Here is a 144,179-nt window from a genome sequence, read left to right as displayed (position 1 = left end):
TTTTAAGAAAATGCCACAATATCAATTTCAAAACTTCCAGTAGATTATTTATTAGGCACATATTAGCACTGTTTATCTTGCCTTGAGCTCTTAGGCTTGGTTAAATACTTGATCCTGATTGGGCAAGAAGGTGTTGATTATTTTCCTGTCTGAATGGAGAAACATTATAATACAGGGCTATAAATTCGTTCCAGCTAAAGTGTCCTTATCACTGTTCCAAATGACTACACAAGCTGTTAAATGTTCCTTTTCAATTGATTATTCTATTTACAACTGAACATTATGGCAAAGCAACAAGTTAAAAACAAGCACTACACCAATTTTGTTTAATTGAACGTGACTTGGAATAATTTCTGTTCAAAAAGGCCATGCTATGAGAAGCTTAATTCACTTTGACCTGTGCTGTTTCATGCAAATGAACCAATTCGGGGACTTAAATCCTCTTCACATCACCCTATTAAGGATATTTTCTAATTACTGCACAGCCTATCATAAGTCAGTCTGTAAATATTATGATTATAGTGGTGCATATTTTGTTGTATTTTTAATATTTTACTGTAATTATTAATATTGTGAATTTGAGTGTGCTGACTATACTATAATTTACCTTCATTTTTGTATTTTGGTGATTGGCATATCTTTATTTGTTTCATATTATGAAATATAGTTAGTTTTTTTTTTTTTTGATTGGATGTGTGTCTACAGTCTGTACGAATAGGGTTATTTGAGAATTATACATTCAAAGTTTCATGAATTCTTAGCGTCTCGTTAAATTATGGCGGAAACAAAGATTTATTGACTTGTTACAGTACTGTCATTGGTCAGCCTACACGATTAATAACGTGTGCTGGGCAACGTTTAACAGCTCTTTATTTTGACAAATTTCAGCGCTAAATTCCTCTGACTAGCAGATGCCAGCAACTGCCACTAGGGTTAACTAGCGCTTTGAGTAATGAACCCATTTTTGATGGAATGGGCCAGAAAGCTTCTTTGCTTCAGAAAGCTTTGTGTCTCAATGACTGCTGAAAACCAATCAACATTTTTAATAAAACAAAGAATGAGGAAACCAAGGAAAATTCACAAACCAAGGCACAGCAAGAAGTCCTCACAAATCACCAAAAAGACAGCAGCAGCCGTAGAGAAAATAAGCACTCCCTAGGCCTGGGAGCGAGGCCCTGTTATAAAGCCCAATGACTAAGAAATGGGTAGCAGTTGGGCTAATTGAAATTAGCCTCAGCTGCCACCCTGCCTGTGAGCAGACCCTGCTCTACCCCCAGGTGGACAGCGCACCATATCCCTTCCTGGGACCACGCTGTTTAAATATTTCTGCATTTTTATTCAGGGTGTCTTATCACTATGATGTTTTGGAGTTGAAATAGTATGCACGGATTTATGCTTCACAAAGCATCAATGATTCTGTTATTTAATAAGGTATTACATGATACATCAGTTTAACAATGATGGAGGCAGGATGGATCATTTCACTGTTTGCCAATTAAGTCAGAACGTCTCCTCTAACTTTCTTTTAGTAGAAACACAAAACCATGCTTGATACAAAATAGATCTATAGTTTTTTCATTATCAGAAATTAATCATTAATATGGGAATTTAATTTGTTGTATTTTTAATATACAACATAGATTTTTTTTATTCATAAAAATAAATATATTGTAAATGTAGTAAAACTAACAGACATAATATAAAACAATGGCACTTAGCAGATCTCAAAACTATTATATTTGAAGGTCGGCCCATGTAATTCTAAGCTCTAGATATTGATATCTAGATATTGTGCTTATTTTCTGGGGCGGAAATGTACAGAAATGATAAAGCATATGAGTACAGAGATGGGAGAGAGTGGAGAGGGTTGTACAGTGCTCCAGGACAGTCACTGTGTTGATCTGCGACAGCAGAGAGCATGAGGAGGGATATGTTGTGTTTCATGCGGCAATGCAAGAGTGGCTTTATTATGATTTCCGCGCGCACCCTGGAAAAATGTGCTGAGAAACGCAATATATTATGTCATAAACAAGAAACGGAAAGAAAGTAATAACGGAATCACAAATGTAATAAGGCAGGTCCGTGCGACTTCGGCCATAATTGTACGTATATATCAAGTTAACGGCAAGCTCTCGCCACGCCCGACCGCTCAGCCGCAGCGTAGAGGATGTATGGACAAATCTCTCCTGGGCCTTCACACCAGGATGAGGGGAAGGTTAATTGTACACTGAACAGAACTGAAAGGGATGGATGTGCTGTACTCCATCACTCCCCACGCTGGTCTCTGGACGGCATCTTGATTTTAGGTTAAGAAGAGTGGATTGTGGGAAATAGCGTGAGCCTGAGCAAATCCACCTCTTGCCTCCCTCATCCCCCTTCTCGGTGGGCTATCAGAGAGAAAAGGGGTTTGAAAGACCTGGACCTGGAGGAGGGCCAAAGGGCATACAGAGAAAAATACAGAGCTAAGAAGGATGGGGTTTTATCAGACTTTTTATTAAAAAAATAGTTATTGAAAGTTTTGTTGGGAATTTGCTTTTTTTCTGTTTTTGCTGTACAACAACATAAATTATAGCAAATAATTGGCATATATGTAATAAACAATGATATGATATGGAAAGGACTAAAACTTGATAGCTCTTGACATCTTCAGATTGAACCCTATAATTTGAACCTCTTGCAACTTCAGATGTTCCCTTAAAAATTGCTCAGTCATTAGTTCACTGGCCCTGCCCAATAAGGAAACAACTCCTGTGCTAATTTGTTTCAAGAAACTGGACAGTCATACCTCCCTGTACCATTCTCATGCCAACCTGCGGAAGCTAAGCAGAGATGGTCCTGCTTAGTAAATGGGAATGGGAAGTTCCTGTTAGAAGAGATGTTGATTGGCTTGTCAGCCACTCTTCTCCCTGAAAATAATTTTCCCTTCTGAATAACGGGCAAAAAAGGTATAATTTCACAGAACCCTCTGAAGACCTGGCTTCCATAATTCATAGCATTGTATGCATTTCCCTTTCCTCAACGTTTCTTTTGCTTTCCCTTCAGTCATTCTGATCGATTGCCTATTCTGCCAAAAATGGCATGCTGGTTACCTCACCTGTTAGTAAGAGGAAGTAGGTGGAGTCTCCTATAGCAGCACTGTAGAACTTGCATGTATTACAGAATAACTCTCTCCCAGGAATTTCTCATTCATTTTCCACTGATACAGAACTGCATATTCTTTATCACTAATCAGGCTGCTACGACGTTATGAACTGCCATTGTCAGTGATAACAGTGAATGGCTGACATTGGAGTGTTTAAAATGAGGTTTTGATGGAGCTAGTGGGTAGTCGTCTTCACTAAGAATAGAACTCTCTTTCTGTAGGGCCCCTGGGGGAAGGAGAATCACATTCTACAGGCGGGCAGGATAAATAGCAGCATTAGGAATGACATTAAAATGTATGACTATATCAGAAGGAACATTGCTCTGTCATAGACTCTAAAGCATCCCCTCAGTATAAGCTGTCTATCAAAAGGTAGATTTTCTCGTCACTGAAAAAAATGACCTATTTTTAGGCAATTCTGCTTGAGGCAAGTTGGTCGGCCTGGTTCTTTTGAAACGTCTAATAAGAACTCCTAAACTATTTTGGTCTGCACTGCGGTGTCTTCTACAAACATGGGGTGAGGCAAAGGGTTTACAAAACCCCAGATTTTCTCTCAGTCTGTGGGCTTTAGAGTTGAGTTCCCCATCACTCCGAAGTTAGTGATGAGCCTGCAGAGCATGTCACCAAAATGGTTGAAAGCAGAAAGGCATACCTCTGCGTGGGTTTTTATGCTTCCCCAAAAGCAAAATTTATCATTAATCAAACTACCTCGGGTAATCCACCCACCAATTTCCGTCATGACAGCTAACGGGCACGTCAGGATAACTGGCCGTGTCTGCGAATCGCATTCGAATAGGGGTGGTGTGCAGGAAGCTTAAATACCAAATGTAATGGCATTTTCAAAACTGTCATCACCTGTTAACGTTCCTCTCGCAAGACAGGGGGGCAAATGAAGGCCCTTGTGCCCAGGGCTGACGGAGATGACTTGTCATATCGGTGCTGCGGATTGCTACTTGTAATTTATATCCCCTGTTGATTATCCTGCTGGGTCCAGGCCCTCTGTAGAGGCTGGCTGGGGCCGCTGTCTCACTCCACCTGACTGCAGTGGTGGGGAGTGGCCAGGCCTTTTTCAAAGAATGCTCAATTAGGAATCAATGTCTAAAAGGGAAAGACTTCAACCTGGCTTCAAGCAAGATTTGATTTTAATTTGGCTTACAAAAAATGTATTTGATACTTTTTCCTTCACAGGAATTGTGTTCATTTTCATGGCGGCTGAAGTTGCTGAACTGTGTTTTTGAAGAAATAATTAAAACTTAATCCCAGGTCAAAGTGTTCAAATGTTTATTGAACTCTCACTAAAGACACTACCGGGTAACAATACCAGCAGAGATCTAAATTCACCTGCCTCAGCAGCTTCATAAAACAGTCGGGAGGAACAGATTTAGATGTCAGATCACGTATACAGAAATCAAGGGCAGTCTGATACTCAAAGAAGGTATGAGGCCTTAACCCTTGTGTTTTCATCATATTATGCATACACCCCATGTCCACAGGATCAAAAATGAGCCACCTTCACTGGACATCTGGTTATAAAGCCTCTTTATTGAATTTTAAACTGTTAATATAAATTTTCCATGTAGAATCAATCTGTTTCTCATCAATAAATCAGTGAATAACTGTTTTCCTACTTCACTGTCCAGAAGAACTGTATTTCTGTATACTACTCATTTCTACTACAAAACACATCAAAATAGATGTTTTGCTATTATAGATGTATGGCACTTAACTTTGATTATGATGTTAAGCTGCTATCAGGAGTTACATCATCAATGAAGACGAGGCAGTACCTGTAGCAGTCATATACAGTATGCCCAAACCATACCACCCCCACAGATGAGGTGTTTTTGATCTTGGGCATTTCTGTCTGGCCTTCACGCTTTTCTCTTGCCATCAATCTGGTCATAAGACCTTTTCCAGAGCTTTTCAGGCTCTTTTAGGTATTTCTTTACAAACTGTAACCTGGTTATCCTGTTATTGCTGTTAAATGGTGGATTGCATCTTTTATTGTAGCCACTATAGTTCTGCCACTAAGTATTCTGCAGACATTAGTCAATGACACATTCACACCTGCCTCCTGAAGGGTGTTTCTGATCTATCAGACAGGTGTTTAGGGCCTTTTCTTCAGTGTGGTGAGACGTCTTCAGTCATCAACTGTAGAGGTCTTCCTTGGCCCACCATGCCCTTTGTTGCACCAATTGCACTGGTGCCAAAAAATCTTTGTCACAAACATGGAGCGCACTGTAGATACTGCCCATGGATTCCGCATGCAGTGTTGCCACAACATAACAGTGCCTGGTTTGGCAAAGTCCTTTCATTTGCCTTGCACTGTATAAAGGCTTTTTTAAAATATGACACATTTTTAAATGAAAAAAAATGAAAACATTTTTTAAGTGTTTGATCTGTTAACACAACATTCAGAACCTTTAACTATCCTTACAAAAGTCAATCAGACAACTTCGATTTTGGGTTCAGTTTTATTGATACTTTTTTCAAAGAAATACTTAAAATAAACATTTTATAATGCAACAATATTGCATTCATTGAACCATTAAAACAAAATGAAGTTATGCAATCCAAACCAAATAACTAAACATGAACTGAGGAAACAATGATCTTGCATGTCTTATATAAGCCTGACCTTGCTCTGTAGCAATGTGATTGATTGTATGTCTCATTCATAGAATACATTAGGTTAGCTTGGTGGTTGTGTTGGTTGCTGCTTCCACATCCAAGTACAAAATAATTCCTTGATGGGGTTGATAAAAGTAGAATATGGCTGTGGATATGATGGTGTAATCCATTCTGTTCTGTTCTGCAACGATGCTTTCCATGCAAACCATGCTTGCTCCACTAGAACATTGTGAATGATGCCAGATGATGATATATGAGATGTTTTCCCCAGCATGACCCATGTTATGATCAGACTCACCCAGGAATGTGATAAATGGCCAGAGGTTGTGGCCAGCATCACACTAGCCTCCCGCTCCATTAGCCTTTAGACGGAAAGCAAAACACAATACGGTGATTTGTGGTCTTGAGCCTAAATTTTGGCCGATGTAGTATTTTGTGTGAAGAGTTTTGCAAATTGAAAAAAAAAGACTGAAAACAAACAATGGCAAATTACCATAGGCTCTGAATACTACAAATAAGTAGTTACACCCAATCATGTGCCTGAGCTTGGTAAAAATGCTAGAGTGGTTCAGGTGGTCCAAAGAGGTAGGTCTTCAGTCTGCACCAGATGACGACCAATGTCTTTGTTGTTTTTGGGGTCAGAACATACAGCAGATGGGACCAGAAATTGCAAGCTTGAAGAGGAGACATAACTCCTGAGGTTGTGGGGAAAATGTGGGGTCTGGCTGGTACATCCTGATGAACCTCCGAAGGCATGAAGGGGTAGTCCCCTTGGTAGCCCGCTAGGCTGGTATCAAGGCTCTAAGTTTAACATGAGTCATTACAGGCAGCCAGCGGAGGGCTGTGAGGAGGCGATGACATGGAAATGTTATGAGAGTGAGTCACAGAGGCAAGAAGGCCAGCAAGGAGAAAGTTTGAGTTCTCAATGTGGGTGAGGACCAAAAGCTGGTGTGAGTAGGTGATGAGGAATGAATCAAATTAACACTAAAAACTACTGTACAAAAAGAGAAAACTTGAGAAAAAAAGAGAAGCCTGTTCCACGGGTTAACGTTTATGAAGTGGCCACAAAGTATAATTTTCAGTGTCAAATCAACTTTTACATTGGAGTCACTGTGCATATTCAGAGAATGGGGCATTCAGAAAACGGACTGTTTGTGAGTTTAATTATTTGCACTGAGGTTTGCACATTAGAACTGTTTGATGAAAAATGAGTCAAATCAATTGCAAAAACTATAATGGACGTTTGAACAGCAATATAAAAGCCAGCTTATCATTTTCTATTTCACTGTTCTTTCTCCTGATTCATGAACAGAACATACTGTAAGTACGTTTTTAATTAACTTGTTAGATGTATGCGCTTAAATCCCATATCTAGTTTTAGTGAAATTAGTATTCATGAGATAAAGTTTATGCCTTTATCTGGGTATTAGTGAACTAATATTGGAGTTTGAAAAATAAGAGTGAATGTTAAATGTTGAAACAGTAAATGTGAAATTTCAAAATATGAGCTTTTTCCACATGAATATAACTGTCATTTTACAAGGTTCAAACAGAACCTTTCTCCAAATGTCACCGAAAATCTTTAAATCATATAGCTTATCGGCTAACTGATCCTAAAAGTAGACTAGGGAGAATGCTAACTAACATTTTTGCATTCTGCACATAATATTGTTGGATTGATGGAGGTTGTTATATTTGCTCTTCTGATATATATACAGTTTAATGGAAACAAAGTAAACGTATGGCTTGTGAGGTAATTACAGACTTAGGTTTCAGTATTCATGTTTGGTAACAATCCCTGCACACAGCAGTGACAGGCTTACTGATAGTACTGTGCTATACCACACAACCCATTAATGCCACACTATTGCACTTCAAGCCATGCATCATATCATTCACAGTACCTTTAATTTATTTAGCATATTATTATATCATTGTAAAAGGACAGTACAGTAAATGCATACTACTATTATTATTAGCAAATGCTGACATTTAATACATTTAATTCAAAAAATAACTCAGCACAATTTGTAGAATGTATTCCCAAATAATATCATAGGATTCCTGTAATGGTTGTTTTTGCTACTGTGTTGAATCAAAATATCAGGTTTATTTTTTGCATAACAGGAAAATGACATTGCCTCTCCTAATTAAACAGCACCATGTTTATTCTATGTGGTATGTTGAGGTTTTGTAAGTCATTGTTTAGCATAAGAATAGCATTAGTGTTGGTTGGTGTGAAAACGCTGAAAAAAATAAAGTCTGGTATTCACGGAAACTGATAAGCCTCCACCCTGTATGTAATCACTTCCATCCAGTTTGAGTGTCTATATTCCATTTCGCAAGTCAATAAGAAAATAACCGTGGATCCTTTTCAAGAGCCCGGACAGGGAAATCATTTGCGGCTATTTTACTGTACAGATTGCTTTGGGACGGTGGACGGAACACGCGGACCTATCTCTTTTGTTGAAGCTTGATAAGAGCGACATTCCAGCAGATGCCTGCCCTCCCAGGGGAACCCAGTCCAATTTGCTTCGCCAGCACGTCTCCTGTGATTTCATGTTATAACAAAAAAAATGCAAAAATTAATTTTCAGCCCTGAATTGCGCAGCACGGACTCGCGGAATATAAATGGGGCCCCTGGCTCCTCTCCCCTTTGGTCATTATCCCTGTACAGAATTGGGGGAAGGATGGGTGTTGGGAGTTGGGCATGCTTAAATGAGAAGACCTTTTTCCTGAAAGTATAGTTATATCTTCCTTTAAGTGTCTTCTTAAGCTCATCCTTCTCTTTGGATGGAAATACTGTTATTGTAAACTTTTTTTTTTTTTTTTGCAAAGCACTTTCTTGGACAGTTTAAAGACAGTTGGGGAAAATTCAGTTAAAGCACAAAGTACAAACATAGTTTTATTTCTTTCTTTCTGTTTGTCAGATGTTGGCTACGCTAAGGGAATAATCAGAATGGAGCAAGGCATGTTGGGTAAAGGCGAATGCAGGCTTCCCCTTTTTAGCATGCATGCTTCGCCATGTCCTTTTCAGACATCGATCTGCAATCAGGAGAATGAGTGATGATAAGGGGGGCCAAACTTATTCCTTTCTCCATGTAATTGAATACAGATGAGTGTCTCCTGACATCCCTGATAGATGCATACAGTCCCTCCTGAACTCTTTCATACCCAGGAAAACAAGTCTGACGCCAACTTAATTATCAAAAGGGCTAGACCCGTTGCCTGGGCCCTGGCCCATTTTACACAAAGGTTCTTTTGAATCCATTACAGGATAATTAAGGTGACACCGCCAGGCTCCTTTGCTGAGCCGAGCGGAGAACTGAGAGACGGAACAAGTCCACCTTTTTCAAATGAAGTGTTTTCCGGTAATGTTTGTCTTTTGACTCAAAGGATCAGTTAGACAGTCCAATCAATCTATCATTCTCATGTGCAAAACAATGCTAAAGTAACAGGCTTTTCACACCACTAATAAAAAAGCCAGTTAAAAACAACATTTTTTATTGGAGAAGCTCAGCACTTTTCAGTCCACCTCAAAACACAAAAGGGGCAAGCATAAATGCACCTCTGCTGGGACGGTAGAAACTAGGAGTAGATACAGCTCGCAAATACTGGAACCAGCCATCCTTTAGCTAGTGGTAGCCAGCAACATCATCCACTGAAATATTTCTAATATATTTTTATATGTGCTACTCTATGAAGTAAGTGCTCCTTCTCTGTGACCTATTTCAAGTATTCATTGCCAAAGCTGGCCTGTACCAGACTCCTAAGTTGTACAGTTCAAATGAATCATTATGCTATACTGCCAACTGGCCACTGAAGTAAGAGCAGGAAACCCAGTTCGCCAGGGATCTGTAACCAGAGAGTTGTAGATTATTCTCCTTCAGTAAAGGTATCTCTAAATTTGAACTGGGCACAATTGTTCAGGAGAGAACCCCCGCCAAGCGAATAAATATGGTGACACGAGCACTCTCTGTTATGTTGTGAATAAATTCTATACATACCGTAATGCCTCATTTCACATTCCTGTCTTATTGACTTTGACATAATTGCGTTTGGAAGAAGTGCGCTTGATGTCTCAGTTAGGGAGCATTAGCACTGCCCTCTTGTGAGTAGACTCTGACAGGCTGGCTAATGTCTCTGTCACACAGAGATGCAGCTCAAGCTCCTGAAAGCATTGGGCTGGGGGTGTCATGGGGGGAGGGTTTCAAGAGTCAATCAGTTCCACTAGATAATGTTCTACTTATTAAAGTATCTTTGCTGTGGGATTTGCCACAGAGAACCTTCCAGACAACATATTAAAGAAAAGCATGCAGTTGGGTACGAGCTAAAAGGGAAACAAAACTGTGACACAATGATAAGCAGAGACCAAATCCAACACCACACAACAAATGAACACTACTGGTATTTGAAGGAGATACGCAGTCATAAAGTTTCTAAGCGCTTTTATGAAAATATAAATCCCTGGGAAAAATGCTGGACTGTGTGCACCAACATTTATAAACAGTATTATTCTTCCAGGGGTACTTGAATTAGTGCACACACAGTATGTCCAACTGCAGTCTTTCCTTGGTGCCCCAGCATCAAATGCATTACAGGGCTCTCTCCTTTTCACACAGATGTACATGTCCACCACAAGGTTACTGGGGTTACTGGCAAAAAGGCAGAAAAAGAAATCAAGGGCAAACATTTCAGAAAACAGACATCAGCCATTTAGGAAGGTGCTTTTTTTTTATAGCAGCGAAGGGCTTAAAAAGAACCATTCCGCTCTGCTCTGACTCAGGAAGTGACCAATTCCAGAAATTACCAGGAGAACACAGTAGCTTGGCAACCATTGCTTGTGATTGTGATGCATATGTCTGAATCCATGTGCATGTAATCAATATGAATGAAATCTAATTACATTGCTAGCTGCTCCAGTGGAAAAATAGGCTTGTGCAGCAAGCAAGTGGTTTCATTAGAATATAAAAATTTGGTCCACTGGTGGAACATTTTTGTCTTCCTTTTTATTGTCACGACACATTGAAAATATCAATGAGGTAAATTACTCCACATGATTTCAGTTGCGTTTTAAAAACTGCGGCATTCTTATTTTTCTTTTGCATTTACTGGTTGTGAATTTTGATTTATGGAAGAACGCACTCCTCAGAGATAATTTAACAGAAACTAATTATTGCAAATTACACTCATTATGATTATTCTGTATCAGTCTCAGCCGATCCACAGTGTGATATAACGTTAAATGCGATGAAACCGTTTCCTGACTCGACTTCGCTGCACAGCACATTAACCAGGGCTAATGTAGCGATAAGCAATGAGCAAAAATAGATACACGCGGAAAAAAACCCTCATCAAGAGTGAACCTGCACTTGATTTGAAATACTTCCTTTCAGTGCCGAACATTCACTCTCCCCAGTAAAATTTACAGTGTTAATTCAACTCCAACAGAGTACACACAGTATGTTCTTCGTAAGAGTTGATTTAGCACTAAACATTTTACTGTGTTGGTGACTTACTCATTTAAATGAATATTATCAACAGTACTTTCATGCTCCTTTGAAATGCTGTGATGTTTCTATTGTTTGTTAACACCGTGGCCTATGTGAAACCAGGACAGCTCAGAGAGAGGGAAACAGAAACCGATCTTCACAGTAAGTGAACCAACTCAGCATTTCATACTTACCTTCTACACCTGAGCCCTCCAACAGAACATGCTAAATACTGAGGTAACTACAAATTACATCTTTAGACGTAAGGATGAATGATGCTTCAAGGACCAGGGAAAAATCTGATTGATAGTCTGCAGACAGTTGTAATGGAACCCTGAAGGAAATACAGAACAAGAAATCCCTGTAGCAGACTGTTTATTGTTTGATTTTACATTTTGCCTTCATCAATACCAAAATAATTGCAAGATGGATGTCATGTGTGAATCATTAGGGGGAATACTGACAAAAACAAAAACATTACCCATCTCGCCCGTCAAGATGCCCGCTTTTGAACGGGGCCTTTTCAATTAGCGCTGAAAAATGTGTGCCTCGCCCGGTCATCCATCAGCCCGGAACTTTGAAGTTTATGGCCGTGCTCGGGCTCTCTCCGCGCAGTGGGTTTTCCTCTATTGCACGTCGGAGGAAATTCACTCCATGTATGTCACGCCGAAGGTGCTCCGTTTTCATCATAAAGGGAAAAGGCGGGAAAGTGTCCCGAGCTGCCGCCGTGGCGACGCGGGTTAATAGAACGGAAAGAAGGGGTACGTCATCACTACGGGCGTGGCGCGCGCGTCCGGCGCGGGGCTGTCGTGCTAATCACGGCGGCGCGGCGTATTCGCGCCGTCAAAGACGCGCCGCGGCTCCCAGAGCGGTATCATTTGTAATGCGCGGTTTCCGCTGTCAATCACTCTGAAGACGATTCTCCGGAGTGTAATTACAGAAAAGCAAATCCTCCGACAAGGCCGAGCCTTCTCCTCATTTCCATTCTCGGAATGAGACGCGGTGCGTCTCTCACGCTGAGCCTAGGTGGCCAACCGCGGCTCACGCGTTGCTTAGGTAGGGATTTCGGGCTCATTCCACATTAATTTCACATCACATGCTGTTCTCCCGAATAAATTTTGAATAATTTAATGTGATTGTTCAATTTGTCAGCCGTGATATATATTTTTTTAACTTAAGAAACTGCCTCAAGTTCTGAACTTGTTTCAGCTAGTGCATTTGTGCACGGAATGCTTTCATGCTGATTGGGTCTGATATTTTGCCTTAAGATCAGCTGAAGAAGTATCATCTTCTGCTGTGCACGTCTTCAGTATTGCATCATGTGGAACTAAGCCATACAGATACTTTTAGGTCTTTAAAGTTTGTGGCTTTCAGCAGTTTATATCCTTCAATTAATATTTTATATTTTATGAATTGACTAATAAAGTAATGTCACCAGTTGATATAACTAATGAAATCATTAATGAAGCTAAATTTCCACAGTTGTGGACAATATACTGTAGATTAGATCAAATAAAAAAAATAATTAAAAGAAAAATTGTGGTTAGTAATTATCATTCACAATTATTGTTACTGAGTACATTAATCTTCATTAATATCTTTAATGTTACAATAATGTCCCTACCAAAGAACATATTGCTTGCCCTTCCCACCAGAAGCATAGCCAGAAATATTCTTATTGTTGGGGGGATGTTGGGGGATTTGCTCCCCTGTATTTGAACAGAGGTTAAACTGTTTGTCGAAAAGATTCATTAAAAGATTCACAATTGGGTGTGGTGGTTCAGCCAAGATAAATGTGTGTGTGGGTCAGAGATTTCTTTCAGTGGCTTTGGCCCAACCTGTCCCACCCATACCTATGCCAGTGATTCCCACACATTACTGTACATTCTCTGGGCATAGAGCTCAGTTGTGGCCCATATGGTCATAATCTTTATCCTCACCTGTTTCCTGAATTTACTTGCTGTTAATTTATGAGCATATTAAGGTAGCAGAGAAATTTAAGCAGGAACTTGGTGCCTCTTTGGTGTTAAAGCATTGTAGTGCAATGTAATGAGCAGTCTGAAGACGGAACCTAAGCCAGTACTACATATGTGAGGTGACTGCATTGCCAATGGAAGGTCAAGGCATTGACAGACAGTTGCAACTGTGTCGGTCCTGTGCAGATCACGACAGGTCGATGACTGGGGAGCGGATTTTTACTGGGCTCAAGAGGAAATATGAACTCATTGTGCAATCAGACCGGAGTGGGCCAAAGACAGATGTATTACAGATAAGAGGATTAAACCCGAGCTTGGTCTTACTCCTCATTTGAGGATTCAGAGCCCCCTTAATCCTCCTGGGGATCAACCTTGCCAACGTGCTAATCTGGCACGTATACACTGGATGAAGCTGGGACTATAAAACATTATGATTGTGGGCTGTCATTACTGAGGTGCAGATGGCTGGGGCTCTGCCTAGCTGGTCCATAGCGGAGGTATAGAGGAGTCTGTTTAAATGGAACAGTGCTGTGTTGGGAAATAATCTCAGGGTAAGGAATAGGGGTCTGCTGTGTTCTGTACGCTATGATATGGTGAAGACAATACAGTTAAAAAAATGTGTATCCTACCCATTCCTGTTTTCTTTTTTGTAATATATTTTTTTGGAGGGGTTGGATATAATTAAATTATTTTATTTATCCTTAGTTTACCTGGCAGGACATAACGCATGTACTGTAGCAATACAACGTTTTTTGATTCTGATTGTTATGGGTTGTGGTGGGTCATGAGAAGACACATGACAATTAGGTCAGTACAATGCAGTTCCCACATATATTCGCTCCAGTACAATTCAACACTGCACCTGTTGCATGTACTGTACTTGTTAAAGTGTACAGTGTTATGATGTTTTTGTTTTTTTACTATTTCATTTTTTGAGCATATGGACTTATACATATTAATGTAAGGATAGTGTAGATAAAATGTATCTGCTTTTTAAGTGGATCACGAATAAGAAAGTTCAAGTCCAGCAGAGTGTGGAGGTGGGTGTGAGAGCTCATGACCAGAAAATCACACTTCTGTTTCCAGGTAGAGAACACTGGTGATGACTCACTGCGTCACCAAGGTAACCTGCGGTAAAACAGATACGGTACAGGCATGAAAATAACCAGGCAGTGCTCAAGGAAAAATATCAAATCGTCCTACATAACTCTACAAGTATTGCCCAGGGGTCTTTTTTGAATATACATTTATAGGTATGGAGGCATCTTCCAATTGGTTAAATGATGAATTGGTCCTGAGATTTACCATGAGGGAAAAACTGCTCTATTAATGCATTGCACATTGCCAGACATCACTAGGCAAGGCCTGCAGAGAATTATTGTGGGTTTGTGCCTATGAGATTAACTGTAAATCCTCAGGAAAAATGGTAAATGTAGAACATTCTGCAATTATCCTTCGACTGGAAACTAAATAATGTAGATGTGTTCTAAGCCGAGAACTTTGAGCCAGATGTAGCCTGACACTGCCTTTTATGCAACAGTGCATGTCCTACCCCATTAAAACCATCAGTTCAAGGTTTTGTGTGTCGCTGAAGACACTACTGTATGTAATTTAACACCTACCAGGAACTATGACCACCATTCTATGATTATGTCTGATTGTAGTCTGGTGGGCGATTCTTTTAAAGAGCTTAGAAATTCAGAATTCTATACAACATTTCAAAAGAAAATTGTGTTTAACATACAAATGATCTTAGCTCAAACTTTTACTCCATAGGAGGTTCAAACACCTGAAGTGACTTTTTACAGTGTGTTAAAACATATATGTAAGTATCATTCAAGTAAATACTATTATTAAGGCCTGGGTTAAATTGATATTAACATTCGTGCACATAGACGTATTAGTTTGACACAGTTTGGTCAGTGAATTTAAATTATTGCCAGACTATTTGTCGAGAATCAAAACTAATTCTTGAAGTTGACTGAATTAAGCACTGGCTGAAAGTGCAAAAAAAACCCCAACTGCAATGCTATAATTATCAACACTCTTGCGGTAAATGTATTGTATTGTAACCTTATCATTGCTAATTACATGATCTTATCAGGCATTCTATATTACTTTATTTAAATATTATTACTTCACAGTAGAGATACACTTCCTTGGAATTGTTTATAAAACACTTTGGAGCTAATCAGTGAGGTCATGGTTTTAAAAACCTGATTTGTTTTATCTATAACAAGTTACAGGAACAATATACATTTTTATGAAACACTTTGCTATATTAAATATAATTAGGCTTGGTCTTCCTTTCTTTGTGATCATGTGACTTTCTTTTAATGATCCTCAATTATTCTATTTTTGATCATTTAATATTATTTGACAAGGTCTACCAAACATCTTGAAAAGGTTTTTTAAAAGCAAAAATATTCAAAACACTTAAAAAATATTCAGCAAGTATCTCACTTCACGCTAACAGGTAATTTTGGGTGGGTTTTAACCACGACAAGCCTATGTGAGAAACTGCAGTATTTCCCATCGTGATTCCTTTTAATTTTGTATTTAGTGAACAGAATCTTTTGGCAGTGCTTCAGTTCTCCTTATGGCCTTAATTGAGGGTAATTTGAAGAAGTCAAGTACTGCTAAAGATGTATCACCGGATATAATTACAAGGTCTGGCAAAGCGGAACACTTCAGAAATTAATTGCAGGGTCACAGGTGTGTCTGATTTGACATTTGAGCAACTATACCAGCATGAACAAAAACTAACCAATTAATCTGAAAGGCAAGCAATGTTGATGGAATTTATTATTGGCTATTGCTGGCGGGTGCCACAGTGGTGCGGTGGGGGTGAGACGGTGGTTCAGTGGGTAGCGCTGTCGCCTTACAGCAAGAAGGTCCTGGGTTTGCCCTGTCTAGGGTGTATTCTTGCCTCTCGCCCAATATGCACTGGGATTGGCTCCAGCACTCCCTGCGACCCTGCCCAGGCTAAGCGGATAAGGATAAGGTTTGATCAATCTTTAAAAAATTAAGAAAAACTGAGAAGTGCATTGTTTAATGTACTGTAGTATGGCCTGCAAAACTTGGGAGGAGAGGTCACATCAGAGCTGGCCAACAGGAAAGAGGCTGGCTCAGAGACCTGTGGCAATTTGTGAAGGGAAGTCGCTAAGGCTCTGCGGCTGAACACAAAACCTTCAAGGTGTTTCTGAAACAAACACTGAAGCATTTTGAATGCAGAAAAATATATACTTAGACATTATAGAATCAAGGCCCCAGAGTGACTCAGTATACTCATTACGACTGTAATGGACTCATGACAAGCTATGCTATCAGCTGTGTCTGACTGACAGTCTGGAGATTTCAGCTGTTGTCAGTGAGAGATACACCCCTCCTTCAATCTGTGCTATGACTCTTCTGCTTTAATATGCCCATGGGGTGTGAAATTTTCACTGGCTCACAGAAATGTGCCTTTAAGGACCGCTCCTAGTGTGCATGTGCTGGTGAAATAGCTGGAGTAGGAAGGCGCAATTAGCGATTTCCAACTGAGGAGTATAAAAACATGAACTCGCAATTAACCCCCTGTCTTTGAAGTAGTATTGCAATGTTGCATGCTTTGTCAAGACCAGGATATTTTTCCATTCTTAACTTTAAAACACTTAACTTTAAAAAAATTTCTGGCCGTAAAACCACATGCAGGCTGTCACTGTCAGATTATTATTATTTTTTTTAATATGGAAGACATTCATTCGGTCTGAGGACTAAGGGGAAGTGACACGTCTTTTGGGGCCATCTAAAAATAGTCTCCCCTCAAAGCTATCACAGGCAATCACCAAATCTTACAGGAATAAAGGGATTCTTTAAAGCGGCCCTCGCCTTGGGGCAAAGGGGTCATTTTGCTCACTGCTCGTAGTTCTAATAGCATGCTTCAGGGATCAACACAGAGTCTCTCTTAGCTTTTCTTTGGTTGGCTTTGAAAGTCACCATTTCTAGCGTTCATTATAGTGTCTCCCAAGGCTAGAGCACTTTTGTAACTCTTTTGTAAGAATAGGGTTGAGCTGAGCATGCAGTCAGCTGTTTTTTGAACTGCATAATGAACTGTTCCGGGTAGCCCTCTCATCATCCCCTTTCAGCAAACATGTTTCGGTTTGTGCTTTCTGGCTCCTCAGTCTATTGACATTGACTGATGATCCTCTAATTGTTAATGAACTCACAGGATCACCTGAAGTTAGAAGATCTGTTGTGCTGAATGTTGAGCATGAATGTTCCCTTTATTCCAGGGGTTCACAATCCTGGTCAATCCCAATTCCATGTTTTCTTATTTTTTTCATGAGCAGCTACACTACTTGCAATCTAAGAAACCAGGCAAGGTGAGTTAATTGTGTAAATCACTGCTTAACTTAAGTGCTGAGGAACCACAAAACCAGAAGAACCCGTGGCTCTACAGGACCAGGGTTGGGGGTCTCAGCCTTATCCAGTCAAATGCCGATCGTTCTACTGTTGCCTGTTTTACACAATGTATTTTGTGCGGTATTGAACTGTTGTGATAGAAATTTAGCTCTCTTATGATATTAACTATCTGGAATGTTAAATTTTAATGTGTTTATAACAAAACTATGTATGTAACTGAAGATGAACAATGGAAAGGTACTGGAGAGGAATGAACTGTGAAGAAACAATGCGGGTAAAACTGGGAGCTTGCCACAGGAATTTAAGAAGGTCATGAATGTGTAAATGTGACGTAAGGGATATTGTAAATGGAGTGAAATCATAGTTAACAGAACATTAAGGTTACTGGATATATAACCATTGTGTGAAAAACGGCATGTCTTGATCAATAGCGTGTGAAAACTGCATATACTGTGTATGATGTCAAAATAGGACAAGCTGTGCAAGACAAGATAAGAAGTAACACTTACTCCCACCACAAAAGCGCCAGCGAACTAGGTGTTTTGTCAAGGTTTCTGGGTGAAGCAACAAAGTTCTCAGAAAAACAGAAATGGGTGCCGGCGGAGGCGTGCATCATACCAAGGTCTGTCTAAGGGCCGTTGGAAAGAGATATAAAGGATAGAGGTGTAAACAGAAGTTTGAGATTCTTTTCTCAAACTCTGTGATGAGTGCTTGAAAGGTTTCTCCTGTTTCATCAAATTGAGTGTATTGATGAATTGCTCAGTGACCTGGTTAAGTTATTGCCTTCAATAAAGGTAGAATCCATGACATTGTGCATGAAAGGTGCTGTTGAATCAAATGTTTAGTACTATATATATATATATATTTATATTCTAAAGCTATACAAACAATTGTTATTCTTATCATCAAAACGAGCGTACTGGCAGTCTGAAACCAGAAATGTCAGGATAGTTAAAGTTTATTTGTTATTGACCAAACCTCTTTCCAGGTCTTCCAAATCAATCCAAATGTATTTATATAGCACACTGCACAAAACCTCTGTTGCCGTATGCTTCACAAACTCTGGTGCACAACCCCATAGAAGCAAACTGGCCAGGAGAAACTGGCTAGGTGGGAAAATAGGTAGAAATATTGGGATGAACCTGACTCAGTATGGAAAGCTGTTCTTCACTGGCCAGTTCCATGCATGGGTTCGTGCTGACCAACACAGGCAATCAGATTTTTTTCAAATCAGTGCAAGACATTCAATGTTTCAATGATACATACATACATTCTGTTTCAAATAATAATGTTATCTTTGTGAGTGAATATATATTTGTAAATATGTAAAAGGAGTGTACCAAAATGTATTTGAAATAATTTATTTCTCATTAATTTAGTTATGTACATTTATAGTAGTCTCAACAGTGCCACATATAACATTTGTATAAAGATATACATTTTTTAATATCCACTGTATATGTAAATATAAACCCATTTCTATTTTGGTCTTGCATTCTAATATGTTTTTTTTTTTTTTTTTTTTTGGTGACAGCCCTCCATTCTCCATCTCAAAACATGCATTCATTATGCATTTTAATGGAGCCCTGCTGACTGCCTGATGTATATCCCATACACTTGATGTAAGTGCCCTCCATCATCTATGTCACTGTCCTGCAGCAATTATGATGCTCGAGCTCAGGGCTCCATTGCATATAATAATGCAATGTATCCGAGCACAGATTGAAATGCGTCACCCTTTTTTATGTCGATCTGCCTGTCGGTGGCAGAGCTGAAGTTTAACAATTGCCTCCATAATGCACTCGCTGCCCGCGCAGGACACCCCATATAGTGCATTTGGCAGAACAGGAAGTGTTATTCTGCATGTTCCAAATGTAAATACTGTTTATTATACTATTTATGCAATTATGGATTTGGGGGGGGGGGGGTTGCAACAGAAAACTGGGCCTAGGTGGTCTGATATGGCAGCAGTGATTATTAATAATATAATTTTCAACTTGTAAAAACGTAGGGTTCATGTGCAATAGGTCACTAATAAATTATGTCTTTGTGCTGTGATGAAATCCCTGCACATCAGTTACGTGTGTAAGGCAGAGCAGTTACCTCCGAAGCAGGCAATTGCATTACATCTTTATTGCATGAAAGAACCGTTTTTTTCCTCCTCATTCACTTTCCAATCATGACTCAGTTTAGCGGGGTGTCAATCACACACATGTACACCCATCAAGCCAATGAGTCTCCACTCCTAAGACACATCACAATCACAGAGAAAATGGGCAGATAGAGATAGAATGACCCAGAAGATTTTTTCTCATTAAAAACAATATTACAGGACTACAGGAGCAAGGAAGCCATTAACACAGCAGTGAATTATCCTCCTAAGACCTGGAAATTCAGTCTTAATGTCATGAACCATATATTATACTAAACTGAAGCCTACACTACAAGGGACATTCGATATAAATAAAATGAATTATATTTTTGAAAATATTTTCACTGCAACATATTTTTGTCAAGATGTGTATTATGTCAAAAGCCAAATATATTAATCAGGAGGTTAAATCTTCAGTTCAAACTCAAAATGTAATATTTTGTCTGAAAGCTAAATGGACTGCATTTATATAGCACTTTTATCCAAAGCACTTTACAATTGATGCCTCTCATTCACCAGAGCAGTTAGGGGTTAGGTGTCTTGCTCAAGGACACTTCGACACACCCAGGGCGGGGTTTGAACCGGCAACCCTCCGACTGCCAGACAACCGGTCTTACCTCCTGAGCTATGTCGCCCCTATAATTATTACATTATATATGTTTTAATTATTACAAACGGTTGTGGGTAGTTTTATTAATGTGATTAATTCATCACATAAAGCTACAGCAATTACTGTAGTTTCTCAAAAAAATAGCAAAGGTCAGGGGATATCAAGTGGTCTAGATCATAGTTTCCTAGCAACAATTTTTTAGTTATTTGAAAATTCACTCTGTGTGGATTGAGCAAGTGTTTCTCTGTTTCTCCATTACTTTTTGTGGAACATTATATAACATCACACTGTCATGTGATCATTTCAGTGGGAAACTTCTAATGAGGAAAAACCATCATTATTTTGCAGTTGGGGGGAGAACAAACAGGCGTTATGTAAATAACTTACAGCACTCTTTTTTAAGATCTAAGAATGCGGACATTGTTACTCAACAACACTTACAAAAGAGAAATACTGTATCATGTTGAATGGTCCTCTTCTTCACTTGGTCTGAAAGCAGACATGGCTACACATTTCCCTGCTGTAGCTCGATCTGGCTTTGGGTTGTATCAGGCAACCACAGGACTTTGGCTTTGCCTGCCAGTCATTAGATTCATTTATTTCTATTAATTTGTGCTGTGGAGTCAGTATTTGCTCCCATGTTTTTTTCTCTGTAATCTCATACCTCCCACCACATCTGCACGTGCTAATCTACAGGATTTCTGGGGAAAACAGTGATTTAATTTCCCATACTAGTCCAAACCCCAGCCTCAGACCCCATACACTGTATGTCTATTTCTCGCTCATGAAAACTGCAGTATGGAACATGAATACTCCCCAGGAGTCATAGAAGACTAATAACTTACTGGGTTCATCCCTAAAATGTGATTACTGACAGGAAACTGACCAGAGTTTTCAAAATTTATCAAAATGTGGAGCATTAATGAAATCTTATATCAGACCTGTTGAAGACCTTTTTTGACTTTGACTCTATTACTGTTAAAATCAGTCGCCTAAGAAAGGACGATTCCCTCGAGAAAAGACCAGATTCAGGTGTGGAAGCGGTTAAAGAGGGCTGATGATTTTGTCAACTTGTCTTGTTGCTGTCCCAGCCAGAAACTCTGAGCTCAAACTTACTCTGGTGGAGGGACATACTCTTTGTTTTGGAAAGCAATCTCCATCCCAATGAAGCATGCCCGTGGTTTTTGTTGTAAACTGGGCTTGTAAAAAGCCTTTTGTTGGTGGTAAAACCCTGTGACCGATCAAGGATGAAAGCCGGTACACGAGTGGACAGCAAATCAAGGTCAGCTGCCTTTGTGTTTGCCCAGACAGTGGACTCTCTTTACCGCTGTTATTCAGTTGGGGATAGAGTTTGGCGGCTGACACATCACGCTCAAATTCAATGCTATTATGTCCAGGGACTAGCGCATTAAACAAATATGTTTATTCGGTGTGTTTATTTAAGACTCTTTGTTCAGTCCTGCTCTTCAGGGAGAGAGTCCCAAAAGAAATTCTCATAAATATATCCCATATCACTCAAATGATCTAATAGGCTGATTCTAGTGATAGATGGGGTTTCACGTGCCTTAGGGATGGTAGGGCTGTCAAGCACTGTCTTTCAAACTAAACAAAAGACTTGTGCTTTCCGCAGTGTAGGAATCTGGTCCTTTGTAAACTAAAACTTGTAGTTCCAAGGTTTAGATCAATAACAATGTATTAATAAAGCTAAAATATTCTGTTCTATGGTGTGAAACTTGCATGGCTAAGGAAAGGGAGGTTATTTACAATACAATACAGAGTTTTTCAAGCACCAGAACAAAATGTACCAATAAAGTGGCAGGCAACCCAATGATCATTGTTACCTCTCTATGCACATCTGTTCCCTTCTGATAAACTATCAAAACACTTTGTGCTTCCGCATCTCCACCAGGTCGATCAACATCAAATCAACATTCTTTTAGACTGAGGTTGATTACATTAATCAAATGGTCATTGTCACGTCTGTACTTGTGTCTGCCTTCCATTTGGTTCAGGTAGGCTATCAACCACCCCACCCCCCTTTGATGAATGAATGTCTTCAGCAAGTCTATCCCAGTTCAACTCAGCATCCACAAGTAAACAAGTCAGCATGCTGAGGCAGACTGTATCAACTAAAATTCTTTACAACAGCAATGCAGTATGATTGGACAGTGAATCACTGCTGCTGAAATTTGATACTGTACTGTATCTTCTTTAATAAGAAGCATCAAATTCTATTGACCACTACCAAGATGGGCCACTTCACAGAGCTCATGTGAGTTCTGTGATGTGGCTCACTGAGTTCTGTATGTATTCCATGTTATGATTCTTATGAATATTTGTAACAGTAAGCACATATCTTTATGCTTGGTTACTTATCACATCATACAGCAGGGCATTAATTGTAAAACAGTAGCTATGACCTCCCTGGTTGCTAATCCAGCTAAAGCATTAATCCTAGTAGGGCTGCACCATGGTTCACAATTAAATCCTGACCAGGCCAGAGTTTTTGGGGCCAGGAGTGCTACCAAGAAGGACACCACTAGTCAAAGCCTTGTCCAGGAAGAAATGGTTTTAGACAGTAGGGTTTCCTCTGTCTCAATGCAAGAAGGACTCCTTGAGTCAAATGCGTGCTTGTGATCCACCTTCACCAGCCACAAACGAAGTGTAGTCCTCTGATGCAATGGCAGTGCAGCTGGGCCAGAAGTGGTTGCTGAGATTTTCATGTTTTGAAGGAAACGGGAGATAGTTAGCCCTGTCGTGAATCAGGGAGGTTGTAATGATGGGAAGGGCCTCTTAATACAACTGGGAATTCCACAACGGCATGAAAAAGTCCCATGAGGGACTGGTACCTGCAGCCTTCTGGTCGCAAGCCTAGTTTCATAAATGTACACTGTAACCTACTTTGTGTCTCTTCAGTACCCAACGGTACTGTATAGCCTACTGCCCAAAAGCAAATGAGAACAAAACATCTTCAGGCAATGGAAGCCAGAAGCATTGATTAGTTCACAGCTACTCTTATTACCTGACCCTTGTCTGTTTGAAATAGGCTGCAGCTTACCATCGAGAATTAAACATTAAACATGAGAGCACACATTAATTGGCAGTAAATCTGTGGAATAACTCTTCTGTCAATCCAAAGGTCTGTCACTAATCCTGTCAAATGAGGGCGTGTGGATAAATACTGTCCCATCTCATGTCCAACACAGCCAATTAGGCCACTGATAGAGCACACCCCCAGCAGCAGTAATCGTAAAATGACTTGCAGATGAGGATGGTAATAAGGAAGCTGTATAACCATACCCAGCTCTGTTCTAGCTGCACGGATATCCAAAGCACTATAAATAATTATGTGCTAGTTCAGTTATTCAAAGTTGGGCTGAAAAAAAAAACAAACAGTACCAGACAAAATAAAATCTACTGTATGATGAACATATTTGAAACACAAATCATGCTGAATTGAATTTATTTAATTAAAATAGTGAGCTTTGTAAAGTTGGATACAAGTAAAGTATACATTGGAAAAAATAGTATCTATTTCACTATGATAATGATAAAAATCATATTTGTGAATGCAATTTTTTGAAAGAATGAATTGATTATACATTTTATTGATTATGTGCTTTTCATACACCCATAGCATTGGATGCAGACAATTGTTCAAGCATATAATGTAGTCATTTTTACAATTATTATGTGGAACACAGCTGAATTGCTGATTATTTCCACTTTAAATGATTGCCATTTGAATTTTTGATGTGACACAAAGTTTGAATGACCACATTCTCTTCAGATGGTGAGATGAGAACACAATGCCAAGTTACATGAAATAATGTAGGAAACAATTGGTTTGATATAGAGCTTGTTTCATTTGTGTGAGCTAAGATAGCTAATATTGTTTCTCGTAACTTGGTCTCATTTTGATATCAATACTTTTAACAGCAGGCCTAGATTTCGCTGGGCATTTTTGTATGTTGAAAAATGCTTTTGTCCAGAATATATATAATGTGAAAAAAGCTGTGATAGATTGCCTGCTGCACAGCACTGAATGCTAAATAGGCCGACACTGATGAGAGGACGGGAGTGTATTTTGTGGATTCCTCTCATTGCGAGCGTTATTTGCTCACATGCTCTCCTTCAAACCTCACTATTTCCACTTCTTGCTGAGAAAATAATTGGCTTCCCTGCAAGACATGAAATTAATTTAGGGGTCTGTGACTAGATTAAATCTTCATAAACTTATGCTGGAACTTAGTAATAAGCTAGCTGCGTGTTCCTTTTTTTACACAGCTTTTCCCCCCGTAAATTCAGTCATTGACTTTGGGCATTGTGTAAAAATGTCATTGCTGTTTAAACGTCATACAAAGTTTGGCACAGTACACTGCACATAGATTGACACTTGGACTCTGTGTATAGCAGTGAATTTAAAGAATAGGATAGAATCAGGGCTTGACATTAACACCCACCACCCACCAATTGCAGGTAAAATTTGGCAGTGGTGTGTAACTCCATCCCTCTTACCAGCTTCTTTGGTGGGTGTTGTTTTGGTAGCATTTTATATGAAAAATATTTTGTTTTTATAAAGGAGGAGGAGATACTACATGATACTACAACTCCCATAGCAGTGGTTACACATTGTGTGCTCATCCTATTGGCCCATCCAGTTTGTTCTCTCATGTCTTGCCTCATCAGTCGAGCTGGGAGTACAATAAGAAGAACTTGGCCAAAATCAAACCATTGCCAAACATGGCACCGTATACGGCCTGGGTATACTCATTGAGGCTTTAAACTTTCTGTCTAGTGACACTCCACGCTTGTGTAGAACACAGATTCAGATTCTGCAGATGTGATCGGAAAACATGGAATTGACAATGACCACAGCAAACGAAGAGAACAAGAATAGCTTGGTAAAGGAGCATACACTTTGACAAAAGGCCATCCTTGTTTAACACTGAAAAAAAAGAAAAGAAGAAAGTAGGCTTGTCACAGTGTTCAGGTTTATCCCTGTGGCACGCATGAGCCTACACAAGTGTAGTAATTTTCTCACTGCCAATGGCATTTTGCAATTGCAATTTAAAATTAAAATAAAAGTTAATAAATTTGCAAAAATATAATTTATAAAAATATAAATTTATTAATTCTCCACCAATGGAAAATCAAAACCCCACACTGTTGCTAATTCACATTTATCCACTAACATGTATAATTTCAAACTGTCGAAAATGTCAGGTTGACCAGATGTGAATGTTATTTTTATATACCAATCGCAGAGACACAATGCTCTGTGGTGAGTGTGTTAAATCTAGCTGTGAACCACTGCACTCTTTCCCTTGCTAAAATACCCAAGGAGACAAAAACATGTACATCAGTTCAAGAAAAGAAACATTTCTGACCTACACTGTGAGTTGCCCTGTGTCTTAGTAATCCGCATCTGTCCTCCATCACTAATTGGTTGTGAATTGAAAAGCTGTTTAAAGGTGAAAGATAGGTCACTCCTGTCCTGCCTTTGCATGTTGAAGCTCTGTCATTTGTGACTGTTCACAGCCATTGATGGATGTATCAATGCGTCATGAGACACTGCATCATCTATAACTGATCCAGGCCCTATTTGATTGGTTGAAAAGGCGAAAGGGTAATCTGGCCCTCTGATTGACTTTCAGGTCTCAGACTGATGGGAAATATAGACACGTTTTGAAGAAAAACTACAGGGAGCATCTTAACCAGAGCAGGTCAGTGCAGACATTGCATGCAAACTTAATCTTATTAGAAAATCAGTATGTGTGAGGTATATGTGTGGCACACACACACTCATCTTTTATGGCATCCAAGGATAAAGTGCAGATGAGCGATGACCCCTTCTTCCTTAAGTTGTGCTGCGTGCGCTTTGAGAACACAATCAAAATCAAATGGCCGGAGCAGCAGCAGCAGCGAAAGCAGCACACAGTGAAGCCTCAGCATCGCGCTCAGACAACGGTCACCTTCAGGGCGGCAGCTCCGTTCAATTTCCCATCAAAGACGGGGATAATAAAAGGGCGCTTTAATTTGCCGGCCCGCGCGAGCGTCTGTACCTGCTCCTGATGGAGGCGCGCGGAGCCAGCTTCAAAGTGTGACTCCGCCACTTTGATGTGAGCCAGGCGGAGGAGATTGAAAACTGTGTCATTGTAATTACGGCCCTTTCAAGGCTCCGGCACCACATCTGGCCGCCGAGATGAAGGCCGGCCTACGAGCGCTTAGAGCCAGCGCCGCTCGGCTTTAAAGGGACACCGAGGCTTCTTGTTCCACTGTTTTCCTGCCAAATATCTCTTGACTGCCCTTCACGCCCACATCCAAACCCCCACCCCCGGCCCAGCCGCACCCAACTGTTGGGATTCATTCTCTTCCTCAACTGCTTCACAGCTGGGTGGCCATCTAGGTTGACTGCACAGAGTCTGCTGGTCTGAGATCAGTTAGCATGTCCTGTTTTTTCCTTCTACGGAACACACGGGACACTCACAGACAAGGTTATTAGTGGAGCATAGTAAGGTAAGGAGGAAGCTGAGGCAGGAAGTGGGGACATTGGGGGAGGTAGGTGCTTGCAGGGAAATCCTGCTGAAGCTTTTCGTTTGGTTACAACAAAATGTTGATATTCCACTGACAGCAAACAAATACTAGATTAGGGTATGTGTAGTTGTGTCAGTGCAATGGCAAAAACTTAAATTTTTTAAAGAAAAAATTGAAAATATAAAGTTGCTTGCTGTGACTGATAAAGCAGTTTTGTGAAGTATTATTTGAAAATTAATGATTGAAAGCAGGAAGTAACACCTTGACTTCCTTTGTGTCCCCCTTTTGTGGGGGAAAGGCTTATCTGTAACTCCTGCTTGCTTTGTTGTATTTTCTGACTCGAATGTGTTTGTTCTATGATTCCTTGACTCCTGAAATATCAAGAGACTAGACTTTATTTTTGTATTCAATTCATTTTTTAATGAGTTATATGAAATAAATGAGAATCAGACAAGCAGAGAATGCAAGAAACATAATCTCATTTCAACGGAAACTTGGTTTATTTATTTATTTATTTTGGTTCAACTTGACAGAGTTGCTATGCTTGGAAAAATTTTCAGTATTCAGTCAGCTTCAACAGATTATTCATGGGCTAAACGCAGCTCATTTGTTTGCTTTATGAAACACTGAACATTTTAATTAGATTCCTTTGTACTCCTCATCTTGATCCCAATGATATATAATCAATGTGGTTATTAATTTTTTTTAAAATTATTATTCAAACTATGAATATTCTCTATTAGCTTTTTAAACCTTTCCTGAGAGCCTGGCCAACTTTTTTGTGCAATCCCAGGGGACCAGAGATTGCCATTCTCTGTAAAACCCTGGTGGTTACTGGAGGTACTGCAGTTTAGTAAGCCTCTGATGCCAAAAAGCACACTTCCATTGAAGTCTATTCAAACTCACCCTGGCCAAAATAAATTATTTTGAACATTACTTTTAAGCTCTAAAATTTCTTCACATTGAACTAATTACTCTCCAGGCACAGCATTTATTCCTGAGTCCTGCAGGAGAAGCTATAAGATTTATTTCATTCAAATTTGGTCCACATGGTTTTCCGTCACACTGTGCACAATTGCTTACTCAGGCACACCCGCGCATGAACAAGTATGAGGCTGTGATTGACTCATCGATGCTGAAAAGTGTTGAACTGAGAGTTTCCAGCACAAAACTGCTGTATCGATTACGTAGAGTATTAAACCTTAATGTAGGATTATATGAATCCACTGCCATTATTGTTTTGATTATGTTGTTATTTTGATATTATCACTATTAATATTACTAATAATAATGTTACCAGCCATAACTTTCTTGTACACATTTTTCATGGTGATGAATCGTGACAAATAAATAAATGTTTAGTAAAAAAAAAAAATACATTTTTTCATCTTCAAATAGTAAAAACGTTTAAAGAACAGGTTTCAGGCAGATATTCTTTAGAAAGGAGATGTTCCTACATGAGTGTCTGGCATCAATATTAAGCTTAAAACTGTACTTGAACTTCATTTCCATTCAACAACTTCGAATAAATTAATATAATGAGCATAAGTGTGCGGCTAATGTTTGATGTTTTAACTTGACAGACCATTGTAACCACTTCATTCATATCAATGCAAATCTAGCAAGAGAGAACTCGGGGAATAAGCTACTGCATCAAACTTGGCCAGCCGCTAATAATTAATATCGTAATGCCAATATCCACAGTAACACTTACTCATGTAATTAACGTAATGTTAGGCTTCACAGTTGGGATACAGATAGCTTTGCTAACTTGATGCTGAAAATAATGTTTTGATATAGCTAGCGACGAGACCATGAACTGAAACAATATTGTCTCCTGAAAATGCGTTCTGGACTGATGGCTTGGGGAAATTGAGATGCCCACTCATCTTTTGCGCTCATGTAGGAAGGCGAAGGGAGGAGGGAGGTGACTAGCCGAGGGTGAGAGCTGCGTTGCTTTGCTGAAATGGCGGCGTAAAGCACACGGCGATCTTTTTTGTTTGTTATCAGTAAATAAATATTCTGGCTTCACTCTGAAACTGTGGTGGGACAAATTGGTAGTGCTGCCACCGTTTAGTTCATTAATTGGAAACACTGGTATACATTCTGTTTATCAGTGAGTGATGGTCCCCTTATTCACTGATTGCTGAAATGATTGATTGACTGAATAAATATTAAATGGATCAATTGAGTGATTTTACCCACTAGGTATTTTTTACCTTACTGCCTAATTTTTCATCTCTCCGATTTTTCTGTAGCATGTCTTTGTGACCCTATTTCTATTAGAAAGTGCTATGCAAACAAAATTAATTTTAATTGAATCATATACAGGCTATAGTGACAGTCTGTGCAGAATACACTTACAACACAATAGCAACTCTGGTATTGTTATGCCAGAGGGACCTTGCTTTGGCTCAATTGGAAGGAAATCAGTTTTCCACATCAGTCTGAAGTTAGTATTAGCACAAGCAAGAATGATAATCAAATGTAAGGGTAAAGTTAGACATCCGTATTTTTAGTCACATTAAATGTCAGCTATCATTTTGTTTATTAGGAGATGGGAAAGAACCTGAAGAACTAACAAGAACAGAAGGAGGATAATGGAAGGAAACAAAGAATAAGAAAAAATTGTGTTATGTTTTAGCAAAAATATTTAAAATGATATAGATGATGGACAGAATTAAGATGTTTACTTGAAGAGGAACATGATTACAGATTTGCTTAGATTGGTCACACTTGATTGGAGCTTCCCAGGAAACTCTGATGGGCAAGAACAACAGAAACCAACTTCCTTGTTCTCAGATGTGCCAAACCCTTTTCCTTACTACCGTACTACTCCATACAATGATGAATAGCATCAACAATACAAAAAAAAAATATATATATAGCAAATACACTGAAAAAAACATTTCTTGTACTAGTTTTGATGTTATTCCAGAAGCGGCATTACACCCAGCAGGTTTGTTCAGCATTGTTTTGTTTTTTTCCAGTAGACAACCCATTTTCTGGCTGTCTGTCAACAGTTTACATGTGTACTTGCTTTTGGGTTTTTAGTAAGGGCACATGCATTTTCTTTCCATATACAATCTTATTTGATGAGGAGCCAAGAACAGCCATGGCAGACATGGCTTGAATGAGGTGCAAGACACTCAGGGTACTGAGTGATGGGCGGAGTAGGACAAAGGGGGTTATCCAGGGCCGGCCCGACCCAATAAACAAAGTAAACATTCGAGGGGGCCCCCGCGATTGGTTCGGGGCCCCCTCCCTCCAAGATATATATAAATATATATATTTTTAATAAATAATTGTGTTCCCTAAGACAATGGCTTTTTTATTAATCTAAATATATTTCTATTGGTGCCAAATCTTGCTGGCTGGGGCTTGGAGGGTGGTTTTCAACCAAAAAACGAGGGCCCGATATAGACTTTTTGTTTAGGGCCCCCAAAAACCTTGGGCCGGCCCTGGGGTTATCACAGAGCACCACGAGTCAGTAACACTGCAAACACAAACCCTATAGGAGCAGGTGAGAGCAGATGGGTGGCACCACTTCGGCCACTGGGACTCATTGCAAGCAATGGCGGACCGGGAGAGAAAGAATAGGTGACGGAAACAAAGTAAACTGATGTGGCAGTGGAGCAGGTGAGAGGAATTAGGGGACTGAGCTAAGCCAACAAAAAAAAAAATCACAAACAGGAAGAATGGAACAGCTATCGGCACAGGTGTGAGGAACTGGGCAGGGAAGCTAGGTCAAGACACAGGGGGGAAACACACACAGGTATGTATAATGGAACAGGGGAAAGGCTAGGTGAGTGAGATTAGGAGACAAAGGTAGACTGAGCTGCCAAAAAAAACAAAAAACAAGGCAGTCTAGTGGAGCAGGAAGCAGAGCAGGTGGGCGAGATTCGGCGACAGACCCCTGCCAAAACAGAATTAAAAAAATCTGGGGATAATAATAGAATGTGTGAGAGACTGAAGGCTGAGGAGCCTGGCCCAGCCACAGAGAACAGAAACAGCAGTGGGAAGAAAGGTGCTGAGTCAAGCACTGGAGAGAGAAACAAAACCGATAAAAAAAGAAAGAGAGAGAAAATGAAGAGACAGGCTCTTGAAACTGCTTGATTTTACAAAACTTGTTTTGCTTCGCCCCCAACAAAAAAACAAAAAAACACAGCGAGCCGTCATCCGCAGAAGGCTGTATTAGTGCAAACACTGGCTGCCTTTCACACGGCCAGCACTTTTAGAATCAGCGAGGCTATGGCAAGGGTGAGCTGAGGACAACGATTCCCGTGCGGAAACTCACACCATCAGAGGCTCAACTTTTTCAGTTCAGTTCTGTCGTTACCCTGCGTAGTGACCACAGTGGATGGCGGGGGAAGGTTCTACATCAGCCTGCGGAAAATGATGGAGCACCAGGTACCAGCTGTCTGACTGTTACCAAGGTGAAACGCTGAATAAAATGTCCCATTTTCAGCAGAAATGCTGTTAAAGCACTCCTAGAGCTGTTTCCTGTAAAATATTAATACCTTCCCTTACTTTTTTTTTTTTTTACATGTGCTTATCTCCTTTTTTATTACTTTTCTTTTTTTTGCAAATTTGGAACAGTATCATGTGTTTGTTCAGGCTTGTCCCACTGCCACAGCACCAATTAACTGTTCTGAAAGCAAGCAATATCGATTTAACTTTTTTTTTTTTTAATTCATTTTTATACATTATTGGTATCAGCATTCATTGCTATGCTAATGAGGTTCTGTTATGTAATAGATAAACCTAATGATATGTCTGCTTAACCTTGCTTAACCGTGCTTCTTAACTGCTTAACATTGAAAACTAGATGTTACATTTGATCCCAGTCAGTCAATTTGTTTGCGCATCAAAAAAACTTGCCAAAATTGCCCTTTTCCACCTCAGAAACATTGCTAAGACTTGGCCAGTCCTAACAATGCCCGATGCTGAAACACTTATTCATGCCTTTGTTTCCTCCAGGCTCGATTACAGTAATGTCTTCTTCCCTGGCCTCCCATCTGCTACTACTCAAAGACTTCAGCTTGTGTAAAATGCTGCCTCCAGAATTCTGAACAAAACTAAAAACCCTGTACTAGCATCCATACAGTGGCTCTCAATTCAGGCCAGATCTGATTTAGAGGTTCCTTTGCTCCTATTTAAAATACTGCACGGGTTGCATCTACTTGTCATAACTCATTGTGCCTCATATACCATCTTGGGCTTTGAGATAACAGAATGCTGGCCTCTTAGAATAAAACCACAGGAAACAGAGCTTTTACATGCTGTGCCCCTTTCTGTACCAAATGAAATTAAGGAAGTAAATTCTTAGGATACATTTTAAGTCAAAACTTATAACATATGTATTCTGCTTAGCGTTGCCCTTAACCCTGTGCCCCTCCCCCCTTCCTCTTTACCTGCATGTATGAATATATGGGACATAAACCTACAATTTGTTTGTTGCTCCGATGTTTTTCCTTTGTTACCCACTTCTACCCACTCCCTGATGTAACCATGTAAAGCCCACTTATATGCAAAGGGGCTATATAAATACAATAAAAAACTTGAATGAAACTAGGTTAATCTCTATGGAAAACTGTGCTAGTGTGCAGTGCCTTTGGAAAGTATTCAGACCCCTTCACTTTTTTCACATTTCTTTTTACGTTACAGCCTTATTCTAAAATTGATTAAATTCATTTTTATTCTCATCATTCTACAGACAGAACCCCATAATGACAAAGCAAAATAGGTTTTTAGAAATTTTTTGCAAATTTATTAAAAATAAAAACCTAAATATCATATAATCCGTAATAAATTCAATTCCAAAATGGTGATATGATATACGATACACCTTAAATAAGTGAGGTACCATTTAATTTAGACTGTTTTCTCCCCTGTGCTAGTTTAGCAGCATCACATGAAGATTTAACAAAACGGAATTGTGAATTAGCCCTAGAATTTGAAACAGGTTTACTCATCTGCCACTTGGTTTTACTTGCCCTGAGAAACTAGGCAAGTGTTAAATCTTGCTACTTTAAGATGAGACTCTGGGAAAATGGCTTAGTTTTGTTATAACAATGAATCAAGTTAATTTCCCGTAAAAGATTTACAAATACTTCTAAAAATGAACTATACTCCATAATCATTCTCTTCACTTTGGTTGTGCACATTGGGTGTGTTTCAGCTGATCAACTCTAAGGCCATCATAGAGTGTAATACACCACCCACATTATTACCGACATGGAGAAGCACATAATGTCCATACTATGATATAGAAAGATCTGGCTTGAACCAAATATTTAATAATTAGAAAAGATTTAAGCCTATTTTTGGAAGAAAAGAAAAAAAGAGGAGATAATGAGTGAAAACATAGTCAATAACTTCCAGAGTCTAAGGGCTTTGTGAAGTGCTGCTGGAAATACATGCACATATAACACTGAGATAGAGGCCACTTGCCATCTTGGTTCTTTCCCCCTGAAGCAAAATGGTACTCACAGCTGTTTCTGTAATAAGACACTTGGACACTAAATTTGACCCCTTGGAAGACAATTAATCATTGGCTGTGGTCCCAGAAAGTCACAGTATAATCTTTGCATATTATTATTTTTTGTGGAACCTTTTTGTGTTTCAAAATTGAAAATATCAGTGACAACTCAGCTGTCAACCTGCTACCAATTTAGAGAATTTGAAATGCCAGCTTCAAAGTTTTATGAAACACAGTTTATTTAAAACTACTGTATTGCTGGGCTGTCGAAATGCCAATGGCATTAAAAAAGAAACGTATGAAATTCTGGTGGTATAACCTTTATGGAATATAATGCAGTGCCAGACAAGTGTGTTTGCTTCATGGCAATGAATGCATGCAATGCATAGTGGGACATGAGGTCATTTTGAATCATGTAGATTTGTTATAGGAGCTACAACAGTAAGGATGCATACACCCAAACTGGTGTTTTGTGATTTTCCTAGAAAACAAAAAAAAAAACTTCTAAAAGCTCCTATTACACAACCTTGGGTTAATTATACATTGCATGGGCCCTGTAGTAGTTTATTGTTCATATAGTACAAGACAGCAAATCCACATTTCTGGATGCGTAGTATTGTTTGGCATAGTTCAAATTGAAACAGTCGAATTGTACAGCCACATCAAGTGCTGCAAGCGCAGATTTTGGCGCATTTTCACCGGTTTGGGTTGGACGATCGTTCTCCCGCTCTGCTCAGCTAACTACCATCAGTTATGGACTCACATAGGGATGGCGGAGGCCTGCAGAGGTTCAGAACTGCCAAGCTGTGTAATTACCCCAGAATTATTCATGTGGTAACAGCGGGAGCAGTGTGGTAAGCCCTAATTGGTCAAAATGACATATTGTTTATTTTTATGCTTTATAACAAACAAACAAACAAACAACACAAAACTTATTAGCTGACTGGTGATTAAGCCCTGTCAAGAAACCAGAAAAAATGTTGGCATATGATGTCATTTTCAATAAGGAATATTGATATTACTCTAAGAGTCGAAGTATGCTCTCACACAGTTATTGCACATGTATCGCACAGTTGAACCCACCGCATCTGTTTATTTATTGTAGCAATTGATTGTTCTGACTCCTCAGCCAGTTCAAATGGCAGAATCAGGAAACAGTTGCTAGAAAAACATCCATTGCTATCACTTGTACAATACGGCCTTCTGTTTTCTATTCCCCGCAAACGGTGTTGTTTGCTTTGCCGCTTTCACTGTGGTTCACTTTCGGCAGCCTCACTATATAAAGGTATCCAAACATTCTTTCTTTCCTTCTGGTTCTGGCACTCTCTGAGGGCCGAAGAGGCAAGTCTTCATTAGATCACAAGCCGTCAAAGTCCTTATCTGAGTTTATCTTTGCACACGCGGCTGTCATGTCCTGGGTCCGCGGTGATAGCGATGATACACTCTACAGTGGCTTTAAATCAGCTCTGCTGCCGCCAGTCTCCACTGCACTGAAAAGCTCACCACTGATTTACTGCACGGCACCCTGGGAAGAAGTATTACCCATCGATCGATCCTGCAGAGTGGCACATTCCCCCCCTCCCCTCCTTCCCCCCTCCCTTCCCCTGAAGCAAAAACAAAAGTTTAGTGCTCGGGACTTCAGGCAGCACAAATAAATTGTTTACAATTTAATATTGCTTTTGCTTACAATTCAATATTGCTTTTATTTGAGTTTTACTTAATGGCTTCATAAATTCGATTTCCTCCAACAAAAATGAATAAATATGCATTTTGGATAAATGTTTGTAGACTTATTTATTTTTACTTTTTCTCATCACTGCGCAATCCATGAATTTGGGAGGGTGTAGACAAGCGTGCGCAGTACTCTGCAGTCCACCAGTTGAGTTGGTGCATGCACTGCGTCAGGGAAGTATACTTCATGCACAGCTTGTGCTGCCAGACTGGAGGTTGCCTGAATGACTGGCGAGGGGAGGGTCACAGGGGCACAGTAATCCTACTGGCTAAATTCTTCCCACCACTGACATTGCAGCCAATTAAGCTCCACTCTGCAGGGCTGCTGGCTACAATCAGCATTGGCAACTGCCTACTTTCCATTTGAATTTGTTTTGACAGGGTCTCTTCTTTTTGAAATGGTGGATGAGGGTGATATTGTTCCAGATACATATTCCAGATATTGTTTGCACTGTACTCAGAATTTATGACAGTCAGCATAACTGTTGTAGTTCTGAGTGAGCAATGGGTGCATATGCACGATATGGGAACACACAGTATGTCCATATTGGCCAATGTTGATGCCATTACCTTCTTGTTTATAGTGCAAATGCACACTGCAAACACAAAGCTTCCACATACATGGAAGTAGATGAGCACAGGTGTCGACTAAGGAAGGAATAATGCAGGATTGTTATATTTTGCCTGATTTTTAAGCAGACAACATGACTCTAGAGTGCTACTGCGTTCCTCTGCAGCTTTGCTTGTGGGTTTGACTGCTAAAATGTTACATTGAAAATAAATAATAAAAGAGCTTCAGATGACTGTAATGAGGCTATTTTTGGTGTAAGACATTTCACTTAACAGCATCTGTGGGACATCACATTTATGCATCATCATATCAGCTATTCATATCAACCACGATCTGAGCCTCTAGCCAATACAGATAAGTATATTTTAGGGTATTACAATGCCAATATAGCCCCTTATATTACCATCCATCCTTCGCAAAAGGCAGTTAAATAGCTGGCAAGTTTACAAATTCTATACTGCATTTGGAAAGCATTTATAATCCCAGAGCCCGTATCCAGTTTTTTCGAATGGCTTTTTAAACAAACTGGTACCTGGCACTGATGACTGTACAGGTAACAGTCATAGGAGATAGTTTGTATGTGCATGTACTACACAGGCTGAGTTGGGAAATGAATCTTTTCACCTTTTGACATGAGTCATCGCTCACATGCTTTTGTTTTCAAACTATAGGCACACACACTGTACACTGTAATATTCATATGCAACTATAACAGACAGTGTTTATTAGAACAGGCTTTCCACACTATCACAAAAAATAAAAATAGGCCTGTGTCTGTATTCTGATTTCAAAATGATGCATACACCTTCCATTAGTTTTTACATTAGCCTGGTGTACTTAAGACTGATTGCACTGTAAATGGCAGTCAGTTTGCACAGTAGTGATAGTGTGGGGGACACTGTATCTGTAGCTCTCTAATGGTGTCTCAGAAATGGCTGAAACAGATATGCCCACAATACAGGCCACTCTAGTGGTAGTGTGGGGCTACTGTTGGGGGTTGATGACTCTTAAATGAGTGATTTGACATAAATGGCAAAACAAAAAACAAAAAAAAAAACAACACAGATCAGCATTTACCAAGGCCATGCCGATGATGCCGATCCAAGCTTCACTTAAGGAATGTCAGGCCTTGAAGCGTAATGGGAATGGGCGTGCGGGCGTAAAATCCATACTGCCTCGAATCTTGATGGTCTAAATTGAATTTCCTCTAAATCTTGGCTTAATGCTTAGCCTAGCAAACTCTATTTCATGCTCTGCCGGTCCCTGAGGGTGTTTTTCTGTAATTCGGTAGGGTATATCTTAAACATAAATGGTGTAAGTACAGTAAGTGCTGTGGCAAATAGGGGCTGAGATAATGGGACTTATCTGGTTATACCATCGCTCCTCGCTGCTCCAAGTTCTAATGGCGCAGACAATATACTGCAGGACAATAAAGACAGTGTCAATTTCGTCAAGACGTAAGCCTCCCTGATCCCCAATCATTACCTTGACTGATAACTTCATTACAAATCCAGATTAGGTTCCAGGCAATCCTTTAAAAAGTGTAAACCGCTATTATCCTATTATTAGTGTTTGCTGCCTGGGGTTCGGTGAATGGTTTAGCAGTGGACTGAAGAATGGTTGTGGAGAAACAGCCAGCCTTCGATTTTTTTTTTCAATTCAGCCATTGTTTTTGGAGGCATCTGTTTTGTTTTCCTCACACAAAAGGAAAATGCAGAATTGTACTCCATTTTTTAAATCAACAGTCTTTACACACACTATAATTGTCCAATGAATCTATTGATGAGCATTTGCTTTGGGGATATCTGTCCACAGGTCCCTTTGAGGTCTGGTTGGTAAACAGCTATTAATGCTTTAAATGAGCATCTTGTCCTTCACAAAGGGGATATTTGGTTACCATTTTGTTATTAGACATCAGCAAAATCATTCATGCAGTGGAAGAATCTCAATGAAATACCCAAGACCATTCTCAGTGGGAATAAATGGAGCAAATGTTCAATAATGCAGGTTCAAGTACATTATTGAACATATACCAATTAGAATTCTCAAGGCACACTTTAGAGGCTCTGGCAGTTCTCTGCTTGAGTGGTTCTCAATAAGAGGAAAGCAAATGAATTACTTTTGTGAAATATTATACTATTTAACTGCACTTGGCAGGTTTTGCATAATGATTAGAGATCCAGAAAATGTTTAGGCAGCCTTTACTAAATATACAACTCTGCAGACAGTTTCATACCCTGCCTAACCAAGTGTGAAATAGCTTTGGCTAAGTGAGGTGGCTGACCATTAATACTGATAAAAGAGCTGATGCTCTCAAGGTGCAGTGGAAACTCACAGTAAGAACCTGGTGGATCTTGGAATGCGAAAACATGAATGTTTGCACACACGCATGCATGCACAATCGTACATATATTCATATGCACACTTACAAGTATGCACATAAAATATGTACACATCTCTGTCTGTCACACCAGCACGTACACATGCATGCACACATGCACACACATACCATAGGTACTCACATGCTAACACAAACATGCATTTACACAAGAAACACACAGATTGTTTACACATTCTATTTATCTCACTTTCCTCTTTCACTCACACACACATGCACACACACACCTGCAAGTCCTGCTTTCTAAAATACACTTCAAAGCTCTGCAGTTCCAGGTAGGATGTGTCTGTTGGGGTCTTCAGTTCTATACCATTATAACCACACTGTTGCAGAGGAGTCAGTCCCATTGGTCCACTCTGGAGGCACAGCGAGGGTAATTACGACTCCTGCAAATGTGTTGAATGGCTGCACCAGACACCTGCGCACAAAGAGAATCTCAGAGAAGAAAAGTTTACAAGCTATTCATCTTTCACTTTGAAGTTTCCAAAACTTACTTTGAAGCAGCAGCACTGAATTTCCCAATTCAGTATAAACAAAGAAGCTTAAAGCAAGATCAGCTCTGGCCTTTAAATGCAATATGTCAACAGATAATGGTTTTCTGTTGTTTTTTGTGTTTTTTTTTAGTCATTCCTATTGTAATAAATGTGAAAGGCACATATTCATATGTATCATAAAACAATGGTGACTTTAATGTTAAATTCTTTAATGTTTAGAGGCTTTAATGTTTCATGAGGGGAATATGGTCTACTGTGTGGTTGCATTTCCCTTGGCCTCTGCATAGTCTTTGTGCAGAGCATTCAGGAGGATTGTTCGCAACATGAGTCTGGCTGTGAAAGCCATTGTGGGCAGTGTCTTTCATAGAAACTCTATGGTGGCACTTTGAGCAGTGTCACAATCTGTGTCTGTTGACAACGTGACTCTAGAATGCTGTTTGTGATGACCCTGACAACCCCGAAAGGTCTTACATTTCAAATGATGTACCCAGTGACTCTTAAAATGTATCTTCAAAATACATTTCTCATCTTTAATTCCTGTTATATCACAATGGCTTGGTTGTAGAAATACACTTTATAAATTCATTGTATAAGAAATCATAGTTTATGAAAATCAGTCATATTTTGCATATATTTTTAATGGAAGCTCATAAGTACATTTTGTTGCATGAGGACTGGTGACGTTCTTTTCTTTCTTGAAACATGATTGGAGCTTTAGAGTCTTGAGATTTTTTGAAGAAAGCCAAGTAAAATATTTTGTTGGGCACATCAAGCACGTAGTCAATGACTGACAGTGCAGACGTGGGAATTTCTGCCAAACACTTTCCCTGGGTTTCTTGTTCCCATAGAAACAAGTTGGCTGCCCTTTAAGCCACATCAGAGCTGTCTAGTTATGAATCTCAACACAAGCTTGTTTGCAGCTTGGAAAACTGAACAGAGACAGTGCCGACCAGGTGCTTATTCACTTAGGTGAAAGTTAAAATAGACTTTCTTGGCCCTCACAATATCCGGTGGTGACTTCACCATCCTATACGGTGACTGAGTTTGTTAGCCTCACCCTCCACTCTGTCTGTCAACAATAACAGCCTTGCACAAATCTCTGTCATATTAGCAGTCAGAGGGCACAGCCAAACCTCACCATCTGGAATGACTGACAAATGGGAAAGATATCACAGGAAAGACAGGAGGTCTAGACTACTGGGAATGATGTCAGTGACATCTACAGTGGGACAATTGTGGAGACACATTTTCTCATTTCGTTGACTAAATTCTACTTTCAGCTGGCAGAACTGAGTTAAAGTTGGCGACAATTACTCACTTATTTGGTAATTACTCAAATAGGACTTTACTTAAGACAGCTGTCCTGAGGAGGGGGGTTGGAGGTTAGGGTGTGTTAGAGGGCAAGAATCTTTCTCATCATGGACAGGAGCAGCCACATTAAGGGCTCTTTGAAAATATACTGTAGGTTGTCACCTTTTCTGTTTATGGTTTTAGACTTGGTGACAACTCCTGCATCTAAGAGCATTGCCAGCACTGTTTGCTTCACTAAATATCTTCAAGAGAGAGAAGATACAGAGGAAATAGGTGCTCTCATCTATTTTAGATCATTTACAAAGAAACATATTGCTTAATCTCCGACTAATTAACTTCACGTGTTGAACTGAGCCTCTGATGAAAAATGATCTGAATTGTATAATTAAATTGTGAAGTAAACATAAAAAAACTCATGAATTGGTGATATTTTGAACTTTCTTTATCATATTTTTGATCATATTCCTGATAGCTTACCAAACTAGCTTAGCAAGGAAGTTGTTTCATCCCCATTCATTCTGACCACAATGTTTTTTTTTTTTCTAGCCTCAGGCAATGAATCTTTAACACCTTGGACAGGGCAGTAATAACAGTGTCCCACATGAGATTTTCAACCTGCGACCTTGTTGCTACACTTACAGATACCCAACTCTGCAGCCCACATCATTTTTTGAATACTTTACTGGTCGTGAAAGGACTTCATAAGAGCACTCTATGGTGAATACATTTTTTTTCTTAGCAACTACAGCTTGCTAACTCTCTGCACACCAAGAGGCAAAAATATTTAATCTCATAAAAATGCTGGTGGTAGTGATGTTGATGTGTGTCTGTGTTGAATAATACTGGGGAGCAGTATATGTGTGTTTGTGTGTGTGTGTGTATGTGGTGGTTGTAACACTGCTCTTGACCCTACAGTAGCCCTTAGTGTGCCCACAAATTGTAGCTTTGAATCACCTTTATGTTTTCACAGTGCTTAATTGTTCATTGTTCAAAGCAATTTATTTATTGCTCATCTGGGACACCCGTAGGATGAATGATTATCTCATTAGTGGGCCATTCACTTGATAAATAAAATGAGCATTTTACATCTTGCGCAAAAAGCCATTACTTATATGATTATATTATTATAGCTATGATGATTATCATCCCTTAAATGAAAATTGCAATCATCATGAAATAATGAGAGAACTACACTAATAGCTAGGAATGAAAAAGCTTAGGTTCCATCCGCCATTTTGTGTGAACGGCTGGGGAATGTAGGCAGTGCCTAGTGTAGTGATGAGACTGCTGGCGTTTTGTGGGTTTAAATGGCTACTGGGACTCTGGTCCCAAACCAATTGAACACATTGCTTAACCTCGGTAGTGTCAGTAAAGCCCTTATTGCAAAAAATGAGGTAACATGGAAGAAGCAAGATTATAGGAACTGTAAATTGCCACTGATGATGACATCTTTAGCAAATAAATAATGTGATGTGATAAAACATGATATTATCTAATGTAATTGTCTGAGCGTAGTAAAAACCACAACAACAAACGTCATCACACCTTTGGCATCATCGCTTCTGGTGATTAACTATCCAGTGAACAGAAAGTCTGTGTATGTTATTTTCTTTCATCGCCCTACCCCGCTTGCAGCAGCTGAAATTTATTATCTCTGTATTCATGGACAAAGCACATTCAGGCCATTCTCCTGAACCATACAATCACTCTAAGCTTCACCAACCTTTTGATATTATGTATTTATTTATTTATTTGTTTGTTTGTTTGTTTGTTTATGGAAAATTAGTATCTTCTCGTTTTGTTCCTAACTGCCTACAATTCCCAGAATGCAAAAAGGTTTAAACCCAGTTCTCTAACCATTACAGTATGCCACACCGCCTCCCTAAATGGATATGAATGTGAATTATACATGGTAAAACACAAACCACTTGAGCATATGTAAAATCTATTATTCCTATTGCTTAGTTAAGCATTTGTAGCATGTATGCAAGTGCTTAAGCGATCAAGCACAACGTTTGAATGAAATGAACGGCAACACAACTTGCTAATGTAATTTACGCAAAGAGAAAATCGGAGCAATTCATCCATTATACGAGGGCCATCAATCATGATCCAGCCATCTGAAAATGGCTTTTGAAATTTTAATGTAAAATGACATAATGCTAATACAAATAATGATGTAGTCATAGCACAGATTAAGATATTGTGGAAATGCTCTGTTCACAACATTGACTGTCGATAAATTTGACTAGGAGCCGGGGTCAGGGCTGCCCTCTCTTGAAAGATATGCATTAGATATTCCAGACAACTGACAGACGCTGTGCTCCTCACAATCGACTCAATATCTAACCAAACTTTCTTACTGCACTCAATGTCAGACCCCTACCGTCACTTCCAGACACCACTCCTTCAATATTAAGCATCCTGAAAAACAAATATGCTATTCATTTGTACTCCAATATGTGAAGTTTATTGTTCCTGGGCCTCATTGTGATAGTGAATGTAACAATTATGATGCAAATGTTTTTGCATACACTTTAGTGCACCCTCCCCAGGGCAATTTACTTCATAGATTTTCTGGAAAAAATCTTACAGATACATGTTTCTGTTGTTTTTATTTTTTATTTTTTCATGCAAGACATATTCACACTTGTTTCCAATGAACACATTCGACTCAATGAATTATTCTAATCTACTCTGTTGATATGCAAAGTGGCAGAAATAGTTTAAATATAAATATTCTACCCTCATTAAATATAAGGTCTTTTGGCACTGAGCCCACAGATTCATTTCAGAGCTGGAACATAACAGTGAATAATTGACAAACTATCTGTTATCCAACTGACCTTGTCTGTAACCATTTTTTTGTTTGTGTGGTCTGTTTTTTAAAACTTGCTAGCTGTTCTCTTCATACAGGTTTCTGTGGATTCACATCACAGCTTGGGTATTACTAAGGACAAAGTGGCTGAAGTATCACCTGTCATGCACTGTCATGGGTGGGCGCAATTAACTTATTTACAGAACATGGCCATAAGTACATGGACGACCTGACATCCAACATCTCATCCGAAATTGCGGGCATTAATATGGAGTTGGTCCGCCCTTTGCTGCTATAAAAACCTCCACTCAATGTTTAGGAAGATGCCTTTGTTGTTTTTTTCTTGGAGGACTGATAAAAATGTAACCAATAATTTGTCAATTTGCAAAAGAAGCTGTGTGAAACGGTAATGGATAGCTAAGTTGTTAAAATGAATAGGGGGTATGATTTGGAAATATAGTAGATATGTAGAACTGAGCAATTATGTGGATTTGTATGTTTTGATGTAAGTCTAGTAATGTTTGGTATGTATGGATGTTTTGTATTTATGTTAGGATGTTTTGTGTGTGATAAATGTATAGGATGTCATGTTCTTATAATGAAACAAAAATAATCTCAAAAACCCACTTTCGGAAGGTTATATAGCATGGATTAATCAGCCAGAAAATTAGAGTTGGCTCATTGGCAACAAGGCCTGCCTTGCAATTGGCATTCCAGATCTTGGATGGGGTTGAGGTCAGTGCTCTGCGCACAGCACCCTTTTTTTTACCTGTAGAATGATGCCTCGTGAAGACCACCTGATTAATACCCTCCCAGCTCACTGTTATTAGTAGTCAGGTCCCCTCTTTTCGTAGACAACACTGATACGCAGATGAGGCATTTAATGAATTAATGAAAATGAAGGAAAAGCTGATAACAGAACTGGATTGTATGGAGCATATTGTGACCCTCTGGCCTAATATCAGGTCCATATACTTCCTCTCAGCTGTCTGTCAGGTACAACATTTTCATGGACTTTACTGCTTATTTGTTTAAGAAAAGTGTCATATAGTACCTGGGATTCTTCCAGTAGTGATTCTTCTAGTAAGTCGTATTACCTTCCCTCAACGGGTTTCTTTGACCTAGTAGAAAATTTAACATACTTACATGACTTAATTTAGACATAAATACATAACATAACATGGATCATAACATAGATACATAACATAACATAACATCCATCCAACATGACTACATGACATGACTAGAATACATGACATAACATAACATGACATAACATAACATAACATAACATAATGATGTTATGCTCAACAGAATTCAGCTCAACAATGCTTGCCATTTCCCACACATCAGTAGGACACTACAGTATGTATGAGTGTGTGTGTGTGTGTGTGTGTTTGTGTTTGTGTGTCCATTATGGGAACAAAGCATGTGGTAATAATAACACTATGGTCTCAAAGAAAACATGCATGAAGTTGAACTGAATCGATCCAGAGTTAGTATTACCATGGGGAACAGTCTTTTGGTTGTTTATAAGCACTTACAAGGTCACCAGACCATGATGCACCACAATATATTCCACATCGATTCACTCATTGATTTAGATACAAACCCTTTATGGCATCCACAGTAGTGGCTGCTCTTGAAGAATTGTGACAATTACTGTAGAAATAAAGCACACTACAGTGCCCTCCTTGGTAAAGATAAGCAAAAAAGGCTATATAAAATAAGGAATATAGGTAATGACCTACAGTATGTTGTCTGCTCAAAAACTGAAACATTGGATTATTTTATACTAATGCAATTCCAAAATTATATGTCACACTTATCCTCACCACTGTTTTCTGTACTTTGTGCACCCTCCTGACCTGAATAACAGCCCTAGGGTCAGAAGAGAAAAGCAACCCTACGGCATCAAACATCCACCATATTTCACTGTAGGTATGACGTACACATCCTTCTCCATGAGTCAAACCTACTGCTGGTGTGCATGTCCAGAAGGCTCAAATTTGGTCTCATCTGACCTGCATCCAATCAAATTCAAATGCAGCTTAAAGTGAAACTGCAATATTTTATGTGTGGGTGATATAATAAGAAACACAGGACTGGTTCCAATGTTCCACTGCAGCTCATATCTTTATGTTGAATCTGGATGACTTAAACTGACTACAAGTTTAAATCAAACATCCAGAAGCCATTCTTTCTATATTCCAGCAGAACCATTCCTCTTATGTCAAGGGGCACCAAAGAATTTGGATGGACAATAGTCCAATTTACAGAAGCCCTGAAAGGCAACATTTAAGTTGCATGTATGAGATAACGTTTGCGTACAGTATGAGATTTAAAAAAAAAAACACAAGGAAGTGGGAAAAATTAATTACTCTCCATCTTGAGTACAGTTATGTGAAATATTGATATTTTCATTACAATGTAAATGGCTTTGTATATATCCAGAACTAGGGCATTAATATGCCTTAAAACCACACACCACAATTGATGATGCAAATTCATGATATAGAAACCAAATGCACATATTCATTCATTTGGGTCTCTTCTCTGACTAAATTTATTAACTGATGTAATTCAGTAGTAAGAAAGGCTCATGTTCCAACATCCACCTCATGCAACTGCTCCAAATTAAATGACTTATTGAGATGATTCCAGAAAAGTTATGGTTATTTATGATGTGTCTTGATAAGGAAGCTGTAACAGCATCTTACTGCCGGAGGACTGAATTGCAGTTTTAAGAAGGCTGCAGAAAGATATAGAGTCATCTTGAACAACGTAGCTGCAAATCTCGAATGTGGAGCGAATACATACGTTCCAACTGAGTAACCATAAATACAGGTTCAAGGCAGAATTATTAGGGTATGCAGAAGTCTTACTGATTCATTCCAACTGTGATCGACTAAAAAAGGTATGAAAGGAGCTCACGAAAGGACGGGCAATAATTTAGGGCATGAGTAGGGGCCCTACTGTCAGCGTCTGACAAGTACGATCATATCAAAATGTCATCCGATCCATAAAACGACCCTCCGGAGTGATTCCCTTTTCAGCAAAGAAAATACAACAACAGCCCACATGACATATTAGCGCTTTGAGATTTGGTACGCTGGGCTATTATGTGAGTGAAAGCCTGACAATGCTGCTTGTGTGATTTACTCTCTTACTGGCTGAAGTTTCTTTCGATGAGTATTGACAGAAAAATAATTTGTTCGTGAATGATAGCAAGTGCACTATGGGAAAATAACAGAAAAGCCAATTTTACTTCACAGCTCTCAATTTTGGCAAATTTCTCTGTGTGAAATGTGATGTAATTTGGTAAAGAGGGGTGGGTCGCTGGCAAGCACTTTATTTAATGGGTGAAGGAGGCATTTCTATCAAGCAGGGAAGGGAAATCGTCATCAGAGACACCAGAATTATATCACACCAATTTCAATTTCCCATGACCATTATCTTACATTATTAAAACTATTGTCTTCCTACTCACACTTAAGGATATAGGCCCAACCTTAAGAGAATATGAGACAGTCTAGTTCCAAGCATATCAGTCTTCTGTACAATGCTTTTCTGCTTCTTCTTCTTCTGTTTTGTACAGGCCCAAAGGTGCATTAATACTCACAGGGCATGGTGAGACACAGAATTGTAAGCCTCATCTGACAGTATAGTAAAGACACCATGCTGTGCTATGAAGATTGGCATGCGTGTCTGTCGCCTACTCCCTCCCTAGCAGGTGTCATAAGTGACAGTTCTGTCTTCCTTATCGTATCTTCAGCTCAAGCAGAGCTAGAAAGCTATTCAGGTGGTCTCTGCCGATATTGCTCTGCTGAACTTGGTCGATGAATGTGGCATCACACGTATCGCGCATGGGGTGACTTCATAATGCCGATGGCAACCACGATAGCGGTTCCTGGCATTTTGTGCTTCAGGGCTCTTCATTCCTCGAAGATGCAGGAACGAAACTCGTCAATAAACCTTGGAATAATTGGCGTATATGTGGGCTGAACCACAGCCAATATGCAGGGGATTGGTGTAATGAAGTGTGTGTGTATGTGTGTGTGTGTGTGTGCATTGGCACGTGTTTGTGCTTTATGCAGTGCTTATCTGTGTGTGTATGTTTACTGACAGGCTTAATTCTGTCAATAACCTGTGTAATGTTTCTGAAAGCACAGAAAATCTATATGAAATCTATATGATCAGCAGTTTTATGACCAAAAACAGTTACAAATTAGAGAAAAAAAAAACAATAACATGGGTAACATGATTTTTTAAACTGCAGTAGAATGCTATAAATAAATAAATAAAAGAAAATAATTTGATATTGAATGTCAACTCCTATTTGAAGATAATTGACTTTAATTATCATTATTTTGGTGGACTGTGCCATGCAAGGCAATTTTTGGTAATGTGTGGAATATACTTTATAAAACAAAAAAAAATAGATACCATTAACAGATGGAAAAAGTCCGCAAAAAATCCAGCAATGCCCCCCACCCTCCTTCTAGTGCAGATTTGACAGAATGCACCAGAGTGAGGGCTAGAGAGGGAAATCATTAGCCATGTTTACGCTTTGATATTTCAAAAGATCACCCTGTCCCTTTCATATTTCCCCTTCCTATAAAAAAATAAAGGGATCAAAAGATGGAGTGTTATCAAGTGATTACCTAAAAGGGAGACATCTGCTGAGTTTATTTAAAAGGCTTGGAGCTCCAGCCTATCAGGGATCTCCTTCATGCTGTGCTGCATGGAACCTGTGGGTCAACATTCCAACACTCTTCATAATTATATGGGACATTGGAGGGGAGGGGGCAAAGCTTAACCAATACAGGGTTTTTTTTACAGGGTCCAGTAAAGATAACATTCATGAAATTGCTCCATATAAAAACCAGTGAACCAGATGGTATGTTTTCACAGCTTTTTAAGATTTGTTTCCTGAACATGCTACACTCTCAGGAAAATGGTACTTTAGCTTGGCTCTATAGGGGAACCCTTTACGTAACCCTCTTGGTAAGTTCAAAAAGTGTGAAAGCTCCCAGATTGACCATTTTATCCGATTTGGGTTCCTCTACAGAGACATAGAGGAGCCCTTTGAATCCCTTTCTTCTGAGAGTATATCAGGCCTGGGTTCAGACTGCTTTCATTGGTGGTGCAGTCACAGATGTTGGGTTGGCAACAGCTCAGACAGTTCTTTGTATTGTATTGCCATTATACCACAAAATTGTGTCACATATCCTGGTAGACCCGCTAAACGACTCACGGCTAACTGCTGTGCCCGTGCTAGTGGGGGAGGAGGAGGCTGCCTCACCCGGCTGCCTCTGGCTTGGAAACAGAGACTGAGCCAAGGCTGCTGTCACGTAACGGGTAGGGAGGACCCAAACGCAGAGTAAAAACACAAACTCAAAGGGAAAATTAACAAAGACTTTACTTACACGACAGGGAACAAAAAAAAACAGGAAACCAAAAGGCCACACAGGGTACTTCCAAAAAAACACAAAACAGAAAACTCAAAATTCAAAACACACACAGAGCAGAACACGGGCAGGACAGAAACCAGACAGGAACGAACAGGCAGAAACACACAGGCGGAAACACAGTCAGAAACACACAAACAGGGCAAAACACGGGCAGGCAGAAACACACATGAAATGCATTCAGAACACAAGAAACCAGCACTAGAGTCAGGGAGACAAAAGACTTAAATAGACTCAAAACCAACAAGACACAGGAGGGCACAATTAACAATCAAGCCAGGACTGGGTGGGAACAACGAGACACAAGCAGAAACAATAATAAATTAATTGAAAGCAATAATACAATTAACCAACAGGGGAATGAGCAGGACCACAAAACAGAAGTGCCGCCATCTGGCGGCCCAACAAGGAAAAACAGAGACAGAAACACAGAACCATGACAGCTGCTGGGTCTATGCTTAGGGGAAGCATAATCAGCATCTCGGCTAGACGGACTGGATGCATTGTGGGATTTATTTTCAGCATACCTATGCATGCTGGAAATAATTTAATGCTGATCAAAGGAAGAATAAGAAACGTGAAGAGCGAGTGTGCTCACACTCTCCGGGCCTCATGCTCTTGCTATGCTAGTGATCCACTGTACCGGAACTGGACTCTGTATTGTAAAGTATATTGTGGGAAACAATTAATCTGACAGTGAGCTTTATATGGTTGAATCAGAGACTAGGGAAACTAATACTGTTCTGCCAATGGAATTTTATGATTGGTGGACAAAAAATAAGTCAAAATCTTATAAATTTAGTTTAGCACAGCGAGGTAGCAGAAACATAAGCAATTTTGAGACAAATTAAATATGATTAGAAGCACTCATGTATGGAAACAAAACACCTTAGCCTGTCGCAGGCTCAACTGTTTATTAGCATATTAACAAAAATCCAGAATTTGGACTTACAAGCATTTCACAATTTGCAAACTGTGTCATTCATCGCAGCAAACAGGGAAAACATCATAATTTTGTAGTATTGGTTAGCATAACTAGCTAGCTAGCCACTGATGGGCTTACTAAGTATTGTAATTTTCATGATGTCACAGAACTTGTAATGTTGGCACTGAGTTTAGAATAGAAAGGGCCTGCTGTCTTTTCTTGAGGCAGTCTAATCCTGGTGTGTTATTGAACACTGACTCTTAGTGACTGACTGAATCTTTGGACACATTGCTACAATAGGATTGTATAGAACAAATAACACTAACAGTATAGAGTCCTTCACACTATCTAGAAAGAAAATACTGCCATAATAAGACAAGGGGCCTCATAGTAGGCATAGTAGCCTATATCATCTAATAATGGACAGAAATATACACCCATAAGACAGTAGGACAAATCATCATGAAATAGGCTGCCTGAACACAGTCTAGAGAAATATACACCCATAAAAATACAGTACACCGCCTACCATATACCCATACCACAGTCTAGAAAAACAGTAGAAATAAAAGTGCAATATAAAGTTACATACCAATGACTCCTCACAGTGCAAGACGCTGGGGCTTGGTCTGGAATGCTGCAATAAAATCCCCATAGTCCTGTGTCATTTCTCTCTCAAATAAAAGAAGAAAAATAGTTGGGATGACCAGTGAACATGGATGCCCTGTTGTTTGTTTTGATGTGCTTGACTATGGGGAAAAATTATGTTTTACTATACAGCTCGTCTTGGGCAGAGTGATGCTGAAACCATGGCACTCCCTTAAGATCTTGTGTCTAGCTAGCTTCATGTTTTACACAAAGTTGTCCAGTGTGCTTCCAGGCATTGAGTCATGGCCTGTCAACGGCAAAGAGACAGGACAGTGAGCAAGCAAGTTCTCTGTTCTGTTGGTCCGACTGATAGTAACTTCTCTTGCACTCACTGACAGTCCCTCAACTGAGTGCTTCTAAGAGTCTTGGATACAACCATTACTGAAAAGAACCGGTTCTCAAAGAAAAATTTGAACTGAACTCTCATACCATCTCATCTTCTTTTGCCAGTAAATCTACTTGGTGATAGAGAGGGCACACAATTTTTGCTGACTGGCTGGCTCATCAAGCACCGACAAATACATTAGAGTGGTCTAGTGGCAGAAGTACTGGCAAGGGCTGCAGACACAGGGGAGTGGGTAGAAGGATGCTCAGCCTTGCTAGCTTCAACTGTTTTAGCTTTGGAATTCGAGTTGGCTGTTGCTAGCTCAGCAATATCTTGCTCGGTTTAAGGTGTCCTCTTCCTCTTCAATGAGTGGTCTCTTAAAGTTAAACACTGAGCTTTGTTTTGCCAAAGAATTACACACATTACGATGGTTTATTAAAGCAGCCTGGCTAGCTAGAAAAAAGACCATAAAACGCACCTTGTTCATTACCACATAATTATGCAATCACACAAATCTTTTTTTTGATAATAATATTGGCTTAGTTACACACTCTGAGCATCATGGTAAGTGATAACTGCCCACTGTATTAATATGTATATATATAGGACAAGTACAAGCTTATTGATATTGCACGCAGAACTCAATGGCTAGTCACTGAGCTGGTGATAGAAGTTCAGTCCATAGATTAATTATTTCAGCCATGGCCATGTGTATTGCAATTGAAGTGCGTGGGGGGGCTCCGGCAAATCACTAATTTGTGGAGGATGTGGCCTACCACTGCATCTCACTGAATGGGTCAGGAGTGTATGCACATAGACATAACCATTAATATAACTAATATAAACTAATTATTTTGATTGGAGCACCTGCTTTTAACACAAACCACCGAAACAAGAGAATTCATTTCTGAGAGACAAAAAGTAAAATATTTCACATAGGCCCACCTGTGAATAAGATATGCTAGTGATAATATTGATTATGGCTCTAGGCAGCTATGCTCCCCATGATCTGGAATTTAATCATAGCTATATTACTGCTGACTGTGGGGCCAACTGTGTGGTAACATGTAATTGTTCATATAAGCACTGAGAGAAGGAAAGGATTTTCAGAGTTGGCTGGGTATCCCTGGTTTATCACTCGGTAACGATGCCTCTGGCCAATCCGGTACCTACATCCTGCCTGGATCACTGCATAATGCAGCTAGGGTACTGCAGTGAAAAGAAGTATAAGTGTGCTGAACTGATGTAGAATGTGCATTGACAGGACACATAGCAACGGTGAATGGGAATTCCAAATTGTGGAATGAGATAAAAATGGAGAATGTATAAAAATGCTCTTGACAATGAAAACAAATGATCTCAATAACTAAAGCGAACACCTGTGAATCATACAAATTACCAGACCCACTGGTACATTAAAAGGTGCAGTGCCACTCAAGTTAGCCGCACAACATAAATTCTTCAGAGATAAATACTTGGCATTGAGGGCACATTAGTCGTAAGAATATTTTGCCTTTTTTTATCATTGAAATGATAAATTAGGCTTCTACTGCAGTTTCTGTCTATTAATCAAACATTTCGAAGGGTTATCAGCCCACTAAAGCCAGACATGTGTTTATTTGTATACGAACCAAGTGACCTATTCCTTTTTCCTGAGCATTTACTGTCAAACATCCATTATACCCCTAGGAACGTATTCTCACTCCGGGTCTATCTTCAGGATTGCATGCACGTTCCAACTTGCATGCACAATTGACACATAAAACTTTCCAAGGGGAAACATTTTTTCATTTTTTCACAGATGCCTTATAGCAGTTGTTTTCTAACTGTGGAGGGGGTCTCCATTCGATACCCACTGTGGACAACGGGAGTGAGTGGCATGTGACAAAATAACTCACTCTTACTGTTGACATTCACAGCAGTCAAATTAGAAACTTCACATTTACATGGACCAAACTGTTTACAGGATACAGGATACATGCAGTTGTTTTGACAAATACGACCATTTTGAACCTATGTATTTATAAGGGCACTGTCACAGCTAGTCCACAGAAAAAAAAAGCATGTGTGTGCTCAAAAGGCTTGTGAACCCTTGCCTACACCACACACTTTCTAAAGGAAAGAAAACATTTTGTTCAAAGCACGTAGAAACCTAACTTCAGATCTAAGTAAAGAGTGCATCAATACTTGAACCAGGCTGCTAACAAGATGATTCCTGGCTTTGTACTTGCATCCTTTCTGAGTTGCGGGGAGCCCTTTTTTTTCTGCTGCATATTAATGCTTACTGTTATTTCCGGGAGTCAGCCGAAATCAGGCATTAAGGGTTTGAGAGAAATTGCATTTTCACGCTCATATTTATGGCTGAACATTTGTGCCTTAAGTGCGATCTATTTAACAGTGCCACAAAAGAGCAGCATCTCAGGCTGGAAGCTTGCTTGCTACACTGCAGAAATATTTATAAGCAGTCAGGAGCTGATGTTTTGCCAAGGGCCCTTATGCATGTTTCACATTGAGCCTTCATGTTTTTTTGGGGGGTTGTTACTTGAAAATGATGGCCAGTTGTGCGGCTCATTTTAATGTATATTCTTTATGGTTGCTTTTAAAGTTTTGTTTGTTTTGTTGTTCTTTTTTACTAGGCCAATTAGGCTAAAGTAAAACTAATTTCGACATTTCACAGTGGACCTCATATCATAATGATTACTGTTTTTACAACTTTTGAACTCTACTTTCACTGAATCTGTGTTTTTTGGGGGAACGCACACCCACAGTCTGCCGTGCTCTCTTGCGTGCACACAGACACACACACAAACACACCCACAGTCGCGTATACTCAAACGGATGCACACCCACATGCAAACTTGAATAAGCGGGACCAAACTGAAATCATAGAACTTTCCAGGCCCCGTGGTGCTTTCGCATACAAATTCTCATGACCTGCTCGCCGAGTCAGGCCACCTGCACCATCTGCTAACAGACACCCTGTCATCGCAGGGACTGACTGAGGAAGACCCAGGCAGAAGCCTGACATCATCACAGCCCATGACCATCACCTGATGAATATGTTCCTCTGCGACCTCCATATGGCCCCAAATGAGAGCAAACAGCAGGCTGAAGACATAATGTGAGTACAGAAACACAGGCTGTTACAAACAGACTGAGTGTGCATGCAGGACACGGGTTCTGGGCTTTAATCAAACAAATCAAGCAATCCTCATTCTAACTCTTCTAAACTCTCAGAGATCCCCTTACGAAGGAACCACTGAAAAAAAGGAATATGTTCAAATTTATCCTTCTGTTTTAATGCCGTCTGGTATTCTGGGATTGTTTGAAAAACATACATCGCTTGACATAGATTGACAGTGCCCAATTGTAGATTATAATTGAAATAATGAGTTATGGCCTGATTGAACTGAGTTTCTTGCTGTTTGTTTCTCAATGAATGTTGTTAAATGTCACAACAGTTTTACTGATTTTGTTTTGATGCGGTCTGTACTCTCCTATTGGTCTGAATGAGCCTCGCTCCTCTACATGTAGTTAAGCTACGCCATTGCGGTTCAGGAGAAAATGGTTTCCCTGACCGTCTGTCCATTACAGACAGAAACGACGGGGCGCTGGTTTGTGTTTTGTGTCAGAAAACATGCTGCCAGTCATCAGAAACCAAGTGATGCTCTGGGAAAATAAATTATTACATTCAGGGAGAGTCTGATCCCCTCTTTTTCATAGCTCCGAAGGGTGGAAATAATGATTTTGTATTTGGCATTCATCTGTTCCTCTCTCTTTCTCTTGTTCTGTTTCTGTCTCTCACTTTTTGTCCCTCCCACTCTCTCTTGTACAGGAGGGATGGAGCTAGTACGATGTGGCTTATTAAAAGACTGTTAAGTTTGGCACAGCATTTAAAGTAAAAAAAAAAAACGTGTTTTCTTCCTCGGGCATGTTGGAGCAAATGGGAGCAGAGTAAATATCAGATAAATAATGAGTTATTCAATTCTCATGCTCCCCTTTGTTATGTAAAGTAGATGCACATCAGCGAAATGGCCGGCTTTTCAGTAAACAAGGTTTTTTTTTTTTTTTTTTTTTTAACCGCCGAGTGTTGCGCCTTCTGCAAGAGGCTCTGTTTGAGAAGAACTAGAGGCCCTGAGGATCAGGAGCCAAGAAGAAGCAAACCGGCTGTTTCACCACAGGATTCGCAATATCCTCTCCATTAAAAAATGAAAACACAGCCCCCTCTGCACACACACACACACACACACACAAAAAAAGAAAAAACGAGATCACACCAGCCTGCACCATCTGCTTTCCAAAACAGCATTTGAATTTCCAGAAATCAATGCAGCGCAATGACCAGAGTGAATTTTCACCTTGAATATCGATCTCTGCTTTACAGTATCTGTCACCTCTGCCTATAGTTATTGACAGCCTCACTTACCTTTTTTGATTGGCAGCAGTATTTGAGATTAACAGAACAGTAATGTAGCATACTGACCCGACGCTCCTGCATTATGCATGTTTAACACTTAAGACCATGTCAAAGGCATCTCTACAGCGGCTAAGAATGGAAGATTGCCTTCTTTGAATTTGTGTAATGCAATAAATAAATAAGGCCAGACATGCTTCCCCACTCTCTGATTGTAGCTTTGTTTGCGTGGATGGAAACTCTGAACAATCTTGGAAAAGCACACGGTGTCCACAGACAAGTAAAATAAGGCTGGAAGCCAAAAGCTGCAGCACTTAAAAAGTATTGTATATAAGACATATAGAGATCATATTAAGAGTTTTCAGTGGTAGATTTCTGTGGAATAAATTAACGGAACAAACAGCACAGATGGAACCGAGAAGAAAACAAGGCACAGTCGGCTGATAATGAGTCACTGCAGTGCAGTCGCTGGTTACTGTTAGTTCAACATGCTAGTGAGGATGTATGAGAATAACAATGTAGAAGAAAGGGCTAATATGAGGTGGTAATATGATCATATACATAACATGTTAGCATGATGTCACTCCACACTGCAGTTACCCCATCCCTTAAAACCAAGCCACCCCTTTGAGTCACAAAATTTCAGAGAACCATGCATTAAAATAGTTGTCAGTGAGGTCAATTCATTATAATTATTAATGACCATATTCAGATTTGCTTGTACAGCACACACTCACATGACTTAAATCTCAGATAGCGTTTAATACTGTTTTGCCAAGCAGGTTTAATGAGCAAGAGAGAGACCACTAAAACAAACCAAAAAGCAACAATGAACACAAAAGTGCATAAATCAAAGCCTGTTCATTAAAAACCACCAAGTCAGTAGAAGAAAAATTAACCGATGGATAAATTCACTTTAATTTGGTAATGAGTATATAGTTGGACCTTGCAAGCTGATGTGTATGCAGGTAGCTGCCCTCTTCAGAGTGCCTTACTGTGCAATATCAAAAAGTTTACTCATACCAAAAACAACAAAACTGATCTTTCTGGAGGCCCAATTGACTTCAAATATACATTTTCATCACAGCCCTTAAATAAATCTTCCCAATTGCTGTTGGTTTGATGCATACCTGTGTGATATGATACCTGCTGTTCTGTAATAAATTTGACAGCTAATTTAGAATTCTTCTGTTTTGCTCTTTTTTGCTAATGTGGTTACACCTGGTCTAGAAGTGGAAGAGGCAAGACCACTCTTTGTTTTTTGGCTGCAGACATCTGCTATAGAGGGCTGATTTGTTGGGATGGCAGTTACAGCCTGAGATCCTTAGGGTGCTTTAACATACAGTTCTTTTAAGATCAACCAAACTCAACAAAAATAAACTTTTTATGTTCACATTGTAAATGGTCTCGAAAGAGGACTCAGCTCTCTTTCTCGTCTGCTCAATGATGAGATCTCAGACCACTTCTTGTTCACACAACAGCTGCTTTAGAACTTAGACCCGACTGCTACAACATTGGATTATGGGCAGGGGATGACATAAGTGGCAAGCAAGTACACATTAATGAAAAAACTATTTAAATTCAGAGTAATTTTATGTCCTAATGGAATGCGTACCTAAAAATAGGCAGGCATTTGGACTGTTATGACATGAAATAGACATGCATTTTAATCTTTCTGCTATCAATGCATACTTGTGTACCACTTATGACAACCTCTGATTATGGGTAATTTCTGTCAAGATGGGCTCTGCAGATGTGTTTATTATTTGGCTGTGCTACATTTTGAGGAAGCTTTATTTTGGTCACACAGTCCCCCGACCACCACCAGCCATTCTGCTATTGCTTTTTAGACGGGAACGCTCAGAACTCTCTGCAGCCGGGTAGAATCAGCATATTTGCAGTCTCATGGTATTAAAGCGTAAAGCAAAAGGCAAAGTGAACTTGAGACGCTGAAATGAACAAAGTGAGCAAACACCTTTGGTGTCCCACCTGTTACGCCTTGAAATAGCTGAGCGTCCTACCATTCGTGGATTACGTTTCCTATTTAGCATTGGGACTCCATTTAGCCTTGCCTGTTTAGCATCATTCCACTAGGTGAGCTCTTTTGAACCCCTCCCATCACTGTACACGTGGCCATGCTATTCCAGTCACTGTCAGTCAGTGGCATTTTTGCTTCAGACCTGAAAAGAGGGCCGAGTGGTGATTACTCTCCCACCCAATGTTAACTCATCTTACTGAAGATGTCCCTGGCAGGTGTGGAATGGAGCTATTCCTCCCTTCCTCTGCCTCGCCCCCTCACTTTTGTGCCAAGCCCTTTAATCATCTCTCCCACAGAGCGCCATAATATCTCCTTATTGACTCGCTGCTTAAAAGCCCAGCAGAGCCAAGAGTTTCTCACGTACACACACACACACACACACACACAGAGGATGCACAGGGTAGCCCTCGTCACCAGCTGCTTCCGAGTAAATCAGCGATGACCAAAATCGTGTCACCACCTGTGCTGAAGGCCGATTCCAAACACTTGCTCTGAAGACAAAATAAGTGCCAGTATCTGCGCTGCTTTTTATCTGCCCATCCCATAATAGTCTGCGGTCTGTTTTGTCCTTATCATTTTGTGCTACTACAGCCTGTCTGTCTCTTTCCTTGTGTCTACGGTTATTTTTTTTGCCATCCATCTGTCACTCTTTCTGTCTGTGTTAGTCTGTTTGCGGTCGGCCCATATGCCATTATGCTTGTGTGGCCTTCCTCATTCTTTTGTCAGTATCGCTGGATTCAATCAGCATTAAGAGCTCGACTAGAACTAGAACTTCTCTGGAGCAGCCCACACCTGCAGTTTAGTCATCACCCCCTCAAGTATGTATCTGTGAATCTGCGAAGGTCAATCTAAAATAAAATTACCTTTCATTGGGAGCCTCACATTGTTCCGCAACGTTAAAACTGGCCTTAGTCCATTGCTAATGGGCCTTCCAGCTCCACACGCTGCGCTAAGGGTTTCTCCGCACAGGAAATGAACATGTTTTAAAATGCCATCTTTCCTTTCACGGAGTAAAAATGGGTCTTGTGCGCTTTGTCCCTGTTCCAGCAAAGACGATTATCTGCTCATTCTTTTCGTGGCAGCACTGTGGCTTGCAAGCGCACATCATGATGCTAAATTGAAAATCACAGCCGTGGAAAAGTTAACCGGAGCCTGTAACAGCGATCCGTACACCTAGAAACAACTATATTGAGGTGCCTCTACGCTGTCGAAGGTTATCACAGCGGGGAAAGAACAACCACATTGTCTCTTCATCTCGATACTACAACATACCTGTCTCTACACTTCACACGTGTTATAGTCCTTTTTTTAACTGAGATGAATTACACGAGCGTTAAACAAAAGGAGGAGGAAAGACTATGAACCCTGCATTTAAGCATCAAGCTTATTCCTGTTTTGTATTTATTTATTTATTTATTTATTTATTTATTTATTTATATACACATTTATCTATTTTTACTGAGGATTTTTCCGGCCTGGTAATCCACTTCCAGGACGGACACAGGAAGGAGGTGGGTATTTGGGTCAGACCTCCAGCAGGAACGGGCTGTGGGTATTCAGGGACACCAGTATCCATCATTTGCCAGGCCATGAAGGTCCACATGCATGAACACATCACACACGCAACACACGCACACACACTCACACAAAAGCACGCGTGCACGTACGTCTACTGACCACCAATCATACGTCAAGCGTGAAGTCAATGACCTGTGAATACACTGTTGTGGTATTCAGCTGATACACATTGGAGCTGGTCATTAATCTTCCCATTAAACCAACCTGCCTCCAGACCCTGAGGCCAACAGACTGATAAAGAGACCCAGCATAGCCGCATGGAATGACAGAAAGAGAGTTATTTATTTAGCTATTTGTTTCTTTTTTACACTATGTAAATATGTTTGTTATTATTATTATTGTTATTTTTGTTATTATTATTATTATTATTAGTAGTAGTAGTAGTAGTATTATAGTGTTACGGGTCATACTTGTTACATGTACGTTCTGTGTGTTACATATGTTGCTTTGGCAATATGACCATAGTTGTACTAACCAATGAAGCAAATTTAAATAGAAAATTGAAATCGAGAGAGAGAGAGAGAGAGAGAGAGAGAGAGAGATGTATGCATTAACAGAAAGGGGTGCTTTCTTGGTGTTGTGTCTCATCCACAGAAATGCGAAAGCCATTGTTATTGAGCAGCAAGGACTGCCGGGAGATGAGTTGATTATTCAGCTCTTTAAGATGCTGTGGGTTCAGAAGGGTTGGAATTAGTTCATCTTCACTTCCTCAGTAAAAGAGTGATATCATCACTGCTATGCTTTGTGAGAAAGTGAGAAAGACAGAGGGACTGGGTCAAAGGAGCAAGGTAGCATTTGTAATGAGAAGCAAGTCTTAAGAATAAAAATTTTATAAACTGTATTACCACAATATTGTGATGCTGTGACCTCGTTCCCATTCTATCCCAGAGTCCATTCAGAATGTTGTGCCTTAGTGTGGTATCCTGAGTTCTGCAGTAAAATTACATTTCTCGAAGAGACATTGTTCTGAATAAGGTCAATGACGCTTTGTAAATAAGGCCAGTGCCAAAGTGCATAGCGCCTGACCAACCGTGCAAGGTAGTGCAACTTACCTTGAGCAATCTCAGCATCCAAAAGGTTTTGATTAATGCCCAAGCCTGTCAGAATTGAAGAATTAGAAGCTGTCAAGCCTGAAAAAGAAAGTAATCTTTTACACTAGTTTAATTGAATTAATTGTATTGTCCCCAAGAGAAGGAGCCCCTTTGAAGATTGGCCTTTTTCCTTCAGTGCTTGCTGATTCCCTGTTTTTGCCAGCATGTGCTGAGAATTTAAAGCAACAGTAAGGAGAGATTTTGGACATATTGATTCTTTAAGGTAGGTCATTTGAGCCTTGTCCTCATTAGGGAGTTCAGTCTCTTAAAAAAGAATGATCCAAATCCTTTAGAGTGAATAGGTTCTTTTTCTTTTTTAGAAGAAAAAACTCTCCCCACAGTGGACCAAGTGAAATTAACAGAGAGTAAAAAGATGCAGTACATTGAAAGTGTATAAATTTAAGAACTGGAGTAATAATGATAATGTACAGTGCCCTCAATGTTTGGAAAAAAGACAGTTTTTTGTGATTTGGCTCTGTACTGTACAATTTTAGATTTATAATCAAACAATTCACGTGTGGTTAAATTGCAGATTCTCAGCTTTATTCAAATGTATTTTTTTAAAATTACAGAGAAATTACAGAACCTTTTTATACTTACCCCCCCCCCCCCTCCCCACACTGTAATTTCTGCATGGTGAAGCCAAATGTATAAAATATCCTTTAATAAAAGCTGAGAATCTGTATTTCAACCATATGTGAATTGCTTGATTACAAATCTAAAATTATGGAGTACAGAGAAAACATTATGTAGAGCACTGTATATAGGTATATGTGTATTTTTGTGTGTTTGTATTTAGCGTATGTCATGATCTAGGGCAATGGGCAATACATTATGAGATTATATATTAGCAATGACAATAATTTCTATAATTTACAGGTTAAGCAGCTACGACAGAGTACCTGGCTGCCCTTTTTTAATCAAACAAATGAATGTTCAGCAGTAGCTCAAACTACAGTATATGTAGTAATCAATACAAATAATTAATAATATACAACGGTTTTCCCACTGTGTAAATGCCACCCTCTGCATGTTTATTAATGGCTTTGTAACCTGTGATCCCTTGTGAAGCAATACTGTATGTGCTGTACCACAATCCATACTGTGAACATGAATATGGAAATAATTACATGTACATTAAATTGCTTAACCATGTGGAAGTTACATTATGAATATCTGTAATAACAAGATGCCCTGCCTACAGGTTTGGTTTGGTTTTCAGTTGCTGCTGCCCGTTCACTGTTGATGGTTTTTAATACAGTTTTATATTTTACAGCCTCATACGAGCCTGAATCCTGCCTGGAATTCATTTTATTGAGTGAAATGAATGAGTCTAGCCTCATACAGCAAAAGAGACCAATCAATAAAAGTGTAAATATTTCCAGTTTTCTGTTCCTTTTGGGATTCTGGTGAAGATGTTTTTTTTGTTTGTCACTGACCTCTGCGTGACCTGAGGTGAAGTCTACTGTAAAGAGAATGGGAGTTAAGGGCCCAGGCTGGCCGTTCCACTATCCAGCTGTATAAATGAATGTGTGTAAAAAAAAAATAAACAGCCTACCGAGTGTGTGAATGCACTGTAGAATTTCCAATACTGTGAAAGGAGCAGATAAAGAGGGCTTGAAATGATGTGGACTGAAGAAGGTCTGTGAAAAGGATACTAATGTCTCAGTGGTGTTATACAGTCCTGCACCTGTGTCCCTGTTTGTGTGTGTGTGTGTGTGTGCGCGCGTGCGCGTGTGTGTGTGTGTGTGTGTGTGAGTATGTGGGTGTGTGTATGTGGGTGTGTGTGTGTGAGTATGTGTGTGTGTGTGTGTGTGTACACGTGTGTGTTTGTTGAGGCTCGGTGGATGGCAGGTCGCAATCCACGAGGGGGATTATAGATTCCCGGATAGAGCAATTACTGGTCCCCCTACCACTGAAATTTCAGGCTGCCATACTCTTTTTGTTTAGGGGGGAGTGGCGTGGTTTGTGGTTTGTGCCGTCTGTAGTCTCACATCAGTCCCCCACATCAATCTGTCCCTTCATTAAAAGCTGTCTAATTCTCTCAGCGCCGTAGCAGGCAGATGAGTCCTTCATTATTGATCAAACCCAACGTCTCCTGCAGCCGCCCCGCCAGGGTCCCCCCACCACCCCCCCGCGCCCGCTCTTCCTCCCCCAGGACGTCAGCATCCATTTCAAAAGAGAGCACCCCCAGAGCGGCAGCCGGCTCGCAGCGCTCGCGACGCCGCCGCACAGACGGCGCACCTCTGCCTCCTGGCTCATAGGTGTGGCATTGTGGCATTGAAGTCCTCCAGCCCCGCCCCTCTCGCTCAGGCAGACTGGCCCGATGTCCCTGACAGTTTAAAAGGACCAACAGCTCTTTGAAAGGGAATAATACGCGCAGCTTTGTGCCTCCTACAAAGGGTGACATTTTCGTTTTCTGTGAAGGAGGCAATACGTTGAGCATGTCGCAAGGTGTTGTCATGGGAATGCCAATAAAGGCAAAGTTGGTGACAAACCCTGTCTCATCCCTCGTTATTCTCAGTATTGTCTTGGGTGTATATAGATGTCACTTATCCTGATCTGTCCCATCCTGCAATTTGTTATCATGTCTCAACTGACTTGATGGCAAGCACTTAAAAACATGCAATAATCCAGCAGATGGCTGGCACTTTTCGAATCTGATTGATTTTCCTCTCAAATCAAAAAGATTTTTGTGGCACAGGTGCATCCAGTTCGTTAAGGCCAGGACCTATTGTCAAATGCCGTAAGAAAATTCAATCTAGGCTACTCAAGTCTGCAGTGCTGGCATTGGCATTATGCAAAATTTATGTATGCTGTAGCATAAAAACAAATAGCCTACATTATTGTTATGATTTTAAGCCATTATCATCATTGGTGTCTACCTATGAAGGGTAGTAATGAAGGGTAGTAATCTCCCAATAATATAGTTATCATTAAGCCTCTATATATATATATATATATATATATATATACGTATATATGTATACCTACGTTTTCCAAAAAAAGTTACTTTGGATGTGAAGTATGTCATTTTTACGACAAGATGCAGGTCTCTCTCTCCTTTTTCATGCTTTCAACTCACCGACAGATCTGAGCTCTTTGTTTTCCTTTGAGGCGACCTTCAGATATTTCATTACATTTAAGGATTGTATCAGCTCGACTGATCGAAGGTACCCCCAGCTAGATTAGCCCAATAAGCTTTCCTTATCTCAGGTACGAAAAGCAAAGAAAAGTTAGCGCTGGCCATCACCTGAGCCCCTCTCATCTACCTGTGGGGGCCTGTCAAAAAATAGGACCCCCAACAGAGTACGTGGGTTCTGGCTTTGCCGTGTGGATCCTCCATTCGCAAGAACAAAGCTATTTGACTGTGGACAGGCTGTCTGTGAGAAATCTGTTGAGATAATTAATCATGCAGTGCTGGTTTCTGACAAGCAATTAATGAAGCTTGCAAAATACCAGTTACCTCATTATGTCCTAATCCACTCTAGATATCATACATCACACGTCCTGACAGAGGAGGTATCCTCGGGACTTTAAGTAATGCAACAAATTACAATGATTGGAACATTTGGATAATTACATTAATGCTACAAGGCTACATTTTTTTTACGATAAACTCAGTTTGCTTTTCTGCTTGACAGGTGCCTGTATTCCTAAATCTGACAGAGGCTACAGTTTTGTATTACTGTACCACTCCACTGCCTGTACCCTTATTTCATATTTGAACACAATAAACAATTTCACAGCACTTTTGTAAATTGTTTGCCGTGGGCTCATCAAAGCATTTACATTTTTTTTTCTTTTCAGAATCAATATGGGATTCTGACACCCTGCTGATTACAGAAAATGTGCTGGTCTTCAAGCTTCAAGTAATGAATTGTCATTGCTATTAAATGATGTTTGTTAATAATTACTTTTTTTTGCCAAATGATTAGTTCCCCAGCTCAAAATCTACCAAGATCATTATACAGCTGCTACAATTTGAACAGCAGTGAGTTCTGTAGCTGAGTTTTTTACAGGGGATGTTGTAAATGGATGGAATTAAATATCTTTGCATCAATCTATGGCTCACCGCTGCCCCCTGCTGGTGAGACAACCTTGTTGTAATCACTGAACCGCAAATCTTAGATAACATAGTCAGCACCATAAACCTTGAAAGCTGATTATTATTTAGAATCTGTGTCCCCCCCACTATTGACTGCCAAATGTAATTTTGGAAGCAAAAAAAAAATATTGCAATAATCCAAATATTTGTTTCAAATCTACAGAGTCATGAAAGAATAAACCAAATCTTCTAATGCAGTGGTAGCCAGCCCCATTCCTGGAGAACTACCACCGTTTAAGTTTTCATTTCAACCCTAATTTGGCACACCTGACTCCACTAATTAGCAGCTCAACAAGACCTCCAGCTGTTGAATGAGGTGTGCTTTGTTATTAGAGGATTAGAGCGAAAACCTGCAAGACGTAGATCTCCAGGAACAAGATTGGTTACCACCGCTCTAATGAATCCAGAAAAAATGGTCAAGTGATGACTTCTCTGGGACGAGGGCCTGCATTGAATTAACAACTGTCCTTTACACCAGCAAAACAAAATGATAATATTACCAAAGTTTTTTCCTTCATGAATAGTTTCCTGAGTTCGGAAATCACTGAAATGAACATGCCAAACCATTGTGTAAGTCATTGTGTGTATTTCAGCTTTGATTCTCCAAAGCCTACTAGAATTATTAGCTTCTTTAGAAGGTCTGTAAGATTTTAGTTTAAGTCATTTTATGCCATTGGACAACAACCATATTTTTTCACTTAAATATGCTGCAGTGGCATTAGTCTATAAATTTGTAAACATGAGAACGTTATCATGTATAAGTAATAAAACAGAATGAACAATGATTTCTGAAATCATTACTTTGGACATTGAAACAGAGTAAGCTAGTATAAATACGTATGTAGTATAAATATGTATGTGTACTTTTTGGGGGAACAAGGGATTTTCTCACCTTTTTAAAGATTTTTAAGCTTGTCACAGCAAGGTATCAAATGCACTTGCTTTCAGTTTTTTAAATTGATTGTAAGTGGTATCATAACAAAAATTAACAAAATATTCTGAAACATCACCTGAAAATAAACAAGGATAGCAGAGGTATTCATTTGGTGAAAAACACCTCTATGACAAGAGGTAAAACATTACATATACAGTAATGTTATATGATGCGGAGATATTGCGCCCTCCAGTGTCTCTATAGTGGTACTACCCAGAACAAGCATTTTAAAACCACAAGACGTGAATGTTGATTGTGTTACTCAGGAGCCCAAATACTGAATTCACAAATATCATATGGATTCATTTTCCTTTATTAGAAATGTAATTAATTACACCTCAACAAAAAAAAAATATATATTCACTCACATGACATAAATATAAGGTGACTTTCATCATATTTGTTCACATTTAAACATTTACCTTCATTTTAACAGAACGCCACAAATACTCTATTTTTAAAAAATACCAAGTGCAGCATTAAAAGTAATATCAAAAGCAATATTCAATCACATTACAGAAAAACAAGTATGTCCATATCAAATGGTGCAGTTCTACTGAGTAATTAAAAGTTGCAAGTAGAAAAGGATTCAGTGCCCTGAGGTACTTCATCTGGTAATCATTACAAGTGTCGGAATAGTCGCCCTTATCCAGTTATGCGCTCTAAAACAAGGAAGACACTGAATCACAACTCAAACAACTCGTTCAATTCACTCATTCTAGCACAAGTGTCACACAGCATAATAAAACACAATCTCATTCGTTCATGTGGATTCAAAGCTTGTCACAGTACTTACCACATCTTGACAGTCACGTGTCCTATCATTTTGAATGCTCGAAGAACATGAAGTCCTACACAGTTAAGATGAGATTCAAAAAGGCCATAATCAAACAGGGTATCAGACATTTCCTTTTTTTTTCAGAAAGCACAGAGAACGATAACACGTGAAATGCTAAAGTACAGTGCCAATGACACGCTCTTGTGTTACTTGCACAGATGAAAAAAACATCTGGCACACATTCGCTGAAAATGTATATATAGGTTTTATTGAACATACAAAACCAACGTGTTTCAGTGTTTCTTTTATAACGTTGATGAAGGAATGCCACCAAAATATGTTGGTGACTGCAGTTATCTCAAAAGGCTAAATTTGATTCGCTGCATTACTTTCTTTGCACTCCTGAATCACCGTATAAAAAAATGCATTCAAGGCAATATTTTATCAAAAATAATTTTGCCAGTAACATGATAATGTCTGAATGGCTCGCAATGAGAATCAGAGACGAGGCCAGTGTCACTGTCGGACGTGAACTTACGATGAGAAAGCACGCTCCTAGCATGACGGCTTTGATTTTAACGTCCAAGTCCATGGGAAACTTGATGCCGAAATTGTCGGCGTCGGTGTACGCCTCTCGCAGAAATCCCGTCCACTGTTTGGAGATCGTGCCAACCATTGCGGTTTCATCCAAAGACTTGACCTGGAATTAAAATCACACGGCATTCTACGTATAAGTATAAACATTGCTGTGTCTTAAAAACTAGGATGATGTCAGACAGCAAACTTATTGGCTTACATATGACTAAATGTGGGCACCAGGTGTATGTCTGATGGAATGCACAGGGATTAATTGTAATATTATGCAACGCGCAAGCAATGAGATAAACTATCTGAAACTAACTTTAATTGGAAACAAACTAAGCAAGGAACCACAACCAACATTTTGTATATTTATGTACTGGTACAGCCCGGCATGGGTTTTTTATCAGTAAACGTGGATAGTACTTAGTTCTGCTGTGCTTTGTGCGCGATTCAGCTTCCTAGAAAGCATGATTTGGAATGTGACTGTTAAAGCATCTGTGTTATGGTTTGGGTTTTTCTGAGCATGCTCTCAAATAATCTTTGATTTCAGCTTTGCGACATTCAGAGTTGGTCGTCCAAGTTTCTGTGTGCTGCATATGAATCATTTTCTTTTTAATCTGTTGTTATCACCTGGTCTGAATTATTGATGTTCTTTTGCCAAAAACCAGTATTTTCTACTGATATGCTTCTGCTATACCTCAAAGTTTACATCTGAGCAGCATTTACAGGAACAGAACGGTCCCACGATCTTTAGAACTGGCTCCTTCCTTTCATTCTGAATGGTGTATTTGGGAAGGAAAACATGCCAGTCTTGAACGACGTATCCAATGGGGTTGCCGGGCGGAGACTGGACTTCCAACTGAAAAGAGGAAGGACAGCAATAACTCAAAATTAAAAAAACATGGAACTGAAACAATGACACATTTAAGAAAACCCCAGGGGTTGCAAACTCTCCCACAGATAGAAATAACCACCAACCGACACATAAACACACCATCTCTAGCACCATGATTTTTCTGAAAACCGAAAACACTTCAAAGCTGGCAACCCGCCACGATTCTATATAATCAGCCATTTTGTTCTCGGGGCCGTAACAACATCAACACGATTCGTTCCTCTGCACTTTTGACTCGACTGTACGACCCTAGTCAGGTGACGGTACAGAGAGGCGTGGCCTGAGGGCTCGGGGGGCGGGGACGGACGAGGCGCTCGGGTACCTCCTGCAGGCAGCAGGGGCAGCAGCAGCTGCCGCACCTCAGCGGGCGCGTCACCGTGATGACCTCCTGGCCCAAGTTGTCCTGGATGTGCAGGACGAAGGGGCGCAGGGGCCCGCAGCACTGCCGGGTCATGCAGTCCGTTTCCTCGGCCGCGTAGAACACCTGCTGCCCCAGGCTGTTCTTGATGTCGTACTTGTTGTTCGTCTCCCATCCCAGGATGACTGCGGGAGGGAGGGAGACAGTATTTTGCGCATTCGTTTGGCCCGTACATTCCTTTTTTTTTTTAAAAACACAGGGCTCGTTAACTCCATGACCTTCACTATCGCGCTTCTTTGCCGTTCGGTAAATCCGTCAAACAGAAACAACAGGTTTTGTGGCACGGTCTTGATTTGGCAATCAGACCAACACGATTTTTCTGTACGATTACCAACAAGCAGCATTGTCATTCAGGTATGCAGTGTATGTGCATTGAAATTATTCATGTATAAATCTTATTCAGGAATCACCTTATCAGAGTACACCCATTATAATGAATACAGAGAAATCTTGAATTTTTAACTGGTGTCATTGTGTCAGTCAGTGACTACATGTAAGAATTTGATGCATGATAATGCAATGTAAAATTCACTGATGCCATAGAGGGATTCTTATGACAGCTTATATAAAGCATTATGGAACTAGGGTTATTTCCTGTATTGAAACAACCTGCATAACACAGTATGCTTACACTTATGTAAGGTTAGGAAAAGAGCCATGGACTTGCATACAATGACTTTGTAAATCATGACGTAGCAACTTTCAATGTGTTAAAAAGCTGAAATGACTAAACTGGACAAGTTCTTTTTTTTTCCATGACCCTGCTACGTACATCCACCAAAAGTGTCACACATTTAAATTATCATTACCTTCAGCAAGTTCCACTTTCTGTTTCACGAGCAATTGGTCAATCTGTGAGAACAAGGAGTAAAACTATTTTGAAACGAATGCAAGAATACTTTTTGAATCCAACATTGGCCTTTCCCCCAAAACTAATAAATTAGAGGCAAGAATGTACTGAGATGCATGTCCCCAATCTAGAATGCTGTAATTACCTAACCCAAGAGGAGAGACTATGCAATATCCTGAAATAACATTTTAAACCCAAAGGGAGTAATCCATTAATGGATCTTTAATGCAAAAACATAACATGTGCTAATATGGTAAACTCCTGCATAACTGACCGCAGTGGCAGATATGTCAAAGATTGGATAAACCAGTATGTTAATAAGAATGGTAACTCATGCAGTTTCAAAATATGAATATGCAAAAATGAATTCTCTCAACAAACTGATTTGTTCAATTTCAGTGTGGTGAACACAGACAATACTCAATCGCATACAGTGGGAGAGGTCCAGAAATCCTAGATAGCGCTCCATTAACGTACAGAACTTAAAATAACTTACTTCACAAGGCTGTCAACCTGGATTACAAACTGACACAGGCATTTTAATGAAGCATGGCTAGAGTTCAGTGTCCACGGCAATAATAAATCAATGAGTTTGCTGAAGTAACAAAGCTGCCCAGTTAATGGCAGAAGGTGATCTGTCAATATGTGAGCAAACACGTAAAGTCCGGGTGTGGTCCGTCACGCTTGTGCTGTTACGTGACCTGCTGGCCTGCTACGTGTTGTGCAACACGGAACCATGGAAACACGCCCGCAGAGAAAAAGAAAAGCCACCTGAGTCAGGTACTCCAGGCCCGGTGGACAGCCAGGGGGTCTCTGAGGGACCGGCATCATCACAGGTGCCTGCGGGGGCACGTAGCCTAAGGGAGAACCATGGTGCTAAATGCATAAGCAATGCATATACAGGACTTTTGAAAGATAGTTACTGTGAGTATATTATTTACACACACACAGTTTTGCTCCCTGGTAGATACTAAAACAAATAGTTTTGAATAACCACAGATATTACAGCACACAGGTTATACAGAAGCCTACCATCCACACCGGCGGAATTCGCTAAGGTCCCCCTCAAATGCACTCACCAGCGATTGTTTTACACTGTACAGAGCTCACAGTGCTGCAGAAGAAGCAGCACCGAATGGAGGAGGGGCATTTCTCTCGATGGTGAGAGCTGGCGGCTGGCGGAAACCGCCGGGAGGAAATAACTCAGCGGACACTACAGGAAACATGGCTGGCCAAAACCAACCAAACCCCTTCCTCCCGCCGCCGCTAACTCCCGGGCATTGTCTACTCGTTACGCAGTCAAGGATCAAGCCTGCAGTATCTAGGCTATGGTACTTGCCATGCCATCCAAGTACCCTTTACTCACATTTGATTTAATTGCGGTTACTTTTCGGACGTACCTGGCGGCACGGGGACAGCAGTGGCCATGCCAGGTGGCACAGGAACAGCAGTGCCCATAGCAGCAGGATTCACCTCATTCCTGCCAGGCTGTAGATCAATGGCATACGCTGCAAAAAAGGCTAGTGCATTATATTCTGCACATTGCTAAGTAACAGAATATACGATGCAGTTTTTGTTAAAAACTGAAATGTAAATTCATGGCCACGGTAAGAAATTAACTTATCAAAATGATATATATATATATAATGACAAGAATTTTTTTTTGAAAAAAAAGTCCAAAGTAAAATTATATGATAAAAATATAGATGCAGTTCTGAGCCAGAACTGCTTAGCTTCTGGCCACCAGATCATCTCCGAAAGACACATGGTTTTAAACATTTCCTTTGCATCTCCCCTTTATGATTATTTTTTAAAATATTGTTTTATATACATTTTTTTCTGTATCATGCATCAGTTTTAGATCATCACTTCTCATTTGCAGACAAACCTTTATATTTGATTCTTTGTTTAGTTAATGCACCATACTAAGAACTTCAATTGTTGACTTCATGTTGATTTATTTTAATTCCACACATTGACTCTCCTCATGTCTTTTTTTTTGTCATCAGCAACCCCAACTTTTATTGTGAGGGCCCAAAGGTGAAATGACACTCCGTTAAATATTAAATGTCATAAAACTCAGTGATTCATGTCATAAAAACACAGCTGATGTCTGCAGATACAGGAGGTTTAGGGGTGGCGGGAGAGAGATACCTGGAGGCCCATGTAGGTTATCCTCAGCATAGACTTTGTTACCTGCAAGTATAACAGAACTCATATATGAATGCACACCATAGCAGGGACACACCCAGAACGTTCAGCTGCATTTGTGAGCCTCTTTCCCCAGCCCTCCCACCAATCAGAAAGGACTAAGGCCGAGAGTGATTCCAGCACACGATACCTAACGGCTTCATGCAAGAGCTGTCACAAGAAGTTATTACGGCCTCTGACACTGAGCAGTATGCTACGCAACAGAGATCACAGGTGACCACAGCAACAAGACCCTTCAGAGTTTATAGCTGTTTTGCCATTAAAGTAATAATTAATAATTAAAGAAATAAAACAGGGATAAATTACACCGATATAATAACAATTATTATGCAAATGATACCCTCTTGTAAATGTCTTTGGGTGTTCTTTTTAAATAAATCTGATTTGGTTTATGACATCATCACAGGAGGAGAGCTATTCCTAGAGTAAGGGTTGTAATTTTAGTATATTACCCAAACAGTCCATCAGAAAGACAAGTAAAGCATCTAAAATGTTTGTTCAATAATACAAGATGCCACTGACAGCTGATGATGGAAAAAAAGGTCTATGTTAACCATTTATGAGTCCCACAAAAGCCATCATCCACTGTAGCAACTTCTGTCACCCACATAATGACAGGAAAAGTGAAAAGATTAAATTCTTTGCGGGACGTGGAGCGTGTATTGGCTCAGTTGTGTTGAAATGTGGTTGTACCAAAGATTTATAGTTGTCTGTGACATCTTGTTTTTTATGCTTTTATTCCATTGGACTGTAAAAAAGACAAAGGATTATATATCTGATGTTTGCTGTTCTGGCACCATGATATATATGAAGACCATTTCGCAATTCCACTTAAACAGGGCATACTTTCTGGGAAGCTCTTTCCTGCATGCACTCCAGAGCAGCACTGACACTAGCAATTTGTGGGGATGGACAATACTCAATTCAATTTTGTTTGTATAGCATGTTTTACATAGATGCTGTCACAAATGTTCTTTGCAGAGACAGAAAAAGTCACCCGAAGAGAGGCCTGAAGCCCCAAAAATCCAGCAAGTGAGGTAAAAATCTCCTGATACTAAGCTTATGACTGAGGCCACCAGCTTGTCTCCACCCTGTGACCTGCAGGGATTTGAACTTGCATTTCAATGGTTTTCCTCCAGGGGACCCCGCGTGATCCAGGTGCTCCAAAGGCACAGTCAAGTGACTATTAGTAATAATTAGTTGACATAATATGGAGAGTCAGATAGGAAAGTGAACATATATGGAAAGCTATGAAAAGCATGTCTTTGACCCAGCAGTCCTCACTCCTGATTGTGGAGAGCCGCAGGACCTCTTGGCTTTCGCCGTTACTCAAACTTGAGTAGCACAGCAATTGATCAGTTTAAAGCAGTTGATTACAAAGTTAACTCAAGTCACCTGGTTTCTTGGGTCTAAATTGGTTGCTGATCTTAAGGATCTTAAGTGGCTTTCCAGGACCAGGATTGAGTAACATTGCAGTAAAAAGAAAAACACGTCCATATGAAGCAGGGATATTATCTAAAAGGGCTGGTGTGGCTGCAGGTTTTGTGTTAGCCCAGCACTAAGACACCTAATTCTATTTAAAGTCTTGATTGAAGACCATGAATTTATTTTTTATTGAGCTTTTTGGTACGTTAAATTTAAGTTAAATTTTATATAACTGCTCTCATTTTTAATGTGGTTCATTTCCCACTGCTTTTAACAAAATCATGCCCCTGTATACCATTTAAAAATAATGTAGCATGTCCATGTCTGTAAGTAATCTAACAGAATTTGACATATCGCTTGTAAACATGCCTGTCAATAATCATCTGTGCTTAATTAATGGCAATTACTTTACCAATTTAGATTACTGAGGTGGTGTAAATGGGATGAGTGTTTGTTCACGGACTGCTCCTGCCTTGTTCTTTGCCCTGAGTTAATGGGCTCGCTCCAGCCCTGCCCCTCGCTCTGTGGTCGCAGCCCTGTTCCTCCCCTGGGGCCTCATTTATAAAAATGTTCTTAGATGTATGCTTGAACTTAGTCTTAGGATCATTTCCGACGGTGTGCTTACGTTAGATTCATAAAAGATACTGTGCATAAAAAACCTTGCTTACGCAGGTTCCAAGAAGCCCATTTGTAACTTATGCACCTGTGATCTATAAATCTCAAATGAATTTAAAATTGACGGCACCTGAACGTGCCTTACAATCAGCGATTTCCCCTTATATAATGCTAGCACAAATGAGGGTTTAGTCAGGAATAACCATGAACCAAAAGATAAAAGCAAACTTTTTGGAAAACAAGATTGCGGCGATGGTAGAGGAGACTGAAGACAGACAACACGTATTATTCGGTGGACTAAATAGTGGGTTGACAAACAAAGCCAAACAGGTAGCTTGGAAGTGTGTCGCTGCTGCAGTGAACGAGGTAGGGCAGCAAAAAGCTAATGCAAAGTTCACCACAGGCTTGGACACAAATGCATCCCAAACTGCAATACCCCTACATAACCAGCAGGAAAATCACTTGCGTCAAGTCTAGACTTTGCGTAGAGCTAAGATCATTTCCACGTCAAAGTAAGGTTTTATAAGTAACTACTTATACGTGGTTTTCTGTGTAAGTCATACTATAAAACAGACTTACGATCATACTTGATCGTAAGTCCGTTTTATAAATGAGGCCCCTGGTCCATGCCCACATTTTGATGCAGCTATGCACACTATGCTTCCCTTCATTTGGACTCATACTTTTCCAGCTAGTTTATTACCTCAACTGTACCCTGCTCAACCCATTTTATTTGCTGTACATTTCTGTAACATCTATTTTACTGCTATTTTACAACAGGCCGGCCAGAGGAGGATGGACCCTCCCCCCCCCATAGCTGTGTTTGTCCTGAGATTTCTTCACATTGGGGAGTGTTTTCTCGCCACCGTTTCAGGGTTTTTCTCCCCAATGGATAGTCTTTTTAATCATGTGCTAGCTATTTGGGGGTTCAGGCCTGGTTTTTTCTCTTTTTATACTAGTCTGTAAAGCAACTTTGTGACAGTTTTTAATAAAAAGCTCTATACAAATAAAACTGATTGATTTGATTGTGCTCTATTTGTGCACTATTATGAATAATTTGGATGCCGATATACCTTTTCTTTGCACAGACTAAATACAAATGGTTATAGAACAAGTATATCACAAAGCATTATTTTCTCTGATGGAAAAGAATATGATATTGTGACTGTAGTAGCATCTATCCGTGGATGACACTAGATTAATCAGCCAAACTTCATGGTATTGCAGTGCAAGGTTTCCTCTGGAGGACCAGGTTTGCAGAGGCAGAACTTTCATACCCATTAAATCTGTTAAAATAACACATATGCCATGTATTTGCACTGAGCCACACCCTCAAATTACTAATCCAGCCCCGTTCAACCCACCCAGAGCAAGCACAAAAAACAGGTAAGAAAATAAATATGCTCAGTGCAAACTTCCTAGCACAGGTCTGCTTTCCAACATATCAATCTGCTCTTGTGACAGCTTTATTTGTGTTAGCAAGGGGCTTGCTCAACTCACAGGGGCCCTGTAAATAAGGGGTGGGCAATTCTAATCCTGGAGGGTCGGTGTGTATGCAGGTTTTTCTTTCCATCAATTACCCAGGCTAAATTAGCTAATTGCCTATATACCAGCACTGGTTCACTAGACGACAGTAACATATTCCACGAAGGGACACAAAAACAGTCTTTGGCTCTCATGTGTGCACTTATCAAGAAATGTAGCTAAAATGTCAGAAGGCATAAACATGAAGGCTTATTAAAGGGCCAGAAGTTGGCATGAAAGACCAGAAACGAACCACGGTGCTCATTGTTCACTTCTGCTTTAAATATTCAAGACCTGGGGCCTGGCCACTTGCTGTACCGCAGGCCCTGGTGTCCTAAAAACCTTTTTGAACATCAATCCAGTATTTTTCTGTAAATGTCAATATATAAATAAATGTGTTGCTTTGTTCAATTCGAACAAAATTCAAGTTATGTTCGAATTGAACAAAGTAACACATTTAGTTATATATAGACACATTTACTGTTTGTCACTGTCTGGCTTGAGGCTGTTTTGATATTTTAGCTACATTTCTATACAAGTGCATGATTGCTGAAGTGCTGATTTTTTTATATTGATTGATCTATTCAGACAAGACAGCTAACTATGCTAACGGTATTGTTAATTCTAGCAGTTATCATTGCACTGTTGCTTCCCCTTTGCCTCCTTTAACGTACTTGGTGCAGTCATGGTAGAGTGAGCATGAACGTCTCCCAGGAAATCTGAAATGATGCAGAAAAACTGGATTAGCAGGTTTTCAACTTTTGCACAGATAACTTCTCTTTAATAACCAGAGGGAAAACACGAGCCAGAATATTACAGGATGCATAAAAAGTGTTTCTATGTGGAAAAACAAAATATTGAAAATAATATTTATCTCCCGCAAAACAATTCCACAGCAAAGCAGCAATTTAGTAAATGGTACATAATTACAAATGGCTGATAATTTGACAATGCATCAAACTAGAATATAATACTATTCAAAGGGGCAAGGTACTGTAGGGGTTAGTGTAGTCACCTGATCACCATTTAGTTCCGTCTAGATATACTTATTCGGTAAGCCAAATGAGAATGTTTTAAGTACTGACTTCATGAACTTTTCAGTATAACCTCCTAATAAAATTATATAAAAAGTTGCTGAAATAACATGGAAAGCACAATGCTGTGAACATACTGTAGCTTTCCTGTGCAATCCTCCTTAATACCTTTGTTGCTTAGCAATTTGATAAAACACAAAACTTAAAAACAAGTGAAACAGAGAAGAATTTATGTCAGATTACTGGTGTTTGTATTTGTATGTATTTCTTTTCCATATTTATTATAGAAATCATCTGCAACTCACACTGAGTGTGTTGCTTTGCTTTTGCCCTAAGTTGTTCTGGTGAGCAGCAGTTAGCAGCAGATTTGTTAAAAGTAATTTATTGTAAAATCCCATTATTATGTCAACTTTGCTGCAAAAAACATAGGTTGGTGGTTTTACATAGAATCACTGAAAAGTTGTTATATATTTTGCATTCATTTAAAAAATAGTATTGTAGTTCATGATTCGTCTCATTACATGACATTACATTATAATCACTTAGCCAACACTCTTAACCAAAGCAACTGTAACTGTGTTACATTAGGGGCAGTCTCTGGAATACAAAACTGTGATATCTATAAATAAAAGTATCCTTACACACCTATACAAAATTGCTATTTTCAAAAGGAAATCCAAAAAAGCAGGCAACAACTAAAGAGGGTCAGGGGTTTGACCTGAAAAAGACATTGGATTGATATAAACATTAACATGTTTAATTAATACATAAATATCGGGACATATACATCTTGCACCTGTATTGCAATGTGCAGACATTGTTTTGCACCGATATATGAAAAGAAAAAAAAGTGTCCATATTTTAATCGCATATGATTAATCGACTTACTTCAGTTCGTTCACTGATTCGTGAACGATACCACGAGCTCCACTGACTTGCTGCTTTGTTTCAATGCCACAGAAAAACGAGATGAGCAACACGTAGACCAGTGCAGAAAATTAAGGGAATACCACAAAATATGGCAAAATTAAAACCATAATGCTACAGTAGCCTTCGCTACATTCGTTTTCAACAGGTGGGCTTTTTCAGGAAGCAGTTACTGAGGCTGTTATTACAGTGCTTATGTATGACGTCTGATAAAATGTTCATATGATACATACATAATGGTAGCCTACATTATTATATCCACAGTGGAAATTACTTTTTCAAATAATTCATATGACTTTACAACGTTGTTCCAACTTATTTCCTCTTCATTATCACAAAAAAATGTTCCTTTACATTCATATGTCTCCAAATATTAAAGACAAAGGTTGTAAAATATTTTCCAAAAGTTCAACAAGTACATAGCAACATCATATTATTTAGGGTCCTATCATAACCATGGCAAATAGTGGTTTCCATTTCCGTATGTATATCCCCGTAGGCTATGTTATCCCTCGTGTTGCTGCGCTGTGTATTTGGGCAACGAATTGCAGTATATTATGATTTAACTCAAGAATACGATTTCATATCACGCGCATCACAATTAAACACTTTGAATACTCACCAGAAGGCTAAGCGTTGGAAAGAAGTTCAGTTACGAACGACGCGAACGCCACGGGCGCAGTCAATAGTCCCTTTCGTTATACCTCTCGTTTCCTAGTACCGCGCGGTGTTGCCAGGTTGATTTGAAAACCCGACCAAAGTGACGTCATGTGGATTCCGAGAAACCCGTGAGGTTACTCAACCACATTACAAGCAGCAAATGCCAATACGACCCTGATTTCTGAGGGGAAAATCTGAATGGCTGCTTACAAACAAGTATTTGGAAAATACAAACATTACAAGTCTACATAATTGACTAAAAGAGCCACAGCTGGCAACACTAATATGGCATTATGCATATGAATACATAATGTTTTATTTATGAAAACCATGAGATCACATTTGCGCTTCTATAGGGCCTATCCATAGCCCTATTGAGGACATAGTCCTAGTGTAATGTGGACGATGTAGCCAGTGGGTAGGAACTGGGCTTTAACGAAAGGTGCGTTGATTCGGTAGACACTGCGTTGTACCTGGAAAGGTACTTAAACTGTACGCTTCAGTAATCCAGCTGTATAAAGGATACAATAAAGCTATTAAATGGTACGCTCGGAAAAGGCGTCTTATCTGTAAGTATGTAATGTAATATTTACTGTGAAATTGCATACCCAATAAGCCTTAGGATTTTGGTGTTTTCCTCCTTCTTTTTCTTCTTCCTGCTGATCACAATAAAGAATAATTATCCCCATTTGACATTTAGTTACATCAGGCAATAACAACATTGGATACAAATGCAAAATAGCATATAAGGAAGTGCATACATTTATTTATTTATTTAGTTATTTTTACTTTGGCTGTTGCTGGGGCGCATTGGTAACTGTGGACTGCTGTGTGTGTGTGGGGGGGGGGGGGGGATCTGTGGCATCTGGGTCGGCACTTCCTGTACAGCAGCCCCTGGTGCAGTATCAGAAAGTCCCACTGACTCACCAATGCCTGCACCCCTGCAGAGAAAGCAGACAGGCAAGACACAAAAGGCTGCCGCTCCTCATACACCCACTGCAGCACTGGACACACTTCCAGGTCCTCTCCCTGAGCCTACAGAATTTGTCCAGGTGTCATCTCTTCTACAGTGAAGGTGACGCTGCAGCTGCTCACTTTGGGCAGATTTTGGGCTCGGGGCAGGTTTCGGGTTCAGGAGCGGTCTTGGACTCAAAGCTGGTCTCCTGCTCTCTTCTCTGATCCTCCCTCCATTATACATGCTTGCAGTGACAACGCTGAATACTGGCACAGGGGCGGCAAGACAGGCTTTCAGAATTGTTGTGCTCCTTACCCAGGTAGTACTCAAGGGTAAAGTGCTAGTTATGTAATAGTTCCAGACATATGTTTGCCTCATTATTACATGCCTAATAATTCCATTATTACTGTATAATTGTACACACTGGGCCAAGTTACTTGAAATAATTTAGGAAACATTGGGTAGCATTACTTTGGAATACAGCTTGTTTAATTTGTGTGAGCTAAGATAGCCATTGTTTAATGTAACATGGTGCAATTTTGATATTAATACTTTTAATGGCAGGCATATGTTTGAATTAATGACTTGTAGATAGTGCTTTGTATGTGTGAGTAACCTGGCATTTTTGTGCGTTGAAAATGTGTTTTTCATTAGATACACAAAACGATTATACATTCCTTTTTATGATCAATCATGCAGATACAAGAAGTGCCATTTCAAATGTAAAATTTTGATGGTAACCATTTTCAGTTTAGTTATGACAGGGTTGTTACATGTATGTGTGGAAAATGGAAAGTCAGATGGACAGCTGAAAAAAGGGTTTTCTTCACAATCGAAAGTATTCTTCTGTCATCCTGCAGTGGTCTACCTTGCTTGTATACTTCGACACACCCAATATTTTGGGTAAGTCTGATTGATTTATTCAGACTTCTCGGTCTCATGATGGTCTGCTTCACTGGCATTGACCCTTCGTAGGTCCTCATATTGAGAACATGACAACAGCAACAGACGCAAATGCCACACCTTGAATCAACTTTCCCACCTTTTGTTAGATTTCATGTGCAAGCACTAACAGTAGCCTACAACAACACACAGATGGTCAAGAATAAGCTGAATAGCTACTATCCAAATACTTGTGATCACCAACAACGGGGACACTGTCAGGATTCTGCTCAGTTTATGTTTTTCCTTTTTTGGCCGCCAGATGGCGGAACTTCAGTTTTGTGTTTCAGTTCGTTCTCCCTCTCTGGTGTTTAATTGTATTATTGTTTTCAATTATTCAATCATTGTTTTTGCTCGTGTCTCGTTTTCCCTTCCCTCTCTGGTGTGATTGTGAATTGTGCTCTCCTGTGTCTTGTTAGCCTTCTGTCGATTTAAGTTCTTTGTCCCCCTGACTCGGGTGCTGGTTCCTTGTGTTTCTGCCTCCGTTTCTGCCCGTGTACCTGCCGGTGCGTATCTGCCTGTGTGTGTGTTACATTACATTACATTACATTACATTACAGGCATTTGGCAGACGCTCTTATCCAGAGTGACATACAACAAAGTGTATAACCATAACCAGGAACAAGTATGACGAAACCCCTAGAGAGAAGTACCGGTCCAAGTGCAGGGAACAATCGCATAGTTCAACTTGGACCCTGAAGGTTAAACTGATTAACACTAACACAACGAGAACGGCAACAACGCAATCTATGGAAAAAATACAAGCAGTAGTCACCTACGAAACAGCTGCCTAGTTACAACCCTAAGCTTACAGTCATTTACAGGGGGGTAGGGAGGGATGGGGAGAGGTGCAGCCTGAAGAAGTGAGTCTTCAGTCGTCGTTTGAAATGGGTCAGTGTCTCAGCTGTTCTGACCTCCACAGGGAGGTCATTCCACCATCGTGGGGCCAGAGACAGGAGACGTGTTCTGGAAGTGCAGGTGCGAAGAGGGGGAGGTGCTAGGCGTCCTGAGGTAGCAGAACGGAGGGATCTGGCTGGCATGTAGGGTTTGAATATCTTGTGGAGGTATGCTGGGGCTGATCCCTTGACTGCCTGGTATGCTAGGACCAATGTTTTAAATTTGATGCGAGCTATAACAGGCAGCCAGTGGAGGGTAGTGAGCAGGGGAGTGACGTGGGAGTGTCTGGGGAGGTTGAAGACCAGACGAGCCGCAGCATTCTGAATGAGTTGCAGGGGTCTGGTGGCAGATGCCGGTAGTCCAGCCAGAAGAGAGTGTTTTGCCCCGTCTGTTGTATTCCCTCTGCGTTTTCACTGCACTTCCAGTTTTGAGTTCCCTGCAGCTCGTATTTTGAGTGTTTCGAGTTCCGTGTAGGAACTAAGTGCAACCCTTTTATGCATAGTTAAACTCACAATCATTGATCTCCACATTTGTGAATGTAGGATCGTTTTCTTTTCCAAAATTATTTTATTTTTTATTTTGTTAAGCAATGGAAACTTACAACTCTCAAATAGGTCAAATCAACTGACAATAAAACCAGATTTCCGTTTGAAAACCACACCTTCGCTAAATTTAGTCTGTTTCACCACCAACAGTACTAGCGGCTGAAAACATAGGAAGCACAGAGCCCACGACACTGCAGTTGTAGCCGACTAGTTCACAACCTCGTTATCTCGTTATCAAACGTTAAAATAACGAAATACACGTTATCAGTAGAACTGCCACTTGATGCCATACTTCATTCTAATGACAAAGCTGGTGGTTCAGGAGGTGAAACTGAAAGTGTACTTCTGAGGCTGGAATGTTTATTTTTATGAAGGACGATGGGCAAAGTGAATTACAAGAGGGAGATAACAGCTGCCTATTAATACGTTCGCGTTCCTTGATGTGTTAACGTTACTACAGTTCGCTAGGGAAACGTGAATTACTACTTTACACGTAATTGCATAACCGTAATAGCCTACATTAACTTTTTGCCTGTTTTATTTTTAATTTTTCTCCTACTGAACTAAGTTTGGATAGACTGCAAACCATCTGATGTTCTCATTTTCCATTGGTGGCAACTGTTAGCATGAATGGATTTCGTGTTCATTATAGCCAAGACCTATGACTGATACATACAGCATGTTACATCTTAAACTGATAAATATTGACTGAAATACAAGGTAAAACGTCGGTTTTTTCAATATTTCGACTGGGTTTTTTTAATGGAGGAAATTAACACACAGCTAAAACCTACAGGCTCTAAGCTTCATTTTGATGTATCGGTTGCGGGGGTTTGAAAGAAATCCCGCTGCCACACCAGGCTTGTCTCGCTAGCTCCCGCACCTCCTCCTCGATGCGAGAGTTTCCCTGAGTGATAGCCGGGAACGGTCAGCTCTTCAGCCCGCTGCCTGCTGTGCGCTGACTCGGTGGGGGCGACTACAGAATATAGCGATCACTTTTCAATAATGTGTAGTAAATTAAACGACTAGTTAGTGAAATCAAAGTCCTATGTTGCAAACAGAATGGGCATTTTCATCTAGAGGCCATCCACAATGATATGATGAATCGATTTGAAGAAACAATGTCTCAACATAATGTGTGTAACTGGTGCCGCCACGCCCCCCCCCCCCCCCTTCCTCTTCTCTCTCTCTCCTCTCTCTCTCTCTCTCTCTCTCTCTTCCCCCCCCCCCTCCCCCGTGTAGTAATAGGGCTTGGAACTGCATGGTGATTTTTGTTTCCCGAATCCGAATAATAACGAGCAACTTCGGGTATAAGAAATGTTTCCATCGCATTTTGTGCTTTCCCGAATACAGCATTCGGATTCGGATACATCCCTACTTACAACTCTCAAATATGTCAAATCAACTGACAATAAAACCAGATTTCAGTTTGAAAACCACACCTTCGCTAAATTTAGTCTGTTTCGCCACCAACAGTACTAGCGACTGAAAACATGCAGGAAGCACAGAGCACACAACACTGCAGTTGTCGTTCAGAAACATACCTTAAAAATAAACGTTATCAGTAGAACTGCCACTTGATGCCATGCTTCATTCTAATGACGAAGCTGGTGGTTCAGGAGGTGAAACTGAAAGTGTACTTCTGGAGGCTGGGATGTGTATTTTTATGAAGGACGATGGGCGAAGTGAATTACAAGGAGACAACCGCTGCCTAGTGCCTATGAATAGTGCAGGACATGCAATACATTTTAAACGCCGCAGAGAGATGTAGAGGGCATGCATTGACGTCACTTTCCCACTGGAATACGCCCCCTCAGTCGGGACTGAGTGGCAAAACATGCTGCCACATGGCTGCCTTTAGTGTAGAGCAGTGTTTCTCAACCCTGGTCCTGGGGACCCACTGCCCTGCATGTCTCAGATGTCTCCCTGCTCCAACGCACCTGATTCAAATGAATGGGTCGTTATCAGGCTTCTGCAGAGCTTAATGACGACCCATTCATTTGAATCAGGTGTGTTGGAGCAGGGAAACATCTAGAACATGCAGGGCAGTGGGTCCCCAGGACCAGGGTTGAGAAACACTGGTATTCTATGCACATCACGTCACAGTAGGTGGAAGTCACTGCAGTTACACCCACTGAGTGGAAGAAAGACTAATGAGTGATAGCGTTAGCATTCAGCTTGAATACCGTGAAAACAAAAAAACACATCTAAAATGGGAAAGAGCTGTTGTGCGATTGACTGTACAAATAGATTCAACAAGAAGGTTTCAAGGTTTTGTTTTTGCTTTGCTGTGAAACAATTCATTACAAAAAATAACAATAAAGGTGGAATGGTATGTCTTAAAATCTGTATGAGTGTGCAGAGATTCAGACAAAAAAAAGACCACACAAATTATGAACCAACTATATATAGCATGCAACTGTATACAGGGTTTCCTCCAGTAATGTATGATCATAGGCAGCCCATCTCAACTAAACAATGGTGTCACCTTGATTATCCACTTGGAATGCAACACATTTCCAGATATCTTCTTCTCTCTAAAGCATAAATGATAACATGAACCGAAGAACACAACTTTATATTACTGGTAAATGTTAACAATTGTTGACAATTCCAAGTATTTGCGGCAGGTGCAGGACACTTTCTTGTTGCTGAAAGTATAATAAAGTCACAGTAATACCACCCTCTCCTCTCAAAAGGATAACAAGAATCCAACTTAATATTACAGGTAAATAACAAAATTCTATCTTGTTTTCTATATGTTTTTCACTCTCAAGAATGGCTGAATATATGCAAGATGACAGCCCATTGGAATGGCCGTCCATGAAGGGGACTTTACATACATCGCTGTCAAACATTGAAAGCAACTACACTGAACGCCAGGACAGTTTACTACTGCAAGAAATTAGGCAACAAGCACTTTACAATGCACAAGGTAATGTCTAAAAAGTTTTTTGTATGGTTTCCCATGTATGTTTTGCATCAAGTTTAATTATTTAATTTTTCTTTGTTATTTTGAACAGAGCATTTTTATGATTGGCCAAGCCTCCTGAAAAGAGAGTGGGGAATGACAAAAGGTGAAAACAATTAGCTTGAAAAAAGTATAGTATTCTGGGAATGGATCAAAAATAATTGATTATCTAGGTCTGTTGTCTTGGGTAAAAGAATGGGATTAGCTAGGTCTCCACTGTTTGGTATTCCTGTCAACTACAATAGTTTCGTCCATGGTTCATTCCATTTGTCTAATATTACATTTTACCTAGATTTCTGAAACTATTCAGTGTGACAAATATGCAATAATAGAGGAAATAAGGAAAATCCGTTTTCATGGCACTGTAACAAATTACGACTACAGAGGTAACAATGCAAGGTGGTTTGTTTTCCAAATGACAAGATGAGCTTCCATCCACGAAGCACACTTATTTTGGTTGTAGTTAAGGTATCTTAAGTTATGATACTTTACGTTACGTGAAGTTATGTTACGTTATGTCATGTTATGTTATGGTCAAAAAGATTTTTTTTTCTTGCAAACTGCTCACATGGGCACCTTCTTCTTTCACCATTCTCCTACATGTACTTTCTCACTAGAGGGCACACATGCACAGCATCTCAAATATTCACTTGGGCCAACAACTATTAATAAATGGAATATATACATCAACTATGAACATGCACAATTGAAAGTTGATAAATGATCATTTATCATCGACAGAAATATTACCTCAATGAAGGAACAGAAAAGCAACATAAATCATGTAGACAAAATTATCCAAAGTATGATTTCCATTCATTTTGCTCTCATAGTGGGTTTCATACATTGCATGGTTCAAAGATGTGAGCACATAGGGTGTGGGTTGGTCTTTGACTGCTCAAACAAAGACCTTTGTGTACCTTTTCCAGGGGAATGGATTCCTGTTTAAATTTTTTCCTGCAATTCACTGAGGCAGTTTCTCATTTGAGCAAACCTGACAGATCTTAGCTTTTCTTAAATGTGTTTTTTGTTTGCTATCACTGAATGCCCAATGTTGTTATTTTTAACTTTCTCCTGGGTTGGACATTAGTTAAACATATCATCAGAATGTGCACTTTTCTTAAAATTTCACTTCAGAAAAGCATTTACAGGTACAGAATGGGCCCACTATCTTTAGAACTGGCTCCTTTCTCTTATTCTGAATGGTATTTTAGGAAGATATGGGTGCCAGTTCTGAATGACGTATCTGATTGGGTTCCCAGGGAAGAACTGAACTTCTATCTGAAGAAAAGCTCAAAGCATTAACATGATGGCAAATTTCTTTATGAGAACAGTATGTCATGAATTTTAACGAAGTACTGTAATTTCTACATAGCGACACCTAAATAAATAAAAATACCCTTTAATAAAAGCTGAGAATCTGCTCTACAACCACACGTGAATGGTTTCAATATCAGTAGAACTGTTCTCAAAAAATATTTTATATATTTTTATTTATTTATTTGGAGGGGGGTAGAATTCCTAGCACAGGAGCCATCCTCAATGTCACTGAACATTTCAGCTGTACAGCAACATTGTCTAATCAATTGGAAAGTGTGATTAACATGTTAGTTGAAATTGAACCTGGATCTTTTGGAACTGATTCTTAGCCGATGGTAAAAAATGCACTGTTGCTGAATTAACTTGACACATATTTGCTTTTTTCTGGCTTGCCTGTCTGGTCTTGAAGGCGACCCTTTTATGTTTTTTGATGTGCATGGGCCTGCCTTGCCAGATCACATTTGGTGTTGGTCATCCTCTGTATACATATACTGTTGATTTTCATTTTCACATTGTTATGCAATTTACTGCAAGTGTGTGAGCTCTCAGAATCAGCAGAGAAAAAGGAAGTTGGAAAAATTGTCAATTGTCTTACTCATTTATCAGTAGAAGCCACACCTATCTATTCAGTTCTAGAATTACATGGGACTTGTTTCTAGTTTCTTGTTACTAGTGTCTCGCCCATATAAAGTAACAGTTACTAGGTCAACACCACTTGATACAAAGCCATCAAACGGGGGGACATACATGTAAATAAGCAAAAGGTAACTTTTGCTCAGACATTAGGAAATTTTTTTTTTTTTTAATGCACAGAGTAGTCAATGTGTGGAATAGCCTACCAGGTCATGTAGTGGAGGCAGAAACTCTGGGTTTTAAGACCAGGTTTGATACAGTATTACAGTAGATGCTATCTAGCCTGTAGGTAATAAGAGCACCAGGTACAATCTAGTTAGGAAAATGGCATGCATTGTTGGGCTGAATGGCCTGTTCTCGTCAATATGTTATGTTTTCAGGGAATAGAGCTAACCAAAGCTGTTTCTAGATACACTGCACTTCCAAAAGTATGTGGACACCCGTTCTAATTAGTGGTTTTGGCTATTTCAGCCACGCCCATTGCTAACAGGTGCATAAAATGAAGCGTTCAGCCTAGTAATCTCCACTGACAAACATTGGCAACAGAATAGGTCGGAGTGAAGAGCTCATTGACTTTCAACGTGGCACTGCCATTGGGTGCCACCCTTCCAACAAGTCAGTTTGTCAAATTTATGCCCAGCTACAGCTGCCCCAGCCAACTGTAAGTGCTGTTATTGTGAAGTGAAAACCTGCAGGAGCAACAACAGCTCAGCCACAAAGCGGTAGCCCTCACAAGCTCACAGAATGGGACGGCCGAGTGCTGAAGCGTGTGGTGCGTGAATATCATCTGTCCTCGGTTGTGACACTCACTACCAAGCTCCAAACTACCTCTGGAATAAACGTCAGCAGAAGAACTGTTCATCAAGAACTTCATGAAATGGATTTCCGTGGCCAAGCAGCCATGAACAAGCCTAAGATCACTATATGCAATGGCAAGCCTTGGCTGGAGTGGCACACCACCATTGGACTCAGTGAAAATACAATCTCTGGAGTGATGAATCACACTTCAAATTTGGGTTTGGCAGAACACATAGTCGCAACCATACTGGCCAAAATAGTGCCAGCTGTAAAATTTGGTGGTCTGGAGCTGTTTATCATGGTTTGGGCTCAGCCCCTTCAGTGAAGGATGTTAATGCTACAGCATACAATGACATTCTAGAGAATTATGTGCTTCCAACTTCGTGATAACAGTTTGGGGCAGGCCCTTTCCTGTTTCAGCGTGACAATGCCCCCGTGTACAAAGCAAGGTCTGTGAAGAAATGGTTATCTGAGTTTGATGGGGATGAACTTGCACAGACCGCTGACCTCTACCCCATTAAACACCTTTGGGATGAATTGGAATGCCGACAGTGAGCCAGGCCTTATGCCCAACATCAGTGCTCAACTTCACTAATACTCTTGTGGCTGAATGAAAATGAATCCCTTCAACCACGTTCCAAAATCTACTGGAAAACCTTCCCAGAAAAGTGGAGGCTGTTGCAGCTGCAAAGGGGGATCCAATTACTTATCCAATGTCTGTGGTTTTGAAATGAGATGTTCACAAGTACCTACTGTATGGGTATCATGTTTAGGTGTCCATATGTAGTTTATTTGTTCAATTATGTGAAAGGTGAAGGGCTTAACGTGTTTAAATCATATGAGAAGGCTATACAGGATCAGTTGGACCAGTGGGGTTTCATGAGATGGGGATAAACAGGTGCAGTCGAGTCACAGTTAAATTCAGTATTGTACTGTATGATATGTATGGGGTAATTATCTCTCTGTTTCTGATATATTAGATGAATTGCACCATCTTGTGGTAATTTGGTAAACAGCAACTTCTACAGCACTGAATTACACAAGACTGACTATTGCTGAGGAGCTGAATTTGTTCAGTTTTATCTGAAATATACCATTGTCCCACAGCAATCTCTGTCATGAAATATGCGACAACACACCACTAAATTAAACCAGTAAAATAACAGACTGCAGACTGGATAATGTTGATTACATCTTGCTCATCAAACATTTTCAAACATTGCCATTCTGTCCATATGATCAGTCATTTAACAGGTAATATTACATCTAACTGGAGATTGGAGATATTTTTGAGGGTTCTAGAAGTTTTTATAAACTTCTTTTTATTGCCATTTGCCTTTTTGTGGAATTTTGCCAAACCCTCATCATGTACAACAACGAACACGCACCACATGACATATCATTTGTTTGGAATTTGCATTTGAAAAGACACCTCACACCTCACAATTTTCAGAGGACTCTACCCCTGGTTGAGATATTATAGGTAGTGGTTTGTATTGTCCACAATATCCAAATAATCCTCAGGGCAGGTGCTGCTATGTCTGCAGCTGCAACACCACAGTCATAACAAGGCCAGTTTCAGTCTAACTACAATGCACTCTGTCATTAAGTTTGACAATGAGATCTAAATGGCGATACGTTTGTATAAAATCACACACACGCACACAAACACATGCAGTGTGTTCAACTCATTTCATTGCATTCGTTTAGCAGATGGTTTTATCGATACTTGGTTATAAAGTGTATGTTAATTTTAAGAGGATAGAAGGAAACAAAAAGAGGTAAATATTCTACCATTCTCTCAGTGGCAATGGCAGTTCTTCACTGGTCACATATGTACAGAATGTATCCTTTGTTGATTATGAATGGTTCATAATATTAGACAATGTGTGCGGGCTATTTATAAATAAACAGTAGAAGAAAATTCATATTAAATGTAAAGAAAGATTCCCCCCTTAAAAAAAAAAAAAAAAACTACATAATTTGTGCATTGTGACACTCTCATAAAATGTCAGAGAACATGATGTGGCTGGGAATGTGGCAAAAGTGGCCCAGTTAACCAATAAATGTGACCCACCTCATATTTAAAAAAAAAACATAATAGTATTATTATGCTTTATTTTTGTTTACATACTAACCTTTTTTACACATTTGGTTGAATGCAAAGATAACACCTCCTGTAAAAGCTTGAAAGACTTTCATTGCTTGGTTTTTTCTTTAATATTAAAGAATGTAATTAGACTATAGTTACATTTTATGGTCAGCTTATGACAGGTCATAATGCTAGCTCAGGTTTGTATTTTGGTTTCCCAAGAAGATGTATACCAGTCCAAGGAGGTTCATTGAATTGGTAGGAGTGATGCAGTACCACTTGTGGACAACAGAGGCAGTAGCAGCCACGAATCCACATGATAATTCAGTTACATACTGTAAATTACTACAATTCATGCTTATTTGTGAATCAGGACTTTTCTTTCTGTTTCATTTCTCTTTTCATTAAAGGATAAAGAAGGATATTTGAAATATACATGTGCAAGGTCTGCTTAGCAGAGACCATATAAACACACAGGTATACAGCCTACAAACAGATAAACATGTAGGTTTATATGCGACAATAATTCCTAAAAAAAAAATTAATTAATTAAAAAACAGGTAGCAATTAGTTAATAGGTACAGAGATGTTCATAACCTCTGAGAACTATATTTTTGTTATATTTTTAGAGGGAAATCTTTTACACACAATATCTGGTAGAATTTAATCTGGGTGAATGTGTTTCTTGTAAAATGAATTTAGTTCAGTTAATGATAAACATGCAGTACAATAGGCATCTATACATGTGGTGATTGTGGCAGTCCTGTGTTTGTGCTGATGTAATGCTTTTCTAAACTAATACAAATGTGTTTTATACATATCCAGCTATGATTTAATCTTTTTTTTTTCTCCCACAGGGTGTAAATCAATCAGCACACAAGTCCTATTCAATAGGATAGGAAACTGTTATCATCCATACAGGGGAAAGAGATGGTCCAAATCACACAGTCACATTTTTTTTTCTCTGACTGAGATCAAAAGGAATTATTGAAAAGCTTAAAATCAAGGCATTCCCCAACACCAACTGTCCAAACAGACAGGGGAAGGGGCAGGGGTCTTCTTTGAAGAAACACTGCAGGCTGTCCATGCATGCCCACTGATCTGAGGTCTGTCAATAGCCCTTCCGTCTCTCCCACTGTCCTGGCTCAGAGCAAGATTTATGGACTGAAAACAAAAAGGAAAAAAAAAGAAGAAAATCCAAACATTTCCCACACAGACAAGAATGGTCCAGTCTTTTACTTTTTTAGTGTGTGTGTGTACGTGTGTGTGTATGTTAACGCATACTTGTGTATTTATGTGCGTGCTTGTGTAGGGGTTTGTTTGTCTGTGTTTGTATGGATGTTTCTGGGTGGAGGGACTATGCTATGTGCCAATTCATTTCATATTGTTGTGTGTGTATGCATAAATGTGTGTGTGTGCGTGTGGGGTGGGTAGCGGGGGTGGGTGTATGTGCTACTTTCTGTGTTTATGTGTGTGTTTTCGTAAAAAGCCCTCCATTATGCCATTTTAATTTTCTAGTCCATTATCTCAGCTTAAATTAACTGTTACAATACACAGCGTCTCACTGAAAGCTAGCACCTCCCCTTCTCAAACAGTTAGACTCTTCTCTTACCACTCTAGATTAGTGCCATAAACAAAATTGCTGCTGTAGTGCCAGTAGTCACAACGTGCAGAAACTACACGGAGGAACCAGCGTGTAACAGCTTTGAAATGTAAATCAAGGGTGGAAAATAAGCAAGTCAGTGCAATTTGAGCGGGGTTGGATGCCAACCGCTTCGCCCTACAGATGCCAGTGTGTGTCCTCCAGTCCAGCGCCGTGCTTCGTTTGGTGTGACTTTCTGTGACGATAACAGAGGCCCGACAGCGAGCCACACACTGGCACCCGACTCCGGTTTCCACGGTGACTTTATAATTGTTTTGGAAACGCTCCAAGCTCCACTTGGTTCCAAGAGCAGCGTCTTCTCTCAGCCGAAACACACATGAAATGAGAAAATGCGTATATGCAGCCAGATGGTAAGATTATATAGCTCTTTGCAAGATAGTTCAGGTATAATTTAGCAATAAATTGCATACTGAGCATATGTTTGATGCGTGTTGTCCTGAAGGCCAAGTACGCACTATACGCATGTTTCAGTTGCAGCCAGGTTCATAAAGACAGAGGACGAAGAGATGTTTCATTTTCTAGCATCTATTATGATTCCATTGATTTGTGCAATGAAATGGTTTTCAGATTTTTTCAAATACAAACAAAAAGAAAATATTAGCAGTAGCCTATCTATAGCGGACTATGAAACCAATATGTAAAATCTTATGTAAAAAAAAACGACCAGGAATTTCAGCTTAAGAAAACCTTTCCCTCATTTTAGTAAATAAAAAAGTCAAAATGCATAAATTAAGCAAAACAAAACAATAAGCGTTTTCTGCATTCTTAGCACGTGCCTGTTAATTCTGGTGTGTGTGGCTCTCCCGATTGTTTTGGCATTAGAACGGAAAAAAGCATTTGCCTGTATTCAGTCAACATCCCTTTTTTCCTGTTTTGAGAGTACACAAATGTGCGGAATATATATATTATTTTTTTTAATGATGAAAGTTTGTTTGTAATGGGGAAAAAAGTTAAGCATGAATGTTGAATGATTCAAGACTGTGTCTGAAAATACCAGGCTGGACAAGTACTGGAAAGACGGAAGCCTTCACAGAGATCTTTCCTGTGCAAGTTTCCAGAGCAGACAAGAGTGAGGGGACACACCCTGGGAAGAGCTCTCCTCTAATGGGTCCTCGAGCCCTTTGTGCACGGTTCCGTCGCACCTGTCACTTTGGGTGCGTGATTATCCAGAGCCGCGTGGGCCAGAGAGCCAGGGGACTCACTAACCACTGTGCCGGTGACACTAATTAAAATAACATATTGCCTCAAGGGTAGTACGCCCCCTGTTGCTTTTTTATTTTTGTAATAGTCCGTAAACCTGAAGACAAGTGGGTTTTTTTTCTTTGTTTCCTTTATTTTGCGGCTAGCGATGCCATTTCTTGCACTCATTAACAAAAAAATGAGGAATGGTACATGGATGTGAAGATGCCATTACAGGAGTAATGTAAAAAGGGAGACATAAAAGTGGTCTGTGGCGTTTTTGCTAAAAGAGCGTACCACCGTCCTTACCTCAAGAGACCCCCCACCCCACCCCACCCCCATTCATGACTCGTTCATGAATGTTCTTCAAGTGTTTATGGAGTGGTAGTTTTTTGAGCTGTTTATGGACTAGGGAAGATAGCAGGGGTCTGTTGAACTGCTATACAGCATTACAGAAACACATATGCCAAAACTATCATTGAGGTAGAAGTCCGTAAAATAATGGAATTTGACCCAGCTACTGACCTAGTTACTGGGTCACCCACAGATTAAAAGAAATACATAAAACAACCAAAAAGGAATATTGCCTATATAATGGTCAATTTTGACTGTGATCACAATCTTATTTACAAAACACGTATCCTCTGAGACCTGGCTGAATTTTTTTTCAAGTACTTAAATTTCTTGACATAATAGTGTCTTGGATCAAATGTTACTGTGAAAATATTTTCAAAAATGTATTTGTTTTTATTGAATTTCTGTTGTAATGTAGGTTTCAGCATAGTGGGATATATGGTTCTTAACATTAAGACCAGTGACTCATATCCCCTAAATGACTTGCCAGGTTACATCAGTTTATTATACCATTCAATAACTGCATAGCTTTATAAAGGTTTGTAAAATATAATTTTGTTAAGGTGTTTATCAATGAGGAGTATTTTGGATAGGTACTATATTTGGACATACAACCGCTGTACTGTTACCTCTATTGTCATTTTAAAAGTGTGTGTGAGAGACAGAGAAGTACATTAGGTATATCAGGTGAGAACTTGGAGCTGGTGACAGTCTCCCACAGCTAGCACCCAGGATGAACGAGGAAGCTTTGGATGAGCTCTCCAGAACTCTCACAAACCAGGCAATCACTACTACCACACCACACAGGAAGTATCACTGGCCTTCAGGAGTATGCCATCAGGCACTGCACCATATGTCAGCTACAAATAGATGAAACAGACAGAAATTCCAGGCTATGACTTTGACAGTATTGTTCTCCACTCCCAGATGAGGAAATAAAACTACAGCACATCTTTTTTTCCCCCCCTCCCAGTACGTATAGATTTTGCAGGACCAATCTTGGGATGACATCTGAATTCCTCCAGTCTTGAACTGACATCTGGGTTTCCACACAGTACCATATACTTAACTACATACTTCACCCTCTGCAAGGAAGATTTGTGGAGGAGGATGATCTTTATTTGAAAGGAGAATTATTGTTTTACAAGGAAAGGAAATTACTGGTGTGTGGTTTCCTTTACGACTAGTAGCAACTCACTATAGTATTAGCGTTGAAAATATGTCAGCACATTACACTTAAAGTAGTGTATATGGAATATTTCACTGTCAGATTCTCTGTCAGAAAAATATTCTCCTGAAGCAGTATCTTCCCATTAGATTTTCACACAAGTATAAAGATAAAAAAACATAACAAAGTACATGAATTCATTGACAGTTCAATGTGGTATTATCAAAACAAATACCATGTTGGACAATAGGTTTGCTTATTTATTTTACTAGGATGGTTTCCTGTGATCCTTATTCCTTATGCTTCTTAGCTGCGTGCTGTGTGCATCTGGCCGTCCGAAGTGACGATCGGTGTCCATCACCTCGTGGATGAATCTGTAAATCTGCTGTCCAATGACGCTGTCAGCGCCAGGTCATAAAATGGCGGGAGGTTCCAGAGTCTTGCTCTTTTGCGAGCGAGCTTTCACCACATCATGGTTACAGAAGCGCCTGGTCTGCATCTGGTTTTTTTTTTCTGGGTGGGGGGGGGTGCAGGAAAACTCTGGGCCCATCTGCAAACTGTGCATCGTTTCTCCTCAACACTTGAAAAAACAAAGGTGTTACTTTTCAAAGCAGGCCAAGGGACCCCTGCAGATCATCCTCTGCAGCAGTTCAGAGAAGGTGGGGCAACTTCTGAGGCTCGCTGCTCCTCCTAGACACCTCCACCTCCAGGGGTCTTCTGGGCATGTCATAACTGTGGCCTCTGTAACACGGGTTACTGCCGATGAGGCCAGCCATAGTAGACAGATGAAACCTTAAGAATTTCCTTTCATGGTTTCTCTTAAATTTCTACCACAGCAGGCTCACAGGACCGGCAGGAGTGCCTCTGGTGCATTACTGTGCATTGCCAACAGAGGGTGCCATGAGCCCAAGTTTCCTCAATATGACAAGTGGAAAAGAACAAGATGTACCCTCTCCATTTTAGTTTGTGTTGGACCATGCGATGCTGTTTTGACTAGCCTTACAAAATGAGGGCCCAAAGTCTGTAAGCCTGTGAGAAAAGCAGGCTCCATCTGTGGCGTTATGAATGAAAAGGCCAGAAGAATCTTGAATACCTTCAGCGGCTTACACAGCAATACACACTGCTAGCGTAACCATAGTACCACTTTGACCGGCCAATTCAATTAGTCATGTAAAATGTAACATCAGTTCATGGCAATTGCACGGTTGTAGCAGAATAAAATGGAGGATCTTGATTTCCCATCATACTGTACCTCAGATGTTCCCCTTGGAGTCAACATTACATTCTCAAGTAATAAAATTTAATTGTCCAAAACAGACCCATGCCAGGGTAAAAGAAAACGATTATTACTAGACTGATGTTATGAGTGTTGGTAATGTTACTTTCACAACTATTGCAGCCATTTACATTTACATTAGACTAACAGAATAAAACTACAGAAGAGATCATGACATTTGAGTCTAATAGTAAATTATCAGTGAGGATGCACTATGTGGCAATTTCAAGTCGCAGAACAGTTTCTCAAACATTGAGAAAGTAGTCTGCTTATAAACTGCTTTTATAAAAAATAAAATTACATTTATTTATTAATGACAAAAAACTTTTATTTTTAAATTGTGGAAGTAGAACATTATTAGAACAATAAAAAAGCAAAATGATTATTGAAAAAATAAGCATATACAGAACTATTATAGTTGCAAATATTCATCACGCAAAGTTTTAATTTTTCAATGTCTAGAGAACTTAAAATATCTTGTACATTATTTATTTAACTTAAATTTTCCCCAATTAAAGATTGCAAGTACTGATTACAGAATATTTAAATTTTAAACATAATTAATATCATGTCCCATATTCATAAAGTCTAGCCATTATTTAGGAACATACCTTGTTCTGGTAAGGAAAAATAACTAGTGCCTGTAGTCTGGATTAAGCTTGGACATTGATTTATACCTATATAGCCTCGCCAACTGTTTTAAAAGTTTATTCAGTCTTTATCATTATTAAATATAAGCTAATTTTCAATGATTTTCTTTTTTGATATGCGCACATAAATGCATGCATGCATGCAAGTGCATGCACACACACACACACACACAGACACACACACACAGACACGCACACAGCAGGTAGGCCAATACATTTTTTGAATCTGTCTGTTGACCTCGCTGACGCACCGGCGGAGACCGAGAGGACACTGATTTGCGAGGAGGATGATGGGAGCAGAGACGAGTGCTGAAGTCACGCGGCAGGACCCGTGCTCCCCCACCAGAAAGTTCCAGTTCCCCCGCCTGGAGGCGGCCCACGCCGAACTCTCTCAGCGGCCGGGCTTCTCGAGCGAAACCTCCCGCGTAGAGGGGCATCACAGCGCCAATCAAAGGGAAGCGCAGCGGAGAGAGGCTTCTTTCTGCCGCGGGAACAAACACGTTGGTATCAACAGGCGACTTCCAGTTGTGGGATATTTTGTTATGTTAAATAGGTCCCGGGGTGCTGCGATGTTTGGCCGTGGGAGCCTCTAATGTGCAAACTGATGTCCCGAACATTGTGTACAACGCCACGATTCCATTAACAATTTCCTATAAGAATTTTTGTCGGGAAATTATCGAAAAACTAACTTTAAATGTCATTTAAGTCAGCTCTTTGTTTTGATATGATTCTACTTAGTAGTAGTCAGCATTGTGATATGACATCTATATTTTCCCCCACAGGAATTTTAGGATATCGACTTGTTTTCTGCCTCGTAATAAGGAGATTTTATTAAAAGAATTCTATTAAAAGTGTTTGTGTCGGGGGCGGGGGGAAGGAGGGTGGGGCAGGGGGAGTTGGGGGCAATTTGAAATATGATGTTGTCATCCTGAAGGAAAGAAAAAAGAAAATACATTTAAAAAGGGTTACATCCATCTATTCCTCTGACAGCGATCATTCATCTCATTATGTTATTCCTTAATCCAGTTGATCTGGGCTCGACGTAGGCCAGTTGAGCCTGTTGGAATGGTTTCATAAGCGTGATGGATGCCGTTGTCAGAAACGCCAAGGTCAATATATGACGTTCAGAGTACGAGAACTTGCTTATTCCGAAGCGGCCTCCATATATCAGCCTTGCTATTTGACCTCACTCTCCTTCTGTAATAACACACTAAGAGAGGACAACCGCTGGGCTCATTCCTATATGCTCATGTGGATTTTAAATGAGGTCATAGCTTTCCTAAAAGTCCCATGTCGCGTGTGTATCATTCTCCTGCTACAAATGGGGGAAAAAAACTACTTACATTTTTAATTCCATTTAAGGATGTACATATGTGCTTAAACAGGACATATCCACATCTCTGTCTCTCACACACATACCTGTACACAAGGTCAATACATAATATAGATAGTCCAAAGGGAATGTGTGGTTGTTGTCTGAAAATAAGGTCAGCACTTTACACAGGTAATTGTTTACGTGACATATTTTATGGAAATAGAGAGCTTGTTGATTAATGTTCATTTACATGATAATTATTACACTCTCAGAACATATGTGTTAGAACACATTTTTAACAAACCTCCATGTCTGGTTGCACAAAACACTTTGTGTTATTGTGAAAAAGTCTCCCTTTGTAACATGAATTATATGTTTGTAAAAATAGTAACTATGACACAGTATGTCTTGAAAGTAACACAAAAGTAGTAACATGAAGTGTGTTACATATTAACACATTCTTTTTAAGAGTGTAGAAAAAAAGGTACATATTTATTTGTTAACTGTCCCAAGAATGTTATATGTCTCTAGAAGGGCGCCTGAAAGATTTTACAACTGAGAGAATCTGAAAAAACAATGTTACTTCCCAGAAGTTGGTTGAGAAGAGTATAATCACTGACTGTTCTAAAAAATTGGATTATTCATTATCTGTAAGTAACGGATCTGACTGCACACTACTGTTTGAACTACTTATCAAACAGTTATTGAACGGACTCAAATGTAAGTCTCACAAATACTGTCGTTAATGCTTCATATCCTATTTATAATCCATGTGTAAATGTAAAATGTGAATTTCATTTAAGGTTCATGTTATTAATTATTTAACCTGCTCAGTTCTGCATGGCACACATGCCAATTTAGGACATTTCCATATATTCTAAGGAAATGTTGTAGAAAGCATTTCTATTCTTTCTAATTTAACAATCTACAATCAACATTGTAAAAGTATAAAAGTATTTGTCAGTGTGAGGGGAAAAATGTAAGTATTTCAAAGGCATGTTGTAATTTTGAACACAGTACATATTTGTATTTGAAACCTTCTGTAAAAAGATAATATGTGTAACCTCTTCAAGGGGATATTTCATGAAAAAATAGAAAGACATCCATGGAACTGTTGACAGAGGGCCTTTGCTAATGGCGAAGGAATCTTCACCTGAGCAGGATTCAACACAGAGCAATCATCCAAACTGAATAACGCTCTCAGAACCCTTTATTAAGTGTGTACTGTATTTTAAATACGTTCCACTGAGTATCCATCCAACTTCAGTAGACATATACGTGGACATATACACTCTATTTTGTGACCTTGTGTCTTGCCCTGACCTCACTTTCCCCCTCGAGTCTTTCATGGTCAGGTCTAAATGATGTTACCATGCAGAGAAAGTGGTTCCCCCAAACAATGTACCCCACTGTCTCTACTGACAAATATGCCCTCTCCAGCCACCAGTGGGGAAACTGACAAACAGGAAATCGATGGGAGCCCTCGGCATTGCCTTTCATTAATATTTGTGCTGGGCCACTGGCCTCCAGAGATTCTAGAAAGCAAAATCAATTAATAACGGCGATGTTAATAGTTTTCGCTTTCCGAGAATAAGAAAAAAAAAAATCAAGTATTCCCTTGATGTGAATAGTTATAATTACGGTAAACGCTCCCTACATAATTACATTTGAATTAACAGCATACATAAATATACCGTTTGCTAGTGTATCTTAAGTCGTCATTAAGTCTTTCTGTTAATATTTAATGTCCAACATTTAAAATGTCACAGCAGAAATAAACACATTTTACAGACTGGTTAAGCGCTGTACTTCCAGTGTTAATTGCAAATGGCAGTATTCATTATGGATGAGGTGGCCCTAGTGAGGCCTGCGTGCTGTAAACTGAAAAGGGTTGTTGTTTCACAGACCCGGAAAGAGCAAACGTTTGGCTCTAAGTAGGACATGCCCCACAACAATGCAACAGCAGCATTTATACAATGTTCTGCATCGTTGTAATAACTGTTGCGACGATGATTCATTTGTTACACGGACAAGATTTTTCTGGAAACTCATCATTTCCACTTCCCTCAATCAGATGTACGAGTTAGGTCACCTGGCATGTAACAAGTTTGGCCCTACCACTCAGGAAAGTGTACTGCCCCAAGAAAGGAGAGTGAGGGGGAAGAAACAATGGAGACAAAATGAGAGAATTGAAAAGAAGAGAGGGGAGGAAAGAATATAATGATATAGATAAACTGATGGAAAGAGCAAAAGAGAGGAGAAAGAGTAAGAAGGGAACAGAGACTAAAGAAGAAAAAGGGGGAGAAAATACAAAGAGAGAAAAGGTGATGGAAAAGTAAGGTTGACAGAGAGAAAGACAGAGGAAGAAAAGGAAGGAAAACAGGGACAGAGTAAACATTCTCCACAATAGTTGGTTACCTCATGCCTATAAGGTAACTGACCTGATGAGGAAATATACCACACCCTGTTCCTTCTTTGATATCAGATCAGCTTTAAGGAAACAGCATGCAATGCACTGACTGCTACCGCCTCACCTCTCTGTTTCTGTGCTTGCGATAGTAATGGCTGTGAGGGACAAAAGCGGACGGTGGCTCGTTCTTTTGTTCATAATCACATAAAGAGACACCGAAGCATCGACACAGGCTGGGGGTCATTCCCTGCGCCCAAATTCCTAACAGTGACTCCAGGTACAGCGGTTTGAAGGCTCACGCAGGGCTAATCAAGGCCTGCGAGATTATTTAGTGTGATTTTTACTGCCGTGCTCACAATGACAGTGCCGATTAAGATGATGAACATACTTTTCGCAGCGGGAAACTGGACGTCTGAGAGCTCCTGAACCTCTTCTCTTTTTTAGGAAGGGGGGGGCGGGTGTGGGGGGCTTGAGTCCACCAACAGAATTCTTCAGGGAAAAGTCCCAATTATCTCATATTACATTGTGTTCCTGAAAGATGTCCAAATAATTCTTTTGCCGGGCACATCTTCTGTGTAGAAAAGCCTGTCAAAGACCGGCTACAACTGAGTAGACAGAAATGTAGCGGGGGGGAGTGAGGGGCTGGGGTGGAGAAGGGGGGGTGGTGTTAGGGGGTACTTTTGCAACCTGTCCTTTTTTAAAGCGAGCTAGCTCCATTAGAATGGACTTCCTCCTTTTCTTGTTGTAATAAGAGAAAAATTGGAGAATGGCTTTTTATTCTGGAGATGTGCCTCCCCTATTTAATCCTTCCTCTGGCCTTTTCAGTTCCGGCAGGTGCCCCACGCCCCGCTGGCAGTCCGAGAGGACGGCCCCCGCTGGGGATTTTACTCAGCGCGGTGTCATGGCCGCCGCGACGGCTGATAAACGCTAAGTAGGACCTGTCACAGGAATATTTGCATTATGGTCTTTGCCAGCGGAATCAAAGGTGCTGTAAGATGTCATTGTGGTCTACATAATAGTGACTAAGCATGGGCTACACTCAAACATCCAGGGGACAGGCCTCACTGTGACAATGTTGTAGGACCCCCACCCACTTTGGGGGAAGGGTGTGGGGAGAGGGGGGACGGGGGACGGGGGGGTTAGTCCAATAATTTCATCTCTGGGGCTTATATCTTTTCGCCCTCGTGGCTACCCAGGAGATGCAGCCACGCATTGTCTCTGATTGGCTGTGGGGCTTAATCCCTTCCCAGCACGTCGCTTGTTAGCATAATCACGGGGAAGGTAGCATAAAAAGATGCATTATGCCTCGGTTTTTTTTCCGTCACATGAAAGAAAAGAGCTTATTTCATGCCCTAATCCAGGCATTGCTTGTTTCTTCAAACAAAAATCACCATTAAGATCCCCTTTTTATTCACTGTAATGTGATAAGGCACAAGAGGTCCTGTAATTCTCGTTATTAGACTTTTAGAGAAAGCCCTTGCCTCGTTATACTGTATAATGATTTTTTGGGCCCACATTTCAAAAGATGTATTCAAAAATTAAGCACCTTAAATGAGTCTTCCCCTTATACTAAAAGGAACATTCTATCTGACCACTATGACACTAAAAGTCTGAAAGGAATTTATGCAAGCAATTCATTTATTCAATTTCTCTATAATATTTTTCAGCAATATAGTTGGCTGCAGCCGTATGATGACGTAAAAGCAATGAGAAGCTTGAAATGCACACATACAGTTTGATCACACATTGCGGTCTGATTGAATCTAATATCTAGGTCATCCATGTCTGTGGCACATAATGAAGTAGTTATACAAATACTACGCTACACCCTGCCAAACATTTTCGCAGAGTACTTTCACGCTCACCTGCAAAGTGCCTGTGAAATTTCCTTGCATCTACTATGCTAGATTTTTCTCAGTTTACCTTTGAATACCTTCTCCACATATACAATTTATGTCTGCAACTATGGCTTGCATTCAATAAACATTTACATTTAAATTTGTCTCAAAATTCAAAGTAAATGAAACATTTATTTCTTGATATACAGTTTGATTTGAGTTCAGCAATCCCATTAAATTAACTGTCAAAACTGCTTGCAAAAGATAATGCTTGCATGTGTGTAAGTTTAAGTTACATAACGTACGTTTTACATAACATTATGTAAAATATAACCCTAATATGAGCCCCGCTTCTCAGTAATGCTGAATATATGTGTCTCACTATAAGGTGTCCTGCAGAATTATGAACTTTTGAGATGGTGAACACGTGTGTGAAAGGGTGTGAGTGAGAGAGAGAAGGAGAGAGAGAGAGACAGAGAGAAAGAGGTAGAGAGAATGTTTAAAAGATGAAACTGAGGAATAAAAATAAATGGTAAGAGACAAACGCTTGATGGAGAATGTTTCTATGTGTGTATGTGTGTGTGTGCGTGTGTGCGTGGGTGTGTCTGGCTGCATGCGTGCACATGCGTACTGTCTTATTATTCACTGTGGTAGTCTCGATGGTAGGGGGTGAGCGGATTTAATTGTTTTCCAGTGGTGAACCCGCATGAGAAAACAGACGTGTTTCTAGAAAGAGCTTGCAACACGCAAAGGCGTGTTCTGTACATGTGAAAGGGAGTCTGGTGCCAAAGCGTGCTTTTTCACTGGTCCATTTCTTTTCGTGTAAGCAAGCAGACACGCTCGGCTTGGCTGCTTCTTTTTGGTGCGACGTACCTCCCACGCGTGCTACTGACGGCCACGCCCGTCACAGCGCGAGGCATGGAGGCCGTATGGCGGCGAGCCGCCCAAACCCTCGCTGACACGGCTGAGGGGAAGGAACGCGCGTCCCTGCGGTCGGCCCCAGCCCAGCCACCCGCGGGGAAACCCCGGAATTCCTTTGGCGGGAGGGACGGAGGATGAACTACGAACAGCCACGTGCCTGAAGGTGGCTGCCCTTCGCCCACAACATCCACCGGCCCATTTATCTTGCTTCATGTCGGCAGTCAAAAAAGTTGGCGAAATGCCTTTTTTAAAAGAATCGGCAGGCATTCTCCAGGCCTTCAGATTGGGTGTCCTGTGCGCTGACTCCGAGTGCGTTTGTTGCCAGGCAACTTTGGGACGGGCTGCGGTGAATTGTTCCATCACGGCTCGGTGCGTGTCCTAATCCAGAGGAGCAGTCAGGCTGATCAGGCAAACACCTGTTCTTTGTCTGGTCAGGGAACATTTAAGAACAGCGTGAGATGAGCTGATATGGTCAATGTAGTTTTTTGATAGTGTGAGGCTCTGAATGCCCACGGTCTATAAAAGTTAAGACACATAGCAGACATGTGGCAGGCACTGATCACCTTTTTTCACGCTGTGTTAATAGATTTCTTCCCTCCTCTGGATCTCATTACTGCTCTACTTTTCAAGCTGCTTTTAGGAGAGGACTGTCCTAGATCAGACGCCAGCTGCACCAGATGACCAGGATGAATGGAACAGTTTTTTTACACTGATGCCCCACTCTTCTGCAACGTCCCACTGCCCTCATACTGCTCACTGCCATCCAACTCCTCTAACCCTGAACCACCCCACTGCCCAAAACTGCTCACTGCTGCCCCCTCCCCTAATACTGCCCCATACTGCTCACTGCTGCCCCCTCCCCTAATACTGCCCCATATTGCTCACTGCTGCCCCACTCCCCTAATCCCTCACCACCCTACTGCCCCATACTGCTCACTGCTGCCCCACTCTCCTAATCCCTCACCCCCCTACTGCCCCATACTGCTCACTGCTGCCCCACTCTCCTAATCCCGCACCACCCTACTGCCCCATACTGCTCACTGCTGTCCCGCTCCCCTAATACTGCCCCATACTGCTCACTGCTGCCCCGCTCCCCTAATACTGCCCCAAACTACTCACTGCTGCCCCCTCCCCTAATACTGCCCCATACTGCTCACTGCTGCCCCGCTCCCCTAATACTGCACCACCTACTGCCCCATACTGCTCACTGCTGTCCCGCTCCCCTAATACTGCCCCATACTGCTCACTGCTGCCCCACTCTCCTAATCCCGCACCGCCCTACTGCCCCATACTGCTCACTGCTGCCCCACTCTCCTAATCCCTCACCACCCTACTGCCCCATACTGCTCACTGCTGCCCCACTCTCCTAATCCTGCACCACCTACTGCCCCATACTGCTCACTGCTGTCCCGCTCCCCTAATACTGCCCCAAACTACTCACTGCTGCCCCCTCCCCTAATACTGCCCCATACTGCTCACTGCTACCCCACTCCCCTAAACCCTCACCACCCTACTGCCCCATACTGCTCACTGCTGCCCCACTCTCCTAATCCCGCACCGCCCTACTGCCCCATACTGCTCACTGCTGCCCCACTCTCCTAATCCCGCACCACCCTACTGCCCCATACTGCTCACTGCTGCCCCACTCTCCTAATCCTGCACCACCTACTGCCCCATACTGCTCACTGCTGCCCCACCGTTTACTTCTGCTCTCTGCTGAGCCATTCCTCACAGCCACCCCAGTGCCCTCTACAGCCCCCTCCTCATTAATTCATCCATATTCTTTACTGTCATCAACTGCACCACTCTTCATACCTGCTTCATTGTTCAGCACTGTTTTCTACTGTCCCATACTTATTGCAACTCGTATTTGATGCTGTCCTCTATTGCCCCACTCCTCATTACTACACCACTGTTCACTGCTGCCCCCACTGCTCACTGCTCAGTGCTGCCTCACTGTCTGCTACTGCCCTTCATTGCCCCACAGCTCAGTCATGTCAATGCAGTGGACTTTCCAGGCATGATTATATTGCATCTATTTCATAAACTACCTCAGATATTAAATGATACATTCATTTTTAATCCTAAATAAATGTAGCAAAGTCATTTGATTTGAGACAATTTCATAAGCAAATGTAAAACTACCTGATAAATTATGCATGGCTCTAACTTTGGCGCATAAATAAACTGGCAATTAAGAGCAGAGCTGGAAGAGAATAAATTGAGCCGTGTTTTTAAGATGTTAATTATTTAAATGAAGGAGATTGCTGAACTATACCTGCCCTGCGTTCTGTGTCATCCTGATGATTAATACCACTATATTACCACAGTAATTCCATCAATATTATGAAGCCAGCATTAATTTATGCCGGTTCTTATTTTCTGTTTAATTGTATTTATTTATTTATTTGCCATTATGTTGCACAATTAGAAATTCAAACATAATTGGATTTTGAAGACCTGAAGAATTCTGATTAGGTCGGCAATAACTCTCCCCCCGTGTTTCCTATTAATTATAAATTTCACACTTTGTGTATCATGTCTGCTCCCAAGAAGTATCACTGACATCTGTTCTGCTATACAGCGTGTGCAACCCTAAGTCATATTTATTTTGACAGGGTCGTGAATATAACAGGGAAAACCTGATTTTCTTTGGCTGAAAACATTGCATAGCGCCTCTGTTCCTCTTAGAGTTCTGGCTGTCCTCACAGGTAGCTATCTCATGAGGTGGCTCTATCAAAGCGACTCAACCCTGAAACCAATCACTCACGCTCATCAAAGGCTGTCTATGTATTGAGAAACAGATGTCTGGGCCTGAAATCTGCCTTCTGCGGGTTTTCCCCGTTCCTTCGCGCACTTGCTCCCCCCACCCCCTCGCCTGCCTTTGACTGAACTGCAAGCCAGGAAGAGCGCTCGTTCATTTGCTCTCTCACCCAGAGGCGTGCTAACTCTCACCGATGCTAAATCGTGTACTTGCTCTCGGATGCACTGAATTACTCTCCCGTGCTCAAAACTTCACTCATTCGTGGTCACTTATCCATTTGTTCCCAGATTTGTCATGAAGCTTGACTTGTATGTAGCATGACCTTTGGTAAATACAGCAGAACAGACATGAAAATAGTCATTAATCTGAAAACCAGAATATTATTTTTATTGAATTATAATACCACTCAAATCAGAAAATAGACTAAATTCAAACCGTATAGTAATTAACATAACCCACTCATCAAATGAATGCATACATACACACACACGCACACACACACACAATGGGATGACCTATGTGCTGAATCTGCACCAACTGGGCGAAGCCCCGAAGGCCAAAGGCATTAAGGTCTGTTGTATAAACCACCTACCATCAGGGGGCAGTAGCACACTGTTTCATTCACAGAACACAGCATATTCAAAGCATCTTCACAGACAGGCAATTCACGAATGGGACCTTTGTGACTTGCAGCATCTCTGTTAAATTTACACAATCTTACTGTAATTCCAATACATTGCTCACATAATATAAAGATAATTATAAAAAATGTACTAAATCACACATTTTAAATAAACAAACATACATATGGAAAACACAAAATTATATTCACCACATGTTTTAAGTGCCAGTCAGTTACATTTCCTAATATTTAAATAAGTATATACTAAATTCAAAGACAATAAGATTGTGATATCAGAATTGTCAATCTTAACACGGGAGAATAAAACCTTTGCTTTTTAATTGGTGATGTATCTGCCTTACTTTTAGAGCTGAGGAGAAGTTTTGTAAAAATGCATTTGTACGCCAAAAAAATGACTTGCATTTTCTTTCTTCTGATGAAGAGCTCAGGGGCCTGAAAGCTCATGACTTGAACACACTTGGAACATGTATTACTTGCAGTTTATTAAGTGTCTGGGGTTTTATCTGTTGTGGAACTTTAAGATTATTCCATCGTTTTCTCAAAAGCTATTTTTGCTGTTTTTACCTTCATAGTCATGACAGTTTAATATATTCGTCCTGTGTGCTTTGGCCCCTCCTTAGGTCAAAGTCCATTGGCCATACCTAGATTCACAACAATCAGTTAAACTGTTTCTCCTCACACCTAAATGCTCTCGCCTAAATAAACTGGTCGTGTGACTGGAGTTCTTCAAAGTACTAAACTGTAGGGCATCTCGTTGCTAAACCATCCATGGAGAAACTGAATCCCCACTACCATCTGTAAAACTAACCAGATAAGTCCAAATAAGCATTGGAATCCAAATTTAAGATGTTTACTTCTGCACTCTATTATGTAACCTTATAGGCAAGCTAAACGTGAGAATTGTCAGTCTCTCTGGTAAATGTGGCATTACTGACATTTCAAGCCTTATTGAACACACAAGCATTTGTGCCGCATCGTAACTGAAGTTTTAGGGTCAATTCCCAGGTAGAGCACTGCCATTGTATCTTTTGAGCAAAGTACTTAACCTTCAGTAAATATCCAGCTGTATCCTTTAAATATACATTTTTTCCACAATGTTATATTCCCAGCAAATAACATGAAATGAAATGTACTAGTTTGTTACCTAAAATGAGATATGGCTATTTTTATACAGGTATATATCATGATCGTCCTGTTTATTAGACATGTGACATCACGTCATTGAGATTTTTCAAACAGAATTTAGAATAGCTTGTGACGCTACATCCTAAAATGTTTGTAACCTTTCATAATGAAACATTAGCATAACACTCGTACTGTTATACTGACGAATTGAAACAAGGGATATGTAGTCCAAAATTTAATCAATAAGTACATTTTTATAGAAGTACAATACCAGTGCCAAAATGAAAACATTATTTCTTGTCACCATGAATACTACTGTAATCAAAACCTTGAGCACCAGACTTATGACTGTAGCCTTGTGATACCAGTACCAGCCTGATAGCTTCGTAAGAAAAATTATTAAACTACTGCAATACTGCAATTTATTTAGAATAGTCGAATCATCATTTATCACATTTTAAACAAAATTAGTATCAACAAAAAGAATATTTCATGAAATGTAAACTGAAATATGCTAATACACTTACTTCCCACCTCAACTTGCCATACAAAGATCAAATAAAAAAACAGCTGAAGATCAGTATCATGCAAGACAGAGCAGAGAAATGTCAATTCAGTTCCTTATTTATGTAAATTTCGATTTGGATATTTTAACACCACAGTAGTCTCCATATCCCTCTGTGTGGGCTGGGTTTAAATTTGCATTCACATTTGTTTTATAAGCTTCACTAAGAAACCGTATTGGGCTATAAAGCCCTCGAGTGCAATGTTCCCAGCTTTGCTGCTCTGTTTGCACAGCAAATGTCTCACTGTGATGGGACCCCACAGTTACGGATTTCACTTCGAAAGGACATTGGGAAAAAAAAACACATCATGCTAACGTTAGGAACTTGAAGGGCATCCAGTGCCGCTTGGCTCTTGGGGAAGGACACATTCACTTTTTTTATTGTGCATTTAAGGCCTTCCACTAATTGAGGGATCTATTTGGCAAACAACCACTCTTAAACAGCAAAGTATAGCTATTACCAGTGATCGGAAAATTCACAAAGCTTTGAGGTAGATGTTAAAGGTTAAAATGTCTGGGCACTTCTCTATGTATGGTGAAAACTGAGTGCAAAATATTTTTTTTAGCAGATGGATCTGTACACTCTAAATGCTATTAATTTAATAAAAATGTAATTTGAATGCATCAATAGAAAACCTTTGTAGGGAACTTGAAGGGCTTAAAACACATTCAAAAAATAAAATATTCCTTGATTTTTGTACACCTTAAAGAATAACTTTATATTCCTTGCTATATCATGTAAACAAATAACCCCAAACTTCGTAAAGTCTAGAACATATTTACTTTGTTTTTTATGCTTTTTTTTTGTTTTACCCAGGCATATCATCTGTTAGAGATAGCTGGTCCCGAGACAAAAGGCCAAAATGTAGCCTCTTTAGCTCACGTACACGCCAGCGGCACCATTTCCAAACACGGAGTGGCCTTGTGCACAACTCCTGTGGGGCGAAGCAGGGCCTTTTATTTCCCCAGCTGATAATTGTTTTACTTCCTGTTCCTGCGGGACGGACGCATGGCAGGGGACCAAGCTGGTGATCGCGGAGGAACAGGCACAATCTCTCTCCCTTCATTTGTTCCAAACATGGCTATCGCTTAAGGCTGCTCCCTCAAGAGCTTTCCAGAAATGTCAAACAGTAAGATAAGGGCTCTCTCTCTCACTCACTCTCTCCTTTTCTTGAATCAATTAAGTTTGCGGGTTACTTTTTAAAGTTGAATGTATGCATTATATATTTTTAACCTTCTTATGAGTGGTGTATATTTTTATATATGAATCATAAAGTTAGTTATGAATTAAATTTTAAACTGTCATCTTTAATTCTTTACGTTTGTCTGATCATTGCTTTACTTTTCACAGTGTCAGTACACAACTATAGAGTGCAACAGAGGAATGAAATCACACATGCTTGCATAAAATGAAAAATAAAATTAGATAAAGGGAAACATTTCAAATTTGGCAATATTTTGAACTTAGCAATATAGGAATACATTATAAAATGTGCAACGTTGGTTCTGCATAACCAACAACATGATCAGTGGTAATCTATCTCACAATGACATGAACAACGTGCATAGCAAATGCCTGAGTATACAAGGTTACATTTTTTAAATAAATCAATTAGTTAAAATGTTTCTGGTTTCTTCCGGAGAGAATCATTTGCTCTTTGTGCTTTTCAAGGGGCAGGTGGCGGTACAGTTGCTCTGTTTCGTAAAAGTGGCGACCCTCACAGTTTGAAATTTGAATATTAGGTAGCCTTTCAGCAGGTGGCTGGGCTTCTTACATGGCAAAACTCATGCAGGAGAACCTACACTTGTATAGCAAACTCATATCCAGGAGTGCTGCATTGCAGATGGCAGTTACATGGTACATAACATCCACTGGCTGCAACAGTACATCTTTATAATGATACATTACATTATGCTTATAGTGTAGGAAAACATCAGTGCCATCATCTGATTTACATGAGCAGTAGTGATATACTCAGAACAGTGAGAACTTTTACAAGGTACGCTTCCATTAATTCCAAATAATTGGTCTAAATAATCAAAATGTGTGCTGGACTTTATGATTTATGAAATAACCAGGCCTTAGTTGGGAAATATTACATTGTCACAATGCAACATAAAGCTTTCTCAAATCAATCAATACCATATTCCGCAAAAGAATGATATTTGGAATCACCTGTCTTGGTGGGTAAAACATTCACAACCTTGTTGTGCTCCAAGATTAATCGAAATATTTGAATTGAAACAATATCTTATGGAAACTATAATACCGTATTGGAAACGCTAGATACTGACTCCTTGTGGGGTTGTAACAGAGGGAGGGCATCAAATAAACTGACGCTTTTATCTTGACAGAAGTGGCAGAATCTGTTAAAGCAGTGCTATAATGTTGTTTCTCATGATGGTGTTTATCATGACATAAAATTCATTTATCAGACATTGGTCTACTGTCTAATACTGCATTAATTAATACAAATGCAGGCATCAGACAAGCATTGCATAGCAGTATGGCTTGTTGAAACATAAAAGTTTTGATAAGCTTTGGCTTCTTAAGTTAAAATCAAGTTGTGAATTCTCACCTTGCTCTTTTAAGGCATACATTCACAGAACCTATTTTTCCTCAGAATTTTGGCCCTATGAATTGTTTCCTCGTTTCTCTTTTGTCTGTTAATAGGCTTAGAGGAAACGCTTAAAGACAATCGTTTGGTTCGACTCCACCTCCAGCCTGCAGGCACCGCAAACAGCCAGGCGCTCGGAAGGGAGGTGCCAGGATTCCGAAATCCTGTTATTCTGTTATAACAGCGCAAATGAAGCTCAACCCCCTCTCTTTGTGTTCTTTCTACTGCAGGCCCTAGGTTTCAAAAGTGCTCATTACGAACCAAAGGGCTCTGCTCACCTTGAGTTTTGCGTAATAAGGCCCGCCGTCCCCCCAAAAAAAGAAAAATTATTCAGCAAATTATTCAGGCACTTCCATGTTTTGCACTGCGTTGTTATTTACGGGGACGTCAACAATCTGAACATCGTTTATGAGAGTGCGTGTGAACGAACGGCTGCCTTTCAGCGAGCTATTCGCAGCAACAGGGGCAGGTCAAAGACGCTGCGTGCCCCGTTCCGGCTAACCGTCTTCTCTGCCATCTTTCCCAGAGTTGCGCGCGTGACGGATGCCCCTGCCAGCCTTTTCCTAACTGCCAGCAGGGCCCTAATCCCTCCTAATGGGGTGTTGTCATCTCACCGCTAATTTAAACCCTCCAACCGCAAGCCTCCTCTCCCCTCCCCCCCCCCCCCCCCGCCCCCCCGGCACCTGCCAGAGCTAATCCCGCGGCCGTGCTACCGGGGCGACAGGCACCTCTCCCAATGTCGCCGGCTCCGCCCGGGACGCCGCGCACGTAGCGCACAGCGACGCGGCTGGACGGCGAAGCCGAAAGTTTCCGCTGCTCCGTCCCGGGCCTCGTTACTCTCCCTGCGTGTTTAATTACATTTCTGCAAAGCTGTGTGCACACACGCTGTTTTTTTTACCCCTTCAAACTGCCTTCATTCAAAGAGAAAGGCTATTGTTTAAGCATAAATCCCCCTTCAAAGTGATACTACCAAAAAGAAGCATCTTTCTATCAAGGAAAGTGTCTTTCTGAAGATGAATAATTAACTATTACTATGATGTGAAGAGTTTGCTAATGGGTGGTATCTTCCTTAATAAATAGTTCAGAGCCAAAAATGTGTTCCTGGAGAATCACAATACTTGTTCTCACATTTTGGTTCAGATGTAAAACATGTGAAAATGACTGATAGAAAAGGTCAGGTGTCAGTTGGCTAAATGTTTTATTTTTTTATCTTGTACAAATGAACAATGAGCCATCTGGTCAATTATTTCTGATGCAATTTATGTGTCAGTTAATTTTTTTATTTATATTTTGACAACTCCTGATGCAAAGTGTCCTTGCCAGAACAGTTAGAGTAAAATTGGATGCATGCTCATACCCTATGTGACTGACATTGAATGGGGCATGGCCAATGCTCTAACAGTTTTATTCCAGTTAAATTTCTTTTCAGGACATTTCGTTTCTCAGTTTACATTGAGAACTCTGGATTAATACTGAGAGAAAATACCACTGCTGACACAAATTGGTGAAGGCAGTGGTATATCGAAAGATGATTCCAGTTCCGAAAAGTCCGTCATTAATCTGTCCTGCCAGGATGCTGCAATCTGATTTATTTTCCCTTCAGATGCATGGTATTTCCAGTATCCTAAAATATAAACTCTCCTTATTTTCAACTGATATTTGGACTAGCATTCTACATGGGGGCTTCAACATATATTGTGTGGACAGCAGATTTTCAAAGCTTTTCAAACTCCCATAATTTACACTTCATTTACTGGGTGCTTTAAAGTAGATTCACATGACAGTCAGCTAAAAAAGGAAGCCAAACACAAGGCTGGGAAGGCATTAAAACAACCCTACTTCCATTTGTGGCATCTAACAATCAGCAATTATCATCCAAACAACACCAGCAGAACAGTAAACTAAATCAGCAGTACTGGCGAAGTTAAGTGCTGATACACCTCTTCATTTCAAGCTTTTCTCTTCCGAGGGGATCGTGAACAAAGGATCTTCTAATTAAGTTCACAAAGCGAAGCACTTCATAACAAAGTGGTGCCTCAAGCCTCGCACAATTGTGGTCAACTGCCCTTTGTTTGTACAGTAGATCATCTGTCCCGATTGACCTTTGTGGACTGTTTGGAAAGGCCTGTTTAACCATGGAACTTGTGAAAACAAACTGACAGTGAACTTTGGTGCAGATTTACAGTCATTATGTTTAAGGCGGAAAGTCAATCCCAATAACCCCAAAAGAGTCAAGCCAATATAATACTGACTAGATAATAAAAAGTAATGTATTTCATATATGTTATCTCGTATTGTATTTCTTAAAATGATGTGCATATGAGTGTGTTTGTGCTTATGTGCACACATAAACACTGTTGTATGGTTTTATTTATTGTAATTACTCTTGTGATAACATCACTTGCAGTAAATAAATAAAAACTGTTTTTGGGTTCTTTTGCTTGAGTCTTTTCAGGTTGGGGTCAAGAGCTTTTGATAACGCCCACCCCCCCTCCTCCCCAAGAAGTGACATGTCTGTCAACTAGCCCCCCAATCCAGTATGGCAAAACAGTGTTTAATCCGCAACCTCATTCAGGAATCAGCCCCAAATCAAAGCAGTCAATAGGCCGAAGCTTGACCCGCCTTTCCATCCATCCCGGGACGGCGTGTTCGTCCTCTCTCCCGTTAACACGCAACCCTTGCCTCTTGCCGCGGGCAGCTTTTTGCCGTTGCAAGGCCACCGACCCTAACGACCTTCATGACAGCACATCCATCAGCTGGCAATTACAACATCTGTCGGTATGACAAAGACACTGCTCTTTCTGTCAGATCACCCATTATGTCTGAAGGGGGGTGGACATTTTGTGAAATGGACAGACAGCCCCTGCACTTCCACAGAGACAAGCACATTGGCAGAAAATGCAATCGGGACAAAACAAACACTACACGCCCATCTATTTAACTTCAGTTATGGTTTGGGCATGTATGACTGCAAGGCAGGTACAGGCTCTCTTGTCTTCATTGATGATGTAACTGCTGATAGCAGCAGCAGAATGAATTCTGAAGTATACAGAAGCATCTTATCTGCTCAAGTTCAGCCAAATGCCTCCAACCACTTTTAGCAGCGCTGCATCCTAACAGCAAAACAATGTTCCCAAACATACTGCTGAAGCAACAAAGGAAGCTAAGCTAAGACAGCTAGCCCCCGAAACAAGCAAAAGCTGAAGATTCCTGCTGTACAGGCCTGTCAGAGCATCATCAAAGAGGACAATCAGCATCTGCTGATGTCTACGGGTCACAGCCTTCAAGCAGTCATTGCATGAAAAGGATATGCGAGAAAGTACTAAACATAATTCCTAGGGCTGTGAATCAGACAATGTGCAAGCGAAATCACTTTTCAGCCTGTAAACAAATACATATTATAAGATGCTTAAGGCAGAATTGCTTAAGACACACATTCATAAGGTACAGGTACTGATACAGCATACAGTATGTGCTAGGTAGGAAAAACACAGCTTTATCCAGGCCGCTAAATCTCTCTGAGGGAGCTGTGAACCTTAGCCTTAGTTTCAGGTGGATACATTAGTCAAAGACATGCCAAGATGCTCTGTTTCCTCCCAGAGGGAAAGGAGGTAAGGGGCCGAGGCTCCCTTTTAGGGAGAGAGGCATGGCATGGCCATGAGCATAATGCAAAGTTCACGGGACGTATCGATCGAAGGGGGGTTTCCTGGCGGTCTCGGTATTATGGCCCTTTCTTGCAGGGTTCTGAGCACACACTGAGCTATAGAAACCTCCTGCCATTGGAGGCTCATTGTCTTCTCTGTCCAGCCCCGATAATCAGCGGATTTACACTTTGATGTGGAGCCAGGAAATAGAGCTCTTAGAAGGGCTGGGCGGGGGGAGGAGGGGGGCTGACCTTTATTGGCACCAGATTAAGACCTATACCCACATTCACTATGAACCTGAGATACAGTGAATCTGGGGTTGCCAGGGCTTTTCTTATTTTCCTGCGGGGAACGAGGTGGGGGGGCGGGGTTAGGGTTGGTTACAAGTCTCACAGGTTTTTACTATTTCGTCTGAATAAATGATCGATAAGTGATCGAAATAAATGACTGAAAGTAAATGATAGGAAATGTGTGTGCATGTCGCGCTTGCCCGCGCACGTGTGTGTGTTGTGGTTTTCCCGGACAAAAGGATCTCCCTTCAAGAAACCTTCAAAATCCCTCTGAAATGCACTCCACTAAATTTGTTTTTTCCCAATATTTTCATCTTCTAAATGCCTCAGATTCAGTAGAAAGAAGATGTGAGAAAACCACCTTTTGAAGAGAGCAAATGAAAATGCAGTGGGAGAAAATTAGGCCCAAATAACCAAATTGTAGCATTTTTTTAAACCATTTTTAAAATTTATACAATTCTCTTGGAGGTCTAAATAACTACAAATACTGGTCAAGCATTGAATACCCAATTATTATCTGTATTTTGTGCCAGAAGTTTGAGCCCTGCTGCTGCTTCAGAAGCCTTGGTTTGGGACTCTGTCTCAGCTATTGGGGACCACATTGAAACACTAAAAGGATTATGTCATCGTACGACAGTCACTTTCTCTTTGGGAGAAAAAACACATCCTTAACTGCTTAGTTCACTAAATATCATGGGAGAGCTCACCTGAGAGTACTGACCCTCTATCAGCATTAGACGCATGACTATACAACAACCGCATAAGGATGTGTGGGTTGGAGTGGGCCACTTAAATAGTATCCTAGCCCACACATTTATCTTGGCTGAGCTACCACATCCACATATGAATGTCCTTGATGACTTTCACAATCAATCACTTCATTGATAAATGCTAGCATTATACAGAAAAATAGATGCCACCAAAAGTTTTTTATTTATTTATTTATTTTTTTAAGTGACTGAAACTTTAACATTTCTGGGTGTAGTCAGCCAAAAGCATCATCCAGGCTGAAATGTCTTGGTTGTAAAACCCAGCCCCCGCTCATGGCAAGCACCTGTACTGACTGAGGAACCTCAGGAAAATATAAACCCTGTTGGTTATATAACTGCACCGTATTTTTCTGGTTGATGAGCATGGGATACAGACACAGTGAGCCCATTGCAGTCAAATGGAAGAGTAACATATGCATGAAATATTAATTTGAAACTTGAAACACCCGGGCAAATATTCACAACGTCTCTCGAGAAATCACTCCATGATTGATGGGTACTGGACACATGGGCCATGTACAGCTGCATGATGGGTAAATTGTCACCAGCCAGGGTCTGTCTCTTCAGAGACAATTTTCCAGCTGACTGCTAATAAATACAAAAGCCTGGAAAGAATGCCGCCTCTTTGCCAAAAATATAAAATGCTCTTTTCATACTCAACATGTGCTGAACCAAGTAAATGTGTCTTTTGAAGCAGAAGGCTGAAAACATGTCTAATCTGCAGCCCCCCGGCTCATCTTGCATGATGCTTACGGTTCTCCTGGTTCCGTCGGGTTTCTGATGTACAGTTCCGCACGGCATCCGCAGCGCGTGTTTAATCTTTTCGAATCATTTTTCACCGCGCGTGACCGCTGAGGCAGAACGCTGCCTGCTCGCAGCACAACTATGTTAAAAACTTTAATGCAAAGCAGCTTCTACGTCTGATTCGACAACATATTTCTTTTCCACAGGAGGTGCTTATGACAAATTAGAAGTCTAAAAATGTTCCGAGGGTGAGAAACCTCCCGCTGTCGTCATGGAGATAGGGGATCAGCTTTCCTAGCGGCATGGTCTCTTGCCGCCTCTAAGAGTTCCATATGGTCATCCGCATGTTGCACCTAATCCCTTTTTTATTTTTATTTCTATTTATTTTTTCTTAGCCATGACAAAATAATATGTCTCATTTATCATTTTTGTTTCTAACAGACTTGCATTGCATTATTGCATTAACCACATGCAACATACTTATTTATATTACATAGAGTATATTGGGTGTGGTTATTGCAATAATGCAATAACACATGTATACACAAGCAGGGTTTCCTCTATAATAATAATAATTAGAGGGGGAAGTGCCTCGGAGGGTAAACAGCGGCAACATGAAGTGGTGAGCCGTTGTATTCACATGGCATAGTCTAGACTTGACCTGATGAAAACATGGCTGCACAATGTCAATTTTTGTTAAATAGCATCTATTGAATGGCTCAACATAAGATTATGGAGATCTGTGAGTCTGAGTCAGAGGTTTTATTGATTTTTTTTCTGATGATGTTTGCGGAGGTCCTCTTGAATCCAGTGGAGGTTCAGCTCCTCCACTATTAATACCCGGGGGAAGCCCTGACATACATTCCATATATTCCTAAAATGCTGAGAATGTACGATGAATTTTAAATCACTTTGTTTCAGAGTGGGTTTGGAGATTTTTGAGTAAAAAAAAAAAAAACTGCTCCATTGCTTGAATTTGGTCTTCTCAGCATGTGGTTTAATAGTGGAAAATACAGTGTAATTATGTCTTTCCTGCCCCAAGCTGAGCATTTTCTGTGTGTATTAGCAACCATCAGTAGGCAGACACATCATGGCAGGTGCCCCGGTGCTAGAGGTGGAGAGAGCTCATCAAGGGCTGCAGCACATTGTTCTGGGCAACAACATAATACCATTAATAACAACCCAAATGCCTTTCGTATGCAGCATTTGAAGAGAACATTACCTCTCCATGTAAAATCCTAAGAGTTAGCACCATGCTACATTAATTTGTCATGTGATGGTTTTTAAAATATATATATGGTAAACGCACAACAGAATATTGCAGTGCTGTTAACGTGGATGTGCATTAAATGATGAGATGCAAAGACTGACCTAACCCAGGCCTTCAGTGCAGTCTTAAATATGGAAGCAGACTCAGTTCTGCTTATATAACAAGACTTGAGCTCTATAGATGCACAATGTCGTATCAGAAAAAAAACATCTCAAAAGAACAGATCCATTTGATGTGTTCTTTTAAATTAATTGTCTAAAGTTAACGTTAATGTACATTATTTTTCTCATTTTAATTTCCAATTTTATTTATTTATTTTTGGGTGTTATTTTTTTTATTTATTATTGGTTTTCCCAATAGACAACATGGACAATGGCTGACTAATTATAGTACTCTACACGTTCTATTTCCAAAGACTCCAATGCTGTGACTGCTTATTACAGCAAATCACTTGCACAAATTATTATCACTTTGGTTTTAAAAAATTAATGTGAATTTCCGCTGTGTATTTCATTTTCTTATTTGTTGACTAATTTATCTCCCTTCTCATACACTATTGGCTCTGGAAGTAAAGAGATTTTTCTTTGGCAGGTGAACGTTACCAGCCTGCTGTTTTCAGTGTTTCTCGTGAGACATGCTAGCAAGTTAACTAGCAACGTCGACAAAATCATTAGACCAGTTTTGAGGCAGACGTGACATTCTGTCGAGTAAAAACTACCAGTCTGTTAGAAGTGCTATTATGGAATATATATGTGTGTCGTTGGTTACAGTCACACAGTAGGCCTACATTTACCTCTTCGGCTCAGCGTTATTGTTCATGTTCTGTAAGTACTCAGTTCTGTGTTTCCGAACTGTCATGTCCCTTGCATGTCTGTAGGCGCAATAAATTATGGTCATTGTAGTTCTTGCAAAACTTTTTCTGTGTGAACTTCATTGAGTATCTGCCTTATTTTAACATGCTTATACAGCAGAGGCTTATACAATGTCCAGAAATACAGATGGGAATTTTCTCAAGGATTCTACAGCATTGTCTCCAGGGATTTGAACCATGAGGCAACATAGCTCAGGAGCTAAGAGCGGTTGTCTGGCAGTCGGAGGGTTGCCGGTTCGATCCCCGCCCCGGGTGCGTCGAAGTGTCCCTGAGCAAGACACCTAACCCCTAACTGCTCTGGTGAATGAGAGGCATCAATTGTAAAGCGCTTTGGATAAAAGCTCTATATAAATGCAGTCCATTTACTTTTTACCATTTACCACACCCTTCTGGTTAGAAGGCAAACGGCCTAGTCGCCACATCAGTCAAAAGTGCAACACAAAGACAAAAAGGCCCTGCAGTGATTCAGAGCCTGTGGATACAAAGGCAAACCCAGAGGGGTCCCGTTAGCAGGAGCGCATGCATGAAGAAGCCGGAGCGGCGGACTGTTTGGGAGATGGCACAGCACAGGTATCTCATCATTAACATCCACGTTGACGGACTCAGCGAGGTGGCGACAGGCTTCTGCCAAAGCACCTGGTGCCGCGCCGAAACATCTGATGTCATTACCCGCCCGGCCGGGCGGCCCAGGACACCCGCCGACTCACAACTGCCTGATACCGAGACCTGAACACGAACGCCAAGCCGTCAGGATGCGTTGGAACCTGACTTCTCGCCTGCACACGTGCAAAAACGAATAAGCGTGTAACAAATTTAGTCCTGGGAGTTTAGTCGCTATCTGACTTCAGCCCTCTCATGTAACATGGAATATAATTCTGGTTTCATCCGTTAGTATCTTCTCTGCAGTGTTGGCCTCCCCCTATACAGCATGAAGTCCAGTAGATTGCTCATCTGTCACTGCAGAAAGTGATACCGGCTTTATTGTGGTGAAATAAGAAAGCGCTCAAAAAGATTTATAGAGCAACATTGTCTCCCTTACTAAGTGAATTGTAAAGTCACTCTAAATTATTGTGTTTACATTAAATCTCACAGTCATGCCCAGCCTGAAAAGTATTAGTCCCATTCAATCAGAAAATTGCATGGTCACACCCACACAGTAAACATTGCGATCTGACTAACTCAGTAAATTGTACAGTCACACTCACAGAGTAAATATTGGAGTCTCACTCACTTAGTAAATTGCACTGTCTCACTATTCTAAATCATGTTACAGTAATATTGCTTTTTTAATAAGACATGCAAACAGTAGAAACATAATATATAATGACTCATTTAACTAACAAGCAATTTCATAATCAAATGCAATTTTTTCGTCTTATTTTTGTTTTGTTCAAAGTTACACATTCTACAATATGACTGGCTGCTATTCAGTCATCTGAATACAGCAACTTTTTTATTTGCAATATTGTTATGGACCAGCACAAAGATGGTACATACCAAGATTCATGTCATAACAAAAAACCCATAAGCTTACAACAGGTGTACAATCTGGTGCTTGGGCCCCTAAAAGTAAGGTACCAGCACCTGTGAGTAACGTTCAAATTTAGATTAAAGTATGAGGACATAATATAGTAACTGAAAAGCAGGGAGTAATTACAATAGGAAATTAAATAATTGCGTTTCTGCACCCATTTCTTCACATTTGAATCAATAATGTATGAAAAATAAGGATGAGACATCTGCACAGACTGTTTCCATGCAGCACCTTAATCAATCTGTTAAATATCCCGCTGCATGAATTGATGCACTCCCCATTTTGTTATAATATACAACTCTGTAAATGAAACCTGCATATTTTTGCTTTACTAGCAAGAATATTATGTCCCAAAGCCTGTGGATATTGTACTTTGACTATTATATGAAGCCATTTCTATTCAAACTGGTGCACAAGGACTCAGATAGAGACCTGCAATCTGAATGTTGGTACACATATGACAGAAAGACTGCGTGGCTCATTTACTGTTCACTTTTCAAACATGTATAGAATATAGCAACTGTTCACTTTGTATTTTTCCAGTCATAAACTATTTTTTTTACCAAGGACTGTAGATTTCGTTTAAGCTATTAATGAACTGTGAAAAGCCGAATGCAAATCTATATTCTTTTCCAACCTCACGTCTCGCAACCTCCTTGGGCGCACAGGCAAGGAAAAGGCGAGCGCTCCAAAAATCCGCACATTTCTTCCACTTATAACTGCGTGCCAAACGTATCTTGGGTTATCACTTTCAAAGGATGTACAGTATTTAACAGATTAGCGTAAGTATCGTTTGGCATGTGTTGGCGTCACCACGGATCGCAGGGGGTGCAGTTGCCCCAGGTCTTCTGATGGAACCCTGGTGGCAAGGCCCTGGGAGCAAGAGAGTCCTGTTTCCCATTACCACCGGAGGGCTTTAGATGATTTCACCTTGACTCATCTGCCGAGCAGCATTTCTGTTACTCTAATCTACGGTTTTAGTCCCAGTCATACGTGCTGCTGACCGAGGCAAGCTCTCTCTTTTGACCTCCGTGGAAATATTTTCTGGATATATCAGTAATTTATCTGTTTATTTATGTTCCCACCAGAGGGGCTGGCGGCATTAAAGGCTGCCTGTTCTCCAGCTGAACTAAGAAAGCATGTCAGTATGTAAACATTTGACGAATGCCAAACATATTGTGAAAACAGCCATTTCATGGAGGGGTAGAAAATGGTGCCTTCATCCCCCTTTAATGGCGATTCTTTTATCTGATGCTATCTTTGGATGCAAGAAATCCCTCTCTGCCTCCTTAGCACTGATGATCTTGTGCAGGACTGTGACAGAACATGTTATCCCTCGTCGAATGTGTTCTCTCAGCTGTTTGAAAAGAACATCATGTCACCATGAGCAAACCATCTGAGAGAACTGGACTGCTTTCATTTGTCATGAGACAGTTAATGAGAATTTTAAAGAGTAAACACATAATAGTAAGTTACACAATTGTTAAAGTAGATGGATATCAAACTCAATGATGTGCAAAGACTGAATAGACCTCATTTAAGAAGTTATTTCACTGCAGCTATATGAAAGGCTTGGCTGTGCATTAGCCTTAACAGATCAACAATGCCATATTCAGACTAACAAACATCCCAAAATGACAAATTCTTTTGATACAAGCTATGCCAGATCTTTGTTAATATTTATTAATCTTTGTTAATGTTTGTCAATCCACGCTCAGCAAATACTTGTTTGAAACAGGACATTTTTGACATTGTTTACTTTGTTTTACTTTCTGGCCTTTGTGAAAGAAAACTAGACCTAATGAAAAATGCTTTCACGCTACCCTTAGTAACCTAATGAATTTAACAGAAGTACACACCGTGCGATCTATCAAAATCTTACTTTTGAAGTTGTTGTGTTGTCTTTCTTTGGGGAATTATAAAATGTATATGTATAGACACCATTTTAAAAAGTGATTTGGCACTCGAACGTGTGGTATATCATGGATATTGGCATTGCAAGAGCATGGCATGGGGGTTGCCAGGATCCTTCACTTTGATTCCTGCCAACAATAGCCCCTTGCCAATATTCATGGAAATATCACTGGTTCTTGTGCCTTATTGCTTTAATATTCATCCCGTTTTCTCAAGTGTGAATTGTAGCTATGATATTTCCATGTCTGACTTTGCTGCATTGGGCCCTTTATTTACAAATAGATTTAACATTCCAAACTGCAAAACTGAGGGTACAGATTGCAAAATCGAGTGCACGGATTGGAAAATTGAGCACACGGATTGCACAACTGAGGGTACAGATCGGAAAACCGAGTGCATGGATTTGGAAAATCGAGCACATGGATTACAAAACTGAGCATATGGATTGGTAACTGAGCATACACATTCTTTTTCATCTTGGGTGCCTTGGGGGGCTCCACATTATTGTCATGGAAATAGCTACTTAAATAAAAAATCAATTGTCTATATGCAGCATAGAAATTGAAGACAAAAGATGATTTCCAATAAGAAAATTCATGTTCTTATTTACGGTTTAATACATATATGCACTGTGCAAGCAAGAAAGTGCACATTGCTATTCCTGATATTATCTTTACTTAGCACAGCTATGTCATCTTTCCTTAAATTCATACCCAGCCCTCAACTCTCTGACCAAGGGTACAGTCCTCTAACCACTACACCATACCACACCACAGGCACACATGAAGACTGCACACACTTAAAAAAAGTAAAACTGTCATTAAAACAGCATTTTCCAAATAATGGCTTCAGTACACATGGTCATACAGGCAGATGGACAGGCAGTAAGTGACTAAGAGATACGGACATGGCATCCTGCCTTGTATGGGCATTTCTTTCAGGTTCAGTTTGTTTTTTGTTTTCTTTTTTCTTCTTTTGAAATGTGTTCTGCGACTCAGCAGTCAAGACAGACCCCCAACTGAGGTTTGCTTTCTGTGGTCAAAGTCACAAATGCGCTACCAGAGAGGTTAAAAGGGTTCGAGGGAAATAAACAGCCACCAAGGAGTTTTCTGGCTATTATGGAAATATAGCAAACCCATGAGAAGGAGAATTGATTGACTACGGGAAATATCATAATATGGCTTCAGCCATTTTCCCTGACCCCGGAGGCAAACCTTCCCAAACCAAACCCCCCCCCAACATAATCTTTAAGTGCTGTCACCATGACTGCCCCCCCGCCCTAACTGAAGACTTGGGCCGGGGAGACGTGATGGAGCGAGCCAGCTAGGCGGGACCCCCTGCCAGTGGAAAAACACGCCCGTGCACATCTGGATCATGTTGAGGTGGATGCGCTGCACTGGGGGCGAACGGGCGGGCCACTGCGGCCCTCCGCTGAGCGCACGGGGTGAGACCCGGGGCCCTGCCCAGCGTGCGGGGGGTGAGGAGGCGGGGGGGGTTCTCCATCACCCCGTCTCCGGGCCTGACAGGCCAGGCTCCGGGCCGCAGCCGGGGGTCCCGGCAAATGTGCGTCGCCTGGATACCGGGCTGGGAAAGGTATCTGGTGTCCACATCATGGATTATCCCAGTGGTCACCTGTCCGAGGGTATTCCTCTGATGGACAGCCGCCGGGCCGCGGCTGCAGGGGCTCTTGTGTCAGTGGAGAAGCGAGCACTGGAGATGTTGGTTAAGAGCCACTCGGTCTGCGGGAAAAAAGATGCCGCTAATGGTAACCCAATAGCCCCGCACATGTGTGGAGCTTTCTGGATGTTCGGTGTCCCGGAGTGGGAGAAAGAAATGAGCTGACGGTCAGCACTGCCTCCTGGCCTTTCTGCCACACTCCTTTGCTTCGACGTTACACGATGGCAGGAGACCGGATGAGGAAACCGCCTCATTTTTAGAGGACTAGCCTCATTGCAAAGGGTTACATTTAATGTGTAATCCAGCATATTGCTCATGGAAAGGAAGTGCCTGAGACCAGCTGCAAGTAGCATCTGTTTGCCCTTTATATTCATCTTCCAAGAAGCCTTACAGGGTCTTTAGTCTTGATGTCAGGAAAGAAAATTGCCAAAGGCCAAAGAACTACAGCTGTAATAAATACAGTAAGCTCCATGATTTGGGACAAGGACATATTTTTCTTGTTTAGGCTCTGTACTCAACAATTTAGACTTGTAGTCAAATAATTCACATAAAAGCAGATTCTCAGCTATTATTAAAGGGTATTTATATACCTTTTGATTTCAACATGTATGACCCCTTCTCTGGTGATGCTCTGACAGGCCTGTACTACAGCCATCTTCAGCTCCCGTGTGTTTCTTTCAGGCGCTAACTGCCTTAAGTTTCTTGTTCAGCATATGAAACACGTGTTCATTTGAATTCAGATCAGGTGAATGACTTGGCCAGAATTGTACAGTTTTTGCCTTTGGAAAGCTCCTTTGTTGCATTAGCAGTACTGCATGTTTCGGATCATTTTCTTGCTGTAGGATGAAGCAACGTCCAATGAGTTTGGAGGCATTTTGGTTGAACTTGAGCAGATAAGATTTGGTTTGGGATATGTGAAGCCATTTGTCCCAAACATTATGGTGCCCTGAAATGGGGGACTATGTATAAAAAGTGCTGTAATTTCCACATGGTGAAACCAAAATGTATAACCACGTGTGAATTGTTTAATTGCTGAGCTAAAATTGTGGAGTAAAGAGACAAATCAAAAAAATGTATGTTTCTGTCTCTAAATGAGACAGATGTTCTAATGAAATGTTCAGATCCAGAAAATCTAAGAGAGAGTAATCATTGTTCATACAGCAAAAGGAACACATGCTTGTCATGTCCAGGGTAGATCACTGGAATGCCGTGTTGTCTGACTCTAATACTTCACTTAAGAACCTCCTGCTGGTTTAAAAAGCAGCTGCTTGTATTTAGACTAGAACAAAGAATTAAAATGTTACTCCAGTGTTAGCATTATTGCACTGGCTTCTAATTATGCTTAGGGCTGACTTTAATGTTCTGCTTCTAACTTTCAAAGCTTTACAATGGACTAGCAGCAGCATATCTGTCCTACAAGCCTACTGGGTTACTTCATTCTCAAGATGCAGGATATCTAGTTGTACCAAGAATTTCAAAGAACTTGGCAGGTGTTACAGCCTTTTCTTATAGAGCTCTCCTGCTGTAGAATCACCTTCCAAAACATGTAAGGAAATCAGACAATATTTAAGTCTGGTTTAAAAATGTACCTTTACAGTGAAGCCTACAGTCGTTTATAATCTAGACACAGACCTGGAGAAGAGTCAGGCATAGTGTATTAAACACTTTACTTACTGTCACATGGCTGTGACCTCATTTTACAGGCAGGCTGTTGGGTGTGAGTAAGGTTTCTTGCCTCTTCATGTATGTGTGGAGCCTCTATCTCTGTCCTAGTAGGTATGCTGCCAACGGAAACTCCAAGCAGAGGTTATATGTTTCCATCTCCACTCAGTCTTTGTTTTGTACCCACAGCTCTTCCATAATTCCCTTGTTGCCTTCTCCCAGCAACGGGGCACCTGCCCCATTCCCTGAGGCATTTCTGAGCCTGCTGTCAGCCCCCCCCACTGCTCTAGCCCACCTCTGGATCCTATACGCCATACAGGGTTTTTTTTCCTTGCTACTCTTGCCTCTGTGCTACAATATACTTGTGACAAATTCATTGTAAAATATGCTTTATAAATAAATCTTATTTGATTTCCTGCCAATCACACCAACTTTGTGAAAAGAAAAACAAAGAACTATTGAGGCCAAAATATTTTTTAAGGCATTCAAGTTGGTGAGATTGACAGGTGACCTAGCAAGCTTTTACTTTATTATGTCAGTCTTAAAATATAAACATGTATACTGAGCAAAATAAACTTTGCTTGATAAACTAACTTTGCTTGTTAGATTTTTGAAAGTAAGCCTATACGTAAGACATTGTGAAGATATTTTTCAACACAGAAAGCATCTCCTGTGGTGTGAATACACGTTCCTTCGTAAATATCGGCCGAATAATAATTTCTCATGCGGAAAAAAGGTCACATCTTTTCTTCATCATTTGCTGCTGATTCCAGCAGACATTTCTACCTGCCTCCTATGTGTTCTTTCACCATCGAGCAACCAGTAAGGCTGTTGTGCCGGAGCACCATTTAATAAGGGTAATTTATTAGTGTCAGCTCTAAGGACCCATTTATTTCCTAAAAAGAAAAGGTCAGGTGATGGGAAATTCAGGGCTACAACAATGCAGTGGATGGAGCAGCCTGCCTGAACTGCATTTATCACTGTCACTCAGCCTTCATTAAAAACATAGACTTGGTTGACGAGAGGCAGGTTGGCTTCATGCTAAGGTATATTAAACCTTGAATGGGTTTAATTAGCGGATAATCAATGCCCCTTCCCTAAAGCCATTGAGAGGGCCAAGTATACTATTGATGCTGTCTTCTTCAAAAGAAACAGGCGTTTCGAATCCGGCGCTTTTAAATGTTGACATCTTCAAATACCCAGCAATTGAACACTGGAAACGTAACTCGACAAATAGTTTTTTCAAAAGACACAAGCTTTGTTTTCTTTTGTTTTAATTTTATTTTAGTTGTTAATATTTCATTTTCGTAACTGCACTTATAAACAACAACAAAACAACCCACGCATATGTCAATGTTATAGTAACCTTTGTGGCAGAACAAATATCAGCAGCACAGAATTACGCCTCATGTAGTCCATGGACTTTCCCCCCCTTAATCCTCTCGCAACAATGAGTTTGTGTGGACTGGAAAGATTGGTCAGCGACTTCTCGAATGTAAGTAATAGGACAAAGAGAAACATCCATCTATATATGACCTTTGCGGGATTGGTATTCATGTTCAAAACCATTAGTGGGGTTCAAGCTGATTCTGTTAGAGCTTTCATGCAATCAGTACAGATGAAATCCTACTCAGAGCTTCAACTGTCTGTCCAGCTGCCTTAGCCTGTTCCCTCACATATTATTGGAATTGATGCCCAGGGGACTATCAGCCTATAAGCATCTATCTTCCCTCTCAACCAAACCCATGGTTTTCCTTCCAAATGATCTGGTCGAGCATGGATTCCCAGAATTATTGAAAATATTCAAGAATTTTCATCTTTCTTTTAGGCATTTTAGGCATTAGGCATGCTTAGGTGGCATGTCAATTCTCTTCTGACCAGTGTTGCTGGTCATGAATGTATATGTGCATGTGTGGGCACACTCACACACACACACACACACACACACACGTGTACACATATGCTTGCATGCAAACATACACAAACAGGCAAGTACACACACATATGAGTATGCACACATGAACACATGCATGCGCGCACACACAAAAGCCATTCACTCGCTTGCACACACACGTGTGCTCATGTATGTGTTTGTGCATGCGTGTGAGTGGCGTTTGTGTGTGCGTGCATGTACGTGTTCATGTTCATGTCTCATAACAGGATAACGCGTAGGTCACCCCTCTCTCTGGGGTGCACTGGGTCGGGCCTGTTCCACTGGAGGTGAGGAGAGCAGGGATTATGAGACTATGATTGCAGTGTGAGCAGCTCCCATGTGTCACTTAGGACTGATGGCAGCTAAAATGCTTTTGCCACACGCATTGCAGAGAAGCAGTAGGGCTTTCTATAAGATACATTACATTACATTAGAGGCATTTAGCAGACGCTCTTATCCAGAGCGACTTACACAACTTTTTACATAGCATTTTACATTGTATCCATTTATACAGCTGGATATATACTGAAGCAATGCAGGTTAAGTACCTTGCTCAAGGGTACAACGGCAGTGTCCTTACCCGTGAATCGAACCTGCGACCTTTCGGTTAAAAGCCCAGTTCCTTACCCACTGTGCTACACTCCATCCTACTCTACAGAGTAGCCCAGAGCTTTCCGACGCAAACAACAATCCAACTCTAATGCTCATTCTAAAAACAAGCAGCACGTGTTGCACGCACCTTACATGCAATGCATTATGACCACAGCGCAGGCTGCAACAGAAACATGGATGCGGCCCTTGCTGAAGCTGAGGTGCAGCTGCAGCTTTGGGCGGACTCATTAGCTGCATCACCATATTCACGCATTTCAAATTAGTCACGCTACAATCGGGGGAGGTAACCACCGGGTTATATATTGATGAGTGAGGAAATTTTCTTTGAAGAAAAAAGGCGTGACATCATTATCACTGCAGGTAGCACTACGCATTTTAACCGCACGTAAGGATATGATTGGAAGAAGAAAAGTTTCCATCTTCATAAATAACCGCTTAGCGGTTGACATCTTTCCTTGATTGTGGACAGCATGGTTCATTTATATGCATGAGACATTTTTTTATATATACTATTGGAAACAGTCCAATAGTATATTTATGCAGTCTATTGCATGTGTTGGTGGCATGCTGGAATCCATGGTAGCCAACAGAATACCAGCTTCAAAAATTCCAAGTAAAAATGTAAAGTTCAATCAAACTGATGCAAAGCAGACCAAAGACAGACTGTCAAAAGAACAATGTGCAGCCAAGCTTTTTTCTTTTTTTTATTGTTCTTCATTTAAATTTTTTCAAATAATTTCAGAATACGTATTTCCGATTGGAGAACAAACCACGGTTATCTATGTTTCTCCCTCAGCTGTTTTTGTTTGCATTTAGGATGCGAGCTGATTTCTGCGTTGCAACAAAAAAACCCGTGACAGCGAGTCAACTTCAAAGGCAAGGGGGCGGGGGGTGCTCGCTGAAAGAGCGAGCGCAGCTGCCGCTGTCGCCTCTAAATTGGGCTGCGGCTCAAAGCCCGGACTCAGCTGCCCGACGGCATAAAGACACAGGAGGAAGGCACGGCCCCCCCCAAAAAAAGAAGCGGCTCTCCCAACACCGAGCGCATCAAAGCCAGCGCGCGGGACACGCCGCGTCGTTTGGTCTACGCGCCGGCCGCCTGGCTGCGTTGCGCGCGCTTCCCTCTCGCAGGCTCTCGCCCCGTTCCCTTCGGCCCACGCGCTTAGATTTTGGACTTTCATTTGTTTAAAAAAAAAATGTTAAAATAAAAAAAAATTGCGATAGCGAGGCCGATTTCGACGAGTTTTGACGCACAGCGCCGTATCGCTTCAAAAGACTTCAGAATCATTATTAGTCGCAGCAGACTGTCGTTACCGTCCAGGATATGAAATTATAATATGAAACACCATGATGATTATTATGCGAAGAAGAGTTTTTATAAGCATTTTAGAAAATTATATTAAATGGCAGATTTTTAAATGTAATTTGCTAAATTGTAAGTAACTGAGGAAAAATAAATAAATAATTAAAAAAAAATACTAATCAAGAATTATAACCAATGGTCTGCCGTAGGCTACAGGTCAGTGTCCCTTGAGAGCGCTGTCATTACAGATAAAACATTTGTCAGATGTCAGGTACGTTTTCAGAAAAACCTGAACAAAGTTAAAAGGTATTAAAGTGCATGCAAAAACAGCTTGGTCATGATGTTGTGGATGACCTGTTGGAGTACTTTGGAAGAACTTCAGACTGGCCAGTCATACTTTTCCCAGAATGTGCTGTGTTCACTTTAATGTTAAATGTGTTGTAGAAGCAGAAAATAAAAAGTAAATGAATAAATGCAGATAAATGTAAAACTGTAAAACTGTAAATATAAAGCAAGTTCCTTGGAAATGTAAAAGGTCTTCTTGACGACAAATGAAAAAAATAATAATGCATTCTATGCACAATGCACTCAATCATTGACTGTCAGAGAAGAGTTCAATATGGGTCCCATATGTTTGGTCAGACTTGGTGGTACACTGCAATACAGGCCTTAATGGAGAACTGCATGTGTCAGCAGCCAATCTACTTTCATTATTTATATAAGATCCAATGCAGAGTCAACCATTTACTATATCTTCCACACCTTCAAGAGGATTTACCAGCTTGCATCCGCAGTGTTCGATTGCTGTTGAAATAACCAGCTGGCCAAGCCAATCACATAGCTCAATATGTTCATCCTACCATTTTTTTCTGCCAATATCTCCTGTCTGTCTGATTAAAAACACAATTTTCAAAATTCCTCTTCAATCATGGCATGAAGGATCTCTGCATTTCCTCCTTGTATTGTTATTATTATGTTTTGTTTTAATACAGCCTATGTACAACCATTAGAAATCAACTATAAATGTACTAGTACAGTGCATAAGATAATTGCGTATTGTTTCAACATGTATTTTTCCCAATCAAATAAATGATTTTGATTCTACCAAAAAAACTAGCAAGAGACTGCTAACACCACTAACAATATATGCCATTGGTGTAAACGTTCCTTTTGTTTTTTGTGTTCTTTCTGTGTGTTTATGCAGGATGTTTAATGAGATATAGGCTAGTGCTAGGCCAATAGTACAGTTTAGGCATTAAAATATAAATTCAGTTGCGCATCAGTGGTAACATTGGTAACCCAGCCACTGGGGATGCGCAAGCCAGTGCATTCCTAGTGCTGGTCCCAAGCCTGGATAAATGGGGAGGGTTGCGTCAGGGAAGGGAATCTGGTGTTAAAACATATGCCAAATCAAATATGCAGATCTGATCCGCTGTGGCGACCCCTAATGGGAACAGCCGAAAGAAGAAGAAGAAGAAGAAGAAGAAGAAGAAGAAGATCAGTGGTAACATTGGTCAATTCCACTGATGGCCTTTAGAGGGCATGCAAGTGCAGTAGTCTGGTCAGGCTCAAAGCAATTCTGAAACAGGAACTAAACTACCCTTAAGATGGACAATATAAAACCGCTTCTACATGTTTAAAGAGATTACTTAATTAATTGTAGCATTTGAATATATTTGCATGTACTAAGTTCTAAACAAATTACCACAAAAAGGTAATGGCATGGCATGGTACAATCAAAGGTATATTATATAAAGGACACGCTCACACAAGCACGCATGCATGCTCACACACACACACGCACACACACACACACACACACACCTACACCACAGTAACAGGAGGACCAAATGTTTCATTCAACTGGCTAGAGAGACATTGCAAGTATAAAACATGAGAACCCAATACTTTAAGAATGTGCAGGAAAACCTCAGAAAGTCAACTAAGACCCACACCTTCCTGCTTTTCTCTGAAAACTGTATTCAGTAGAAATCAGTAATAGCAGAGAGAAGAAATGCCTGATAATACAGTGAAAATCAACATTGTGCATGTGTGTGTGTGTGTGTGGGTGAGTGTGTGTGTGACATATATTACTATTAGAATCAGTCTGTAATATTTACATTTGCAGAGTATGCTGTAACACAACATCTTCTACATATTAGCATGATTTTTCCTATAATTGTTTTGCACATTGCTGTATTTTTTCTTTTTAAATGATTGTATACCTTTCTTTCTTACTCATTTCAGGGAAAACATGGCCATATCACAGACAAGGACACACAAGTGTGGCCCTTGTCATAGGCCTAATGATTCAATTGCATATCCTTCAATTAGCAACCGAAACATTCAAATGATGACGCACATTTAGACGTTAAATCTCCACAGAGGAAACATTACTAACCAATCCTGCCAAATCCATTGTTTCTATCATCTTAAACTGGCTCAGGCAGTTGGTGTCAATGCAATATACTAATTTACATTCTCTTCATTTTGTCGAAAGTATAGCGCAAAGCGCTACAATAAAGTCTTCCGACTGCAAAGTCCAGATGGAAAACTCCATCTTCAGACACTCAGGGCACGAGCCTGAACCGAAAAGGAGCGTCTAACTCCCGGAGGCAATCCGGAGGGCTTGATTAACTGTCTGTATAATAGCGGGCTCTGACCTGATTTCAGAGAAGGCATTTAGAGTTCTGCCCTGAGATGATTGCCTCATCTTAAATTACACATATGCGCTTTCTTCCTAATAAGCCACTTCTCCAGGTAACTTAGTGACGTGATTAATCTGTTGGGGCGGGGAAAAAAATAGTAGACCCAAATGATATATGACAATAGAATTCACCGCGGAATTCATCTGTTGCATGATTAAAGGGTTAAGGAGAGTCGCGGCCATTCGTCTTTTATTTCATTCGCCTGCATAAATATTTAACAAAGCCCTGACGTTTTTATGGACTGCTTGTTCTGCGGAACAATTAGAGCGAGGGTAACGTCTTAAAACTGGCATATGCTTGCTATCAAGCGGCAATACGCTTTCCGGAATTTATTAAACGGTCTATAATGTTCAGCCTGAGTGTAGACTGCGGTGTAAAACACTGCGCGCTCCCGTGTTTAAATAAGAGCATTCATCCGTTGGATTCAATCGACATCCTGTTATCTGTCAAAGGACTGAAACAACTAAAGCTCGATGTTTCTCATAGAGATATATTCTGGTGTCTCATTGTTGTTAAACAGATGACAGACAGTGTTACACAACCTGTAACCAGAATTTCATTCATGGGCATACTGAACTAAATCGCTTGTGGGCCATGGGCAGGGTGAGGGATGTGGGTGAGAGTGCAATCGCAGAAGTGGGGGTGGGCACTTATGATTTCGGACTGAGGCATAAAATGTTCAATTTTTGGGTGTACTAATGATGCTATCATAAATGGTGTGCCCAGGTATGAGGCTGGTGAACACTGGCAGTGGCACACAGGACTGAGAGTGCCACTGCCAGTGTTCACCAGCCTCATATCAGTCTACACGATTCATGTCAAACCTATGACTCTTTCATGTCAAACCTATGACTCTTTCATATCAAACCTATGAATCTTTCATGTAAAACCTATGACTCTTTCATATCAAACCTACGAATCTTTCATGTCAAACCTATGACTCTTTCATATCAAGCCTATGAATCTTTCATGTAAAACCTATGACTCTTTCATATCAAACCTATGAATCTTTCATGTCAAACCTATGACTCTTTCATATCAAACCTATGACTCTTTCATGTCAAACCTATGACTCTTTCATATAAAACCTATGACTCTTTCATGTCAAACCTATGACTCTTTCATGTCAAACCTATGACTTTTTCATATAAAACCTATGACTCTTTCATGTCAAACCTATGACTCTTTCATATAAAACCTGTGACTCTTTCATGTAAAACCTATGACTCTTTCATATAAAACCTATGACTCCTACTCCTACGTCTTCCAGGTAAGGCGTTTCTTGACTCACCAACGAGGTCCATGATTACAAGTATCTAAAAAGAACACAATGGAGATTGAACGACTGCCCATTGCCAGTGGACTATAATCTAGAGTGAGTATCACTGCATGATATTCTCCCCATCCTCAAAGGCCACTGGCTGCAAGAAGTCATCAGTCCATTAGATAACCAAGGAAGTCAAGGAGGGCCCCCTCTGTAGGGATGAATTTCAACACGAGCCCTCTCATGTTCATGGCATCAAATCTAATCACATAATCAGCGTCCAATCAAATTGCAACCCCCCCCCCCCCTTCCAGCATGGACTCCTTGTCAATCACAATCATACACCTTCACTGTTAAAAATGATAAGCATTTCCTGCCTATTTGCATCTTCCTTTTTTTATAACTAAATCATTTGACAAATATAGATTTGGGCAACGGTCCACTGCATTTCATGACATGTAGGTACTTTTGTGGTATTCAAACAGTGAACTGTTGCTGATTATTGTGCAACTTCAGGATTTTTTAACGAAGCCTTGCTTTTAATACAAAAGAAAATATAGAATGGAAAACAAATTAAACATCTGGTATTGTTAATGTCTTGTATACTGCGTGAGATTGGTTTCATAGTCTATTTTCCTCAGTGTCTGAGGAAGGGATGGTCCCTGTTGTTACGCTTGGTGCAGAACCTAACGCCTTGATTACATCATTAAGCTTAATCAGAGTCTTCTCTCCTGGACTATTTCTGTGGCAGCCACCATTAATTCTCTGATGTGCTTGCGAGGTTTCAAGATGCTTATCATTCAATCATTCAACACACTAGTAAGCACACACACACACGCACACACACAAGCAAGGACATATACATATGTGAAAACAGCACATTTATATGCCCACAAACAAAAACAATATTCACACACTAACACTCACACATTCAAATATGTACGCACAAATGCATACATGCAGCCATATGCACAATTGCAATTTTCATACATACAGACAAACACGCGCATGCACGCAAATTGAAATGTGAACACATGCAAACATACATGCACAAACAGAGAGGAGCACACATACAAATCCACGTATTAAAGCAAAGCATACCTGCACACACATACAAAGAATATGCGCACATCCACACACAAATGGCATGCACAAACACACCCAAGTACACCCACACATGAAAACACACACAAACCTTTCACTACACCATACACCAACACACGCATACACAGAAAAAACATGGATATGCAAATACAAAATGCACAATGAAAAAGCTGGGAAAAAAACTGCCTTAGGTGAGGCCAATGTACCATTTCAGAGACTTGTGTCACACTTGTAAAGTCTCCAGGCACACCTGTTAAATAAAAACAGCTCTCTGTAATAATGGGCTCCAGGCAGCCAATGAGAGGCCATTCTGTATCTGAAAATTACTTGAGAAGAATAGGGATAACCGTTTCAGTCAGCAAACTGGGTAAAATTGCACTCTCTCAACTTGCATATAAAGCTCAACAGCCACTTTCACCCGTGTAAATGCTGCACAAAGCAGGAACTACTGTTTCTCTTGTCCCATATAACGTTTTAAATCCTTTTTCCACATGTGTTTATGGCAGTCTTTCACCACACTGTCTGCACTGTTACTTCTACTTGAACTTTGGATGAACTCGGTTTGGCCACTCCGACCACTCCAAAAACCAAAACACGCACACAAAAACACCTCCTTTGCACCCCAAACTGTAAATCAAATCTCAGATGTACAACCATTATCGGGGGACTGATCTGGTTTCAAATAATTCTGGAAAGAAATTCATAGCACTTGCCAAACGCACTTAAAACAATAATTTTCCGTCCAAATCATTTGCTGTGTTTGAGCAGAGACTCGCTATTTGTCAATTAGTTTTCCTCTCTTCTTAACTAGATCTGATTTTTACAAGCGTCACTGAACTTTGGATGGTCATACCAGTGTCTGCGCCTCTAAATCTGCTTGGCACGTCGGTTGTGTAATTTGCATTCCATGTTCTCTTTTGGGCCCTAAGCACTGTGACGGAATGCTATTTGCTTAGTGTGTTTCAGCAATGGTGCAGCGATTGGCCTGAAAGGAGGTTTTCAATCCGCTGTCTCGGGCCAATGGCGGGTCAAGTTTACCTCGTTAATCACGGCTGGGGGGTGGGGCCAACACAACCATCCCATGCAGCCATTTTAAAATTCTCCGACCCCCTACAAGTTGAGGGCATGCTCTTCATTGCTTAAGCAGACTTGAGTGGTACACACTGGGGAAATCCATTTTCAGGTCAGAGGCTGCCAAAAATCCATTGATATATATAGTCATATATAAGTAAATAAATGTTGTTGGGGATTGAGTCTCTTCAAACACATACTGATAAGATCAAAGGCAGAGTGCAAATAAGTATTAACTTTCAAAATATATTAACTTTCCCTGTCAGACCTCACTGTTGACCTCATAAATATGAAATCCAGCTCTGAATTTCTGAATGTATGGTATTTTTTTTATCATTGCCCCTTTAATTTATGCAAATTCATACATGTTGCATGACTACTTAATAATATGTTCATAATAACATTTGAAAGTAGCAATAAATACTGTTTTACATATCTTTTGAATTTTACAATTAAGCATGTGGTGTTTCTCGTAATGGCTGTGGACTGAAGTTTATTTTTCGGAACGGGAGTCTGTGAAGTGAGTGTTTGGTGTTTGTGAGAGCGGGGTCACGGGTACGTCCCGGCTGGACCATGTTGTGTTTGCCGGGGAGGGGCAGCGGAGCAGAACGGGGTGTAGTTTTTACGGTGGGTCAAATCAGGGGCAGCGCCGCTTCCCGCTCTCTGATCCTGCTCGGGCCTCCCAGGGTGCCACTGGCCTGGGACCTGTTTGATCCTCCACCTGCTGTGACGTCTACGCTCCGATACATTGTCCCCCCCACCCCCCCCAAACCTTTCCCAGACGGCACAGGAGGGAGGTGCTTTTTTTAAAAAAAGAGGGCGACTCCGAGAGAGTATGGAGTGGCAGAGCTCACTTTCAGAGCTTTTCTGAATGACCCACAGGCTCAAAGGTGAAAGGTCAAAGTGCGCGCACAACAGAATAACTCATAAAAGGGTTTCGCTCTTTGGTTCTATTTGCTACCATTTAAAAATGAACATAACACGAACATAACAATTCTTACTCTCTTCTCCAAATTACCGAGAATAGCGGAATTCCCAATCAAACCTCCCAGGCCAGTTCAGGTGCATGAATTCTAGCATGCCACCGCCTCTTTTTACTCTATTCTAATAAAAGAAGCAAAAAAGCATTTCGGAGACCGTAATACACACAGAAGAGTATTTCCTTGAGGCCCACGGCATGGTCTTTGGGACATCCAGCTTGGGGCAGAAGGGTCCAGGTTAGAGCACACAGTCCTCTCCTGCTGTGAAGTCCGGTGACCCCCCCCCCCCCCCAGCCCTCTACCCATCCCTCCCCAGGTCGTCAGCCCGAGCCCCCTCAAAGGAAGCGATCACTCACGGCGGAGGAGCCAGGCCCGGCAGCGCGCCAGGAGGCTGTGTTATTGTGCCTGTGGAAACGTCCAGCGCCACGGAGGCCTTCGCCGCGGAGAGGACGAATGGCCACCACGGCACCATGAGTCCCAGCGGAAATGCGCCGGAGGCGGGGTCCCTGCAGGTGGTGCCCTCCCTCACCAGACAGAGCTACTCGACCCGAGAGCACAGCCCTTCTCCGTTACGCACCCTGAGTGCTTTTCACAAAAACCGAGGGACTGCGTAATCAAAAAAATGATTTGAAAACAGCATACACGTGACGTTATTTCTAGCTATGTTACTGTTTTCGCTGTTATTTATTCCTTTTTATTTTGTACCATTTAGCGCTAAACATGCTTGCATTGTTCAGATACCGGCAAAAGACAAAGGACCATATTCATAAAACCTAACAGAGCAGGAGTGGTGATCTAGGATAAGTTTTCCCTGGTACCTAGCCTAATCTGATCAGCAGTCCTACTCTAATATGCTGATCAGCAATCCTTGCTTTCATGAATATGGGACAAAGTATTCTGTGTCTCCCTTTTTTGCCCATTATTCTTGTTATCCCCATAGGCAGCCATACCAAATATTTAAACACTGGCAAGCAAGTTTTGCAGATGAGGGTAACATCAATGCTCCTGCAGGATTGATCCCTGCAACCTCACTTTTTGGACCCATGTCTGCATGCCGTTTCTGTTTCATTGATCATTGTCTCTAATACTGACAAGACCTAACCCTTCATAAGAGGTACCATCTGAAGGCATACAGAAACTCTCTGACAAAGATGCTTTTCTAACAAGACTATCAAAGGCATATGGTCACATGAGGAAGATAGAGACTTCACACTATTGAGAGGTATGAACTATTTTTACCGTTGAAAAGTGTTATTTCACACAGGAACCATATCTGCAAGATGAGGGACTTTACATAAATTGTATTGAAATTAAGCTGTTGCTTTGACAGACTGCACATTTTCCACCATGGAGAGGGTCTGAGTTATCACAATTTTACTTTTGATCTGAGATTTAGATTTAGACATGTTCTTCCTCTAATTACAGATGAAGGCAATCTGACTGACTCTTATGATTTTATATCAAAGGAAATAAATAATTTAATATTCATAAATACTCATATTCAGTAATAACTTTGAAAACAAGATGTATTGTCATAGGTGATTTTTACTGAGAAAAAAAAATCATAAATAACATTGAAAACCTGATATCTCATTATAGGTGATATTTTTCCACGCCTGAAAAACACTTCATTAGAAGTATTCCAGTCTCAGCTGGGTGTCCACCAGGCACAAGGGTGTGACAGATTTCATCAGATGTGTGTGGAGTAATTGCAAGAGCCAAAGTTGTTTCACACCATTTTATTTTCTTTTATTTTTGGTCTGAAACCGGGCATCTGTGTTAATGTCTATAGTTTGATGATGTGCAAAATAAGAACACAATGAGAGAAAGATTAAACAAAGGCGACTTCCTATCTTACCACAATGTACACAGTACCCACTACAACAGTGTCAAGCAGTTTAATTATGGTCACACTGTTCTTTTAAAGAATCCAGTGATAATAATGAGAAACAATGAACAAAAGATGTCAGATTGTGGGCACTGTCATCTACAGAGAAGCTAAGTATTTCAGCTTTGGAGCGTAATCAGGCACTAGTCTATTACTACGTTCATTATTGGGCCTATACACCATATGGAAAAGGGTTTTTGCTATCTGTGAGGGATTTTTCTCCAAGAGGGAAATTTTTTTTACTTCTATCCCAATGAAACCAAGGAAAAAACTAACCACAGCTCGATACCCTATTGAATTAAAGATGGCCTCCTAAAAATCAATGAAGAATACCAAGAAGAAGAAAAAATGAAAAGCCAATCCCTGCAAAAGAAAATCTATCTGTCATGCGGAGACAGGAATTTGCTGTATCATGACGGAATGTCTCTCCTTGCTTTGTTCACCAAGCATACATTTGGTAGGGATACTATATAATATCTCTCTTCTGCTGTCTTATACCTGACAGGAACATAGTGTAGGCCAAGTTTAATCCCCCCATCAAACAGCTCCTTCCTGTTTATTCTATCAGAGGGTAGAACTCAGATTTAAACACAAATGCCTTGGCAAACTCTTAGTGCCACAGGATTTTCAGAAGGTCCAGCAAGCTGTAGCTGACAAAAGATGCTCTCTGGGATGAATACTGGAGCCCCTGATGTCAGCTGACACAAAAATATCATGCTTGTAGAGATTACCAGTGCGTAAGCATGTACTTATGAATGCACATGCACCACCAAGCACAGCACAACAAGAAAAGAGCAATATCTTGCAATGTATTGCCTGACATCTAGGTTCAGTCATCACACAATATCACTCCCAAAACCGGATTTCAACCACCAGCACATACGCCAATGGATGCAGTCAGTCTTCACTGCAAATGTTTAAGGCTTACTTCTGCATCTGCATAAGACATCTCTCACCCAAAAAACTAAAAACTGTGTCAATCCATAAGATGCATTCTCCTAATATGACTGAAAATCTCAATAATTTGTCTACAATGGACTGATAAACATTATTTTGGAATGACATTACAGCACAAAGAACTAATATATCAATCTTCCAATAACCATGAGAAACACAATTGCATTAAGTGGACAATAAAGAATGTACAAAATGTGTATATCTTCATAACACACTGCACAGAAGTAGACAGAGAAAAACAGACTGAGGCCAGGAGAAGGAGCACTGGAAGTGCTCCGAGCAGAGTTTTCTAAAGCAAGAGGAGGAGAGAGTAAAGGGGGAAAGGGAGAAAAAGGAGGGAAGAAAGGGGGGATAAGGGAGGAGAGAAGCACATTAGTGGCTCCAGCCAGCTGCCAAACAATGCCCTTGATTTTCGCCCCTCTCTCGTCAGACACAGAAGGTGTTAGGGGTGATTAGCCAAGCCTCACTGGCTGACGAACAGATGTTAATAACAAAGAACATATTCATTGTGTTCAGCAGACACCTGCAAGAAAAGGATGGCTGTCAAAGTGAAAGGAAATCTCTATTCCTTTCATATGGCTTTCCGTTCCAATGGACGGAAATGTTACGCATTAGTGTCGGTTGTACACAAGCCACTGCTTGATTTTTAGCAAACCAAAAGGCAGTGGTTATCAGGCATCATGCATACTACAATGAATGATTCTGTGATACATGTTGACTGTACAGTATTTGTCATTCACTACAGCATTAGTCATTCACACAAAAATAAGGTGAAAAATATTCTGCTGTATCAGATAAAAGATGTGGCAGATTAAACTTTCCCCACTATTTTCATGTTACAGTTGACATTTTTGATAATGTGCCTACTTTCTGATAATAAACATTACATTACATTACATTGATAGTAAATGTAAAATTGATTAAAATAAAATTAATTATGCAACACATAGATTTGAATCTGAATCAAAAAATTTGAATACCAAAAAAATATAAAATGAAACAAACAGGATTACCTATCGTGCATTCATTATTAACTTGTTTATGAAACAGGTGGATCAAGTGGACAAATGATGAGTAGCAAAGGATGCAAACAAGGGGATATTCTCTGTTCCAACCATCAGCTTAATTTTTAAAAAATTATTTAAGCAGGGGAGGTAAACTTCTGTAAATTGAATTGTCTCGCTGTATTTTCCCAAGAAAAACTTCATATTAATCATACAAGTACTAGAACCTTTTCCTATTCTTCAAACTCACAGCAGGATGGGAATTCATTTTGCATTCTACATGGAACAAAGAGATGGAGTGGAATTCAGGAGACGATGCCCAACCGCCCCCGCCCCCCCCCCCACCCACTCTCGTAAATAAAAAATTGAAAGTCCAAGGAAATACGATGTTTTTCCACTTCGGCTGATACACCTTTCTGTGCGCAAAAATTGATCCCTCCCGTAAAGTCAAGGGAAGAGGGGCATAATGGGCGAGCTTACGAGATACAAAAATCACATCTCCTGTTAACCTGACCGCATACACTGTTGTGGGAATTTTTGGATTGTTGGGACACGTATTTAAAGATAGTAGAGGAAGACATATTGGGGGGTGGGGGTGGTTCAGTATGACAATACATGCTTCATTGCAACAACCTGTAAGCATTTTAGAGAAACACAGACCTCTTGCCTGCCATTGTATCATGAAAATGCACTTTTTTGTACGTCGCTTTGGATAAAAGCGTCTGCCAAATGAATGTAATGTAATGTAATTGTATCCAAACTTCTAGCCACTCCAAATGCTATTAATAGCCTCTATACATTTAAATCCAAGTCAACATTTTTTTATTTATTTGATACTTATCTTTAGTCCAGGTTAGTAAGCTACTAAACTCACATCCTGAACAGTCATCATGTCTCCAGAGTTTGGTACGAGTAAGGAACTGGAGAGTGGAAATATATGGGTAGTAATTTAGCAAGAAGCTTCTCCTTAGGAAGAGCCAGCTGCATCTTCCAAGTCTTCAGCTCCTTGAGTTTAAACTTGTGGACCTAATTAAAAATCAATGCATGAGATGAGGAGACTGAAGGAGGGGTTGTCAAGGCCTGGCCAATGTCCTGGTTCTTTCACTTTGCAGTCACAAAATGATGGTGGCTTCAAGGACATCCATCCAGTGTGTTAAATATCCATTCATACAAAAAAACCACTTTATTGTCAGGTGCTCTTAAAGTAGAGTGTATGCATAGCAGACGATATATCTGCATAGTAACAAATACCAATCAATTAATATTCACTATTATAAATGCCATACATATGATTTAAACAAAATTCTGGTGTGCTTCAATGATGTACATGCTACCAATTGATGGTGAATGAGATAGCTTTGTCTGTAAAAATGCTTTGAGAGGTGACAGGTGTTTTATAAATGTAATTATAATTTTACTGTTATTCAATTCCCAGCCGAGACTTTTTATCTCATCATATGAGATACCTACACATACCATTAGTACACTGTATGATATCATATTAACAAGAATAATTTAGTTCATGTTGCACATTCATCAAATAAAATAAGTACATCATCCATAAAATAGCAATGGATGAGTAAAGACTACATTACCTTCAAATTTAAGATGCATAAGAATGGCATTCATTTATGTTACAAGTAATACATTCACCATTGTATTAAAAAATAAATGACAGCATACAGAACTGGAAATAATGGAATAATTTTCATCGAAAATAGGCAGAGTGCTGTGTTATTGGAAGTAAAAGGACATGGCTGAACTCCCCTGAGCGTTGATAGGATGCTGTGTAATTTTCTGGCACGGACTATAATTTGAAAATTAGCACCGAATTCACTGTCAGTACTCCTAGCACATAAATAGCAGCGATTTCCAAAGTCACCATTATCACACTTCACTATGGTAACCACTTTCCCTTTTGATAAGTCAGGGGTGTAGTCTGGCTGTGTTTCTGAGAAACCTACTGCTTGTGCCTTTGGCAATTTGTGGATGGATCCTTTAACACTGGTTGGCACAGTTTATACATTTAGTGGCTTTTCCACAACTTCCTATAAAATACAATAATAGTTATACATGTTTGATAGCTGTAGAGAAAAAATGGACAGGCTCTGGTGCATGTGAATACTTGCACTTGCCCAGAGAATGATTTCATTCCTCACTAATCACCTTTGTCCTAAAATGCTACCCCTTTTTAAACATTTGTGTAACCTTTAGCATGTTCAAAAAACACATAAAGACTCTCAAAACAAGTTAAAATAATGTGACACAAATTTGAGCTTTGAAAATTAAGTTTAATTTTGTATTGTATCGTATTTACAATTACGGTAGAGGTCTTGATCAGGATGGCATTGGGGTAAGGTGGCCTTACATTAGCTGTTCCAGGCAAAGTCTCAATCAAGGAAGGGTAAAGGTTGTGCAACAATATTGAATTACATGGACCAAGAAACTTGGCACTATAAATTTCCCTTCGAACACAGCAAAAGTGTTCTTCAGCATGTGCTGTATGCACTATGATCAGACGACTGCACTATGATGATTGCTGTTAGTTATTACCTCAACTGTAACCTACTTAACCCATTTTATCAGTGACAGATCCCTTAAATGATGCCTCAACAACACATCACATATCATTTTGAGTTTTGCATGTAAAATGTCCTTTAGTAAATAGTTATGGGGTTTGAATGTTTAGTTAACAGTTTTAAAAAGTTTTTAATGATGTAAGTACATGTGCACAAGAAATAAAAAGATAAAGGAATTATGCTCCTTTATCTCTGCCCAAGGTCTATACTGTCCTCTGATTGGTCTTGAGTCCACATGTGACATATCTGTGCCAACAGTGTGCATTTGAGAGTACAAAATGAATCGTTGTCCACGTTTTGCAAAGGATCTCGGCCAATCCACCGTGAAACAAATTTGGTTACGTTTGGATATGTAAATAGGCGCTGGCAAAACAGGATGCGCAGAGAAATTGAGGGTGTCTAAACCTAGAACAACAAATTAGATGAATATCAGTTGTTAATGCAATACTAGGCGAGGCAAATAGCACTGTTACCCACCTATACTCAAAAAAGCATTTTGGCAGCGCTCAGTCAGAAGAAACCGAATCAGAAGCCGGCAGATTGTTAAGAGCCGTCGTCCGAGGGGAAACGCTTCATGTCACGAGCTAGGAACAACCGCTGTTTAATGCACACTCATGCTCCATCTACCTTACGCTCCATTATTCCAATCTCCAATCCAACATTTCGCATTCACTCTCCAACCCCATGCCGGCCTTTCCATTTATCGGATATGCGCTCCACTCCAGCGCTCTTTTCCACCTGAGCTGGTGGTTGCTGTTTTTATGACTGCGTCTGGGCCCCATGCAGGCTTCTTTCAGCTATTTTTCATCCGCCTCATGCTTGAATTGACGATGGGCATTTTTCTTGAAATGTTCAAGCTGGAAGAACGCTATTTTTTAAAATTTTATTTTCAGGTTTCATAATGAGAAAAATCACAATTCACGCCGGTACCCTCGTGTTATTAAAACCATGACCAAATTTTAAATAACATATTAAAGCGCAACTAAGGATATTACAGTCTAACGTGGCATTTGATGTTCACTGCCACTTGATGCGACAAACTATCTAATTATGCTTATTTGTATAGGTAATCGCTTAGAAGGACCACCAAATTGGAAAACGTTTGTTAGAAAATTAAATCGAACACATATAACACGAGACAATAATAGGCTACCTCATAAGGCTAACACTTGTGTTATCTTAGCAGTGCTGTGCAGGCAGAAAAAGGTAACTTTGGTCACATTTTTATGTTGCCTGAAAAAAATGACTGGTCATCAAGAATCACACCAAGATTACACAGTTCGTGGAAAATCCTAATAGTTACACCATTGATAGTGCTGTAGTGACGGGAGCGAAAGCCAATACACATTATTTAATTGTCATCACACTTAAGTTTTAAACATCTCTGTTGCAGTCGGGCTTTATTTTCTGGCACGCAGCTGGTCAGGACAGTTTTAGTAGCTTTCATATTGAATTTGGTACAGACATAAATCTGGGTGTGATTGGCATAAAAGTCCACACTAAACTTAAACCTTCTTATGATTTGCCCAGGAAGAAGAGAGGCAAGTCTGAAGCAGGCAAGTACGAAGTCAGGCAAATTTTGGTAATACGACTGGTACTACTAAAAGCTGCTCTAAGATCAAGTAATATTCAAATATTAAGGGACTCTCAGCCTGCATTTATTAGCAAGTTGTTGCTGACCTTCACAGGGTTTAGCCCTAAATGTAGGTTGGAAAGCAATGAGATTGGAAAGGAAGAGACAATGCATTCTAAAATTTTAGTAAGGAAGGGTTTATTAGGTATAAGCCACACATTTTGTCAGCTCATCCGGGAACAGACTCTTCCTTTTTAGGCACTGGTGTAATGGCTGCAGTTCTAAGCTCAGACATAGCCATAAGCTAGAGAGCTGTTAGTAATCTCTGTTATCAGTGGACTGAGAGCTGGGAAAGTAGGTCTTGACAAATAGGTGTTGGAAATGGTTGAGCCGAGTAGATAAGTAAAGGGCTTCGTTTTGGTAAGCAACGTAGCTACATCAGCAACATAACAAACTTCACCAACACACATTCAGAGGTCCTAGGAGAGGACAGCTCAACGGTTGCAGGGCCAGGAGGAAAAAAAAGGTTTTTATATGCATTTTTTTTGGAAGTAATGAAGAAAAGTATTACTCAAATCGGGGGAAACCGATTAGATGGATGCATTAACAGGTCGTACAGTAAATGGCAGTTAACTGCAGAAAAATTATTTGGAGTCCCCACTTCAGCTTTCAATTACAGTTCGATAAAACAATGACTTTTTGTAATTTGGATATCTCAAAGTCAATGATCATTTACAACATGACAAAGCTTACTGTGTGCAAGTATGTGCAGAAAGGGAGGCACGTATGTTCTTGGTGACTTTAAATGCTGGCTCAGCAGCAAAGGGACACTGTATGCAGTGTACAGCGTCAAAAACCCCCATGTCTTAACTACAAATGGCTTTATCAGGTTGAGGCCTATTGGCCATTATCAAATCAAAGGAGTTTAACCTGTAAGATTCTAAGACTTGTTTTGGAACATTATTGTTAAAAAGTTATATCACAACCATGCTGGAATGTAACCAAGATGTTTCCAATGTTTTTTTAATGTGTTGAGTTAGCTTAGTAGCAGCCATGTTAGATGCCACAGGAGAAAGGTGATGTCAAAATTATAGAAAATTTTCCAAAGAGTTCTGGATTGCAAAGCACGCTGCCCGCTGTGTCAAAAGCTGTTGGAAACAGAAATCTGTTTCTAAGGCACACCGTCCCAGCCCCAACATATGCTGAATTTCAAGCAGGGTGACATGTCACCAGAACACTGGGTTGCCAGACACTGGCAAGCATATTATTACCAATCCAGTGTTGATGCAAATCAGTACAAAGTTATTCTGAGTGAACACCTTTATTCTATGATGAAACATTTCTATCCTGATGGGAGTGGTCTCTTCCAGGATGATAAAACCCCCATCCACAGGGTCACTGAATGGTTTGATGAGTATGAAAAGGATGTGAATAATATGCAATGGCCTTTATAGTCACCAGATCTCAACCCGATTGAACGCCTATGGGAATTTGGACCAACGCATTAGAATGTGCTCTCCACCACCATCATAAAAACACCAAATCCATCCCTCCAGTAGAGTTCCAGAGACTTGCAGAATCTATGCCAAGTTGCACTGAAGCAGTTCTGGCGGCTTGTGGTGGCCCAACACCTTACTAAGACACTTTATATTAGTTTTTCCTCTGTCACCCGTCTGTATATATATATATATATATATCAAAGTGAATAAAGTCGGTTACAAACAATCTTTGAAACTGGAAAAGGCTACCTGATCTCATGCCCTTCACATTAAAAGGGTGACATCAGACCATGGTGATGCAGTGTGTGAGGCGCTGAAGGGACTCCACTTGAATATAACAGCGACCACACATTTTCAGTGGTACCATTTAGCTCACTTAACGTAAGAAAGAACAGTGGAAAAGAAGTGCAAAAAGCACCCTATATTCTGCTTTACTGCAGGCCTCCCTCCCTCATTAATTTTACTGATACTTCCAGATGGGAGGCAAAAAAATATTAATTTTATTCAGCCTCAGGCACCCTCCACTGTTAAGGTACTCTCTAAATCTCCGGCTTTTAGAAAGCATTAATACCGGGCTTCTGATGTGGAATTGCGGGACCCGTAGTGGAACGTTAAGTGTGTCACAAGTGTAATTAATTGCACACAAGAATGATTCATTTATTAGGGGACGGCAACGCGAGAGGCGAACAAGAACTCAGAGCTCATCGAGCCTACCTTAAATTCATGGTGGCACTTCCAGATTTATGCAAATTAATTGGCTCTTTCAATGTTGCATTAAAATGCTAGTGCTACTGCACTGCACGGTACATTAGTCTGTTCAGCCAATAAAAACGGCATCTTTTACGAGCGAATCCTTGAGTTGGAAGGGGCTCAGGGACACGATTCAGTTTCCGCACAGATGTGAGGGGTGGGCGTATTTGTGCGGATGTCTGTTCCAGAGGCAGACGGTATGATGCTAATGCCCAGATTCAGTCAAACTACAGCAGGCTTTACCCTTAACATTGATTTGCAAAAAATTTAAAGATATAGACCACCCGGAAAATGAATGATATTCATTCATTTTCTATCATTAATAAATGTCTTTTAACCAGACAATGACAGCGCTCAGCAGCATAGTTTTGCATTGGCTATTTGATTAGTTCATCAAGAAGGCTTCACAAGGCCTCATTTCTGAAATGAATGGATGCATATGAACGAGGAAAATTATTTGCGGTCACTTGAGAAAGGACATGGACAATTTAGGATGAACTATCTATGTTCAATTTCTTTCCCTTTTGGGCATTTATTTTTCAGATGGCGATCATTGAACAAAGGACATGTTTCTCATCAGTGTGGAAAAAATAAAATAAATGAATGCCTACATATTGTTCACCACAGTTGAGGCCAGGCTTCAACATCAGACAAAATCCGGCCAAAGATAGGAACTTGGTGATGTCAATCTGGTCTCTCCTAATTCTGCCCACATCTCCTGAAATGCAGTTATTGTCTTT

General features: G+C 40.3%; 1 protein-coding gene across 5 annotated transcripts; it reads right to left on the bottom strand.

The window, feature by feature from the left end:
- Positions 1–64,577: 64,577 nt before the first annotated feature.
- si:ch211-71m22.1 (uncharacterized protein LOC100149582 homolog) lies at positions 64,578–81,260 on the bottom strand. Of its 5 annotated transcripts, none has more exons than XM_064338696.1 (12): positions 76,162–76,281; positions 75,258–75,330; positions 74,253–74,297; positions 69,958–69,999; positions 69,204–69,311; positions 68,575–68,660; positions 67,763–67,805; positions 66,858–67,078; positions 66,338–66,499; positions 65,597–65,758; positions 65,077–65,131; positions 64,578–64,942 (listed from the first exon to the last, which is right to left on the bottom strand). In XM_064338696.1, the coding sequence occupies exons 3-11, from the start codon at positions 74,263–74,265 to the stop codon at positions 65,102–65,104; spliced, it is 867 nt and encodes a 288-aa protein (XP_064194766.1). In that variant the 5' UTR covers positions 74,266–74,297; positions 75,258–75,330; positions 76,162–76,281; the 3' UTR covers positions 64,578–64,942; positions 65,077–65,101. The 5 variants fall into 5 exon arrangements, with proteins under 5 accessions (XP_064194766.1, XP_064194765.1, XP_064194764.1 ...); XM_064338695.1 differs by lacking the exon at positions 75,258–75,330 and adding an exon at positions 75,501–75,553 and having other exon boundaries at positions 76,162–76,269; XM_064338694.1 differs by lacking the exon at positions 75,258–75,330 and adding an exon at positions 75,501–75,550 and having other exon boundaries at positions 76,162–76,264.
- Between the last annotated feature and the right edge of the window lie 62,919 nt (positions 81,261–144,179).

This window comes from Anguilla rostrata, chromosome 6 (genome assembly GCF_018555375.3).
Source record: "Anguilla rostrata isolate EN2019 chromosome 6, ASM1855537v3, whole genome shotgun sequence".
NCBI classification, from domain to species: Eukaryota; Metazoa; Chordata; class Actinopteri; order Anguilliformes; family Anguillidae; genus Anguilla; species Anguilla rostrata.
The sequence above is the reverse complement of the archived record's forward strand: the minus strand, read 5'-3'. Positions and strand labels throughout refer to the sequence as shown.

Coding starts and splice junctions, on each gene's coding strand:
- si:ch211-71m22.1 (XM_064338693.1), bottom strand. Junction 69,312..69,957: donor TAACCTACATGGGCCTCCAG/GTATCTCTCTCC, acceptor CCTTTTTTGCAG/CGTATGCCATTGATCTACAG. Junction 65,132..65,596: donor TAGGAGCGTGCTTTCTCATC/GTAAGTTCACGT, acceptor TTAACTGTGTAG/GACTTCATGTTCTTCGAGCA.